Raw genomic sequence first — 144179 nt, forward strand, 5'->3', positions numbered from 1 at the left:
TTCACTTGCCAACACCCATGTCCTGCAATTACAAAAGCCAGAACACACACCTACTGCACCCCATAAATAATTTTGGTCCATACTCCCAGAAGGGAAGAAATACTAGGGGAAGATGATTTTGAACTCCCAATTCCATCATCACCCAGAGAGAGAAAAGGAAAAGAGGAAGGACATTCAGAAGTAAGGCAAGGGAAAAATACAGAGAGAAGACAGATAAGTAGATGCATTGATAGATAGATAGATAGATAGATAGATAGATAGATAGATAGATAGATAGGTATATAGATACATAAATACATAGATGGTAGACAGATAATGGAGAAATAATAGTCAAACCATATCTATGACCTTGGGAGGACCACTACGACAACAAGGGTCTTGAGTTTCCCAAAGTGCCTTGAGTTTAGGTCTTCTAACTTCTAGCATTTATGTCTAAAACATGTCATATAGCTCCTTTGATATCTTAGATGTAATACAGAACAGAAAAGATACATGAAACAAATAGCAAAATCTAAGTAAACTCTGAACTTTAGTTAGACTTTATTTGAAATTATCAGGGCAGGGAGGAATGGTCTGCACATGTTTCTCTAACTGGGTGAGTAATCAAAACATCAGAAAGTTTAGCAAAATAAAAAAAAAAAAGCATGGTGGAATTACAATGACAAAGCAAGTTCCTCTGCCTGTTGAGAAGAAGAAGAATTTACATTCAAAGCTGTGGCCTGAGGTTATTTGAAGAGAGGCAGGAGTCAGACAGCCTGGCAGAAAAGGACTTGAAATGTAGCAAGTTATTTTTCTGGGCCTAAAAAAAAAAAAAAAAAAAAGGACAGTGAATCTTGGATCTTGAAGTAGTGCTCATCCTGATAAGCAATGAGGGGGATCATTTAGCACATCTTGAACCCTCAGTTTTGTCAGTTAAAAATACTTGTGTTGAGGGACTAGGTAGAGCCCAGAAAATGGGTGTGGTAAAGATGTGGCTTGGGATGGTGGAGGTGAGGCTTGAGTTTTAAAAAGCTATATCTTTGAGCTCTATGGCTGTGTCCAGATATCGTGTGAGTATCAACTCTGTTTCTCTCTCTCCTCCCCCCCCCCATTTTCTAACATGTGAATGTTCTTAATTTTCCCAAATAAAATTTAAAATTCTTGAAAAACATGCTTTCTCCTCAATACTTTGTTGAAATAAATGTGTGATGAACCTTTTAATATTGGGAGAACAAACACAGGCCTATCTTTCCCCCATAACATTTGTCGAGCCAGAACCAAGAGCTGAGATTCAGGTATTTAAATCTATTTCTCTTAAACTGTGGCAGGGTGTGAGCAATTTACCTAGGTAATACCATCTTGTCCTAAAAGTAAAACTTCCTAATTTCTTAGAAACCCCTACCTGAAAGTACAGAACCACCCTGTCCTGGAAACAGAGAGTTACAAAAAGTTCCTAACATTCCATCAGATGGCTTGTGATTTTCCTTGCTCTACTTTAAATTACTAACAGCTAATCTTGCTTCTGTAAAGGAAGCCTGCTTTTCAACCACTGATGAAAATAAGATGTGGCTTTTCCTCTAAATACAGCTGTATGCTCAAGGTTGAGACTGTTCTCTGAACAGCCCCTTGCTAAAAGACAGTTCCCTGTCGGGAAATACTGATTTGGACCTTGGTCTCCAGTGGTCTTCCTTGTCTCTTACCCCATAACAAAATCAAGCCACACCAGTAACCACTCTGATTTTTGGGGCGGCACCTTGTCCCTCAACAGTAGGTCTTCCTTCCTTTAATTCTCTGGTCAGGTCCACTAATTGCTAACTGACTGTCTAGTTGTTTTCAGCATTATCTTGTGGCATAAATTTCTGTTCATGTTATTGCAATCAAATTGTACTGCTTTTGCAAGAGTAGATTTTGGTAGCAATGCTTACTATTTATTTTGACTATAGGAGAGCAATCCTCAATTGATTTCTAGCTGTTCTCTCCAGTGAAGTAAGTGGCTTAGTCTAACGACTATACCGAATCTTCTACCAATGATCCTTCATTTTCAATTCCACTGTTTTGAAGAGTGTCCTTATGCTTAAACTTCCTCATGTCTTGTTGCAAATCACGTCTGGTCTTTGGGAACAGACTAGCATCTACCTGTCTTATAACCTGAAGAATGGTTTGAGTCAGAACATAGGAGCAGGATGTAGGTACAATGACTAGCTTCTCCTTGAGAGGCATCTCTGTAGATTGGCCAGACTATTTGTTTGCTCACCTCTGCTGACATGAAAACAATTTCTTAGGAACCCAGACAGAGATAATGAAACCTGGGGTCTTCATAGCATGCTATGCCCTTGGTGCCATATAATTTAAGCCTCCAAAGTCCCACCCCCCCCCCTTCTCAACTATATTCATTCAGGACTTACCTTCAGCAATATGACATCTTTCATCCTTATCCTCTCAGGAATAGAGTCTACTGATTAAAATATGGGAAAGAAGACATATATTCTTGGTTAAAGTGGACCCCATTGAGGTAGGAGGAAGAGAAAGAGAACAGTCTTGTTCAGATCACATAAGCTTTCTCTTCTCACCATTTTTTTTTTTAAATCAGTGTGTGGGAGTCCAGCTCTGCAAAGGTTTGACTAGGGGAAGGAAATGAAATGCTCACAGGCAAGGAACCTTGGAACTGTTCAGAGAATGGAGTGTAATGGAACATTTATTGGGCCATATCTATACAGCAGTCTTTGGCAAACTTCTTTATGAATGTGGATCCTGCACCCAATTATGTAATTATTTGTCTTATTTGTTTGAGATAGTCTCTTTAATCTAGTCTGGGAGAAGGTCAGGAGCAACTAGTGGTGGCCTTTATGGCATGTAGTACCTTGAGATTTTTCTCAGAAAGCTGTTTCAGCAAAAGGATGAATACAGTATGGTCTCACTCATGGACAGAAGGGGGAAACACTCAAGCAGAACTTGACTGGAGTTGATGTATTGCACCAAAGTAAAAGACTCTGGGGTAGTGGGGAAGGTTCACATCCTGGAACATGATGGCAGAGGACCTAGTGGGTATTGAACTGTTATGTGGAAATATTATACATGTACAAACTATCATATTTTACTGTTGGCTATAAACCATTAATCCTTCAATTAAGACATTTTTTATTTTTCATTATTTATTTTCCCTTTTGCGCTGGTCCTTGAGCTTTGCTCCATGTGCACTTAACCTGCTGCACTACCTCCTGAACCCCAAATAAGACATATTTAAAAAAAAAAGAAAGAAAGCTGTTTCAGCAGCATATGTCACCATGGGAGTTACGTGGCAAACATGGAGGTCTGGCCTCTGACAGCTACACAGCATATACCACTGAGGCTGCCTCAGAGTCCTGTTTTTTTAAGAGGTTCTCCATCATGTCTCCTATATCAGTGTATTGGATATATAAGTATTCACTGTCTGTTTATGTTTAAGATCTTTTGCATTCCCTTTAATGTCAAATTTAAGCCAATTTTTTATTCTGCTTTTTTTTCCTATTTGATATAGACAGAGATTTTTGTATTAAGAGAGACAGAGAGAAATATGGACACCTACAACATTACTTCACTACTCATTAAAACTCCCTCTGTGTATGGGAACTTATGGGGCTGAACCTGGGTAGTTGTTGATGGTGATTTGCCCATCTTACCAGGTCTGCCACCACCCTGGCTTCCACTGAATCAGTTTGGAATAATTTTAAATAACTAGTTTCATTATGGAAAAGCTCTGTGAAATAATCCTCTCTGCACTTCCATACAAACTTTAGTTCTCATATAGTTTTATCTTTATGAATCTTAATTCCTATATACGCATTCTGAGGTATACATAGAATAAATAACATGACAGTTGGTATTTGATTCAGATTTTTCTATAGAAATATTTGAGGATGTTGATGGTCCAGACTAAAACTGAATCACAAATGGAATGAACTTGTTAGGTTACTATTCTCTTTCTCTCCAAGTGTATTGTGTGCATAGATATATACATGCATATGTGCACATGTAGTAATTTAGATTTTTAGGCTCTAAATCTTTTCCCCTAAGAATATTTTAGATGATTTTTAAATCTAGGTAATTTTACAATATGGGGTGTAAGGATATGGAGTCATACATTTATTGTTTTGTAAAACACCTATTAGTTGAAGATCAATATGCATTTTATTGGTAGACTCAGGACTTCTAGATCTGCTAATGCTATCCTGTACTCCAGAGTTTATGTCATGATAATCCGTCATCCTGACTTTAGGACAAATCATTTCTCTTCCTCAGGAAAACAGGAAAGGAGACACTAACATTCATTTGAGAGAATGTGGTTGCGAAATTTCACTTTGGTGAATCCAAATTAGTAAGTACCTGCTTCATGCAAAATTGTAGCTAAAATCTGACTTTGATTTAAATTGCCTTTAGAGAAAGTAATGTGAATGTGAACATGAAAACCAAATCACCTTATCAGGATGAGCCCACTTCCTGACATCCACTGATGATGATCTATATATGCCTATGTAATATACTTACTTAACCTTCAGGGTAAAATGAATTTTTTTTGTGGTTTTCCAATAATAGGGATAATAATGATACATTTGTTCATAAGAAACATAAGTGAATGGGCCATGTGCTATAAAACCATAAATTGAACAAAAATGGGACATTTTAAAATGTTAATAAATCTTTGATAGTCCATAAAATCTTCATTTCACAATGCTTTTTGGTCATGATAACAACATTATATTGTTTAAGAAGATGATACCTTGCTTATTGCTATAATTTTTATTAATTATTATTCTTAGTTATTACAAAGTACATAGTCATTACCTGTTGTGATGGCACTGCTCCAAGGTCATTGTGGTTTTTTTTGCTTTTTTAAAATTTTTTCATTATCAATTTTGTTGCCCTGGTATTTTTTTTTATTGTTGTTGCAGTTATAATTGTTCTTACTGATGTTTCATTGTTAGATAGGACAGAGAGAAATGAAGAGAGGAGGGGAAGACAGAGAGGGGAAGAGAAAGTCACCTGAAGACCTGATTCACTGCCTGAGAAGCAACTCCCCTGCAGGAGGGGAGCCAGGGGGTCTGAACTAGAATCCTTACTCCAGTCCTTGTGCTTCGTGCCACATGTACTTAACCAGCTGTGCTACCACCCTGCCGGGCTAGCATGGGGGTGTTCCTTCCTGGATGCATACTCTCTGGGCTGGAGAGAACTCAACCAGAGCTAGCCTGGGCTGCTACTCACTCAGCTATACGAGGGAGATGACTCATGAACCAAACATGTGGCAGGAGGCAATGCAATATGATTATTGATCAGAGAGCCACGGCTTTTAAAGGACAAACCTGGAAGTGGCAAGTCAGAAACAGAAATGGCTAGGAAAGGGGCAGAGAAAGGCTGGAAAAGTAGGAACTTCCTTAGCAACTGCTGCAAAGGTTTTAACTTGTGGAATTAATAATACTATCCTGGAGACAGGGAGGGTCTTGTGGGTAGAAAGAAGATAGATCAAAGGAATGGAATGAGTGGGGATCTTTCAGGCTAAATAATGATTATGTAGATAGGCCATAGTATCAGGAATGCAGGGTGCTTTGTGAGGCCTGCCCAGCTCAACCACATCCTCATAATTTCCTGACACCACCTGACTCCATGCTTTTGTTTTGTTTGTTTTTTTAGTTTCAGAAAGGAATAGAGAGGCCATATGTCAGCCAGAGTTCATAGTTCAGTATGCCGGGCTAGCTTCACGGCAGCAGACAGATGATCAGGGACACATGGCTGAGTGGGGAAGCAGTATTTCTTTATTCACAAGCGAACGTTTCAAAAAACTAATCTAATCTAATCTAATCTAATCTAATCTAATCTAATCTAATCTAATCTAATCTAATCTAATCACAACCCAAATCTGTCCTGCATCCTTCTCCTCGGCGGCAGTGTCAGCAACCCAGGAAGTATGTAGGATAGGGGGCAGGGAGAAGCAAGAGGAGCGAAAAGGCAAAGACTAAACCAAAATTTCCCTGAGGCAGGGGGAGTGAGACCAAACCAATGTAACAGAATGACCATGTAAACAGACCACAACGTCAAGCAATGTAACAGAAGGGATCCCAGAAGCAGAACTAGAAGCATACCAACAGCCATAGCAAATTCTGATTCTCCCAGGTCCTACGCGGATTAACCTTGAACCTTCCCATGGCAAGGCAAAAGCTCTTCCCATTATCAGACCTCTGTTTTTAAAGATGATCCTCATTCCATATATACCAATTCTTTTCTCTAGAAGACATCAGCCTAAACTTGCATATCATATAGGTGTGGAATAGAGTAAAGCTAATGTAAACAGAATATCCCAGTCATATATTTTCCAATTAACTCCTCTCCTTCAGGTTATTTAATATTTTTTAAAAAATTTTTTATTATTTATTTTTCTAATTTTTACTATCTTTATTTATGGGATAGAGACAGCCAGAAACTGAGAAGGTATGGGGGAGAAAGAGAGAGGGAGGGAGACAAAAAGACACCTGAAGACCTGCTTCACTATTTGCAAAGTTTTCTCCTGCAGGTGGGGACTAAGGGCTTGAATCTGAGTCCTTGTACATTGTAATATGTGCACTCAACCAGGTGTGCCACCACCAGGCCCCAAGGTTATTCAATACTTCTGACAACCGAGACATTTTATATGTTTTATACATGAGGATATTGAAACTCTGTTGACTGACTGTCCCATGATCACATGCCCAGTATGTGACCAAAGAGAACCAGTTCTCAGAGTAGTTTGTTTTCCTTATACTATGTGAATATTCTTCATTGACTGTGTGTCAATGTGACTTTCACTGATTTGCAGGATCATTCTTCGTTGACCTCTCAAACGCTATTCCTTCACATTCTGGGATTTCAATGACACTGCCTCACACAAATTAGGAGGATCAGATTAGCACTTATTTCCATGGGAATGTCAGAAAATGTATCTTTAAAAGCAAAATTTATTATCCCAGTTTGAGCCCCCAGCTCCCCACCTGCAGGGGAGTTGCTTCACAAGTGGTGAAGCAGATCTGCAGGTGTCTTTCTCTCCCCCTCTCTGTCTTCCCCTCTACTCTCCATTTCTCTCTTTCCTATCCTACAATGATGACATCAATAACAACAACAACAAATAATGGCAAAAAAGGGGAAAATAAACATTAAAAAATGTTTAAAAAGCAAAATTTATTAAATTCTCTTTAATTATATCAATGCATTGTGTTTGCATTTTTGTATTACCTATAAGGATGCAATCAATATTTAAATGTTAATATTTATATCTCACTCATCCATCTGAACACCAATTGCCAAGTGCATGTTTCTGATCCAAACCTTGACACAGACATTCATTTGTGTAGCCTTTGGAGTCTAATTCCCTTATCTTATCCCACTAACACCACTGGCAATGTTCTAAAAGATAGCCTGTTAGCCATTCATTTAAGTAATAGACACAGTTAAAATTCAGATGATCCAATGTATTGGCTCCTTTACAAACAATAGCTAAGACAATATTATTTCATTTCTCTTTTATGTTAATCTTCAGTTGATGATCCCTTAAGAACTGGACGTAGTACACAGTGATGAATAAGGACTGTCTTTTTTTTTTTTCCTATTTAAATTCAACCTTCAGTCCAAATTTTTAGCATTTCATATAGTTTCATCACTAAAAAAAATGTTGCTTAGAAATAGTGTAACTTGTCATTGTATTCTGATCATGTCTCTTTAAGGACATAGTCAATAACAGATGTGAAAATTAAGTAGAGAAAAACATTTCCAGATATTTACCTACATTGGCATGCTTTGGCCTTACTCAGTTTATCTCAACACAATTGACAACTCTTTTTCCTTTATGTTATTTAATACTTATGACAAGTTTTATATATTTTCTATATGACTTTATATATTTTATATATTTTTATATATTTATAATTTTTCTATGTGACTTTCCCCTGATCACATGCCTAGTATGTGCCCAAAGACAACCATACCCAATTATTTGTTCTGCTTTTTTATTTTGTATTTTATGAAAATAAAATTTTTATTAGAAATATTATTTCATGAAGAATAATAGATTCCAAATAAAGTACCATCACATTTGGAGTTTTGGTCATGTGACTGAGCTATCCCATTGAAAACTGTAAACTCTGTAGTGAAAAGTGTCACTAGAGCATGTCAGGCTAGTATCATGGGAGAGAGAGATGACCCAGGAACCAAGATTGAGGTGGCACTGCAATACAAATCTTTATTCATGAGAGTGCACTAGCTGGTTAAGTGACATGGAGCAAACTGCAAAGGCCAGCATTTGCCTCCAGGTCTGCATGCCCACCGTCCTCCAGGTTGGGACACTGAAGAGAGCAAACAGAGATGAAAGTGGCTTGACAATACCATAAGTGAGAGGGGCTGGAAATGGTACCCCCCCCTCCCTGCAACAGTTGCTAGGGGTTCAACTAGCAAGATTAGCAATACCCTGTGGGGGGGGGGGGCTTAGGAAGGAGACCTTTAGTCATTTGTAAGTCAAGGCGGGAGATTGATATGTAAATAATTAAAGGACTGGCCATTATTAGCATGGAATGTAGAGTGCTTTGGGGGACAGAGAGAGGATGGATGTTCCCTCAAGTCAAGCCCTGGCAAGCTCAACCACATGCTCACAATTTCCCAACAGGAGCAGAGCCTAGAGCCTAAGGAATTCACATAGAAATTAAAAGTTTACTCACAACATTACCCTTTTGTGCCCTTCTTGTTTTCTTTATTGATGGGTAACTTTATTGGTTAATTTTAAAGTGTCTTTGCTTTTGTTTGCAATGTGAAACAATTTAAAAGAGATATAAAAAATGTAGTCAAGGAGCCAGGCAATTGCACACCTTGTTAAGTTCACACAATACAGTGCTCAAAGACACTAGTTCAAGCCCCTGGTCCCCACCTGTAGGGGGAAAGCTTCACAACTGGTGAAACAGGTCTGCTGGTGCCTCTCTCTTTTCCTCTCTATCTCTCCCTACCCCCTCAACTTCTTTCTGTCTCTATCCAATAATAAATACATATTTTTAAAAAATGTAGTCAACTCAACCAAGCACATTTTGATTATTATAATCTCCCTGAATACTTAACCAAATTTATTCTCCAACTCATAACAATTTAATGAGTCATTAAAAATGGATGACTTCATTATTTCACAATGCAAAAAAAACAACAACAAAACCTAATCAGGAAGATCATGAATTTCATGAATTGTAGTTAAGGTAACACAAAGCTTTTCAGTGTGAACTTAGATCCAAAGTTCCTGAGCCCTATTAATTCATGTAGCTAAAACTCATCCTTATTAGAAGATAATGTGAATATTTAAACACTGAATGGCTAAATAACTGCATATTTGTGCATGATTTTTTATTGTCTTATACAGAACACAAATAATTTAAATCTATAAAAATATTTGAGCTATTACTAATTCAGGAATGCATTTGTCAAAAAATAATTTTGACAGTTTAGTAATTTATATTAGTTATTTAATAATGATCAAGAAGATTGTGGGGTAAGAAGGATACAATTCCATATAGATCTCACCAACAGAGTTCTGTATCATGTCCCCTTCATTGGAAGTTTCCCTATTCTTTATCTCTCTCGGAGTGTGGAGCAAAATTCTTTATGGGGCACAGAAGGTGGGAGTTCTGGCTTCTGTAACTCCTTTTTCTCCATTGAACATGGGAATTGACAGGTGGATCCATACCCCCAGCCTGTTTCTATCTTTCCCTAATGGATCAGGGCTCTGAGGAGGTAGAGTTCCATGACACACTGTTGGGGGTGTCTGCCCAGGAAAGTCAGGTTGGCATCTGCAACCTGTTGGCTAAAAAGTTTAAGATACAAAGAAGAACAATTTGTTTAATAATCAGAAACCCAAATGGAAGACTACAGAAGGTGAGATTTGTATATGATTCTTCTACTGTCTAGTACAGAATTCAAATAGGTTAAATATATAAAAAATATTTGAGCAATTACTAATTCAGGAATGCATTTGTGAAAAATAAATTTGATCATTTTTATTTTCCCAGAACTTAAAGGCATTCCCTATTTAAAAAATATTATAACAAAATTTTTAAAAATTTATTATCACAATTTTAATGTGTGTTTGTGTGTGTGTGTGTGTGTGTGTGTGTGTGTGTGTGTGTACTATCACAGTCCTTTTGTGGTGGGAATGGTGTTGATGTACACTCCTATTAGCTTGTACCCTCATGAATCACTATTTAATTAATATTTGAAGGGAAAAACTGATTGAATGTCTCAAATATTTTAATGCACAGACCATAGGCTGAGTATATGCTCATTCAATCTAAGCACTTAAAACTTCAAATTATGTCCATAAGACTGAATTTGAACAGTGGGCACAAGTTGTTAATACATTTCTAATAATGACTTGTTCTTTGAAATGTTGACTCTCCTAAAAGCTTGTACCAGGGAGAACAGAAGCAACCAGTGGAGTTACGTTATAAGATATAGCTATATATAAACAATGTCAAATGGTGATGTTGTATATGATACAGCAAATCCTAACAATGGGATTCTCAAAATTAATATATAATTTGATTATAGCAATAACTATCTATTCCCTTCTTAAACCCTAAGACAACAAGAACCTCCTGCTTCCAGTCCTGGAACCTCTAGCGGGAAGCTCACTTTCCTGCATGCTTCTCTCAGTTCATACCAACTGATACAGCATCTGCTGATCCCAACCTAATCAATGAAATGAGTACCACCTTGGCATGCTTCACTTTGGAATGTGTTCAGAGACGTCAGGTATGGAATGTCAGTCCTTCAGCCTCATTACTCAGGTCAGACCTTTCCTTTCTCATAGAATTCCTTAATTCCATTTTGGGTGGTTCACTTCCTAGCAAAGCCTCAAAACCTAGAAATAGAAAAGGTCTCATGAGATAAGGCACGTGTAACCATGTATCCATAAATTATGGCAAAATATATGCCTGAGAGCAGAAGTGCACAATATTCTGCAGTGATTCAATAAATGAAGCAAGAAAGTATAAAGACCTAAAAAGACACCATAAAATTCCTAATGAAATAGTTTCTACTTAGACTTAGATACACTCCTCACCTAGTTCCTATTACACTTCTCTCAGTCACTCCATAGTTAACCTTATCAAAGTAAGGACTGCAAAAGCTGAATAACGGCAAGAGTCTGGCATACTTTAATGAAGACTCTTTTTTTGTTTGTTTATAAAAAAATTTTTAACTTTATTTATTTGTTATTGGATAGAGACAGAGAGAACTCTAGAGAGAAGGGGGAGATAGAGAGGAAGACAGACAGAGAGACACCTGCAGACCTGCTTCACTGCCTGTGAAGTGACTCCCCTGCAAGTGGGGAGCAGGGGGCTTGAACCGGGATCTTTACGCCAGTCCTTGTGCTTTGCTCCACATATGCTTAACCTGCTGCACTACTGCCCGACTCCCATGAAGACTCTTAATTCACTATCAGGCCACCCCATCAGCTGAGGTCCTAATCAGAGAGTCCCAAGATTCCCAAACAGACATGACGGGCCTAGACCACAAATAGACCCCTCTCTCCATTGTCACTGGTCATCTACATAAGGGAAAACATAATGGACCCTTTTGTGGGCCCCCAAAAGGAACTTGACCTCAATGTGGATCAACAATGGTAGAGAAATATCAGTCCTGAAAAGGGAGGTTGGATAACATACTCTATCTACCACCTGAAGAATAAGATGGGTCCTGAAATTGAGATAGCTTGGAAGGTTGCTACTCATGGGCCCCAGAATGTAAGCTCAGATTTACAGGGATACAGAGGTCACATGTCGGGAAATTGTGAGGATGTGGTAGAGCTTGGCAGGGTTTGACCTGAGGAGTGTGTCAATCTTGTCAGTCTCTCTCTCTCTCTACCTAAAGGTTGAGCAAGAAAGGACAGGAGTAACCCCAAAGGTTATCCTGTCTTATCAGACTCCCCGCCTCACAAAGCACCCTGCATTCCTGATACTATGGCCTGCTCCCTTATTATCTACATAATCATTGTTTTGCCTGAAAGATCCCACCCATTCTATTCCTTTGATCTATCTTCCTTCTACCCTCAAGGCCCTTCCTGCCTGCAGGGTATTATTGTTTATCCTACCAGTTAAAACCCTCGCAACAGTTGCTAAAGAGGTTACCAGCTGCATTTACCTTTCTCCACCCCTTTCCAAACCATGTCAAGCCATTTCCATTTCTGGCTTGGCACTTCTGGGTCGGACATTTAAAAGCCTGGGTTCCTTGATCAATAAAGAATTGACTTGCCTTGTCACCAGGAGCTCTGTTCATGAGTCATCTCCCTCATGTTGCTGAGTGAGTAGCAACATAGTCTGGCTTTGGTCGCATTGTCTCCAACCCAGAGAGTACACGCCCAGGAGAGGCACCCCCATGCTATCCCGGCATCATAGGCTCCGAAGCTGAATATGGGCCCCAGAGCAAATCAATGGGGTTTACAGTCAACAATATTTCTACACCTTTTCTATATTTGGGAGCTACTTTCTTCCCAGATTCAGCTTTCTGGCCCTTTTTACAACTATGATACCATCTCACCAGACAACAACTTGGGTCCATCTGCATATAAGAGGTCAGGCTCAGGAAAAAACTAGTGTGATTAAGGGCCCTTTGGGATATAACTAAAATAGGCCTACTAGCTATTTTGAAAATGGAAACCCCAAATCTTCATTTATTTATTAAGTAAATAAATAAAAAATATTTTTAAATTCATGTTCTGCTTTTAGTTGGCTAAGGTGAATTCTACACAAATTCCACTTTGCCTGAAAACTTTGGGGGAGGAGGATTTTTTTATTTCTTCCTTTTTCTTTCTAAGATTCTCCCAAATATTTGTCCAGGGATTGGGACAGCATTCTTGCAGAGTTAAATTCTCTTCCTAGATTTCAAATGTATTTGCCTCAGAGCAGACTGCCTAGATTCAAAAGCTAGATCTCCTTTGGAGTAGATAGCATAATGGTTATGCAAAGAGATGCTCATGCCTGAGGATCTGAAATCCCAACTTCAATCCCCTAATCATCAGCAAGAGCTGAGCAGAGCTGTCCCCAGAGAATAACTTGGATCTACCTGCATAGCAGATGTCAGGCTCAGGAAAAAAAAAGAAAAAAACTAGTATAATCATGGGCCCTTTGGAATATAACTAAATAGGCCTACTAGCTATATACAAAAAGGAGATCCCCCCAAATCTTCATCTGCACTATTCCAGCCTCAAGCTTCATGTTTAGTCGACAATTTATTTGGCTTTATATGTTAACTCTATTCAGCCACCAGATTCCAGATGCTACTATGATGCCAACTGGACTTCCCTGGGCAGATAACCCAACCAATGGAGCCCCACTTCCCCAGAGCCCTTCCCTACTAGAGAAAGAGAGAGACTGGCTGGGAATATGGATTGACATGCCAATGCCCATGTTCATTGGGAAAGCAGTTACAGAAGCCAGACCTTCCACCTTCTGCACCCCATAATGATGCTGGTCAATACTCACAGAGGGTTAAAGAATAAGAAAGCTGTCAGGAGGGGGTCGGCCAGTGGTGAAGTGGGTTAAGCGCATGTGGCGCAAAACACAAGGACGGGCATAAGGATCCGGGTTTGAGCCCCCGGCTCCCCACCTGCAGGAGAGTCACTTCACAGGCTGTGAAGCAGGTCTGCAGGTGTCTATCTTTCTCTCCCCCTCTCTGTCTTCCCCTCCTCTCTCCATTTCTCTCTGTCCTATCCAACAATGAACAACATCAGCAATGGCAATAATAATAACCACAATGAAGCTACAACAAGGGCAACAGAAGGGTGGGGGGAAATGGCCTCCAGGAGTGGTGGATTCATGGTGCAGACACCGAGCCCAGCAATAACCCTGGAGGAAAAAAAAAAAAAAAGAAATCTATCAGGGGAGGGGATGGAATATGGAGTTCTGGTGGTGGAGACTGTGTGAAGTTGTACCCCTCTTACCCTATAGTTTTTGTCATTGTTTCTTTGTTATAAATAAAAATTTTAAAAAAGGAAGAAAACAAACAGGCTGGGGGTATGGCTCAAACTACAAATGCCCATGTCCATCAGAGAAGCAATTACAGAAGCCAGACCTTCCACCTTCTGTACCCCAGAAAGAATTTTGGTTCATACTGCCAGAGTGGTAAATGTTAGGGGAAGATGTTAAAGGGACCTGACCTCTAATTCCATGAGGGTACACAGAGAGAAAAGAAGAAAAAAAAGGGAGGCGTGGGTGGTAGCAGGAGGTAAGCAGGAAACTCAGAAGTAATAGGTGTGATTTTAAAAGAAAGAGACAGCAGGATAATAGAAAAAATGGGCCAATATATATTAATATAGATAGATAATTATAGAAATAACAATCAACTTATATCTGTGATCTTGAGAGAACTAAAGCTGTTTTGAATGGAGTGTTCACAGGACACAGAACCTTGGTGGTAGAAAATATGTGGTAATATACCCCTGTTATAATCTTGTAAATCAACATTAAATCACCAATAAAAAGTAATAAAAAAGAAAAAAAATTTATTTATTAGAGACAGCCATAAATTGAAAGGGAAGCCTATACTTCTTGTCAGTTCAGGAGAGAGCAAGACAGAGAGAGAGAGAGAGAGAGAGAGAGAGAGAGAGAGAGAGAGAGAGAGAAAGATCATAAACCTAAAGCTTCCTTCAGTGAGGTGAGGTGGAGGTCAGACTTGAACCTGAATCTTGACCTTGGCTAAGCAACACAGTATACAACTGAGCTATTTCACTGATTCTGAGTTCCATCAAACTGTCTTCTCTCAAGAGGCCAATCACAAGTTCCATACACACACACACACACACACACACACACACACACACACACACACACATGGAATGGGCCCACTATCTGGGAAGTTCAGACCATTGTTTCCAAGAGAGTCTGAGCTAGTTGACCCCAAGTTCACCTCCCTCTCCTGGGAGAGACAGATTGGTCCTTGCCTGACATCATGAACTTATGATGAATGAGCTTCCCTGGATGGGACATCTTCCTGCACATGCTACCCCATTAAATTACTGTTATGGCCAACTTATAACCCACCACAAATATCTTGGTTTTACTCAACTGCTCTCTTCCCCACTGCCCAGAGGTGCTTGTAATTTACCCTGAGGAAATACCTGCCTATGCATTGTGAGCTCATGACCAGACCTTATATGGTAACTTTCCAGTTGTGATCAAATACTTTGTAGGTCAAGATATAACTATGCATTGTATTTGGGTTAATGATTACCTCAACCTTCACTCAGGATTATGTGTATATCTATTTGCATGCATCCCTCAATAAATGAGTCATCCTAAGAGGCTTCTCCTGGAGCTAACTGGCCGTGTGTTCCTTTCCTTTCTCTCTGCATATGTTATCTTTGACACCACAGCCCCCCTAGGACACCCCAGGGGTCTCTCTGACCATGCCACCAGTGTCCAGGGAGGCAGGGGACCCAGAATGAAACACACACACACACACACACACACACACACACACACACACACACACACACACACAACTTGCCTCCAGGGTTATGGCTGGAGCTCAGTGCCAGCACTATGAGTCCACAACTCTTGTGACAATTTTTTTTTTAATTTTTATTTTTTGGATAGGACAAAGAGAAATTGAGAGTTGAGGAGAAGATAGAGAGGGAGAGAGAAAGATAGACATGTGCAGACCTGCTTCACCATTTGTGAAGAGACACCCCTACAGGTGGGGAGCCAGAGGCTGGAACCAGGATCCTTTGGCCAGTCAGTATGCTTCTCACTATGTGCAACTAACCTGGTATGCTACTGCATGGCCCTCCTATTAACTTATATTTCTGACCATGTGAAAAGTCAGGATTTCCTCTAAAAATTCTTCTCTGATTCAATCACTGTCAGATGCTCACAACTTCAGAAAAAATCCTGTGTCTGCTTTACTTATTGGCTTACTCCTGTTGACAAATAAGCAAAAAAAGGAATCCCATTTTTACTAAGTTCAAAGACCCTTCTTATTCATGCGTCTTCTTGAAAGGAGTCATTTCTATATATACTATATATCCTTGAAATGTCTAGTTCAGAAAAGAAAAACAGTATTTATTATAAAAATTATGTTTATTAGATTTTTGCCTACTACTCAAAAATGAAAGAAAATAAAGAAGTTTAAAGTTCTATACAAAATCAAATAAGTATATTCACAAGAATTGAATTACTGATTTCTCAAGTATCTACAAAATAAACCTTCTCAAATCAAATTCCCTCTTCATGCACACAATGCCTGCTTGTTTTAGCCATGTATTCATTGTGAAGTAGCTGTGAAATGGAAGGTTACATGCATTTTCTCAAATCAATGGTTTTGCCTTGAATAGTAACATTTCCGTACCCCCTACCCCCCCCCCCACATACACACTTCTATGCAAGGAAAGCAAATGTTCAATCCATGATTTTTGAGAAAAGGCTACATTAAGAATGAGCCAGGCATAGGTTTGATAGCTGAGTAGTTTTTTCCTCTTCACCTACTTTTCAATTCTTTCATCTAGAAAATCAGAGTGATGTGGTGACCTCTTTCTGACTTTTCCCATTCTAAAGTCTACAGTCATCCTTCTAAGTAATTGAAGATAGGACCAGGTAGGGTTGTACCTGGTTGATTGCATATATTGCATTGTACAAGGACCCAGCTTCAAGCTCCTGGTCCCCACCTGTAGGGGGAAAGCTTCAGGAGTGGTGGGGCAGGGCTACAGGTGTCTCTCTGTCTCTCTCCATTTCTATTTCCCCCTCCCCTCTCAATTTCTCTGTCTCTATCCAATGATAACTAATAAACATTGTCAAAAAGTAATTAAAGGACAGTCAGAATTAAAGTTAAGGGGTGGTAGGCATTTGAGTTTGACTGAGGAACAGTGTGCAGAAGCCAAGTGAGAAGATATATCCTTGCTCATCAGCAATGGAGTTCATAAAGTTGGCAGCTTGGTTAGTGAATTCATGACCTGGAAACTGGTCAAGAATACACTAACTCAGAAATCATGCATCATATTAAAAGCACTTGCTTGTGAACAAGATATGTATCAGAAAATTTCACATTTAACTGGCCAAGCTCGGATTTTTTTTCAGCTGAGTGAAGCAAACCATAAAGAGAAAGACCAATATGCATTGATCTTACTTATAAATGGATCTTAAAAACAAGAACAGTATGGGAAACTATAGTAAGGGAGGGGTGGGTTTGGCTTGTTGAAGGTAAGCAAAGAGTTCTGGGAAATGAGGAAAAGGGACAGGATGTAGAGACACTAGGATTCTCTTGTGTTACATAGACACCAATCAAGGGGAGAGAGTCGTGTTCTGTGCTAAGGACTATACTGTTAACTATTGGAACCTCAATAAAATTTTTAAAAATAAAAGAAAATGCTAGCAAATTTGTGATGTCAATATTTGTGATGATTTTTAATGTTTAAGAAATGATTTATTGGAGTAGGAGTAGTGTAACGATATCTTTTCAGGGTTATGTGGTAGTAGACCTGGTTGAGTGCACGTTACAATGTACAAGGACCGCGTTCAAGCCCCCATCCCCAGCTGCAGGGGGAAAGCTTTGTGAGTGGTGAAGAAGTGTTTCAAGTGTCTCTCTGGCTCCCTCCCTCTCTATCATCCTCTTCCCTGTCAATTTCTGGCTGCCTCTACCCAATAAATAAATATAATAAATAAATAAATACATAAAGAAAGCATATCTTTGCTTTTGTTTTGTATACTCTTAACATGGAGATTCTTCAGTTTTTGGAGAAATTTTTGCTTATTGTGAGTCTGGAATTTGAAATCTTGAAAGTTTCTCCCTAAGGATTATTTGAAAAATGTAATTAGCATGTACATTTTAATTTTATGTAAATTCCCAGAAATGGGTGTGGGACTATGTGAAAGCTTGGTAGAGCTTAAGGGAGCTCTCCCATCCTTGGATGGAGGTCTGGAAAGACACCTCACTTGTTAGCCTCTCTCCTTATAGAGATGAGCTAAGAGGGAAAAGTCTCCCAGACTCAGTTTCTCCTTGTTAATCTCTCAAGCTCACAGAAAGTCTACAAGTGTCTAACACTTAGTTCGCCCTGCTAACAGGCCAAATGGCTACCTGCTTGAGGGTTCACTCAAACTTACACATCCACTATAACTTCACCTTTTGATCATATAGGAGAACACACTCTATCATACACCCCTGCCAGTACCAGGCAGTAAGACCCTATATTCTATTTCCTTGTGCCATTTGATATCTGTGATTTATATCAAGTTTTGTTTATTCTTCTTCTGTACCTCACCTTGCTGGTTTAACCCCTATGCTTTTCTCAAATACCTTTGGATAATTAACTTGCATGCATCATAGAAACTAATTGTCTTGACCTTTATCTATCTTATCAATTCTTGTCATACAAACCCCCTACCATGAGGGCAAACTGACCTTTAGGAAACCTGTAATTTCTGATATATGTGAAAAATGTTCTTTTTAACTCAGTATAAAATCCTATACCCATCTCCAAATAAACAGATGTTCATACCAGAATATCTCCTAATGCCTCTTTCTAATTCACACAGCCACTAGAGCTGGTGAGGGAGGGTCGAAGCCTTTCCCCCTCCCCCCTGCCCCACCCCCAGGTTGGAGTCACTCCATGTGAGCACCAGGAAATGGACAGAAATATAACACACTTGGAAGGACTGGACAAACTAAATCTCACAAACAAAATTATGCTCCAAAACCAATGTATTCTGCTGTCTTTCTTTTCTTTCTCTCTCTCTTTCTTCCTTCTTTCCTTTCTTTCTTTCTCTCTCTTTTTTGTAAGAGGAGAATAATCCTGGACATTAGGGATATGGATCATCTTCTGGCAGAAATCATTACTTTTTAGAGTAAATAATCATTAAGTGTTTCCAATTAAAGTTAAGTAAGGGAAAGATAAAAGCTTGGCTTTGAAAACCCTACTGTTTCTGTTTGTTTCATGTTAACAGGTAAGGTAATTATATCAGCACTTAGTCTTCTGCAGTGTATCAATTAACATCCATGTGTTATTAAACTCTAATGATGAGATGAATTTGGAGCAAGAAAGAAGGATGAATCACTGTGTATCAGAGACACTGTGCATGATAAATAGTTGAGTAATTCAGAAGAGTATCTAAAAACCAATGGGCATGCATCAATCAACCTTTTTCTATGCCCCTTTACTGAGAGACTGCCTGCCACCTCCCACCTGACATTCCTCCTCATGTCTCTCCACATGATGGTATGACAAGCATCTTCTCTTTCTGTCCATCAATCTCAACTGCATCTCCCTGATCTTATTTCTGTATCACTTCATCTGGTTCTTTGAAGTGTCATAAATTAACTGTAAGAAATGCAGTCTTTTGCAATTTCTATCATTTAAGAGGTTATCATGCTTGAGTACAGTCCACACTTGTCATCCATCCTGCTGATGGTTTCAAATATCAAATTTTGTCTAGGAGCTGATGGATTGGGCTGGAAGGAAGTGCATGAAATGCATACTGAAGCCCACCTCTAATTGCAAGCCAGCTTAGTGTGTCATTCAAGGAAGAATAACATGAGGTGTCTGAAAAGGAAAGCTGATTTAATGCCCTGTAATTTTTTCTCCTTTCTGAAGATGTTAAATTCTTTAGATTTATTTAAATCCAAAAGGAGGCATTAGGAGGACAATAAAGCCTGCTAAATGGAGACCTCCACAGATGAGCTGTTCAATCTTGCTTTTTCAGTTACTTAATTTTAATCAAAAGAGACTGTGATTTAATAGAAACCTTCTGCTTTACATCACCAGGCAAAGAAAATCACCTTAATTTATAAATCCTTTCTCTTTCTCTTTATTTATAATTTTTATACTGAAAATTGCTTGGTAGAGGAAGTGGCTTCCATGGACTCACTGACAAACTTATGCCCTTAAGTGGCATCTGTACACATTTTTGCATAAGAAAAGTGTCACTACAGTGGATAACAATAATTTAAAAAATGATAATAAAAATAAATCATTCTTCATGGGTAAATTATCTGAATTACAAACCAGAGACAACTTTTTAATGACTGCAACCTCCTCATCAGAACTGCTTACTTAGGGTCTGGGTGATGGTGCACCTGGTAGAGGGCACATATTACAGTGTCCAAGTTCAGGCCCCTGGACCCCACCTGCAAGGAGGAAGCTTCAGAAGTGAAGAAACAGTGTTGCAGGTCTCTCTCTCCCCCATCTGTCTCTCTTTCCTTCTCAATCCACCTTTCCTCTTAATGTGCCTCTGTCAAAAATATATTAATTAGAAACACTATGAAACTTAGATTGTTTAAAAAAGAGGTAAACATTTCAACAAAAATCAAACCAATTATTCTTGGTCATAAGCAGGCTAATAACATAGCCCGTGGAGATGGCTCATCAGGCAAAGCTCAAATTTTTCACATGAAATCCCAGGTTAGATTTCAGGCACCACATATGAGAGACACAGAGATGTTTAGTCTCTCTGTCTCATTAAAACAAACAAACAGACAAACAAACTAGCAGGAATTGTCAGTTCATCCAACTGAGGAAAGGGGGATTTATAAAGGAAAAGACAGGTTGCTGTGGAAACCATATACTTCCTCTGTGTGATTGTTATATTTTCTGTAGGCTGAGGCCAAAGAACAGCAGTTCTAATTTCATTAACGTTATTTATTTATTTATTATTAATAAAGGTCAGACCATAGCCTACCTCGTATTTCACATGAAAAAAACAAGCCCTGACACAAAGTGGGAGTAGCCCCAGTGTTGTGGCCTCTCATTCCCCCCTCACTCTTTTCTTTCTCTCTCTCTCCTCTCTCTTTCCTTTCCTCTCTATCCTCTCTCTCTTCTCTTTCTCTCTCTCCTCTCTCTCCCCCTTCCCATCTCTGTGTGTAAATGTCTATAATTAAAGTTATGTTTTCTTATCACAGTGTTTATCTACTAAAATTTATTGAAATGATCATTGAGATGACACAGGTATTTAATTATTCAGCTGTTGACTGATTTTTGACATACTGAGTAAATTTATTTAAGGAAAATCCTTTCTTCTATTTTAAGCTTATTATGTAAATTAGGAAGAAATAAATACATTGAAGCTTTGGTGTCACTTCTGTCAGACCTCCAGGATTCTGGTCATTAGTCTAAGTCAAATTCACTGTGTATACACATATAATTTGACTTATGTAATTAACTATAAATTAAAAAATGAACACACAGCAGTTCTGCAAGCATGGACAAACAGAAGCTATGAGTTCTGTAGCTTTTCAACATACATACAAATCTTAAGTACAAATATTATTGGAAAAAAATCAATGAATATAAAACTTAAGTAGAATAAAAACAGATAGTAAGTCACCTTGCAGAATGAGACACCAAGGAGAAAGGACAAGCTATTGAAAGCAAGTATACTCCACTCAAAGTCCTACTTTGAATTGAATTTAAGAAAATAGTCTAGGGTATAGATTTTAGACTATTTATCAATTACTTCAGCTAGTACTGGAAACTGACTTAAATAATGATTTCTCCACTCACTTAAAGTCAATTAGGTTATTAGGACATCTTGGGACACTGAGGTATTTTTCATTGCTTTTCTATGCATGATTTTTTCCAACATTTCTAACAATCCAATACATTCCTATGCCATAAAGTCTATCTTTATATTTATTTATTCATATAAATATTTTTTGCCTACAGGGTTATTTTGGGGGTCAGTGCCTGCACCACAAATCCACTAATCCTAGGGAAAAATATATAACTGAAAAAAAATACACAATAGTCTGTAGTGAGTCAGTAACAAGTTCATAATGAAATAGTGTCCACTTAGACTTAGATACCCTCCTCACCTACTTCCCATTACAGTTCTCTCACTCACTCCAAAGCTAACCTATCAATGCAAGGACTGCAAAAGTTGAATAAGGGCAAGATCCTGGCATACTTTAACAATGACTCTTTAGTCACCATCAGGCCATTCCACCAGCTGGGCCCCTAATTGGGGAATCCTGAGATTCCCAAACAGATTTGATGGGCCTAGAACTCAAATAAATCCCTCTCTCCATTGTTACCAGTCATTTCTATCAGGAACAACAAAATAAACCCATTTGTGGGCCCCCAAAGTACCTTGCCTGTTGGGATATTGTACAGATGTGGTTGAGTTATGGAGGACCCACAAACCATCATATTTCCATTTGAATATTATTATTTACATATCAATCTTCCTTGTTTTAAAAATGACTCGTCCACCACCACATTACCCCCTCAGGGTATCACCCATTCCCATGAGCTAAAAAACTATAGCAACCATTGCTATGGAAGCTTTCTACCTTCCCAGAGTGCCTTGTTTCCTCCACCCCCTTTCCTATCCAATCCCGTTCCCAACTTGCCACTTCTGTTTTTACCCTATAAATCCCACTGCTCTTCCCCCCCTTCCATGTCTCGACCTGGAGAAGGGCTGGCGTGCATAGAGGGAGGCAACCATTTTGCTAGGTCCATGTGTTCTAAACCCGCTGTGCTCATACCCTACTCTGGGGATCCACATCAATAAAGAGTTATATTACCATTCTGCCACGAGTTCCTTGTCTCTCTCTCTCTCCTGCGAAGCTAGCCTGGCATTCCATGGACTTTGTATATTGCTGCCTTGGGACTCTACAGGCCATGCCCCCTTGCCAGCAGGCCCTGCCCCCAGATGCAGGAAACCACCTCTCGTTACTAGACCCTGCCCCAGAGGCATTTTTGGGCATCAACGTGGGACCTAACCTGCCCAGCCCCCAGATAAGTATACGCCGCTTGGCTTTCTGCAGCCTCATGTTTAATGAAGGCACTGCAGTTTCTTTTCTCCCTCTTCTTATTTTTCTGAGACCCCTCTGCCATGGGCGACCTTCTGAGTTTTTCCAAAGCTCTACTCTTGACAGGTTTTCTGTCTCTGGGACATTTTGCTCTGGGCCACACCTTGGATTCTCTTGACCATGGTCACAGCTTTTTGGAGATATGCAGGTTCACCACCCAAAAGGCTAAGGGACCTTGAGGCTGCAATCCAAGATTTAAGGGAACAGGTCATTCAGCTTACCCAGCACCATACATGTTTTTCTAGAGAAAGCCTGCCCCAATCCTGACCTACCCTAAGCCCTCTGTATTTCACGCAGAGGCTTCCATTTCAGCAGACACGTCTCTGGCTGATGCCACTGCTTCTGCAGCTTCTACTACCTCATCTCCACCCCAGGTGCTACACCACTATCAGACACAGAATACCTTTGACAGCTTTGCGATGGAGCTTTTCCTCCAGAGCAAGTCCACACATTCCCGGTAAACATTATGCTCAATAGACAGAGACCTCAGACATGGTACCCGTATTCCTCCACAGATCTTCAAAAACTTCATCAGGCAATTAAGGAGGATGGAATTCATGCTAATGTGGACCAGATCTATCTTACAAGGACTTCTCCAGAACCTTTATACCCCCCAAGACTGGAGGGACATAACTTACACTAAATTCCCAGGCCCACTCTTCCTTCAATGGCAAGCATTTTTTAGAAATGAATGTTTACAGCAATCCCAGAGAAATAGCCTGGGTAGGATTTTTAGACTCTGTTTGGAACTGGTTGTTTGGGAACTGGAATTCAACAGACAGAGGCCAAGTTTCAACCCAGTTATTTTGACCAGGTATGCCTCTGTTCATTACAGGTGTTGGAGAGATTAACACCACCCATGGGAGTGGCCTCAGCCCCTATTCTCTACTTTGCCAAGAACCTGATGAATCCCTAGCTGAATTAATTACAAGGATCCAATCAGGTTTGGAGAGAAAGATTTATGATCCTGATGCCCATTTCCCCCTCCTGTGTTCTATTGTCTGGGATGGCATACTTCCTGACTTCCGTCAGGCATGCCTCAATCTTAAAAATGAAAACATAGACACCTGGATTTTAGTGACACAGGAGATTGAATCAAGCTCTTATCAGGCAACCATTATGACACAGGCCTTTGCAGCTACCCTAGATAGCAAAAGGGAGCTTGATTTCAGTGCAATCATCAAGGGCATTGGCGTAACCAATGTCCAGAAGATAAACTGATCCTGCTTCCAGTCAGGGAACCAGACACCCTGAATGCCTTTTCCTAGATGCTAGAAATGTTTTCATTCAAGGAATGATAGTTGGTCTAAGTTCCATAAAAATGGCATGCCCCTGCCAAATTTAGATTTAAACAGGGATTTAAACTAGGCATGGGGCAGCCCTCAGCCCTGCCCTCAAGAGGGAGTCAAGCGGGCTGCCCACCTGATGCCATGCCTTTCTTCCATAAACAAGAGCCCAGCCCGGGACCCATCCCATCACTCTGCCCACCACACCATGTAACAATAGCAGAGGGTGAGCGGGAGGAGAAGTGTGTGGTGTGTGGCAACTCCCAGTGTAAAAATAGCTGGCTGGGGCAAGCAAACAGCACAGATTCAGAGCCTGAGATTTTGTGGACCACCCTTGTTTTAGAAAGGGGTCACCCTACTATCACAGTAAAGACTGATAAAATTCCTTTTAAGTGTTTGATTGATACTGGAGCAGACAAGACAATTTTAAGGCAAACAGAGGTTCCCCAGAGTTGGGAACTCCTCCCAGGACCATGTCTACATGGCATTGGAGGAGTGACACAACCTTTCCTCACACAAGATTCGCTTGTGTGGGAAGACCCAAAAGGAACACCGGAGTGTAGCTCTGATTTCATAATCCCCCTAGTTCTCTCTGAATATCTTAAGCTTGCTATCTACCCCCTCTGATTCCAATTGTGTTTAGTTAGTGAGTAAGTTGAATGACTAAAAAAAAAAAATTTGAGTGAGTTGAATGACCAAAAAATTTTGGTATGACCCATTTTTCTCAGAGTACTCTGAAACTTAATTGACTTTATATAAAAATGCTGGACACAGCCATAGTTTCTGGAGATGTCCAGAAACAGTCCAAAAAACTTGTTTTTTCCTCTTTTTATTTATTTTTTAAGTCTTGTTATAACTGTGAAATGTTTAGTTTTATACTGTGTGAGTAAAGATGGTTCAACTAAGACAGTAAAGATCCAAATTCATGTTTGAAATGATATGTCTTAGTAACCAAAGTTTTTCTCCTCCTGTGTGTTATAGACTACATGTTTATGTGTGCTTTTCAAGTTTATTAAACATTAAATTTATGGCTAAAAGTGTAACTTTGAAGCTACATTCTTAGCAGGCAAAATTAAATGAAGGAGTTTTCAACACAATTCTTATAAAAGTAAAATTAATTTGCTAAGTAACTGAGTATTTAAGGTAAAAGTCTAAATATCCAATGTGACAATCCATCATCTCCAAAATTAAAACACAAATTCTCTATACAGGACATTTTTAGATGGCCCCCAAAATTGCCCTGTAAACTAATCTTGTGGAAATTAATCCACAAAAAAATCTGGCGTCAATCTGACATTGTAATGTTCTAAAAAAAAATTGTCACTAACATGTTAACTCTCTAAGTAACCTGAGTTTGTTTAAAGTCCTAAGTAAAAAATAGTTAATAATCAGTATGTTTTAACTAAATTTGGTCTGAAGATCCTGCTGTACAGAGACTGCTACATGAGGTCACATAAGATGACTTTAAACAAAATTATGAAGATACTTAAACCAATTATAATCATAAAGTTATCAATTATAGTAAACTTCTAACTTCTTAAAAGTTTTTTTTTGTTCACAAGTAATTGATTACAACTATGTGAAAGCCTTCACATGAAGAAGCATCTGCTCATATGGTAAGATATTAGACTATATAAGAAGTCCATCCATATACAACTTACGTAAATTAAAAACAACAACATTCACATATTTTTCTACACTCAACTGGTGTATCTCGTTTTGCCTCTATAGGCCTACCTTTGTCAGCCAACAATTTATTGTTTTTTTTCCCTTTATAACATCACCCATACCACAGACATCCCTTACAATCCCCAAAGACAAAAGGTTGTTGAGAAGATCCACCAAACACCTAGGCCTAATTAAGTAAAGAAAAAAGAGGAGATATACCCCCCATATTCAGTTGGCTAAGGCACCAACTACATTAAACCTTTTTTAATATCTATAAAAATTCAAACCAGACGCTCTTCTAACCATGGGAAGCAGATTTGTTTGTGTTTCCTTCACAGGAATCCCTGCAAAATGATCTGGACCCCTGCACAACCTGACATCACCCACTAGATTTCATGACTACAGTGCACCCCCTGAGACCCATGATGTGACCTGTCATGATCTGAAGAACCTGATTCACAGACTCCAAGGACAGAACTTTCTTACTGCCTTTCTCTCATCCATCGTTGTCTGCCCTTCCTGCTTCTGCTTCACCTGTCACCTTTTGGCAGTTCCAGCTCACTCTCTAAGGAGAAGAAAAGTTCCAGTGGCTGTCCTCCATCAAGATAGACATGCGGCATTTCTTCCCCTGGCTGTTGGCATTGGACTGATGTTTCTATTGAACTTGGTGGTGGACCTTTGGATACTACCTTTACACTGCTAGGTTTCTCAAAGACTGACTACAGCAGTTCATGGACATTGTAGCCAGCTGTTTTGGGACTATACAATGCCAAATAGCCCCTTCTTGCTTGGTAGGCAACGCCCCCTCTTGCCTGATAGGCCCTGCCCTTTGAGACAGGAATTTCCCCCTCGCTACTAGGCCTTGCCCTTTGAGGCAAGAAAAGCCCCCAGAGGCAGGAAACACCCCCCAGAGGCAGGAAACCCCATTTGAGGCAACAAACGACCCTTTTAACCCACAAGGCCTCCCCTTGACTTCACACTGGCTCTTGCTGCTCTCTTACTAGTCCCTCCCTGTCTTGTTCCAGTTCTTTTGAAAATGCCTACACAATATCATTCAGGTTTTTGCCCAACAGGTTTATGTTCACCCCTACCCTGCTATGTCCTTGACATAAATGAAGTCTTTTACAGACATTGACCCATTTAAATGTGACAATTAGATAAGAAGACAAGGGAAAGATGCAGGAACATTGTAAGGAGATAGTGAAGCCTGGCAGAGGCTTCTGATGAGTCCCTCCAGATATGAGCTATGAGATGAGTCCCTCCAGATAAGTCTCTCTCTCTACAGAGGGGTTGAGCAAAAGGGGGGACACATAAATCTCACAAAGTTGGCAGCTATGTAAGTCTTCCCTCCCCCCAAAAAATCCTTCATCTTTGCACTGGAGCCCGGCATTCTTTAAAAAACATTTAAACCTGCCCCACTCTAAATTTCCTGATACTATGGCCACTAGATAAAAATAAAGGGGGCGGTGTTTGGATATTGTACAGATGTGGTTGAGTTAGGCAGGACCCACAAACCACCATATTTCCATGAGAGTATTATTATTTATGTATCAATCTGCCTTGTTTTAAAAATGACTCCTCTGCCACCACATTACCCCCTCAAGGTATCACCCATTCCTGTGAGTTAAAAAAAATTAACAATTGTTGCTATGAAAGCTTTCTACCTTCCCAGAGTGCTTTGTTTTCTCCACCTCCTTTGCTAGCCAATCCCATTCCTGACTTGCCACTTCTTTTTTTACCCTATAAAGCCCTCTGCTCTTCCCTCTCTCCTTCTCTCTCTTTCTCTTCCACGTCTCAACCTGAAGAAAACCTGGAGAAGAGCTGGTGTGCATAGTAGGATGTGGCCATTTTGCTAGCACCACGTTGCCTAAACCCACTGTGCTCATACCTGACTCTGGGCATTCACATCTATAAAGAATTGTATTACCATGCTGCCACAAATTCCTCGTCTTTCTCTCTGGTGAAGCTAGCCCTACAGTTGCCCTCAACTTGGATCAACAATGGTAGAAAATGTACTATCATTATGTACCAAACTTAGTAACTACTCTTTTGGATCAGTTGTTTTTAAATCTATGTGCAAACTGGACTGATTTATATTGCTATCAAATAATAGATACCCAGCAATAGTCATTCATATATTGAAGTTATACAGAAATAGGATCTAAATGAATATAAAAAATATTTTCAAAGGGTGTGGTCTAGAGATCAAATGGTTTTCCCTTTTTTGCAGTACTTGAAAATATATTTTTTTCTAGGCTCTGCGGTTAGTTCACCTGATGCAGCATACATATTAACAGGCTCTGGCACGTGGGTTTGAGAGCCTCAACCACCAAATGGGTGTATTTGCTTGGAGAAAGCTTCATGAGTTGTGGAACAGTGCTATCGTGTCTCTTCTCTTTCTGCCTGTCTTGCCTTCTTCTCTCTTATCTTTTCTTTAGAGGAAAGAAAAAAAAGGCCATCAGAACAGTGAATTAATGTAAGCACTGAGATCCAGAGATATCCAGGATAGTGGGGAAAAGAATCCAGGGGCTGGGAATTTGTAGGCCCAACAGTAACCTGGAGAGAAGAGATAGATAGATAGATAGATAGATAGATAGATAGATAGATAGATAGATAGATGGAGAGGGAAAGATAGAGGGAGAGAGAATGGAGAGGGAGAGAGAGAAAACATCAGTGCTGCAATACTGTTTCACTCACCATGAAACTCCTCCCCAGCCCCATACACAAAGGTATGGACCAGGGGCTTGAACCCACATGCTTGAACATGGTAATATAGGAGGTGTTAGTGGGTGCACCACCACCTGAGTCTGAAAACATCACTGAAGAATGTTTGTTAGTCAAAAGAAACAGCTTAAGAGAATTGTCTGTTGCTTAAAATAAATATAGGGTCACCAGGCTTGCTTGTTTTCACACAAGGCAAAAGCAAATATCACCAGAAAAAAAGTTAAAACTGAGGAGATATCAGGTATGTTATCTGAACTGTTAACAGAAGCCTGGTGGAAATATTTTAGAAGACACCATAGCAGATGAATGACAGGAAGAAAGAAAAAAAAAAAGAATACACACTTTCTCTAGTGCCCATGCCTCACTTTCTAAGACCTGCTTACTGACAAGAGCTTGGTAATATGAAAAGGGAATGTTTATGTATTATGGTCAAGTTCTAAGGAGGAGAGAAGAGCATGCAAATATACATGAAGATTTAGATAAATCAATTTTACTGGCTGAAACAATTGTAGACTGAAACTTTTGTCTCAGATTAAATTCTATGTTGTTTAATATGAAGTCAAAATGTAGTGGATGGGATTGCTAAGCAGAATGGTTGAAAGCTACAAAGCTACCTTATAATCAACTTTATGAAATAGTATTTTTCTATGCAAACACATAATACTTTGTTTCTATATGAACATATGAGTGTGTCATACCCTTGAACTTATAATACATTGTTTCATATTAGGTATGATGAAATGTGGAAATTATTTTACCAATAAGAAAATTCAGAGGCATGCACATATCTTAGGAAGTAGGCATATGGTATGTAGCCAGTTTTATTTCATACATATTAAAGTGAGGCGATTTTATAAATTGATACTTTCAGTTCTTTATTTTTTTACACTGAAGATATAAAATATATAGAGAGAGAACTAGAGACTTACCATTATAGAAATTATATTTTTGAACTCAGAAATAATTGATAATCAGTCTCATTGGAATTTTCAAGCTTTCTTCCATTGGAACCTAAAAATGAAATAAAAGAGTTTTATTAGTAATTACAGGAATATTAAAAATCATTTGCTATAAATCATGGCATATTAATGACTAATGTTCAGTAATATCTTCCCTCATGTCATATTTGGAGCAGAACTGATTTAAGTGAGGTAAAATTATGAAGTATGAGCAATAATTACTGAACTTATTACAAAAATAATTCAATAGTTAAAGAATTATTTAGAGTATTATTTTGAATTCTTGCCAGTCTCTTTTCCAGTGGGTAGAAGCATTGAATCATTAGTACATTGCTCCATAAAACTGATTAATTTTGATGGACAGGGCTAATTTTATGGTTTCCAATTTTGTGATGCCTCCGATAAAGCTATTTCCATTAGAAATCCTGGCTGCTTGAGAAGTCAGCTTCATTGTATTTTCTTTTCCCCAATAATAAAGTTCAGAATCCTAAAATTACTCCATCATTTATCACAAATCATTTTTCCATTTTCAGTGTTTCTGTCTTATAGTTCCTGATTCATGGGTAGAATCAATTATTTTTTTCTGTTCAATTCCTCCTTCTCCTCCTCCTCTGTCACCTAGAAATATTTTCTGAGCTCAAAAAAGCTTTTAATTTTGTAATACATTTTTGGTTATATGTATATGCATACAGTAATATACATGGACATTCACCTACAGCTGATCGCAAACAGATCCAGTCACTAGAAAAGGACACAGGTATCATGGGAAGAAGAATTAAGATCAATACCTATCTGAACTCTTGTAGTATCATTTCATGTGAGTTATTAGCTATGTAGTAGGTTTTCTTGATTCATATTTAAAGAACTTGCACATTATCCTGATAAAAGAGAGATAACTGGGTACTTATTGAGGTTTAGAAGAATACTAGGCTGTAAAAAATAAATCTAATTTACATATATATATAGGTTTGCCATCAGGAATATTATTGAGCTCAGTGCCTGTATGACTCCACTGTTCTTAGCAGCCATTTTTTAATAGAAGGCGAGAGATAGACAGTGGGAGATAGTGAGCAATAGAGATAGAAAGAAGGAGAGACATTTGCAGCACTGGTCAACCACTTGTGAATATTCCCCTTTATTTTTATTTTATTTTTTTTTTCACATCAGAATTGAATATTCCCCTTTAATGTGGAGAATGGGACTAGAGCCTGGGTCCTCCAGCATGGAAATGTGTCTGCTCTATTGAGTGAGCCACCATCTAGTCCCCTTCTCTTTGTTTGTTTACTTGCTTGTTTTTTAATTATTTTTTATTAGAGCACTGCTCACCTCTGGCTTGTGGTGGTGCCAAGCATGGGAACAAGAGATGCCTTCTCTGGGACCCTGGTCATGATCATCTGTTGTGCTGTTTACACTAGTGCTGTCTTCTGAGACAACCTTCTTGTTGGTATGTTTCATATTGGTTTGCTCCCCTTCCCCCCAACCTCTGAGAGAATTGGTTTGGCCCTTGCTAGTTTCATACCCCGCTTTCTCCCCGCCCCCTATGCTAAGGACGTCCAGAGTCCCAGAGTCCCAGCAGCAGCCGCGGAGGGAGAATGATGGGTAAGCACATGGTGTGGTGATTTGCCCATTTGTGAATAAAGATTAAACTTCAGCTTTTCAGCCCAGCCGTGTGTCCTCGAGTCTCTGTCTCTGTCTACTGCTGTGATGCTAGCCCAGCCTGCTGGAGCCTCTGAACCTTAACAACACCTTCTCTATATATTTACTCTGAGAAAATTTAGAGATTAGTTGGGTTGTGAGAAAATTAACTGTTTAAATGGTGTAATTGGGAATAACACATGTAATTTGTGTACATATTTAATTTATTTGTTGTAGTAACCAATAATTTTTTATTTGAGAACCAATGATCATTTTATAATTACTTAGTATACAATCGTTTCTTTTGCCATATGCTGTAATATGTAAATACCCATAAAAATATAAAATGACCCAACTTAACACTAGACATAATTACTTTGGCAACAATATACATGTATTAAGAACAAAGTGTGGGGGGTCTCGGGTGGTAGTGCAGCAGGTTAAGTGTACGTGGCAACAAGTGCAAGGACCAGCAGAAGGATCCTGGTTTGAGTCCCTGGGTCCCCATCTGCAGGGGAGTTGCTTCACAGGCAGTGAAACAGGTCTGCTGGTGTCTATCTTTCTCTTGCCTCTCTGTCTTCCCCTCCTCTCCATTTCTCTCTGTCCTATCCAACAACAAACAACATCAACAACACCAATAATAACCACAACAAGGCTACAACAAGGGCAAGGAAAAAAGATAGCCTCCAGGAGCAGTCATGGTGCAGGTACTGAGCCCCAGCAATAACCCTGGAAGCAAAAAAAAAAAAAAAAAAGAACAAAGTGTGAGGGACTGGTTAGTAGTGCCACAGGTTAAGCAAAGCACAGGGACTGGCTCAAGAATCCCAGTTGGAGCCACTGGCTCCCCACCACCAGGAGGGTACTTCACAAGTGGTGAAGCAGGTCTGCAGGTCTTACTCTCCCCCTCTCTGTCTTGTCTTCCTCTCTTGATTTCTTTCTGTCCTATCCAAAATCATGACATCAATAACAAAAATAATAATAATAACCACAACAATGATTAAAAGACAGAGGCAATAAAAGGGGGGTGGCTTCCAGGAGAAGTGGATATGTGGTGCAGGCACTGATCCCCAGAAATAACCCTGGATGCAAAACTAAACAAAACTAAATAAATAAATAAAATTTAAAAAGAACAAAGTGTGAGGTACATAGTCAAGTTTATAGAGGAAATATATGAGACACCAGGAAAAAAATAGAAAAATCCTCTGGGCATGTTGTATTGCTTGGAAGAAAAGGACTTGGGGCTGGGGAGGGATTTCTGTTTCTGGTGCTTGAAGGTAGAAGAGGACCTAGCCTGGGGGTGAGAACTTTTTGCAGAAAACAGAATGTTTATATATGTATCAACAGCTGTACTTACTGTAAACCATTAATATTCCTGATAAAAATAATTAACAACAGATAGTAAATTAAAAAATATCAGAGAAAATAAAATCCCATCAACCTATTATTTTAATTAAATGTCATGACATAGGTGATAAAGAGATTGGATGTTATAGAAATGTAGAAAAAAACATAACACTGTTTAACTAAGGTTAAAATATAAAGGTGAAAATACTTTGTTAAAATAGAAATAGTGAAGATTAGAAAACCACCACTGGACACATTTAATTACTGGTTTCAATCACATATTCAAACTGTAAGTCATTATTCAAGAAAAATAACTTTTAAAAACAAAGTTGATACCAACTTACTTCCAGTTTAGGAAAAGTAAAACACAACAAGCAGACAGAAACTACTATCATATGCTTGAGGAAGTTACTAGAGCACAGGAAATGGTAAGGAGTGATCTGAGATCTAAAACGTATGAAAGCTGTAACAAGATAACCAAATGAATAAATATAAATTATCATGGACATGGAGCCAAGATGGTGACTTGGAAACAACACCTGGCATGACTCCACAAAAAAGTACCTTACAACCTGAGATTTTCTGGAGAGGGTAGGATAACTGGAGCATCCATGAAAGGGTAAATAGGGGGTGGTCAGGGTGACACCAAAAAAGAGTCATTTAACCCTATCTTGGGCTGGCAAACATAAGCCAAATGGACAAAGAAAGGAATATCTTTGGCTTTACTATTTCTGAACTCACCATTCCTAACCACCCCAGAAGGGCTGGCCAACTGCTCCAGGCAGGCTTCCTGTGGAGCTGCTTTCTTTACCAAGATTCTTGGCACAGCAGGGATGTCATTCCTAACCTTTTTCTTTTTCTTTTTCTTTCGCTTTTCCTTTTCTCTCTCTCTCTCTCGCTCTCGCTCTCGCTCTCGCTCTTGTCTTTGGAGCTCTACTTGTGTGACAAAATACTTGGCCAGTCAGAGCCTCAGCCATGCCTGGGAAAGACTACCTGGAGGTTTTTTCTTTCCTTCTTTCTTTCTTTCTTTCTTTCTTTCTTTCTTTCTTTCTTTCTTTCTTTCTTTCTTTCTTTCTTTCCTTCTTTCTTTCTTTCTTTCTTTTTTTTTTTGATACTTCTTATAATTGGTTGTCTTTGCTCAGGCTGCATGCAGCCAGTCTGGAGTGGTCCAGGTTGCAGACTGACTGTTACGGTTTATTACTCTATCTTTTTTTATTAGTACTATTATTATATATGCTTCTCCCTTTTCCCTCCTCTTCAGGTTGACCAAACAGCTGTTGCTTTTTTACATTAATAGGTGACTGGGTGTCCTTGTGACTGGGTGTAACTTGTTTCTCTCTGCCGCTTCCCTCCACCCTCCTTTTTCTCATGTCCTAACAATTAAAAAAAAAAAACTCTTTCACTTTTTTTTCTTGCTTTCTTCTTCTTTTCTTCCTTCTTTTGCCTTCTGAATTCACTGACACTTGTTTGTGAATTACTTTGTTGAAGAAATCTGACTCAGAGTGAACTCTGTGTGTGTTTGTCTTTTCAACTTTCCTTTCTCCTCTTGCTATCCCTAGAATTTATAGTGGACATAAGTGTCTACTTTACCTTTCCCTTTTTTCCTTTCTCTTTCATTTTCTTTTGGTTTTTTTTGCTATTTTTTCTTGGAATGGAGTTGTTTGGCTAACTGGTATTGGATGAACTGCAACAATACTTGCTTCAGTTGCTATTGCTGTAATACCTGAGGTTTATGACTTCATTCGTATAGAATGGCTAGTATTCAAAACAAAAAAAAATGAAGAATGACAGAACACAGAAGAATACAAACCACATCAATAAAATATGGTTAAATCAAGAGTAAATATAATTGCAACCACAATGAATCAAGACAGCAGCCCATAAGAAACTCCAAATCAGTCAGAAGTAACCATGATAAGAAAAGTGTGCAGGCAATAATAGACCTAATAATCACAAAAATGAAGTCAACTATGGAGGAAAGGGATATCAGAATTAGGGAAACATCAGATGAGATCCTCAAGGAAAATACTAGCTACCTCAAGGTAATTAGAGAACTGAAAGCTGAAACAGCTGAGCTAAAAGGCCAATTAGCAGAACAAGCTAATACTATAACTGAACTGAAGAAAGCAGCTGAGGGAAGGCAAAGAAGACTAACAGAAGCAGAAAACAGAATTTTCCAGACAGAGGATGAGCTAGAGAAAACTAAGAAGGAGGTAAATGAGCTCAAAAAGAGATTGAGAGACACTGAAAACAACAACAGAACATATGGTATGATCTCAAAAGAAGTATCATTCATATAATTGACCTGGAGAGGAAGAAAGAGAGGAAGGGGAAGTAAACATCTTAGAGGAAATAATAGAAGAAAACTTTCTAGACATAAACAACAGAAAGGACATTAAGATTCAAGAGGCCCGGAGAGTCCCAAACAGAATAAACCCAGACTTATAGATACCAATACACACTATAGTTACAATGAAAAAAGTAAGGATAAAGAAAGGATCCGAAAGGCTGCAAGAGAGAAACAAAAATCACATACAGGGGAAAATCCATATGACTATCAGCAGACTTCTCCACTCAAACTCTAAAAGCCAGAAGAGAATAACAAGATATCTATCTAGTCCTGAATGAAAAAAGGTTTCAACCAAGGATAATATATTCTGCTAGACTTTCATTCAAACTAGATGGAGGAATCAAAAGATTCTCAGACAGACAACAGTTAAAGGAGGCAACCATCACCAAGAATGCCCTGAAAGAGGTACTAAAAGACCTCTTATAAACAAAAACATCACCATAATACTTGTCATATATCAGAGCAAATAAAAATTGTTGAATAATGGCACTGCAATACCTTAAATCCATAATATCAATACATGTCAGTGGCTTAAGCTGATGCATTAAAAGTCACAGAGTAGGGGGTTGGATCAGAAAATGCAACCCAACCATATGCTGCTTGCGATAATCCCACCTGACCCAATAAGACAAACATAGGCTTAAAGTGAAAGGATGAGAAACAATGATACAGACTAATGGGCCACAAAATAGTCAGGAATAGCCATTCTCATCTCTGACACAATAGACTATAGGCAAGGCCATTACATAATGATCCTTTGATGAACATAGATGCCAAAATATTGAACAAGATCCTGGCCAACTGGATACAGCAATATCTCAAAAATATTGTTCATCATGACCAAGTTGGAGTAATCACAGGAATGCAAAGCTGGATCAATCAACCAAGAAAATTTAACAATTATTAACTACCATGTTCACAATGAGGTCCCATTCAAATACATCAAATACCTAATGAAAGAACTACAAAAAATACATCAATAGTAATACAACAATAGTTGAAAACTTCAACACCACATTCTCACACTTAGATCAACAAAACAGAGAATCAACAAAGAAGCAAGAGAATTAAATGAAAAGAGGGACAGAGTAGACCTCCTGGACATTTTCAGAGTACTTCACCCCAAAAAACTCTAAAACACATTCTTTTCAGATCCACACAGCACATCCTCAAGGATAGGCTGACCACATCTTAGGCCTAAAAAAGAGTATCAACAAATTTAAGAGCATTGAAATCATCCCAAGTATCTTCTCAGAGAACAGTGGAGTAAAGCTAACATTCAACAACAAAAAGAAAATTACTAAAAGTCACAACAAATGGAAACTCAACAACATGCTGCTTAATAATTGCTGGGTTAAAGAAGCACTCATGCAAGAAATTCAAAAGTTTCTGGAAAGAAATGAAAATGAAGACACAAGCTATTTAAATATATGGGACAAATTAAAGCAGTACTGAGAAGGAAACTCATAGCCATACAGGCACACATTAGAGAACAAGAAAAAGCTCAAATAACTGATCATACTGCCTACCTTAAGGACTTAGAGGAAGAGGAACAAAGAACCCTAAAGCAACCAGAAGGACAGAAATCACTAAAATTAGAGCAGAAATAAACAACATCAAAAATAAGAAAATCATAGAAGAGATTAATGAAGCCAAATGTTGGTTCTTTGAAAAATTAAACAAGATTGACAAACCCCTACCCAGACATACTAAAAAACAAAACAACGAAGACTTAAATAAATAGAATTGTAAATGAAAGAAGAGATAGCACAACTGATACCACATAAAACCAGAAAAATCATGCTAATTTCTATGAAGAATTATATGCCACCAAGACAGAGAATCTGGAATAAATGGAAGAATTCCTAGAAACAAACCAGTTTCTCTGATGAACATAGATGCCAAAATATTGAACAAGATCCTGGCCAACCACATATAGCAGTATATCAAAGATATTGTTCATCACAAGCACGTGGGATTTACTGTTATCTCTGGGTTTGTCATGATGACACTTCTGTAAACTAGTATACATTTTAAATCATCATACCCAATTTTTTTAGAGATTTTTATTACATAAATTAATGTATTTTATTTATTGTGGTGCTTTTTATTTTTAACAGAGACTTATTCACGCACTTAATTAGTGAGAGGAGTTTGAGCTCTGCTCAGCTCTGGCCTTTGGGGTCGCAGTGACCTGAGGGTAACCAGGCCTCAAGCTCCTAAGATGGGTGCTAAATTCACTGCTGAGTTTGGCCTTCACTGTAGGATTGTTACTTTTATCTTTTATTGTGTTAATTGCGAGTATCACATTCACTGATTGTGTGTGATGAACCATTCTTACATCCCAGGAGTAATAATGGTGTGTGTTCCATTTAGTGGGTTAGCTTCTTATTCCATTTTTTGTAAGGAAATTAAAATTGAAGAAAAAAATTCCCAAAAATAAAAATTCAGCACAAACCAGCTTCACGAGACACTTCCACTAATCTTTAAAGAATAAATAAATATTTCACAGAAACATTTATTTAAAAGGAAAGGGAAGATTTTATTGTAAAAGCCATTATTTACAATAAGCATAAAAGTTATGTTATACTTAGAGATCAAACTGTTAAAATATTTTAAAGCCTATATACCCAAAATAATTCATATTGCTGAAATTAAAGATAAATAAATATACAAATGGGTGGTGTGATATACTGTTACTGTGGATTAGGAAGTTCCATATTTCAGCATGCCAAACCACTTTAAATATATTTATAGAATCAACATAAATCAGATCCCAAATCAGATTCTGTTTTGAGAATTGAGAATTGTCATTAAAGTTTGGGGGCTCCAGCAGGCTGGGCTAGCTTTGTGGCAGTAGACAGAGACAACCAGAGACACACGGCTGGGCAGAGAAACTTTATTCACGAGCGGGCAAACATGTGCTCTCCTTTCTGCTCTCTCTGGTGGCAGAGAGACCCTTAAACTAATCACCACACAGATCTGTCCTGCATCCTTCTCCTCACCTGGCTGCGCCAAGAACTCTGGAACTCTGTAGGGGTTTCTGGGGTGGGGAGAAAGGCACCTGCGAAACTAGCAAGGGCCAAACCACAATCTCCTAGAGGAGGGGGGAAGGGGACCAATACCAACATATTCCCCCCTTTTCTTTTTAACTAAATGACCACAGTATCAGAGGTGTGGGGTGAACAGAAACCTATATTGTACAGGCATTTTCAAAAAAGAAACTGGCACAAACATGGAGGAACATGTAAGACAAGAACCAGTGTGCTGCCAAGGTAAGGCCTAAGGGGGCCATTTTTTGCCTCTGTGGGCAAAGCTTTATCAGCTAAAGAACCTTTGCTGCCTCTGTGGGCTTTTGCCTCGATGGGCATTTTTTTTTTTCTTTGTGGGCATTACCTAGCATGTGGGATGGGGATATGGCCTAGAGTCCCAAGGCAGCTGGCTCTAGTCAGTCTTTGAGAAATCCAGCAGCATAAAGGGAAGTTGCAAAGTGTCCAAGAGGTGTACCAGTTGTGTCCGATAGAAGTGCCAGTCCAAAGCAGATGTCCACAGAAGAATGCCAGGGGGTGGAATGTTGTATGAGGAAGGTCAGCTGCTGGAATTCTGCTTTTCTGTAGAGAGCTTGACAGCTGCAATTTACTTACTATGAAACAAAACTTGTAGCAGGTTAGAAGTTTACCACAATTGATAACTATTACAATTGGAAGTCCTTTTTTAGTATGATTTTAAGGTTGTTTAAAGTTTAAGCAATAGAATGTGGAAAGTTAAACATAAGAACCATGGAAAGAAAAAAGCCTCAGGCATGAGAATCATTAGCATAACCATAGCGCAATCTAATGTTTCTGATTGAGAAGGAATTTGAGAGTTTTACATATCAGTAAGTCTATTTAACCTTTTGTTACACCCATTCAAGATGGAGACACACCCTAGGTGTGTGCAGGTTTTTTTTTTAGACCAACTTAGTTAAAATATATTAATTTTTAACTAATTTTTACCTCAGACTTTAAATGTAAGTTAATTTTATCTTTATGAGAATTACGTTGAAAACCTTTTTTATTTAACTTTTTCTGGTAAGAATATAGCCTTAAAGTTACACTTTTAAACTTAAAGTTAATGTTACCAAACTTTAAACACACACATAAACATGATCTTTAATACACAAGGAGAGAAACCTTTGTTATGAAGACATGTCATTTTAAACACGAATTTAGCCATTTCGGGAGTGTGTTGTCCAGCAGTGGCTTTTTGGGCAACTTCACTTTCAGGAATTGCAGGTTGTGATCTCTGCAGGGATCTCTGTGTATTCTAGCTTTTCTGACTTCAGAGCTGAGTTGGGGATCTCTGCCAGGGGGCCCAGTTTCAGCAGGGAGCCCGTGGTCTCTGGGTGGTCCGGGATCTGCCCAGACTTCATAGCAGGAGGCCGGGCAGGCTGGCCATGCAGAAGGCGCATGCCTAGGTGCCCCGGGGTGGCAGCTATGATGGGCCTCCATGTCTGCTGCCCTGCTCCCGGAGGCCGAGCAGTGTGGAGGGAGCCCGCGCCCAATGTCCCGCGCCACACAGTGGAAAGCCAGCTCATGTGGGCTGGCGTTGAGCTCCTACGGGCTGGCATTGGGCGGAAACCACAGAGTGGTCCAGAGATAAATGTTCCAGAAACAGCAAAACAGTCTTGTGAAGAAAGGGCAGAGGCCTTTGGAGATCTCTTCACAAGCAGAAGAGAAGGCCATAGTGCATAAGTAGCCAAATTGTCTTCACTTATCTGAGAGATGTGCAGGTCAGGTCCACGTGGGCGCCATTTGTCGTTAATGTTCGGAGCTCTAGTAGGCCGGGCTAGCTTCGAGGCGGTAGACAGAGACTCGAGGACACACTGCTGGGCAGAGAACACAGTTTAATCTTTATTCACGAGTGGGCAAATCACCACACCATTTGCTTCTCCATCTTTCTCCCCCCCAGCAGTTGCAGACAAACCAGCTTCACCAGATACTTCCACTAATCTTTAAAGAATAAATAAATATCTCACAGAAACATTTATTTAAAAAGAAAGGGAAGATTTTATTGTAAAAGCCATTATATACAATAAGCATAAAAGTTATGTTATACCTAGAGATCAAACTGTTAAAATATTTTAAAGCCTGTATACCCAAAATAAATTCATATTGCTGAAATTAAAGATAAATAAATATACAAATGGGTGGTGTGATATACTGTTACTGTGGATTAGGAAGTTCCATATTTCAGCATGCCAAACCTCTTTAAATATATTTATTGAATCAACATAAATCAGATCCAAAATCAGATTCTGTTTTGAGAATTGAGAATCTGGGTGTCAGGTGGTGGTTTGCTTGGTAAAGCATACATTATGATGCTTGAGGTCCAAGGTTCAACCCCTCAGTCCTTATCTATGAGAAGAAGCTTCATGCACAGTGCTGCAGGTGTTTCTTCTCTCTTTTTCTCTTACCCCTTTAAATCTTCCTCTGTCTCTCACTTCCTATAAAAAAGAAGTGGCCACTGGGGATGGTGGAGTTATTGAGGCACTGAGCCCAAGTAGTAACCTTGGTGACAAAAATGAAATAAAAAAAAAGGAAAGGAGGGAGTCAGGCTGTAGCGCAGCGGGTTAAGCGCAGGTGGTGCAAAGCACAAGGACTGGCATAAGGATCCCAGTTCGAACCCCGGCTCCCCACCTGCAGGGGAGTTGCTTCACAGGCGGTGAAGCAGGTCTGCAGGTGTCTATCTTTCTCTCCTCCTCTCTGTCTTCCCCTCCTCTCTCCATTTCTCTCTGTCCTATCCAACAACGACAACAACAATAAAAACTACAACAATGAAACAACAAGGGCAACAAAAGGGAATAAATAAATAAAATTTTTAAAAAAAGGAAAGGAAAGGAAAGGAAAAGAAAGAAAAGGAAAGGAATATTTACCCTAACATTTCTACAGCCATGTAAAGAATCTAACACATATATATGGAATTAATTAAGAACAAGGCTATATGAGTTGGACTGGTATTTATGCTTATTTAAAAAGTAATTATGATAAAGAAGCTCTATACTAGAATACAATAGACAAACCACTGAAATAGAATGACAAATACAGTGACTGAAATTACACAAAAACTTGATTATTGATAAAAAGAAAAAAGACACTTATTTTCAACATTTGTAGTAATTGACTGTTCCATGAAAGCAAAGTTGACTGTGAATCTTGATCCCAAAACAAAATTATTTAGAATGAACTGTAGCACAAAATAAAAACAAAAATCACACTAATTCTAGACAAAAATATAGAATTACATCTTTGTCAATCTTAGAAAAACATCTTTTCAGGTAGAACACACATACACAAACAAACAAACAACACCATAATGAAAAACAAATTCATTTCATTATTGGGTCTTTGGGAAAGCCATGCTATATTTTTTCTATGTAAAATGTCATGACTTTTCCAACTCAGTATATCAAAATTCAGAGATTTTGTTTATAAACTGTTAATAGAAAGAAAAAAATAAGCAACATGCTGAGTGAAAGCATTTGTAGATCATATATTCAATAAAATGAGTTATATCCATAATACGTGATAGACAAAAGTTTTTTTTTTCATTAAAATAGACACAGAGATGGGGGAAGGGAGAGGAAAAGGGAGGAGAAGAAGGGGTGGGGGAGAGGGGGAGAGACCACAGAAAGTAACTTCCTGAACATATTTTTCAACCAAGAAATTCTCATGTCAAATAAGCAATGTTTAGGGGCCTGTGAAATAGGTCGCTAGTAGTGTGTTGAACAACCACTTCATTGATGGACGTTTTCTCTTTCATTATCTCTTTCTGCCTGTATCTAGCTAAAAAATAAACAAGAAAGAATGGAAGGAAGGAAGGAAGGAAGGAAGGAAGGAAGAAGGAGGGAGGGAGGGAGGAAGGAAGGAAGAAGGAAGGAAGGAAGAAGGAAGGAAGGAAGGAAGGAAGGAAGAAGGAAGGAAGGAAGGAAGGAAGGAAGGAAGGAAGGAAGGAAGGAAGGAAGAAGGAAGGAAGGAAGGAAGGAAGGAAGGAAGGAAGGAAGGAAGAAGGAAGGAAGGAAGGAGGAAGGAAGGAAGGAAGGAAGGAAGGAGGAAGGAAGGAAGGAGGGAGGGAGGGAGGGAGGAAGGAAGGAAGGAAGGAAGGAATGAAGGAAGGAAGAAGGAAGGAAGGAAGGAAGAAGGAAAGAAGGAAGGAAGGAAGGAAGGAAGGAAGAAGGAAAGAAGGAAGGAAGGAAGGAAGGAAGGAAGGAAGGAAGGAGGAAGGAGGGAGGGAGGAAGGAAGGAAGGAAGGAAGGAAGGAGGAAGGAGGGAGGGAGGAAGGAAGGAAGGAAGGAAGGAGGGAGGGAGGGAGGGAGGAAGGAAGGAAGGAAGGAAGGAAGGAAGGAAGGAAGGAAGGAAGGAAGAAGTAGGTGACTCCATAGTAGTGTGCAGACTGTGCTTGTATGAGCAGCCAGGTGTCACTCCCTGAAGTGGATATACCTAAATCTCATTCTAGAATTTCAGAAACACTCTCCCCCACATCTGTCTGTTAGTTACTTGCTCTCATAAAATAGTTTAAATGTTTCTAAAAATTAAGACGATAGCATACATCCACATAATGAATTATATGACATTTTCATAACACCTTTTAAAAAATAATCTGCCCAAATTGAAGATTGTTCAGCACACATTGAGAGAAAGTGAACAAATAAGTTTTGGCTTATAAACACTATCAAACACTACTCAGCAGTAAAAGGAAATGAATTAGTGACACACACAGAAATATGGATGAGTTTCAGTCTACTTATACTGAATACATGCAACCCTCCAAAAGAAGTTTATATTAGCTTATCCCATTTTCACACAATTTCATAAGATAAAATGTTGCTGTTAGTGATAAGAAGCAGATCAGTGATGGCATATAGACTGTGCAGGTGGAAGACACCAGTCTATTAGTCCCACTTTGAAGCCAATTTATTTTCTTGACTGTTGCAGTGATTTCAAAAGTTAAAAGCTATGAAAAATAATGTAGTTAGAAGTAGATAGTACTTTATATGTATGCTATTCCTCCACAAAGCTGAACTCATCCACCAAAATGTCTTAGGACCTCACACAATCTTATTAGGATTTTGTTTTTGATGTAGGCAACGGGTTGAGGATGTTAATAATTTTCATCTCTCCTACAGTCCTGCTACATTGAAAAGAAGAATCTAGACTTGAACTTTTTAGTTTTATTATGTCCTGAAATTGTAGAAGATAGGAACTACTTAGAGGCACCCTTCCAGTAGCTCTGACTTTCAGAATACATCTTTCAAAAATAGTATTATCTTTATTTATTGGATAGAGACAGTCAGAAATCAAGGGGAAAGGGAGAAAGATAGAGAGAAAGAGAGACACCTTCAGCGCTGCTTCACCACTTGCAAAGCTTTCCACCTGCAGGTGGGGCCCAGGAGCTTGAAACCAGGTACATATGCATTGCAACATGTACCCCTAGCCACATATGCCACCACAGTTTTGGCAACCTCTTAATAATAATTCCTTCAAAATTGTCATTTATTTTGAGTCAACACTGTGATTAATTTTAAATTATTGTTATAGGTTAATTTGGAGTTCATGTAAGTATTTAAATTTAAAGATTATAATAATAATAGACATGAAGTTAATAATAAAAAATCTTTTCTCAATGTGTGCATTCTGGCTTACATGATGTCAGTCATATTTAAATTATATAATTATTTATTCTCTCTTTTTTTCTTTATTGGGGGATTAACATTTTACATTTAACAGTGAATACAATAGTTTATACATGTATAACATTTTTCAGAACAATACAGTCCCCACTTAGGTCCTTTGTCATCCTTTTCCAGGACCTGAACATGCCCCACCACCCACCCAGAGTCTTTTACTTTGGTGCAATACATCAACTCCAGTTTAAGTTCTACGTGTGCTTTCTCTTCTGATCTAGTTTTTCAACTGCTGCCTGAGAGTGAGATCATCCCATATATATCCTTCTATTTATTTATTTTTAATTTTTATTTATAAAAAGGAAACACTGGGAAAAACCGTAAGATAAGAGGGGGGCAACTCCACACAATTCCCACCACCAGAACTCCTCATCCCATCTCCTCCCTTGATATCTTTCCTATTCTTTAACTCTCTGGGAGTATGGGCCCAGGGACATTATGGGGTACAGAAGTTGGAAGGTCTGGCTTCTGTGATTGCTTCCCTGCTGAAGATGGCCATTGGCACGTCCATCCATATTCCCAGCCTACCTCTCTCTTTCCCTAGTGGGGCAATGTACTGGGAAAGCAGGGTTCCAGAACACTGATGGGGTTGTCTGCCCAGGGAAGTCCAGTTGACATTATGTTATCATCTGGCACATGGTGGCTTCTGAAAAAAGAGTGAACATATACAGTCAAAAAATTGTTGATTAATAATGAAACTAAAGGTTGGAAAAGTTCACATAAAGAGTTGGGGGGGTGTCTCCATTTTGTAGGTAGTTAGTAGTCCTATTTTAGTTATATTCCAAAGAGCACATGACTATACTAGGTTTGTTTGTTTGTTTGTTTTTTCCTGAGCCTGACATTTGATACACAGATGGATTCAAGTTATTTTCTGTGGAGATGATGTCTTGGATGGAAAAAAAGGATCAGAAAGCTGAATCAGGGAGAAGAGTAGCTCCCAAATATGGGAAAGGTTTATAAATATTGTTGACTGTAAACCCCATTAATTAGATCTGATTTGAAGACCATATTTAGTTTAAGAGCCTATCTGACCTCTGCATCCCTGTAGATCTGAGCTCACATTCTGTGGTCATGAGTAGGAACATTCCAAGCTGCCCCAATTTCAAGACCCATCATTCTCAAGTGTAGCATAGAGTATGTTGTCCAGCCTCCCTTCCTCTCTACCATTGTTAATCCACATTGAGGGCAAGGTCCTTTGGGGGCCCAGAAAGGTGTCTATTGTGTTGTTCCTGATATAGATGACCAGCAACAGTGGAGAGAGGGATCTATTCATGGGCTATGCCCATCATGCCTGTTTGGGAATCTCAGGACTCACCGACTAGGGTCTCAGCTGGTGGGGTGGCCTGATAATGACTAAAGATTCATGCTTAAATTATGCCAGACTTTTGCCCTTATTCAGTTTTTGTTGTCCTTACTTTGATAAGTTTAGTATTGGACTGAGTTAGTGAAATACAATACGAAGTAGGTGAGGAGGGTATCTAAATCTGAGTAGACACTACTATTTCATTAGGAATTTTATGGCGTCTTTTTAGGTCTTTTTACTTGCTTGCAGCATATACTGACTCACTGCAGACTATTGTGTACTTTTGCTTTCAGGTATATATTTTAACCCTAATTTATGGATACATGTGAACGTATGCCCTATCTCATGGTACCTGGTCTATATATAGGTTTTATGGCTTTGTTGGGAAATGGACCGCCTAAAATGGAATTAGAGAATCCTATGAAAGGAAAGGTCTCACCTGAGTAATGAAGCTGAAAGGTTGACATTCCAAGCCTCACGTCTCTGGACACAGTCTGAAGTGAAGCATGCTGAGGTGGTACTTGTTGCATTGATTAGGTTAGGATTGACAGAGGCAATATCATTTGGTATGAATTGAGAGAAGCATGCAGGAAAATGAGCCCCACCCTCGAGGTTACATGACTGGGGGAAATATAGAGAAAATGTCAAATGACATAAATTATGGTGGTGTTGTATATGATTCAGCAAATCATAACAAAGGGATTTTTAAAGTTAACCCAATTGCCAAATAATTTGATCACAGCAATAACTATTGCCTTCTTAAACCCTAAGGTAGCAGGGACCTCCTGCTTTCTCAAAATTCCATTTCTGAATTATTTCACTTAACATGATTTCTTCAAGCTTAATCCAAGATGGGCTGAAAATGGAGAAATCATCATTTTTAATAACTGAGTAGTATTCCATTGTGTATATATACCACAACTTGCTCAGCCACTCATCTGTTGTTGGACACCTGGGTTGCATCCAGGTTTTGGCTATTACAAATTGTCCTGCTAAGAACATATGTGTACATAGATCTTTTTGAATGGGTGTGTTGGTTTCTTTAGGATATATCCCCAGGAGAATTATGGGATCATAGGGTAGGTCCATTTCTAGCCTTCTGAGAGTTTTCTAGATTGTTCTCCATAGGCGTTGGGCCAATTTACATTCCCACCAGCAGTGCAGAAGAGTTCCTTTGATCCACAACCTCTCCAGCATTTGATGCTGTTACCTTTTCTGATGTATGCCATTCTCACAGGAGTGAAGTGATATCTTATTGTTGTCCTTATTTGCATTTGTCTTACAATCAAAGACTTGGAGCATTTTTTAAATGTGTTTCTTGGCCTTTTGGATCTCTTCTGTTGTGAGTATTCTGTCCATGTCCTCTCCCCATTTTTGGATGGTGTCATTTGTTTTCTTGTTGTTGAGTTTAAAAAGCTCTTTATCTATTTAGGTTATTAAACTTTTTTTTCTGATGTATGGCATGTAAAGATCTTCTGCCATTCCATAAAAGGGTTCTTTGTTTGGGCAGTGGTTTCTTTTGCTGTGCAAAAGCTTTCAAATTTAATGTAGTACCATATGTTTATTCTTGCTTTAGTCTAGTTTGTAATTGTATTTGTTCCATTGACAATATCTTTAACATTTATGTGGGAAAGAGTTCTGCCAATATTTCCTCTAAGTTTTTGATAGTTTCTGGTCTAACATTCAAGTCCTTGATCAACTTGGAAGTTACTGTTGTTTTTGGTTAAATATAATGGTTCAATATATATAGTGGTTTTATTCTTCTGCATGTTTCAACCCAATTTGTCCAACACTATTTGTTGAAGACATTCACTTTTCCCCATTTAATAGTCTGGAACCTTTGTCAAAGACTAGATGTCTATAGGTGTGTGGGTTACTTCTGGACTCTCAATTCTATTCCACTCTCCAGTGTGTCTATTCATGTTCCAGTACCAAGCAGCCTTGATTACAGTGGCTCTATAATACAATTTGAGATCTGGGAGTGTGATGCCTCCAGTTCTACTGTTTCTTCTCAAGATTATTTGGCAATTCCAGGTCTTTTTTGGTTTCAGATAATTCTTTGTAGCATTTTTTTCTATTCTCCTAAGAAATGTCGTTGGAATCTTGGTAGGAAAGCACTAAATTTGTATTTGGCTCCTGGTAGTATATTCATTTAAATCATGTTAATTCTTCCAGCCAATGAACATGGAATATTGTTCCACTTTTGTGTGTGTCATTTCCTATTTTCTTGAGGAATGACTCATACTTTTCAGTATACAAGCCTTTCACTTCTTTTGTTAGGTTTATTCCTGGATATGTTATTTATATTTTTTGTTGTTATAGTAATGAAAATAATTTCTGGATTTAATGTTCTTCTAATTTAGTGTTTGCATAGAGGAATGTCACTGAAGTTTGTATGTTGATGATTTTGTAGCCTGACATTGAACTTTTGAAACATTTTGATTTCTTCCTTTATTTCCTCTTTGACCCAGTAGTTGTTAAGTGGTGTACTGTTGAGATTCCAAATTTTGGGACTATTACTAAACCTTTGTTGATTGTTAAGTATTAGTTTAACTCCACTGTGGTCTGAGAAGATGCTTGGGATTATGTTCTTGAATTTGATGATGCTATCTTTGTGGCCTAACATATGGCCTGTCCTTGAGAATGACCCATATGGACTTGAGTAGAATGTATATTCCAGTTTCTTGTTGTGAATGAGTCTGAAAATGTCCAATAGTTCTAGTTTATCTATCTCCTCATTTATCTACCTCTTGTTTTTATTTATTTTCTGCCTGTATGATCTGTCAAGTTGATAGAGTGGGGTGTTGAAATCCCCTACTATGACTGTGTTGCTGTAAATATATTGCTGTAGCTCTTTCAGTAGATGTTTTATGTATTTAGAAAGCTTCTCACATGGTACATAAATATTAATAATTGTTAAGTCCTCTTGATTGACTGATTCCCTGAGCATTAAATAATGTCCATCCCTATCTTTTAAAATTTTATTATCTTATATTCTATCATGTCAGATATGAGAAAAGCTGTTCCTGTCATTCTTGTGGTCCATTGGCTTGTATGATAGTTTCTCAGCCTTTAACTCTGAATCTGTGTTTGTCTTGTTTAGTTAGGTGGGTTTCCTGCAGACAGCATATTGTTGGGTTGTATTTTCTGATCCATATTTATACTCTGTGCCTTTTAATAGATCTATTCAGGGCATTGACATTTATAGATATCTTGCCATTCTCGTCTGACCTATAGTGTTTGTGTGGAGAATTCTGCTGCTAACATTATGGGTTTTCCTCTGTAGATGACTCTTAGTTTTTCTCTTGCAGCCTTCAAGATCCTCTCTTTATCCTTATTCCTTTCCATTCTAAATATGATGTGTCTTGAAGTTAATTCTGTTTGGGACCCAAGTATGATGTGTCTTCGTGTCTGGGTTAATTCTGTTTGGGACCCTCTGGGCTTCTTGAACCTTTATGTCTTTTATGTTGTCGATACTAGAGCAGTTCTCATCTATTATGTCCTGAAGAATGCTTTCTTCCCCTCTTTCTCTCACTTCCTCTGGGCCAATAATGCATATATTATTTCTTTTGAAGTCATCTTATATGTCACTGTTGTTGTTTTTAATATATCTTAATCTATTTTTGAGGTCTCTTACTTCTTTTTTATTTGTCTCTAATTTGTCCTTGATCTTGCTAAATCTGCTTTCAGCTTCATTTATTCTATTCTCTCTCCCTGCTACTGTTTTCTGGAGTTTTCTATTTTGTTACCCTGCTCTGATACTGTTTTAGCTTGTTCAGCTAGTTGTGTTCCTAGGTCAACTATTTCAGCTTTCAGGTCTCTAATAACCTTGAGATAATTAGTGTTTTCTTCCAGTGTCTCATTTGTTGTTTCTGCATTTCTGATGACAATTATTTCCGACTCTTTACTCACTCCTGTGACTATTTCCTTAAGTAGCATTTGGATATTATTTTTTGCTTCAAACTTTGTGTGGGCTTTTAGCTTGACTTTTATACAGGTTCATTTATCAAATATTTCTTCTTGTTGGTTTAACCATTCTATATAGTATGTTATGAGGTTCCTCTCTCAGTACTTTTCAAATTATGGATCACTCTTGCCTGGACTGCCTTGTGTTTGAGTAAGGTGCTTAAAGAGTTTACAGTTGTGGAAATTAACAGTTGTTTCAATATTATTTCAATTCCTGAGCTGGAGAACAGTGGCTTTAAATATCCTTTTGTTCTTTTTCTTCCTTGTTGGCTATGGGAGCCTGAGGGCTTTTTAACTTTAAGTAGGCTTCTAAGCTTAATTACTCACTCCTGTCCAAGAGATAAATCAGGGTGGGAGGCAAATAATGAAGTGGTTATACAAAGATACTTCCATACCCTAAGGATCCAAAGTTCCAGGTTCAATTCAACTTCTTTGCCAAGCTGGGCATAGCACTGCTGGGTCTTGTGAGTTTCTAAACAAGACTCGTTTATAGTGTAGTTCTGAGACAATTATTCACCATGTTCTCATTAGGAAAACAATGTGTGAAGGCTCCCATTTTACAGCCCTGCAGCCATTTCACTAGTGTGTAGATCTTCTCCTGAGTTTCCTGGTCAGTTTTGCCACACACCCCCCCCCCCCAATGTGAGCACAGGACCTCATCTCTGCTGCTCCAGCCCTGAGCACAGTAACAATGGAGACTCACAGTTGCATTTGGTGAGTCTTAGGGGAGTCCTCTCCTCCCTTCAGCAGTCTTTATGTTGCTAAAACAGACTAGAGGTGTTGCCTCAACTGGTAAACTGCCTGACTGCTACCAGCTGCTTGGATGTAGAAATGGGCTTTAGCTCCAGGAATCTTTTCTTAAGCTCCTTGCTGTCCATGAGCCACAGATATTTGTACTTACAGGTGATTGGTGGGTTCCCAAAGGTGGTCTAGTCCTGTCTTGTGGTCTCAGGTCATTTCCTTTGATCTTCCTAGTTGACCCAGGAGAGGAGAGGAAACAGCTGCTTCTGCTCCCTAGACCCACCTCCAGAAGTCTCCTCTTTGTTGTCATTTTGATTAGTGTTATGGATCTTAATTCATTAAATTTTGTACACCTTAACTTACAAGTTTATTTAATTGTTATTTTACATAATATATAATTTTATAGATATCATTTTGTCTCAAAAATGAACAAAATATTCTTCCTTCTAAACTAATCTGGTTAGCAGAAACTCTCAATTATTTTGACAAATTAATATTTTAATGGATTTAGTAATTATAATAGATTAAACTGTCTGTCTTTGTCTCTATTCATAGCTATCTCAAAGTTGTTAATAATGAATCCATTATATAAATTGAGCGGCTTTGACTGTAATTATTAATGTATAAGATATTTTGTTTTTCAATGATAAATAATTACTTTGAGTCATAACCTTTCTTCTCATATAAATCACATAAGGTGTCAAAGTTATGTACATAGCATTGTGCTCTGTTTCAAATTGAACATTGAGGCATCAACAATAAATAATAATTACATGTTTGCAATCCCACCAATCTTATTCTAATTAATGGATGCTTTGCCTACACATCACATAGGCATTGATCACATTGATCACATGTTTTTCCTAGTACTGGAGAGGACAGGTGCAGACACTGGTATAGTCTGCTTTACTTTGAACATACCTCGTATGCATGACTCCTGGAGGATACAAGGTTAGAAGACAGGAAAATTGCATCTACGCTTTAACCTTTCATAGTTTCTAGTTTCCTTTTCCCCTGCCTAAACTGAATGATCACTCCTTATCTTTCCTCAAGACAATGACTTTTCTCTCCATAAGACTTACTGTATTTTATACTTCATCTTTCTCTTTCTTAAATTTCTTTATTGGAGGGTCAGTGGCTTACAGTCAATAGTAAAACATAATAGTTTGTACATGTGTAACATGTATCAGTTTTCCATATAATCATTTAACCCCCAGTATATCCTCCTCCACCACTGTATTCCAGGACCTGAGCCCTCCCTCCCAACCCCAGAGTCTTTTACTTTGGTGAAATACTGCACTTTTCTTCCTTGTCTTTTTTTTCTTGTCTTTCTTTCTTTCTTTCTTTCTTTCTTTCTTTCTTTCTTTCTTTCTTTCTTTTTCTTTCTTTCTTTCTCTCTCCCCCCTTTATTTTATCTTTTTGCCTCCAGGGTTATAGTTGGGGTTCTGTGCCTGCACAATGAATCCACTGCTCCTATGGCCATTCTTCCTTTTAATAGGATACGCCAGAGATAAACTGAGAGAGGAAAGGGAGAGAGAGAGAGAAAGAGAGAGAGAGACATACACTTGAAGACCTGCATCACCACTTGTAACAGATAGCTAATGTGTAGGTGGGCTAAAAAGTGTTGCCTCATTCTCTGAAGGGAGGTTGGGTTAACACACTCTGCCACTCAAGGAAGACAGGTCCTAAAATGAGTGCAGCATAGAATGTTCCCAGCTGTGACCATGAACTGTGAGTTGAGACCTACAGGATGTGCTAAATATGAATAGACATAGGCCCAGGGTTAGATCGATGGGTTTTCCAGTTAATGGTATTTATAAACTTTTTCCTATATTTGGGAGCTACTTTCTGTCCTGATTCAGCTTTCTGGTTCTATTCCCAGCTCTGACACAGTACTCCCAGACATCTTTCACTTTACTTTTTGCTACAGGATGGGGGCATGAAAGAAAGACAGAGAGAAGGATATCTGAAACATATGTCCAATGCTCATGAAATTCCCCCCTTGCAAGTCATCAGCAAGGACTTGATCCTGGGTGCTTGTGCATGGTAATGTTTGTGCTTTACTGGGTGTATCACCATCTGGTCCTGCTTGAACTTTTCATTTTTCATTTATTTATTTGTTAATTAATATTTTATTTTCAATAAAGACAGAGAGAAATTGAAAGGGAAGAGAAAGAGCAAGAGAGAGACACCTGCAGCAATTCATCACCACATGTAAAGTGGTGACCAGGTCTTGAACTTGGGTTCTTGCACATTTTAAAATGTGTGCTCAACCAGGTGTTCCACTGCCCAAACCCCCTCTGACCTTTTTGACCTTTTAAAAATGTGTTTTCCGCTTTTATAAGAGTTGAATATTCAAGTCTTTCCTATTAGAAGCAGAGCTATTTGACAGTGAGTGTAAGGAGAGCAGAAGAAATCATAATAAAAATTAAGCAATAAACCTGTATACATTATTGTACTGAACTCTGTTATTTTATTTTATTTTATTTGAACTATGTTTTTAATGAACAAGGTCACACCAACTGTCTATAGACTTAGTCTCCCCAGAATGAAAGGAATGATACATTTGGCAAAACTTTAGATAGGAATAAATGTACCTAAGCTGAAATGGACTCAGTCTACTTGAACTCCTATAGCCTACAACAGTTTTTCAGGGCATATTTTACAAAGGGCTGGCAGCTGGCCCAATATACCATCTTATCAACATTGTTTTTCTTTCTGCCTGAGATTTCAAAGGCCGGGAGACAGACTGTCACAACACTCAAGTTCCTTTTCAGTTCTGGGTATCCCTGTGGCAGTCAGGGAAGGGAAGCCAGAATCAAAGGCTATCTCAACTACATTCCAAGATTTTAAATTGGTATTACATGATGCTTAATTGGAATTATTTCCAGGGGCCTGAGGGATAGTCATTCCTAATCAAGATAAAAAGTAATTAGTGGGTAACAACTCTGATCCAGTGGATACAGTGTTTATATGTGATAATGGTTTCATGTCTTTGCACAGCAAATTCATTTCTTTAATTAAAAAATGGAAGACTTCACTTTAAGTTAACAACACACAGAGTGGCCTAGTTTCAAGCCTGAATGCATGGATTTAAGTCAAGAGACACATACCCACCTTCACAGGACAAGCTTTTTGCAATCTGAGGCTGTCCTGACTACAGACTTCAACATCTGTATCAGGTTTTGAGTTTCAAGTTATGATCTTCCTTGAATGGAAGACTTCTGTTCTTCTGTTCTCAGTAGTAATTTGGAAATAATCAGGTATTTGCTTTGATGCCTTACAACTGTCAGAAACATTAGCATGGGATAGAAATATTTTACTTATATTCTGTTTTATTTCATCTCCAATTTAGCAATAGAATAATTGATTAAAAACAATAAATTATCTAATATATTAGAGATATGTGTTATATAAAATGAGTCAACAACGATTATTTGGGAATTATAGAAGTGGTTTGATGGTAATTTTAGGCAGATTTGTCAAAATATATCTTCCTCAACCACTGGAATAAAAAGTTTAGAAATAAAAAAAAATGAGAATCAATATTATCTTTCAGATGATCCTTCCAAGTGATAAAAGGGCATAGAAATATCAATGACTCCTGAGATATAGCAAGAAATAAAACATGGATGTAGTAGAATTAAAGAGAAAAGTGATATTGGAAAGATCCTAGGTAAGGTGTGTGTGTGTGTGTGTGTGTGTGTGTGTGTGTGACAAAGAGTCAAAGGAAATAGGATTGATAAGGCATTGTAGGCAGAATAAGTCTTTTGGCATCTGATGACTAGGGAATTAAGAAGGCAAGTAGAAATTTTAAATAAAAATAGCACAGTTTTAACCTGTATTTAAAAAAGATGTACTGAGAACATACTATAAATAAATAGAAGAATATGCCGGCTGTAGGTGAATATAAATGATAGATTCTGAAGTCTCAGATTCAGGATTATAGTAATATAAATGGCTTGTAGAGTTCTACTTTGAATATTTAAGAAATAATCAGTCAGAAACCTTGTGTGGGTCAAAGATGGTTCAAAGAATTTTTCCTGTGTAATGAAAAGAATGGTTGACCATTTTCTGGGAGAGCTCACTTCCAAGTCAGAAATTGAGAATTTAGTTGTGTACACACAGAGTTTAAAATATCTATCATGCATTTATATGAAGGATCAACAAAAACTAATAAATATGAATCTATGTGCCAGGAGAGAATTCTGAGACTGAAGTATCAATTTGAGAAAAATAAATGACATCTTCACACCTTAAAATCTGGTAAGATCTGGCATTACATCAGAGAAGATAACAGAAACAGATTTCTCTAAATACAAAAAAAGAAAAGAACTATTTATGGACTAAACTCTGGGGAACTTGGATATCATGGTTGAGAGATAGAGAAAGAATCAGCAAAATGAGGTCAATTCGAGAATGAACTAATTTGAAATGAGTCCTTGGGGAAGGTCAGTACACTAAGCAAGAGATGTGTGCAGCATATATGCAGCTACAAGGCATTGTGCTGGGAGCTCTGGGGGGCCATGAGAGATTTATAATCAAATTGAAAATACAGATGGGCTGATGCATGGAGAAAGAGGTAGTTATACATAAAAGTAGTATCAGAAATGTAAAATTCTGGGGCTGGGTGTTGGGTCACTCAGTTGAGCTCATATTACAATGTACAAGGGGAAGCTTCAGGAGAGGTGACACAGTGCTGTAGCTCTCTCTCTCTCTCTCATCCTCTCTCTTTCCTTCTCTCTCTCTCTATCTCTTTCTCTCCCTATGCTTCCCTTCCCCTTCAATTTCTCTATCTAAAATATAAGTAAATACAGTAAAATTAAAAATTGTTAGCAAAATGTGTATAAGCTTCTGAAATATCAGAATACATCATTTCTCAAATAAGATAGAATGTTATTTGTATCTTGAAGGAGTTTAATTGGCAATGGAAGAGCAGGACACAGCCTGGGTAGCTTTGGGACTAAGAAATCTGGATCCATAGGAAGGAGAACCCTTAGGTGAGAACTTGGAACAGATGGTCCCTATGGCAAGGCTTGCTTGTGAGGGTGAAGGGCATGTGAAGACTTATTGAGCTTAACTGTTACAAATGAAAACATGATGTGTGAAGATACAAGAGATTGCTCTCCAGGGATTCAGTGTATTTCTGCATTTCCTCAATATTCTCTCCCCCTCCACCATTTAGCTTACTCACTTGAGTAGTTTCTCTCTCTCTCTTTTTTTTTTTTATGTCTCTTGCTCTTTGCATTTCTTGAATGCTGCTCAGTGCAACTGAGAATTGCCTTGACTTGGCTTATAAGAAGGTGAATTCACAGATTGTGTTGATTTTTTTTTTGAAACTTGTAACAATAGTCTTCCTACCTTAACTTTGCATAGCAAAACTGTAATAAAGTTTCCCACACTGATGCAGTTCAGGTCAAAGGCTACTTATCAAAATTCTATTATAAGTCTAGAGCTTTACTCATTCATGTGACATAAAAATGAATAATTCATGACATTAATTTAATTTATTTTATTCTTGATATTCTGGAAAACAATGCACTTAGTGCACTATTGTATAAAATAACTCAGAGTATCCATTATAAAAAGTAGGTATCCAGAGAAATAAATGGTAGGTGAGAGAAAATTCTGGTAGAAAAGATACCCACCTCAGCTATTGTGAAGGTTACCAAGATGAATAGATATCTATCAGTACTGACTATTTTAGAGAGATGGGGTTACAGAGAAGTGTGAAGTGTTCTTTCTGCTATATTAAAAGTGCACTTTCCCTTGATTTTATGTTTTAAATAAGGAACTGGCCTGCTGTTTTAAAGAGGAAGGAAGTTTTTGGAATTATCACCCTATTTATTACATGACAGAGCCAGTGTTATTTGCAATTTTACATTATGCTCACACTGTATTCTAGAAAGAAATATTCCCACAAAATTTAGCAAGTAGGGAGTAGGGCAGTAGTGCAGCTGGTAAAGCGTACCTGGTGCAAAGTGCAAGGACCAGCATTAAGAATCCCAGTTCTAGCCCCCCCTGGATCCCCACCTGCAGGGGAGTTGCTTCATAGGTGGTGAAGCAGGTCTGCAAGTGTCTATCTTCCTCTCCCCCCTATGTCTCCCCCTCCTCTCTCCATTTCTCTATGTCCTATCCAACAATGACAACAACAATAATAATTACAACAATAAAGCAACAAGGGCAACAAAAGGGAATAAATAAATAAATAGATTTTTTAAAATGTATGGAGTAGGGCTTCTTAGGCCATGAGAACAGTACAAGGAGGGACTTAGGATCCTAAATCAGTTGCGTGATATACCTCACATACCTGAGTAGTATTCAAAGGTGACATTAGTGGATGACCAGTGTGGACAATGGTATGGTAGCTGACTCTTGGGAGGTCCCTTTGCACAAAAAAAATAGCAGAGTCTTCAGTTGATTTTCTTCACCACCTTAGATATTAGGTATGATTATTTTTTTTTACCAGTGTTTTTGCTGGGGCTTGGGCCTGAACTACAAATCCACTGCTCGTGTATGCCTCTTTCTTTCTTTCTTTCTTTCTTTCTTTCTTTCTTTCTTTCTTTCTTCCTTTCATTATTCCTTTATTTCTTTCTTCCTTCCTTTCTTTGTTTTCTTTCTTTCTTTTTTTATTTGACAGAATAGAGAGAAAAATTGAGAGGAGTAGAGGATGATGAAAGGGAGGAAAGGGGGAGAGAAAAAGAGACACTTGCAGATCTACTTCACCACTCATGAAGTGGACCCCTTGCCTGTGGGGAGCTGAGGCTAAAACCCAGGTCCTTGTCCATAGTGATATGTGTGCTTATCCATATGGACCACCATAGAGCCTCCAGAAATGATTTTTTAATTTCTCTTTTTTTTTTCTGCTTTTCCCAGGGGAGAGTATATGTTTAATAAACACAGGTTCTTTTCTGTTAAGGTAAAGTTGATTAGCAAATCTCAAAAGAAAAAAGTATTCATCTTTCCTCAGAAAAATAAAAACTCTTGAGCTCTTGAGGTAGAAAAAGTAGAGTCAAAGTACTACTGAGAAGTAATCCATTAACTCTTATAAATTAAAAGTATTCATTCCAGTACTCTGATTCCCAAGTACAAGGATGATAGAAGGCAGGGCACAGGCATACCTGATAATTCCGAGTACCCTCCTCTCAGATTACCAAGCATCAAGCCACATTCAGGAAAACCATGCAAATCACACATTATACAAGTTCTACTCTCTCTTCTAAATTATATCATAAACATGACTTGTGGAACATACATTAGTGGAAACAAAGAGATGGGAATAATCAGACTTACTCTTGAGAACCAAGTTCATCTGCCAGGAAAAATTTCTCTGCTTGATAGATGATAAGCTTTGAAACAATGGAAGCCCTCGAGACAAGTTTCATTTCCCCCCTGGGCAGGCCATTTCCCCTCAGGTAGACCATTTATCAGAAATAGTGACACAACACATAGTTGTGGTAGCAAACATGGTTTCGGCCATTGTATGTTGCAAGGAACATTCTACTTTGAAGATTTCTCCCCCTCCTCCTCCTCCAGCACTTCCCCCCCTTTCCCAAAGCCTTATAATGCCTGTGAACACAATAAAATTTTGCAGCTTGATCAGAAACTTGACTTGCTGTTGTTCTTTCGTGTCTCTTGTCCCTGTCATTCCAGGTATTTTAGGTTCCTAGCCCCTGTTCACCGCCCCACTGGTCGGGGCATTCTGGCACCTGGACATGGGGCGAAGAAGCCTTCTGGACCTAGGAACTCCGCTGATAGAGAGGGTAGGCCTATCCGAATTAACTGAGTCACCGCGGCTTAGGGAGTAACACAAAGACTCGCATAGATCGCCACGGAACTACCCGACTGTGAGTCGCATCTGGAGGGGTGTCACAGCGGCTGAGGTAAGCAAAACCATGGGACATGAATATAGCAAACAAGATTTATTCATTAAAGGACTCAAGGAGTCACTCAAGACATGAGGAACTAGGGTTAAAAAGAAAGAATTAAAGAAGTTTTTAGACTATACTGGAAATATCTGCCCCTGGTTCCCCCAGGAAGGCACTATAGATGAGAAACATTGGAGGAGAATTGGTGACTGTCTTAATGATCACTATCAGTCTTTTGGTCCTGAACGTGTACCTGTTTCTGCCTTTTGTTACTGGAATTTAATTAATATATCTTAAAAATTTATAATAACCACCCTGATATTAAAAACCTTATTACAGAGGGTGAAAAGGTCCTCCGGCAACTTTCACATCCGCCATCCAAGACAAAGACCCCATCCCCATGCCCTTCTGTAATTATTGATCTTGATCCCCCAGTACCCAGTCAAAATAAAAGCCTCCCAGTACCCGATGAAAGTAAAATCCCTGTCCCCCTCCCTACAGGTTCCACCTCACTTACTAAAGTTCCCTCCATTGACCCTCCTATTGCTAATTCACATGAGAATGAAATCCAGCATTCTTTCCCTTGCCTCTATCCAGTTTTACAAACTCCCCCCCTCTCCTGAAGCACTTCCTGCGGAGGACGAGGCTTTGCTAGAAAAAGAGACGGCCAAATACCACAATCCTGATTGGTGTCCTCCTCCTTTTAATCCCCTTCTCAACACTTAAGACCCTGCTCTCCAGCCTGACCCTCTCCTTGACAATCCTTCTGTCAGGCGGGCATGCTCAGGAGCCCTTACAGGAATTTCCACCCTCCGCAAGGTCCTTGCTAATCCGGAAAGAGCAGCTTCAATTAATGAAAGAAATAGCTGCAGTTACAGAAGAACTTACATTTTTAGCCTCACCAAAAAACCTAAGCCCAATCCCTAAAACTAAAACTAAACCATCCAAATAAAAACCAGTTTTAGCTTTCCCTGTTACTCGGAGCCAGACTCAAACTGACCCTGCACATGAAGCTTCTATAGAAATAGAAAACCCTGAAGAACCCCTGCAACTAGCACAAAAAACAGCTTCCCTTATAAAATTAATTTAAAAAAAATGAGAGCATTTACAATTAGTTAAAGAACTGTGGGCTTTTGATTTGGCATTATCTTAAAATTATCCAGCCAAAAAGATCCAGGTTTTTCCCTCTGGCTTCCCCCAGAGCTCTCAGAAAGCGTTAAACCAATTCTGAGTGAGATCTTATCTGGCTAACAAGCTATTGAAATCAATCAAACAAGACGTTCTCTTTAACTTAAAAGCTATTAATCAGAGAACCAGTACCCATTTTTGATAGAAATTTAATGATTTGTTTCTTTAAAACTGTGAAATGTACCTTAGCCCAGAAAAAGAACTTCCAAAGATTTTTCTCTGTGCTGCGGTAAACTAAGCCCGCCTGTTCCGCCTGCACAGCCAATCACGGCACATAGCTACTGCTCCACACATTGGCAAAGACTTCAGTCAATCATTCTTAGCCACAAACGCCCCTCCTGGGAGGCTGTGAGTTAAAAATCCAAAAGCCGCTTTTCAAAGGGAAATTTTTCTTTTCACCAAGAATGTCTGTTTTAAGTCTGTGCTAACCTTATTTTCATTAAGGTGTGTTAACCCCTAAGTAACTAAAGGTTGTTTTAAGTTTTAAATAAGATTTAGTTAAGCTAAATGTGGTTTTAAAGATCCCGACTCATAGAGTTGGCACACTTTTACCAAAGTAAAATATAGGACACTTTCGTCCTTCTGATAGCTAATATCAGCATCAATTCATTAGTTAAAAGATTTTCTGAGATCTCTAGGAGTGGTAAAATGCCTCTGCAGTCTCTCTCACTCTTTTTTTTTTTTTTTTTTTTTAATTTTTTATTTAAGAAAGGATTAGTGAACAAAGGCATAAGGTAGGAGGGGTACAACTCCACACAATTCCCACCACCCAATCCCCATAACCCACCCTCTCCCATGATAGCCTTCCCATTCTCTAGCCCTCTGGGAGCATGGACCCAGGGTCGTTGTCTCTCACTCTTTTAAAAATTCTAAATATTACCAGCACCCCAATACCAACTGCCACTGTTTGTTAATTTGTTAATTCCATGCTTGAACTGGCTTTCTAATAACCCAGTCAGTGTAGAGCAGTGGCCTTGCCAGGAAAAAAGGGGTTAAATGTGCTATTCCTGGCCTGATAAAAAATTTTCATTTGGCAGATGTGATTCAACAAAATTATTTAGTGTAAAATGATTAAAAAAATGCTAATAATAAAAATTTATTTTAAACATTTTAGCTATGAGGTTTATTTTAGCTTTTTAAGTTACCTATCCAAATCAAAGTGAAAGATCAATTAAGTTGTGTACCCACCCTTGTTCATAGCTGACCTAAGGGTGTGATAGCTTTGTGATAAACAAAGATCCTAACAAACAAAGTTTAACAGTTTACTTAAAAATTTTTAAGACTGGCTTGGGTTAGTAAAAGATAACACAATGGTTATGTTAATTATTTACATGCCAGAGGCTTTTGCTCTGGTTTTCCTCTTTATATCTTTCTGCTTTTAAAAATTATCTGGTTTGTTTTAAGACACTGGCAGAGGTTTATTCTTGATAAATTAGGGTAATACATTGTGCTTCTGGTCTGATAGATTTGTTTTGGCAAATCCTGATTTAACAAAATTAGTATTTTGAACATTTAAGCTATGAGGTTTTATTTTAGCCTTTTAAGTTGCCATATTAGAGTTCTAAGGAACAAAATCTATTAAGAGTTTTATATCTATGCTTACTCTTGATAGCCTTGTGATGAGTAAAGATCTTAGTAAACTAAAGTTATAGTATTGTACTTAAACTGTCTAATCAGTTTAAAATAATGCTAAAAAAGGTAAACATTTTATCATGTCAACACATTAAGTATTAACTTTCTATAACATATTGGTATATTCTAATAAAGAGCCTTCTAAAATCATATGAAAGAACTCAAGCCAATTCTAACCATTATATCATCAATTAAGTTGGTACAAGTTCTCTCCCTAAGTAAATAATTATAGGTACATCTGCACATGAAGAACTGACTGCTCATATGGTAATATTTAAAACTAAAATTTTTTCATTTTTTATTTATGGGTGTGTGATGACTCCTAAAGTCACTCATATCCTAAAATTTTTTTTCTCTCATTTTTTTACAAGCCTCTTAAAATTTTAACGCTTGACCTACCATAGTGAGAGCACTTTACTGGCTCCTGCATTGTTTAATTAAGATCCTGCTATTCAGACTTTTAAGATTAATCTCCATTGATAAAAGCCAATGCTCTCTGGAAGATTGATGTAATTCACCTGCCCATGTTTAGTAAACAAAAACATCTTTTTTCTCAGTTGGTATTTTTTCTAAATTTATGTGGGCTACAGCTCAAACAAAAAAAACTAAAACCCTTAAGGTCAATTAATAAAAAAAAAAGAGATTGCACCCCCCAGTATTCAGTTGGCTAAAGTGTCAATGAAGTAACATACTGAACCTTTTTAATATTTACAAAAATTCTAATTGTCCATTTATTATATCTCATTGACAAAGCCACCCACTTTTCCAGTTAGAGACATATTTGCTTTTTCTCTTTTTTCAAAACTGGATGTCCATGTTTGTTTTCATTTTATTGTGGTGGATGACATTATTGCTTTTACAAAATCCACAGAGTCCCTGTTGGCAAGTCCTTACCACAAAGGATGCCATGGCAGTATATACTCCAGCTAACCTCACAAGCCTATCCAAGTCTTCTCTTTCTGCTGACCTACCACTGCTGACTTCATCTTTGCATGTTTATTGACTGCTCACTTTTCTCAAAATATTCCTCATGTTCAAGGAACCTCACCTAATGTGTATGTACCTCCTCTGTGTTTTGGTACAACACCATCCTATATTTTCATGTCAATTCTTCTCTACCTGGTCCTTGCCTCCTAGTTTTGCTTGTTCCACAACTGACCCTCTATGAAGAAGAAAAAATTCACCACCAGAGGACCAGGCATGCTGTGTTTCTTCCCCTACAGACAAATATCTCTGATGAACATCAATGCTAAAATACTGAACAAAATTCTAGCCAACTATATACAGCAATACATAGAATGTTAAAAAAAAAAAACTGTTCATCATGACCAAGTGGGGTTTATCACAGGCATGCAAGGTTAGTTTAATATACATAAATCAATCAATGTGAGCCACCACATCAACAAAAGCAAAACCAAAAACCACATGGTCATATCAATAGATTCAGAGAAAGCCCTTAAAAAATATATTCTCCCTTTATGATGAATACACTACAAAAATGGGAATAATGGAAAATTCCTGTAGATAGTGGAGTCTATATATAGCAAACCTATAGCCAACATCAGACTCAATGGTGAAAAACTGAAAGTTTATCTCCTCAGATCAGGTACTAGAGAGGACTGCCCACTATCACCATTGCTATTCAACATATTGTTGGAAGTCCTTGCCATAGTAATCATTCAGGAGCAAGGAATTAAAGACATACATATTGGAAGAGAAAAAGTCAAACTCTCCCTATTTGCAGATGACATGATAGTATACATACGAAAACCTAAGGAATCCAGCAAGAAGCTTTTGGAAGTCATCAGGCAATATAGAAAGGTGTCAGGCTACAAAACTAACATTCAAAAGTCAGGGGCATTCCTTTATGCAAACACTATGTTAGAAGAAGTTGAAATACAGAAATACATTCCTTTTACTATAGCAACAAAAACAATAAAATAAACCCAACTAAAGAAGTGAAAGACTTGTATAATCAATATTATGAGTCACTACTCAAGGAAATTGAAAAAGACACAAAAAAGTGGAAAGATATTCCATGCTCAAGATCCCAATGACATTTTTTAGGAGAATAGAACAGATGCTACAAATGTTTATCTGGAACCAGAAAAGACCTAGAATTACCAAAACAATCTTGAGAAGAAAGAACAGAACTGGAGGCATCACACTCCCAAATCTCATATTGTATTATAGGGCTGTTGTCATCAAAACTGCTTGGTACTGTAATATGAATAGACACACTGACCAGTAGAATAGAATTGAAAGCCCAGAAGTAAGCCCCAACACCTATGGACATCTAAACTTTGACAAAGGTGCCCACACTATTGAATGGGGAAAGCAGAATCTCTTCAACAAATGGTGTTGGAAAAAAAGGGTTGAAACATGAAGAAGAATGAAACTCAACCACTATATTTCACCAAATACAAAAGTAAATTCCAAGGGATCAAGGACTTGGATGTTAGACCAGAAACTATCAGAGACTTAGAGGAAAATATTGGCAGAACTCTTTTCCATCCAAATTTTAAAGACATCTTCAATGAAACGAATCCAATTACAAAGAAGACTAAGGCAAGCATAAACCTATGGGACTACATTAAATTAAAAAGCTTCTGAACAGCTAAAGAAACCATTACCCAAACCAAGAGACCCTTCACAGAATGGGAGAAGATCTTTACATGCCATACATCAGACAAGAAGCTAATAACCAGAATAAATAGAGCTTGCCAAACTCGACCACAAGAAAACAAATAACCTCATCCAAAAATGGCCAGAGGACATGGACAGAATATTCACCACAGAAGAGATCCAAAAGACTGAGAAACACATGTAAAAATGCTCCAAGTCTTTCTTGTCAGAGAAATGCAAATAAAGACAGCAATGAAATACCACTTCCATCCTGATAGAAGGTAGCAGCAGCATATGCTGGAGAGGTTGTGGGGTCAAAGGAACACTCCTGCACTGCTGGTGGGAATGTCAGTTGGTACAACCACTGTGGAAAACAGTCTAGAGAACTGTCACAATTCTAGAAATGGACCTACCCTATGATCCTGCAATTCCTCTCCTAAGGATATATCCTAAGGAACTCAACACACCCATCCAAAAAGATCTGTGTACACATATGTTCTTAGCAGCACAATTTGTAATAGCCAAAACCTGGAAGCAACCCAGGTGTCCAACAACAGATGAGTGGCTGTGCAAGTTGTGGTATATATACACAATGGAATACTTACTCAGCTATTAAAAGGGTGACTTCACCATTTTCAGCCGATTCTGGATGGATCTTGAAAAACTCATGTTATGTGAAATAAGTCAGAAACAGAATTGTGAATATAGGATGGTCTCACTCTCATGCAGAAGTTGAAAAACAAGATCAGAAGAGAACACACAAGTAGAACCTGAACTAAAATTGGCATATTGCACCAAAGTAAAAGACTCTGGGCTGGGGAGTGGGGGAGAATACAGATCCAAAAAGGATGACAGAGGTCTTAGTGGGGGTTGTATTGTTATATGGAAAACTTAGAAATTTTATGCATGTAGAAACTTTTGTATTTACTGTTGAATGTAAAATATTAATTCCCCAACAAAGAAATTAAAATTTAAAAAGTAATAAATAAATATTTTAAAATGGTGGCATAAATAGAACAAGTTTCCAAAAGAAATGGGACATGCACATTTCACATGTTAAAAAAGTAATATAAAATAATAATAATAATAATAAAATATCAAGGGGAAAGAAGGAAAACCAGTCTGGAAATTTAAGTTTTGAACTTGCCAAAGGATTTGATGCATGTGCTCTTGACCATGCCATATCACTTATATATATCTGTTTCTTTTCTATATTTTTTATTTTGGATAAAGACAGAGATAATTTTGAGTAAAAGGGGAGGCAGAGAGGCAAAAAAGGAGACTTGTACAACAAAACTTCACTGATTATTGGGCTTTCCCACTTGCAAGTGGGGACCTGGGGCTTGAACTCCAGTTCTTTCACATTTTAGCATCTGTGCTCTACTAAGTGTACCACTGCCTGGCTCTTGGAATGTCTGTTTCCTTCAGTTGCAAAACTCTGCTTATCTGGAGCCTTGATTAACTCCAAACATTATAGAGGTCAGACGATAATATTGTGAATTAAGTTCTATTAATTATAGACTATTCAGATATCACTTATGGGAAATATTACTGTATCTATGAGACTTGATGTCAAGAGGGTAAAGTTCACAGGTTTAGAAAGTCCAGTGTTCCAAATGGGAACTTTAGGTCATCAAGTGTTACCTTAAGAATCTTTTTTTTTTTTTTTTTTTGAAATTAGTTACTAATATGGAATAGCACATTGCACTCATTCTAAGAACATTCCAGAGCACAGACATTTCTTATTTTAGAGTCAGTTATATGAACAAGGGCATCTTATAAAATGCAAAAAAAAGTATTTAAATGTAATTTCAATATCTATAATTCTCCTGAGCCAGAAAACGATGCATGGTGCTTTGTAAATTAGCAAGCTACAATTGAACATAATATATATTTTACTTCAGGCCAAGAAAAACTCTCAATGACATGAAGTCTTTATATGTGAATAATGTCCCTTCTTCACAATGGATGAGAGAAGACTGAGGCCATCATAAAGCTTCTGTAGTCAGTGACCACACATCTGCTAGGCTGCCAACTTTCCTTTCAACTGTTCATAAAAGTGACATCAGATTACTTAAAATAAACTTGTCCTGAACACACTCTCTGCTCCCTTTTATGTTCTAAATGGACATTGCTTTGCACAGACATAGAAGCCCAAGTGGCCGTGGCAGACAATGCGTTGGATGGATAAATACTCAGGGAGTAGATCAAGCTTGAATCCTACTGAGTGGTGTTACCACACCATAAACACAATAAACAAATGAAGATGAAAAGCAAGCTTATGAATAATAGATGAGAAATTCATTGAATGCTATTAAAATATGCAAAGTCTGGGAGGTTGATGGATTCCAGATGGAAGTGAATATCTCCAAAGGACAGGTGAGTGAAAGATAAAGCTGGCCTAACCAGACTATCTAGCTGGTATGAGGAAAGTTTTCCAAAGTGGGATTCTGGACAGTATTATTGAAGTGCATCTATCAAAATTAACCTACCAGATAAAGAGCAGGCAACAGGCATAAGACACTCATAAGCAAATCTACTGGCAATAGTAGTGACAAAAGAAGACAACGACCCTGGGTCCATGCTCCCAGAGGGCTAGAGAATGGGAAGGCTATCATGGGAGAGGGTGGGTTATGGGGATTGGGTGGTGGGAATTGTGTGGAGTTGTACCCCTCCTACCTTATGCTTTTGTTCACTAATCCTTTCTTAAATTAAAAATTTAAATAAAAAAAAAAAATTGGAAAAAAAAAAAAAAAGAAGATAAAAACGATGAAAGATAAAGGTGAGAGAATTCAAAATTAAACAAGCAGGAACTGCAAATTAAAAAGCACTCATACCTAGGTGAACTGAAAGAACTACATTGTTTTTTTTTTTGAACAGAGATCAAATGGGCAGGAAGAAGTTGGAAAAATCGGGTGGTGGGGATTGTGTGGTGTTGTACCCTCCTATCCTACGGTTTTGTTGATGTCTCCTTTCTTAAATAAATAAATAAAAAAGAAAACATAATTGACTTCAATAATTTGTAAATTTGAATGTAGCAAGAGATATATTAAAAAGTAAAAAGCCCAACATTCTTGCTCTAAGACTGCAATGCAGAGATATTTGATGCTCAAGCAATGAGAACAGCTTTTCCTTAAAGTTTTTATTAACTTAAAGAAGTTTGCTTATTAAGGCACTAAAGTTTCTTTATTTTGCATTTTGAAGAGACAAGTATTTTCATAAATATATTTTATGTGGTTTGATACTTTTTTCTATAATTAACTGTTTGTTGGTTTGTTTTGAAGAGCTGGAGCCTCATAGGCATCTTCCATGTCACTGCTCTAGATTGCTATCATGAAGGGCAGGAGGCAGGCACTACAGAATCAGAGCTTATTCTCGACCTCTAACACCTCCCTATGCTGAGCAATGTCAGAGTACACTTGGGTCAAGCACCCTACCCAGTGAGATATCTCTACATTCCTAAATATCATTATTTAAAGAAATCACAAGCTCTCATTATAAAGAAGATATATATCCAGTGCATCTTCACTTTGGAGAATGACTGATGTTCTTCCTTTAGAGATCAGTCTCACAAAAGTCTTCACTATTTTAATTAAAACAAGTGTGTTAATATACCTGTATATAGTATTGCATTGTACAGATCATACATTAATTTAGTCACTGTCATGGTTATGTTGAAAATCAAATTTAGGGTCAGGGAGAAAGCAGTGATGGTGCACCAGGCTTGTATGATTAAAGCCTGAGATGTTGTGGTGTTAACTTTGCACCTGAAGAAGTAAACTGAGGTAGGACAAAAATAAACACTGCAGAACAATAGAAATTTCTTAACATTTGGGAAGATACATAGCATTGGATAACTAAACATAGTTGCCTAAAGCCCCAGAAGTTTCAAGTTTAATACAATGCACCCACATATTCTAGAACTGGTGGGTCTCATTAAAAATAAATGACTCTCTAAAAGAGTAAAATATAGCAATCCAATTTAAAGGCTGAAATTGTCAATATTGAATTTCTGTTCCTATTTACCTGAAGATTTCCAAGGTTCTCTCTCTGTGTCTTCCTTCTCTCCCTTCTTCCATTCTACCCAGGAGTTTAGAGTTTTCTGAAAGCTGCAGAGTAATACTTTGCTATGTTAAATGTTCTATAGCATGTCTTCAAAAAGAAAAAAAGTCAATTTCTGGAAAGATAGAAAATATTTATGCAAAAGACTTTCGTGCTTGAGATTTTGTGATTACAAGTTCAGTCCTTGGCATTATCATAAACCAAAACTGGCAGATATTCTGGTTAAAAAGAAAAAAAAATCTTAATAAGCAGATCCCTCTTTCCACTATCACTCCATCAGGAACAACATCATAGTTGTCCTATTACCAACTCTGACACCATCTCGCCAGAAAATATGTTTAGCTCACTTGCATGTTAGCTATCAGGATCAATCAAAATCTGTAAAGTGATGGAACCCTTGGAATATACCTAAAATAGACTAAACTGAAAGTAGGGCACCAAAATAAAAACCCTATGGTGAGGGGGAGGGTGGACATGCAGCTTCCTGAGCGGCAGGGTGTGTGGGTGGGATGGGACACAATCTTTTGGTGATGGGAATGGTGTTTATGTACACACATATTAAATTGTAGTCATATAAATAATTATTTAATTAATATGAGAGGGGGAAAATTGGTTGAACATCTAACAAAGGGACTTTTCAAAGTTAACCCAATTATCAAATAATGTGATGATAACAATAACTATCCATTGTCTTCTTGAACCCTAGGACAGCAGGAACCTCACATTTCCACTATAGAGCCTAAACGTTCCCCAGTCCTGGGACCCTAGGGTAGGGCCCACTTTCCTGTATGCTTCTCCCAATTCTTATAAAAATAATATTGCATCCACTGATCGCAACCTAGTCAACGCAAGGAGTGCCACCCCAGCATGCTTCACTTCAGACTGTGTCCAGAGACCTCAAGTGTGGAACGACAACCCTTCAGTTTCATCACTCTGGTGAGACCTTTCCTTTCATAGTATTCTCTAATTCCATCCCAGGGGGTTCACTGCCTAACAAAGTCCCAAAACCTAGATATAGACCAGGTTCCAGGAGATAGAGCATATGTTCACAGGTATCCATAAACTAGGGCAAATATATACCTGAAAGCAGTAGTACACTAGACTTTGCAGTGAGTACCCCCAGTGAGTACCCCTTCATCTCCACTATTCCAACCTTTGGGTCCATGATTCTTCAACAGTTTTTTTGGCTTTGTATGTTAACTCTCTTTTCAGCCACCAGCTTCCAGATGCCATCAGGATGCCGGCCAGGCTTCCCTGGACTGAAAACCCCACCAATGTGTCCTGGAGCTCAGCTTTCCCAGAGACTCACCCTACTAGGGAAAGAGAGAGGCAGATTGGAAGTATGGATCGACCAGTCAATGCCCATGTTCAGTGGGGAAGCAATTACAGAAGCCAGACCTTCCACCTTCTGCAACCCACAACTACCCTGGGTCCATGCTCCCAGAAGTTTAGAGAATGGGAAAGCTATTGGGGAGGGGATAGGATATGGAGATTGGGTGGTGGGAATTGTGTGGAGTTGTACCCGCCATCCTATAATTTTTTTAATGTCTCATCTCTTAAATAAAAAAAAATAGACTTCCTAGCTTTTTATGACATGAAGACCCGAAATCTCATCTGCTTTATTCTTATCTTTAGTTTCCTGATTATTAAACTATTTGCTCTGATTTATATCTTTTACTTAAAGATCTTTTTAAATATTTAATTATTCCCTTTTGTTGTCCTTGTTGTTTTATTGTTGTAGTTATAATTGTTATTGATGTTGTCATTGTTGGATAAGACCGAGAAATGGAGAAAGGAGGGGAAGACAGAGTGGGGGAGAGAAAGATAGACACCTGCAGACGTGCTTCACCACTTGTGAGGTGACCCTTCTGCAGGTGGGTAGCCAAGGGATCCTTACACCGCTGGGGTACTGCCCGACTCCCTTGCTTTATATCTTAATGCTGCAAATTGCAGATGCTACCATGATGCTAACCTGACATCCCTGGGCAGATGACCTCAGCAGTCTAGCTTGGAACTCCACCTCCCCAGAGTTCTACCCCACTAAGGAAAGATAGAAACAGGCTGGGTGTAGATCAACCTGCCAATGTCCATGTCCAGCAGAGAAGCAATTACAGAAGTCAAACCTCCCAGCTTCTGAAACCCATAAAGAATTTGGACCCATACCCACAGAGGGATAAAGAATAGGGAAGCTTCCAATGAAGGGAATAGGATATGGTACTATGGTAGTTGGAATTGTATGAAATTTTACACCTCTTATCCTATAATTTTGTCGATCATTATTAAATCAATAAAAAATCTTAATAAAAAAGCCATATGAATATATATCTCATTATGTCTCACATATTTTATAGTTAAATTATAGCTCAATTGCTATTACAGTCTATGGATTTTTTGTCTAATTATTAAAAGCCTTCCAGATGGGGGGAGACAGCATCATGATTCTACAAAAGACTGTCATGCCTGGGGTACCAGAGGTACCAGGTCTTATCCCCAGCACCGCCATAAGCCAGAGCTGAGTAGAACTCTGGTACTAGTCAGAAAGAAAAAAAAAGCCAGAAATTAAATAATCTGTGTACCTTTCCTTCAAAACCGATCTCCTTGTTGAAATCATAATTGTATAAATGGTATATATGGATATTTGATTTTTCTGCTTATTTAAACAGACAAGTATTGCTTTGAGATATTATTCTAAGCTTTCTGTTCCTTTATTTTTTTTCTTGCTTAATTATATTGGTTAGAATTGTGCTACTTTTTAGATAATTATTTTAAGTCACATATTGAAACTTCTTACTAACTTATTAATAGTGCATTCTTAGAATAACATTAGATATTGAATGTCTTTATGCTTTTCCAGTATCTTTTCAAACAATCCTACATCTGCTCCTTCTTTTTTAGCCTCAAGATACTATGAATCCTATTAATAGTTGCCCTAACAATGGATCATTCTTTCCACAGTGAATCTTAATTGGTTTAAGAATAGTTTCATACACTAATGAATTCTATTTTCCAATAGATCTATACTTATGAACTGTTGAAAGTCTATTAACAGATAATGGCAGCATTTTTTTTCCTACATTGCACATCTTTGCAAGGATTTGGTAGAAACTTTCATATTTTCTGGACAAGTCTGATGATGTTACCTTTCGTAAAAGCTAAATGAATTACATATTTTGTGTAATAGTTTTAAGAAATTTGTTAATTTTTTTTGGAGGTCATGCTTTGATTTTCTTGAAATTTGTTTTTCTGTTTCTTTCAGTAATTATACTTCTAAATGTGGGATAAATAGTTCATTTTTTCTTTCATACAGCAATATGTTTCAGATCCCAAATTTAAGAAAATTAGTTTACATTATAAATTCTTTTTGAATTTTTATGATTAAAATTTCTGATATTTAGTTGTTAGTTTCTAGCCTTGTTAATTCATTTATCTATCTATTTTAATCCTTGTAGATATTATATTATTTAAACTGCTGGACCTACATGACTTAGTGATTTTTCTCTCCCTCAGAAACCTGTATATGTTGGTGTTCTTTTCTTAGGAATAGTGTTGTAATTAGCATTTCATGAATTTTAAAGTGAAAGTGCCTGAGTACCTTTTAAGGGCATAGAGATATGGAGTAAATGATCTTTACAGACAGACATACATTACAATTAAATATATTTAAAATATCCATCACTTTATTAAATCACCTTGCCTAAGTGCATGTTTTTAAGTCTTCCTTAGGCTTGAACTATAAAGAACATGTTTTTAAGGAGAAAATAACTTACAACATTCCTGTAAGCTATGGAGTGTGATATGTGTCAATGACTTTACTGTAAAGCATTAAGCACCTCAAAAATTTAAAAGAAGAAAAGGGAAGTCAGGTATAATAACAATAATAATAATAAATAACATTGTAAGATAACAAGTTTTGGTTTCTATATTGATTAGCTGTTATGTGCAAATAAACATTTTCAAAGTCTACCTGTATCCTGCTGTTTGAGTCCCTCTTATGAAATTTATCTTCAGTTTTTCATTCAGATGAAGAAAACATAAAGTAGAAACACTAGAGCTTAACTTTGTGCCACAGAGGTTCTCAAGTGGGTCCAGGGCTTAAACCTCAATCTTGTGCAGGACAAAACACTTGCTCTGTACAATACGCTGCAGCCAAAATCTGGAAGCAACCTAGTTGCCCAACAACAAATACAGGCTGAGTTAAGTTGTGGTATTTATACACAGTGGAATACTAGTCAGCTATTAAAAATGAATGAATTCACCTTCTTTGCCTCATCTTGGATGGAGCTTGAAAGAATCATGTTAAGTGATACAAATCAGAATGAAAAGGATGGGTATGGGATGATCTCACTCATGGAAAGACATTGAGAAATAAGAACAGAAAGGGGAAACTCACAGTAGAACTTGGACTGGGTTTGGTGTATTACACCCAAGTAAAGGGGGTTGGGGGAGTGTTCAGGTCCAACAAGATGGTGGAGGGGGACATGGGGAGGGGTAGAGTGCTATGTGTAAAAGTAAGAAATGTTACACTTGTATCAGCTACTGTATTTACTTTCATTAATTCCCCCCAATAGACCTGCTCTATTAGATGAGCAGTCTCTCCAGCACTCAGAATTGTTTTCATTCTTCATGTCTTCACCTAAAAGTTATTCTCTTCCCTCGACACTCCTTGATGCCTTATCTCCTTTGCCACTGCTTGTTGCCATTTTCCCTGTGTGCAGTATATTGCTTTGAGCATAGTAAGCACAAAATGAGTATTTTGAACAAATGAATAAATTAATAACTCCAAGTTAGCTTCTTACAACTAGTCACAAAGAGAATTTTTTTTAAAATTTTTTATTTAAGAAAGGATTAGTGAACAAAAACATAAGGTAGGAGGGGTACAACTCCACACAGTTCCCACCACCCAATCCCCATAACCCACCCCCTCCCATGGTAGCTTTCCCATTCTCTAGCCCTCTGGGAGCATGGACCCAGGGTCATTGAGGGTTGCAGAAGGTAGAAGGTCTGGCTTCTGTAATTGCTTCCCCACTGAACATGGGCGTTGACTGGTCGGTCCATACTCCCAGTCTGCCTCTCACAAAGAGAATTTTTTTTCAATCTCATTTGAAAGAAAAGACTATTTAAAATGAGAACTTTGGCTTTCAAAGTCAAAATCTAAAGTGTGCATAAATTAACAAAAATCAATAAATAGCAATCGGTTTGCCAAAAAGACAGAAGCTGGGATTAAATTAATTAAGAATGTTGTCTCTATGTAAATTAGAAATATCAACTAAATTAAACTTCTGAAAATGGGAGATTAAAAGAATATTAATGAGCTGATAGAAACTTGATAAGATTTCCAACATTTTTTTTTTTTAACTTCAGTGAGAAACACACAGAGGAAAGCTTTCTGAAACTGTCTCAATCCTTGTCTGAATGCCTCACAGTTCACTAAAGGGCATTGCCTGAGACCTTCCTCATCTGAGTTAAGATAGAAGAAAAGACATCACACTTTTTTTTTTTTTGTAATCTTTCCACATCAGAAATTAAGTGAGATCCTTTCAAAGATTAGTTCATGTTCCTGTATGAATTTATCATATTTGTATTCAAAGTCCTTATTTTACTCTGATAGGCACAAAAAAATATAATGCTCTTGATACCACCACTGACAAATTTGATCACCCCTTTACTCTGCCAGAACCTCCTCCTACCTCTAAGAACATTCCCTCTACCCCAAATACCCCCCCACACACACACACACAAACACACACAGTAATATAGTGTTAGGATCAATCCTCTGATACTATTCTTCTAATGTTTTCAGAACTTGGATCCATCAGCCAATCCCTTGTTTTATAACAAGTAGTAGTAGCAGCAGCAACGGCAGTAGCAGCAGCAGCAGCAGCAGCAGTAGTTCCTGAACCATTTTTCTCTAAAAAAAGTCTAACTGACTCTAAGAACATTACTTTCACTTAAAGAGGAAACTTAATTTTAATTAAGAGTACATTTTTCCAGTGCCTCCAAATAATCCCCAATCCACTCACCTACTAGTCCCTCCCCCTTCTACCTTTATTCTTTATTACAGCTTGGGGGCATGGAATTTGTCCACTTCTGTGTATGACATATTTAGTGATTTCATAAAGATTTGCTTAAAGGATGGTTTATGTAATTGTCTCATCTGTGATGTACAGTAGATTCTTAACAGACAGGATTAACAACTGTTCAGTGTTCAGGCATTTCATGGAGCTCCAAGACTGGGTATATGCCTCATTAAACCTGGGTAACTGTGACTCTATAACATAATTAATTTATAAATAAGTGAGTTATACTTTCTGGTAGTGGACAAATATGTTCCCATCCTGCCCCTTGAATGATATAGAAGATAATAGGAGACACAACACAAAAGTCTTTTTTATCTTTACTGGGGGAATGATTTATGGTCAACAGTAAAATACAAAAGGTTTTACACATGTAAGATTTCTCAGTTTTCCACATAACCCCTCTAGGTCCTTCTCTGCCATCATTTTCTAGGACTTGAACCCCCAACACAGAGTCTTTTACTGTGGTGCAATACACCAAACCCAGTCCAAGTTCTGCTTTATATTTTCTTATTTTTTTACATTCTTTATTATTATTATTAGTGAATTCATAATGATTGACATGATTGTGGGATAAAAGGGGTGCAATGCCATACAATCCCTACCACCAGAATTCCAGTTCCCATCCCCTCCATTGGAAGATTCCCTATTCTTTATCCCTCTGGGAGTATGAACCAAAGATCTTTATGAGGCACAGAAGGTCAGAGGTCAGGATTCTGTAATTGCTTCTCCATGGACATGGGCATAACACAAAAGTTAATCACCATTTTGTCTTATTTACCTAAAAATGACACAAAATTTACCATTTTAAAAGTTTAGAATATTTTTACACAGAAATTTATGTATGATTGTGGATTGATTTCATGAATCCATCCACCCACTTATTCATGCATTCATTCATGCTAAACACATGTAAAATAGATGAATGAAATGGCAGAAAAACCTCTCACCAGTGTGAAACATAGTAGTTAATTAAAAAGTATTTGAGATTATTATTTGTGAAAATAACATAAACATATAACTACATGATTTTAGCACATTTAAATCAATATAAAAATGTGCAATATAGAATAAGAGATATGAAACTTATGTTTTAGCTTATTGAAATACAGGTTTTTCACAGAGTAAAGAACCTATCATGGGTATACCACATATATATTTTTAAATATTAGGCTTTTCTTCTTCTATGATGATGTTTTAGGTTTGAAAATCAGACCAAGACATGCTACCACAAATGAATTAATGGTTAAACAGATGGGAAAATGAATGGACATTTCGAAAAACACAGTAAATAATTGAAAAGATACTGTTCTGAGGACAATTTTCTAGGAGTGTTGTTTTCACCGGGCTATGTTGTTTTTGCCGGGCTGGCTTCACGGGCGGGTAACAGACGACCAGGGACTCGTGGTTGAGCTGTAGGCAGTATCTCTTTATTCATGCAGGACGCAGCACAATCTATACCAAGCTAGGCTAAACTCTACTAAAACGAACAATGTTGTCTTTATATATACTTCCCAAGTAGGGCATGAACAGGATGTGACATAGAGAGAGGGTGGAGAGAAAAGTGACTGGTGAAAATCAGAGTGTGGCAAGGAGAGGGGGCAGAGCAAAAACATATCATGAAACAGTGGGGATTGAACCAATGCCCTGGAGGGAGGGTGGTGCTTGTTAACAGCGGTTATGTAAATAGAATGAAGTGGTTATGTAAATAGAATAGTGTTAAGCAGGGGGGATTTAAACCAAATGAAACAGAAGGGTTTTTTAAAAGCATACCAACATAGGACAATTGTCATTGAACTAGAATCTGCAGTTCTCAGTAAGTTCTGTTGGAGCCCAGAAAATGAGGGGACACATGCTAGAGGAGAAGGCAAGAACTTATAGCAGACACGGTTAATCATCAGCTGTCTGACATAAAGTGTTAAGTGCTGCCCTTCCTGAGAGCTGCTCTTACAAAACTCCTTAGTAAGGCCTTTTCTTTCAATTGTTAATCTAGACATCAAGTGATTTTTATTTTCAAAATCAATGAGCTGCATAATCTCATCACTACTATTTTGTACATGGGCACAAAAATGTTCTGATCTGTGAGTCTCAAAGAGAAGATAAAGAAAACTTAGTAAAAATGAGAATGGAATGTGTTCCAATGTTAAAAGGAAGACATGACATGAATATTGAACAAGCTTAGTTAGAGTCAAGTGTTTACGGAAGTATCTGCCTAAAGTCTTGAATAGAATATATATATATATATATTTGAAAAAATCATTATGTGCTCCTTAACACAAGAATGATAATTATAGTGTTAAATGCAGTGTTGGTGGTAAATGAAGAAAGACAATCTGGGACAAACTGATATTAGGAAATAGAATAGAGATGATGAAGAAGAGAAATGAGCCAAGAGCAGCATTCCTGAGTAGATATGATATTAGGACTCTTACTTTTTTTTTCTTTCTTTTAAAATTTTTATTTATTCATTTATTTTCTATCAGTCTTCTCTCATATAAATTAAATAGTGATTTATATGACTACAAATTAATAGGAGTGTACATAAATACTGTTCCCACCAGAGCACCACTCAGCTCTGGCTTATGATAGAACCAGGGACTTTGGAGCTTCAGGCATGAGTCTCTTTGCATAATCATTATACTCTACCCCACTCATCATTTTTCTTTATTTTTTGATGACTATTTTTACCGAGAAGGAACAGCAAATTGATATCTGATCAAGGAACACACACACACACACACACACACACACACACACACACACACACACACACAATCTTTAAACTCTAAAATCCTTGATTAAAATATATGAAATAAGATAGATGAGTGCATTACTTTTTTTCCCAAGTACAGAAAAGAACACTGGGTTTTAACAGTGAACAGTTGCACATGAAAAGGCAGGTTAAGTCAGAAATCTAGTACACAGAATCCATCATGGATTCTAGTCTTCACAGAGCATGTGGTCTGTGTAACAAACATCTCTGCCCCTTGTACTGTAATGTGTACTCCACACACCGACCTCTCCTTAGTCACTCTGCTGCCCTCCACTCTGTACCTTTCCTCCTATAATTACATCAGTGAGCTTTTTACATATGGTCTCACTGTCCTCTTAGGCTCATAACGTTCCCCAGCAGTATAGATGACATTCATGCCCCCCCCCCCTTACCCCGGGCTCGACCTCTATTGGGCTCAGTGCTTGCACTGTAAATCCACTGCTTCTGGAGGCCATGTTTCCCATTTTATTGCCCTTGCTGTAGTTGTTATTGTTATAGCTGTCATTGTTGTTGGATAAGACATAGATAAATCAAGGGAAGACAGAGAAGAGAAAAGAAAAATAGACACCTGCAGATCTGCTTCACCCCTTGAGAAGTGACCCCATGTCTCGTAATCTGCCTCCATATCACCTATCACATATATTCTCTGCCCATTTTGGGATGGAGATTATCCCATTTTGGATGGGGAGCTGCCCGGTTTTGGATGGGGATTTTTTGTTGCTAAATTTGGTGAGATCTTATTTATTTTTAATATTGATTTATTTATTATTGGATAGGGATAGAGAGAAATTGATAGGAGTGGGGGAGATAGAGAGTGAGAGGAAGACAGTGAGACACCTGAAGCTCTACTTCACCACCTGTGAAGCTATCTCCCTCCAGGCAAAGACCAAGGGCTTGAACCTGGGACCTTGTGCACTGTAATGTGTGCGCTGAGCCAGGTGTGCCACTGCCTGGCCCCGTTTAGTGAGATTTTTATATTTTTTTGGTTATTAGTCTCTTGTCTAATGTATGGCATGTGAAGATATTCTCCAATTCTGTGAGGGGTCTCTTTGTTTAAGTGATGGTTTCTTTGGCTGTGAAGTAGCTTTCCATTTTGATGTAGTCCCATTGATTTATTTTGTTTTAGCCTTCCTTGAAATTAGGTTTATATTATCAAAGACATCCTTGAGGTTTAGTGGGAAAGTGTTCCACCAATATTTTCCTCAAAATATTTGATAGTTTCTGTTCTAAAATCCAGGTACTTGATCCATCTGGAGTTAATTTTTGTTTTTGGTGAGATAAAGTGGCTCAGTTTCATACTGCATGTTTTAACCCAGTTTTCCCGGCATGATTTATTGAAGAGAGTCTCCTTCCTCCATTTAATATTTCAGGCCCCTGTATCAAAAATTAGATTCCATAAATGTGGGGGTTTATTTCTGAGCTTTTAAAGAAATTATGTTAAGTGACATAAGTTAGAAAAACAAAGAGGAGTATGAGAGGACCCCTCCTCCCCACCACCACAAACACACACACAGGAGTTGAGGAAGAACAGAAAGGGTAACTCAAAGAAGAATCTGACTAAGTTTGGACTATTGCACCAAAGTAAAAATCTCTAGGTGGAGGGCGAGGGTAGAATTTTAACTTTACTATGGCTGGGAGCGGGGTGGGAGGTGAATACAGAACTTTGGTGGCTGGAATGGTGTTAATATACACTCTTATTAATTTATAGTCTTAAAAATTAGTACTTAATCAATATGAGAGTGGGGAAATGGTTTGAATATCTCAAATTTTTTGATGCATATACCACAGTTCTCAGTATATCTTCCTTTAATCTAAAGTCTCAGCATGTTTCACTTTGGATTGTGTCCAGAGACATCAAGCTTGGAATGTCAACCTTACAGCTTCATTACTCTGGTGAGACCTTTTGTAGCTCATAGGAATCCTTAATTCCATTTAGGGTGGTGCACTTCCTACAAAAGCTTCAGAACTTAGATATAGACCAGGGACCATAAGATAGGGCATAGGTACACATGTATCCATACACTAGGGGGAAATATATACTTAAAGCAAAGTGCACAATACTTCGCAGTGAGTCAGCAAATGCAGCTAGTAGAAAAACATAAAAAGATACCATAAAGTACCTAATCCAATAGTTTCTACTTAGACCTAGAAATTCTCCTCACTTACTTCCTATTTTACTTTCCTCAATCACTCCAAGGCCTTCCTTGTTAGACAAAGTAAGGGCTACAAAAGCTAGATAAGGCCAAGAGACCAGCATACTTTAATGATGGCTCTTTTAATTACTACCAGGCCACCTCATCACCTGGGGCCTTAGGGAATTCTAGGATTCTCTCACAGATATGATGGAACCTCTAACAGATCCCTCTCTCCACTGTCACTGGTCATCTCCATCAGGAACAACATAGTGTACTCATTTGTGAGCCCCTATAGGACCTTACCCCCATAAGGATAAAAAATGGTAGGCACAGCCCCATTCTATGAAGGGAGGTTGGGCTAAGATACTCTACCACTTAGGAAGATGGGTTCTGAAATTAGTGAAACCTAGAATGTTCCTAGCTATGACCACAGAATGTGAGCTAAGACCTATAAGGATACAGACGTTACACAGGCTCCTGCAAAAAAAAAACAACAACAAAAAAACATATATACCCTAGATCAAAGTGATGGGGTTTACAGTTGACAATATTTGTATACTTTTACCATATTTTGGAACTACTTTCTTTCCTGTTTCAGGTTCCTAGTCCTATCCTCAACTCTGACACCATCTCCCCAGATAATACCTTTGGTCTACCTGCAAGTTAACTGTTAGGGTCAGGCAAAAATTAGTAAAGTTATGAACCCCTTGGAAAAGACCTAAAATAGACCTACTAGCTTTTTCCACAATGGAGACCCTAAATCTCATCTACTATTTTCTTGGCTTAGTTTTCTGATTGTTTAGCAATTTGTTCTGCTTTATATCTTTTTCAATTTTTTTTCTTTATTAGGGGATTAATGTTTTACAGTTGACAGTAAATACAATAGTTTGGACATTTATGCCATTTCCCAGTTTACCACATAACAATACAACCCCTACTAGGTCATCTGCCATCATTTTTCTGGACCTGAACTCCCACCCCAGCGTCTTTCACTTTAATGCAGTATACTAACTTTGTCTCAAATTCAGCTAAGGAATGAAATCATCCCATATTCATCCTTCTGTTTATGACTTATTTCACTTAAAATTATTTCATAAGCTCCATCCAAGATGTGCTTAAAATGGTGAAATCACCATTTTTAATATGTGAATACTATTCCATTGTGTATATATATACCGCAACTTACTAAGCCACTCATCTGTTGTAGGACACCTGGGTTGCTTCCAGGTTTTGACTATTATAAACTGTGCTGCTATGAACATAGGTATACAAAAACCTTTTTGGATTAGTGTGTTTGGTTCCTTAGGATATATCCCCAGGACAGGAAATGCAGGGTCATATGGAACGTCCATGTCTAGCCTTGTGAGGGTCTGGAGACTGCTCTCCACAGAGGTTGGAGCAACTTACATTCCCGCCAGCAGTGCAGGAGGGTTCCTTTGTCCCCACAACCTCTCCAGCATTTGTTGCTGCTATATTTTCTGATGTATGACATTCTCTCAGGAGTGAAGTGGTATCTCATTGTTGTCTTTATTAGTATTTTTCAGATAGTCAGTGGCACAGAGCATTTTTCATATATTTGTCGGCCTTTTGGATCTCTTCTGTGGTAAATATTCTGTCTACACCCTTCTTCCATTTTTGGATGGTGTCCTTTATTTTCTTGTTGTTGAGTTTGGCAAGTTCTTTATATATTTTGATTATTAGCCTCTTTTCTGATGTATGGCATATAAAGATCTTCTCCCACTCTGTGAGAGTTATCTTTCTTTGGGTATTGTTACCTTTTGTTCTATAGAAGCTTTTAATTTGATGTTGCCCTACTGGTTTATTCTCACCTTAGTCTTCTTTGTAATTGGATTTGTTTTATTGAAGATGTCTTTAAAATTTAGACAAAAAAGAGTTCTGCCAATTTTTTCCTCTAAGTAGTTGTTAGATTCTGGTCTAACATCCATGTCCTTGATCCACTTGAAATTTACTTTTGTGTTTGGTGAAATATAGTGGTTCAGTTTCATTCTTCTGTATGTTTCAACCCTTTTTTTCCAGCACCATTTGTTGAAGAGACTCTGCTTTCCCCATTTAATAGTCTGGGCACTTTTGTCAAATATTACATGCCCATAGGTGTGGAGGCTTACTTCTGGGCTCTCAATTCTATTTCACTAGTCAGTGTGTCTATTTATGTTCCAGAACCAAGCAGTTTTGATTACAATAGCCCTATAATACAATTTGAGATCTGAGAGTGTAATGCCCCCATTTCTGTTATTTTGTCTCAGTATTATTTTGCTGTTTCTAGGAATTTTCTGGTTCCAGTTATACCTTTGTAGTTTTTATTCTATTCTCTTAAAATTTGTGTATCGTCTGGGTAGTATATTCATTTTAGTGATGTTAATTCTTCCAACCCATGAACATGGAATATCTTTCCACTTCTTTGTGTCTTTTTCTATTTCCTTGAATAGTGACACACAATTTTTAGTATACAATCTTTCACTTACTGGGTTTGGGTTATTCCTAGATTTTATTATTTTTGTTGAAACAGTAAAATGAATCAATTTCTGTTTTTCTTCTTCCAATGTAGTATTTGCATAGACAAATGCTACTTACTTTTGTATGTTAATTTTGTAGCAGGACACCTTAATATATTGCCAGATAATTTCCAAAAGCTTCCTGCTCAGTTCTATACCTTTTTATATGTATACTGTCATGTCATCTGCAAATAGGGATAGTTTGACTTCTTCTCTTCTAGTCTGTGTCCTTTTAATTCCTTGCTTCTGCCTGACTGCTATGGCAATAACTTCCAAAATAATTTCAGTAGTATGGGTTATAGTGGGCAGCCCTGTCTAGTACCTGATCTGAGGGAGAAATGCTTCCACTTTTTCAACATCAAGTATGATGTTGGATGTGGGTTTACTATATATAGACTCCACTATCTTCAGGAATTTTCCATCTATTCCCATTGTAGTGTTTTGATCATAAGGGGTTGCTGGATTTTGTCAAAGATATTCTCTGCGTGTATTAATATAATCATGTGGTTTTTGGTCTTACACTTATTGATGTGGTGGATCATGCTGACTGATTTCCATATATTAAGTCAACCTTGCATTCCTAGGATAAACCCCACTTGGTCATGATGGATAATCAATTTAATATACTTCTGTATCCAATTGGTTAGAATTGTGTTCAATATTTTAGCATCTGTGTTAATCAGAGATATCGGTCTGTAGTTTTCTTTTTGGCTGTATCAGTGTCTGCTTTTGGTATCAGAGTGATGTTGGTTTCATAGAAGCTGAAGGGAGTATTTCTGTGTCTTTAATCTTTTGAAAGAGTTTTAAAAACAGAGGGATTAACTCTTCCTTGAAAGTTTTGTAGAATTCATTTGTGATAGTATCTGGTCTAGAACTTTTATTCCTGGGGAGGTTTTTGATAACTGTTTGAATTTCATTGGCTATGATGGGCCTGTTCCTATTTTCTAGGTTTTTTTTTTTTTTAAATTTAAATTTGGAAGTTTTAAATTTAAATTAGGTATCTAGGAAATGGTCCACTTCTTCCAGGTTCTCTAGCTTCACATGATATGTTGAATTGTTGTGGTGTTTGTTGTGCTATTTCCTTTCATTTACAATCTGATTTATTTGGATCTTTTCCTCTTTTTCTTTTGTGAGTCTGGCTAAAGTTTTGTCGATTTTGTTTACTCTTTCGAAGAGCCAACATTTACTTTCATTGATCTTTTGTTTGGTTTTCTTATTCTCAATGTTATTGATTTCTGCCTTAATTTTAGTTATTTCTGTCCTTCTGGTTTCTTTAAGGTTCCTTTGTTCTTCTTCTTCTAGGTCGTTAAGGTGTGCGATCAGGTTGTTTATTTGAGCTTTTTCTTTTTTCCTAATGTGTACCTGTAACTCAAGAGCATAAAGCTAAGGCACACATTTTAAGTGTGGTGGCTACATTTAAATAATTTACCCAATTTGATTACTTTGAAACACAAATCAACAGAAAACTAATGGCAGCCAGGACTTAAACATTCTTAATTTTTTTCATGTTCAGAATGTATTTTATTAGATCATCTTGCTCAAAAGATGCATCCAAGGACATTCCTATTCTGAAACAAGTCTTTGTTTATCATTTCTTATTTTTCTCCTCTTTGTTCGTAAACACATTAGCAGTTCACATGCTTCTTACTTGATGGACCAAATACTTTAAAATTATTTCTCAGAGGTAACAGAGACAAAGCAAACTTTCTTTTAGCTATATTATAAATCTTCTTTATATCTTCATAAAATGCAGGTGCCAAGATGCTCTTTCATGCCAACACCTGCATTTTATGATTCTTATGATATAATATATTTTATTTGTGGCTCTTTAGATTGAAATACAAACAAAAGAAATGGGATTTATTTAAAATGAAAGGCATGATTGACAATATGTTTATCAGAACTAATATTTAAATACCTATCAACCTCCAAAAGATTAATATAAGCTCTAAAAGACAAATCCAGGAGCAATCTGATCTGCTATTTATTTGCCTCTTATATAGGTTCTTATTGTTTAGTATCTGAAAGATTTTATAAAATTGTGTTGATTGTTCAAATAGCAGGTATTTTCAGACCTGTGTAGTTTTTGCTTTAAATAGTAAACTATGAAATCCCAACATTGTGTGTAAATCAGGGTCACTGTAATCAATTACACATTCAAAATTATTAAAAATAATGGTTAGTTGAAATTGTACTGTATTTAGTAAATTTTGAATAACATAATCATATGTGAAGCTTCATAAAATTTACTTCTCTAGTATTTAAGATGTACTCAGAAATAAATGTTTCAGAGTAGATATAGATTTTACAGTTTAGCCATAGAGCATAGAGGAATGTCAAGGGGATATATAATGAAAATAGAAGCGTACCTTATCAAACCTGCACTTTTCTAAAAAGAACAATTCTAATTTACAAGATCTAATGGAAAATTATTGCTTTGACCCATCCATTTTCTAAAGAAAGTCACAAGCGGATATTGGCAGAGTGATGTTAGTTGATCAAAACTCAACTTTAAACATGATGACTTTACTTTTTAAAAAATATATTTTATTTGTTTTTAATTGAGAGAGATACAGAGACCAGGGTATTGTTGAGCTGTGCCTTAAATATGCTGGGAAATGAACCTGGGACCACAGGAGCCTTTGGCATGAGCTATTTGCATAACCATTATACTGTTTGGCCCACTTTACAATTTTTTAAATAGAAAACATATATAGGGTCCTAGTGATAGCTCACCAGTTTGAGCATACATGTCACAATGTACAAGGATCCAGGTTCAAGCCCCCGGTCCCCACCTGCAGAGGGATAGCTTTGCAGTTGGTGAAGGTTTTGCAGGCATTTCTCTTGTCTTTCTTTCTCTTTATGCCCCCCCTTTCCTCTCGATTTCTGACTGTCTCTATCAAATAAGTCAAGATAATAAAAAATAAAAAAAGATAAACAATGAATGAACAAATCAGTCACCAAATATTATCTGTCACTGGATTTTAGGAAAGCTATAGTCTTCTTACAAGATTATGAGTTCAGAGTTGTTTGCTGATTTCAAAGCAGCATATAAGGTACATCTATGCGCGCACACACACACACACACACACACACACACACACACACACACACACACACTTTGCCTCTAACTTTCAGTCTTATATTATGACAGAGATTGATGACCCCAGAGCTGCTCATGGCCCCTCAAATCAAGTGCTATTTTATTTCTTCCTTTTTCTTGATAAAGACACAGAGAAACTGAGAGAGGATAAAAAGATAAATATATATATATATCACTGTTTCAACACACAGGAAGCTTCTCCCTGGCAGGTGGGGACCCAGGGATTGAACCTGACTCTTGGGCATAGCTATAGTATGCACTGCTAATTTTTAAGTGGATAACTTTGGTCCACAAATAAAATTATAAATACTTAAATAACCCATGGAAGAAAAAAAATCCCTCTCCTGCCTTATAGGCTGTGACCATGAAGGGACACCATCATAGCCCCAAAGCTCACTGAACCACTATGGGAAGTGGACATAAATAAATTGACCTTACAAGATCACCAGTTGAATGAGCATCCAGACCTTTCCTATATAGTTACTGCTTCTATGATAGGAAATGACTAAAAAGGTATGACTCCTTTCAGCAGAAGAAGGCCAAATTTAAAAACTGTAGCAGGTGAAATTTTCAGGAAACGATGGGAAATGATTTCATTGCTTCTGGTCAGTGGCCTTTCAATTTGCATCAGGTTTTCCCAATATGGATACTAAAAAATTAGCAAATGCCCTTTCATTGGTCAGGTTCAATCCCTGACCAATCAATCCCCACCTGCCAGGGAGAAGATTCTTGAGTGGTGAAGCAGTGCTGCAGGTGCATATATCTATCTTTTCCTCCCCTCTCAATTTCTCTATGTCACTATCAAGAAAAAGGAAGAAATAAAATAGCACTTTAATGTCTCTATGAAATAAAGTTCCTAGATGTATTGATTTTATTTATTTATTAGTATTATTTTGATGTATTGATTTCAAGTTCTTCATTCTTTTACTTGTCTCTCCACACAGAGATTGACATATTCGTTTCTTTGGGGGAGTTAAACTGGCTAGCACAATCTTCATGATGGCTCAGGCTCACATATGAGAACTTTTGTATGTGCTCTTGTTAATATAAATCACCCCTTTTTTGGATACTATGTCATAAAGAAGTGGGGATAAAGATTTTGAAAAAGATAAAAAATAAAACAACTTAGTTTGCTGATGGGGTTAGGGCAGAACAAATAGGGATATTGATTTACTGCCTAATCTTAAATTTATGCTTTGTCCCTTACAGAGTATGATGTTTGATAGGACATTTGATTCACCTGGACGAGATTTCTTATCAATAGATAGGATCATACTGACTTGATAAAGCCAGAAGGGTACTGAGAATAGTATGTAAGTTTACGCAGTCCTTAGACTAGAATCTATATATGTTTTTAATATTTTTATTTTATTATTTATTATTGGGTGGAGACAGAGAGAAATGGATAGATGAGAAGGAGATAGAAAGGGAGAGAGACTAAGAGGCACCTGCAGCCCTGCTTCACCACTCCTGAAGCTCTTCCCCTGCAGGTGGGGACCAGGAGCTTGAACTGGAGTACTTGCACATTGAAAGATGAGCACTTAACCAGGTGCACCACCCTACCACCTGGCCCCCAGTGTCTATGTATGTTATTGAATATACTAAACATGTGGAAGACAAGTAACAATTGGGATATTATTATGCAAACCAGTTGCCTCTGATAATTTGTCTTGAGTTTATGAATCAGGAATTGTGTTTCTCTAATTGTCCATTTTAGAGTTCATTTAATTGCTGCCAGTCTTATTACAGTGAACACACAAACGACTGATGCAACTCCAATTCCATCACTTTAATAGCAGAGAGAAGGAGAGAGAGAGAGAGAGAGAGAAAGAGAGAGAACAGCAGGAATAAATAAGACATCTTCATAGACTTGAGTCATTGAGAGTGACCCCTGGGAGTGACCCTTTGGAATGAAGATTAAATGGAAATGCTTATAAAGTTCACAATGACTGCAGTGGGTGGAAATTGAACTCCTTAGTCATGAGACAGGACCAAGGTCTCATACAGGTGGCTAAGAGTGACTCACCTCAAGGGACTTCTCAGAGCAAGAGTGACTAATACAGAACTGGAAGGAAATGATGCAGAATTTCAATGTCCACATGAAAAGAATTTGGCTTTCAGGATAGGTAGGTTTAAGAGGATAGACACTTTATTTTTGTAAAATAATTCATGGTTCTGTTACTTCAGAAATTTCTGGATCCATCATTCTAAGCAAAAACTAAATTTGTATGTATATTTTTATGTTGATGATTATTTCATTTCATTAATTTCTGTTTTTTAAATATTTATTATTAATTTAATTTTAAACAAACTGGTTTAATTAAAATATATGTTTCATTTGAAGGATTTTAGCAGTTTCAGTTCTAATTTTGAAAGAGAACAGTGTAGAGTAAATTAAAATATAAAATTGTAAGGCAGATTTGCAGAGAACTTCAACATGGACCTTAGATCTTAAAATTCCCTTTGTATCTTGGCATGAATCCTGTGTGGCATTTTTCTCTCTTTTTAAAATTTGTTTATTAGTGACTTAATAATGATTAACAAGATTGTAAAATAACAAGAGTACAACTCCTACCATTCCCACCACCAGAGTTTTAACTCCAACACTGCTCAGCTCTAGCTCATGGTGTACAGGGACTGAACTTGGGATTTTGGAGGCTCAGACAAAAGAGTTTCTTTGCATAACCATTATGCTATAATTTCCTCCACCAAACTTTAGTCTGCTCCAGTTAGGGTGTCAGCACTAAGTTGGTGTGTGGATTATGTTAAGTATCTCACACAAAGCCTCTGGTGATTATACCTCACATGTAGGAAGTACTTAAAAACATTTATTCCCTTCTCTTTATTGACATAAGAGGTAGACTGAAGTTGTGAGTGAGTTCTAGTTAGTAAGAAGGGCTTAACTAAAACTGACTATTAATGGTCTGGGTGCTTGCATCTGTAATATTTCTGTATGAGGACAGATGGACAATTGTGTCATCACTTCCTCTTCCCCCTCTTTACAGACATTTCTTTCTTAGAAGCCATTTAAAATTGAAGTTTATATTGACTGAGCTATCAGGTTTTCAACTTTCCTTGCTGGTAGACATCAAATATATTATATATCTTTCTTTTATCTCTATGCTTTCATTATGCCATAAGCCAAAAAAAAAAAAAAAAAAAAAAGGAGAAAGAGCATTAAGCTATGGCATTTAGAGGGAATCAGGCAACCTTTAGAAATATTCCACTTTTATATTTGAAGATTTAATTAAGGCTGAGTGAGTAGAAAAATATGGTCCAAAGCTGTCAGCCTGCTGAAAAACGAGACAATGCTCAAAGGAGATATTTGTATTCTGTGATCAAATTCATGGAAACCCTGCTGAAGTTGAGCTGCATTGTGACTCTAAGTTGAGCTGCATTGTGACTCTCAGGGTGGGGGCTGCACTACTTAATGGATTGATTCTCAAGCATTTATTCTGGAAGAAAGTTGCCTGGAGTTTAAGTAGTTCCTTTCTTTCAGAAGAGGCTTAAAAGCACAGATGTACCAGTTCACAGATGATTTGAGGATTTTCTTAGTGTCAGTTATTCCCTATCTTCTCTTACCTAATCCAACCCAACCCACAAAGGAGCTGCTGATGGGTTCTGAAAACATGTAGTTAGAAATTGTGATATTCTTGTCTCAATTTGAGAAAAGTGGGTTAATCTCTAGCACCCAAGGATTAAGTAAACTCAGGTTTATCCTGGGGGCGGGGGCAGAGGGGGAGAGAGCAGTGATAAAGGAGAGCTGGAAACACTAGTCAGGCAACAGTCTCAGCACATGAGACATCGGAGGCCTGCCTACATAAACGCCTTGAAGGGACCCGGTGGTGGCTTACCTTGCTGAGAGCACATGTTACACTGCACAAGGACCCAGATTAGAGCTCCCAATCCCCACCTGCAGAGTGAAAGCTTTGCAAGTGGTGAAGCAGGGCTGCAGGTATCTCTCTGTCTCTCGCCCGATCTCCCCCTTCCTTCTCAATTTCTGGCTGTCTCTACCCAACACATAAATACAGATAATAATAAAAAAATAAATATTCAAAAAAGAAAAAAAGGCCTTCAATACTATTTTAGTTGTAAGCTATTTGGTGAGAGTAATGATATACTTTCACTGAGATGCAAAGGCTTCCCCAAGGTCTATGAGGAGCTGCCTAATGTTTTATCCGTGAGGTTCCAGATTCGTCTGGGTGTTCCTCTTCCTGCTCTGCAACACCTAAGTACTGTTTTTAGGACCTGGAGTTTTTGTTCTATTATGTGAGATAACCTGTTCTTCACTAATGTTTGCACTGAAGGTTCATGCAAGACTTACTGGGTGGCCACGCCATTATTTTGCAAGCAGTAAAACAATGCTTCTATTTAAGGTAGTGTATAGTTTATACTAATCATTTACAAACCCATACTATTACATATCTTCATGAGTATGTTATATTTGAGAACTGTACTATATAAGCATATCTAAGAAATAGTATTTTTAAAAATATTTTATTTATTTATTATTACTAGACACTGATTGAGAGAAATGGAGATGGAAGGGGGAGATTAGAAGGGAGAGACCTCTACCTGCTGCCCTACTTCACCACTTGTGAAGCTTTCATCCTGCAGGTGGGGACTGCGGCCTTGAACACTGGTCCTTGTGCACTGCAACATGTACGCTCAACTAGGAGTATCACTGCCCAGCTTCCTGAAATAGTCATTTTTTTAACTCTTTTGTAAAAGTATTTATTTCCTTTTGTTATCCTTGTTCTCTTAGTGTTGTAGTTATTATTGTTGTCTGTCTTCATTGTTGGATAGGACAGAGAGAAATGGAGAGATGAGGGGAAGACAGAGAGAGGGAGAGAAAGATAGACACCTGCAGACAACCTGTTAAGAGACTCACCTGTAAGTGGGGAGTCAGGGGCTTGAACCAGGGTCCTTAGACTGGTCCTTGCACTTGTCACCACTTGCACTTAACCCACTGCACTACTGCCCAACTCCTGAAATAGTCATTTTTAATTCACTCTGTATTTTAATAAGTATTCCTTATTAAATTACTTTCTCATGGCAAGCCTTGTGACAAATGCCTAGAGAAAATGTTGATTTAGTATTCAGAAAATTTATGGAACTATCAAGAAGTTGGTACTATTGATATCCTGACAGGATTATATGAAAGAAGTTGTTGTGTTTAATGGCAATATATTTTAAGCAAAGAAAGCGTATCAAAGATAATAAAATAACTCTAGAGGACTTCTGGAGGCCTGGCTGCTGAGTAGCAGCAGCTTTGTTTCTCTTCTCTCCTCTCCCAGGAATACCAAAGTAGACCACCTGGGACCACAACAAGGCAGGACTAGAAGGACTTCAGGAACCCACCAAATCACCGGTGAATGCAAACACATGTGGTTCCTGGACAGAGAGGAGCCTAGGGAGAAATAAAGTGGCTGGTAACAGTCCAGCAGTTTAGCAGTTGAGACACCACCTCCAGTCTGTTTCACCAACAAAAAGACAGCTGAAGGGAGGAGAGGACTCCCCTAAGACTCATCAAATGAAACTGTGAGTCTCCATTGCTACTGCCCTCAGAATCTGGAGCAGCAGGGGGGGAGGCCCTGTGCTGACACTAGGGGACAGAAAACTAACCAGGAAACTCAGGAGGAGATTCTATACCTTATTGACCTAGCAGTGGGGCTATGAGAGTTTGTTTCTTTGCATAACAACTGGGTTATCTCTGTCCCACCTGCTTTATCATTGGTCAGGAGTCAGTGATTAAGCTAAGAAGCTTATATATAGCTTAAAAGCCCTCAGGGTCCCATAGCCTACAGGGAAGAAAAAGGACAAAAGAGACTTTTAAATCACTGTTGAAACAACTGTCAATTTCCACAACTGTGAACCTTAAACACAACTCAATCCAGTCAAGAGTAATCAGTAATTTGAAAAGTACTGAGAGAGAGACATCATAACATACTATATAAAATGGTTAAACCAACAAGAAGAAATATTGAAGAAATGAACCAGGACAAGAGTCCAGCTAAAAGGCCCCCAAAGGCTGAAGCACAAAATAATGAGGTCAACATCCAAACACTAGTTAAGGAAATAATCACAGGAGTGAGTAAAGAGTTTGAAAGAATTGTCATCAGAAATGCAGAAACAACAAATGAGACACATGAGAAAATTTTCCAAGTCTTTTATTGTCAGAGAAATGCAAATAAAGACAACAATGAGATATCACTTCACTCCTGAGAGAATGCAACAGGAGCAAATGCTGGAGAGGTTGTGGGGTCAAAGGAACCCTCCTGCACTTCTGCTGGGAATGTTAATAGGTACAACCTCTGTGGAGAACAGTCTGGAGAACTCTCAGAAAGCTAGAAATGGATCTACCTTATGATCTTGCAATTCCTCTGGAGATATATCCTAAGGAACTCAACACACCCATCCAAAATGATCTGTGTACACATATGTTCTTAGCAACAACAGATGATTGGTTGACCAAGTTGTGGTATATCTACACAATGGAATACTACTTAGCTGTAAAAAGTGGTGGTTTCACCATTTTCAGCCGATCTTGGATGGACCTTGAAAAATTCATGTTAAATGAAATAAGTCAGAAACAGAAGGATGAATAGGAGATGATCTCATTCTCAGGAAGAAGTTGAAAAACAAGATCAGAAGAGAAAGCACAAGTAGAACCTGAACTGGAATTGGTATATTGCACCAAAGTAAAAGACTCTGGGGTGGGGGGGGTACAGGTCCGAAAAGGATGATAGAGGACCTAGTGGGGGTTGTATTGTTATATGGAAAACTGGGAAATGTTATGCATGTACAAACTATTGTATTTACTGTTAAATGTAAAATATTAATTTCTCAATAAAAAAATAAAAAATAAAATAAAAAAGAAGCCAGAAAGAAAAAAATAATAAATAAACAAATAAGTAAATAAATAAATAAAATAGCTCTAGTGTTGAATTTGTCAAAAAAAGCAGAAAGTGTATCAACAAAGGTCATACATTCTGAATATGGAGAGAGTCTTTGAAATAGGAGGTGGGTACCACAGCTGTTTTTTTTTTTTTTCATTTGATCATGCTATATCAGAAGATGGCAGAGGGTCTTCAAGTAGTTATTTCTGAAAGGATATGGAATTGGAGGGAAAGAAGTTTAAAGATCAGGAGAACAGCTATTCTGCCTGAATCTGAAGGGGAACTATAAAACCATGACTGAAAGGGGACACATAAATCAATATGGATGTTTGCTGGTGGCCCATGACCATGACACTTATTTTTAATTTTTTAACATTATATTTATTTATTGGGTAGAGACAGTCATAAATTGAGAGAGAAGGTACTGATAGAAAGAGAGAGAGACAGAGAGACACCTGCAGCCCTATTTTACCACTCGCAAAGTTTTTCCTCTGCAGGTGGGGACCGGGGGCTAGAACCCAGGTCCTTGAACATTGTAACATGTGCACTCAGCCAGGTGCATGATCATGATTTTCAATGAGATTAGATTGTGGTTGATAGAGAGGAAAACTTAATGAACTTTATAGCTGGTGGATCAAATACAGCCCACTACTTATTTATGTATTTCTCTCAAAAGAATGTTTTTAACCAAATGTCTAAACAACAACAAACTTAAAACACCTTAAATTTTGTGATAGGCAATTTATGCCAGAGTTATTTGTGTCAAATGCAGTGAAATTGTGTTCATCTGTCTATGTATTATCTATTTCTGGTCTGGCAATAAATGGGAGTGCTTAGTAGTTACTATGGGCTATACAACTACCAAGTCAAATGTAATTACTTCCTGATCATTATAGAAAATATTTCTCAGGTCAGTTAGCTGGATCAGTCCTGGAGTATCAGGACTAACTTAATCCAGATCCAGCTGAGAGGAAGAGCGGGAACACAGTCTTCTGAGTCTCCATGTTGTGTAGCTGCTTTGAGGGGAAACTCTCCCTCTCAAAACTCTGGTTGTTACTCTTGATTGTTCCTGTGTTTCTCATTTTTGATTCTGTTGTTCATTATACTAAAGTTCATCCTGTCTTCTTTTTCTGGATCTGACTTTCCCACATATAAAGAAATTGAAAATTCTTAGCTATCTGTTAAAGATGTTTCCTTGGAGTGGAAAGGTCTGGAATCAAGACTTGAAGAATTGAAGAAAATAGGGAGTCGGGCTGTAGTGCAGCGGATTAAGCGCAGGTGGCACTAAGCACAAGGACCCGCATAAGGATCCTGGTTCAAGCCCTGGCTCCCCACCTGCAGGGGTGCTGCTTCACAAGCGGTGAAACAGGTCTGCAGGTGTCTATCTTTCTCTCCCTCTCTCTGTCTTCCCCCTCCCCTCTCCATTTCTCTCTGTCCTATCCAACAACAATGACAACAATAATAACTACAACAATAAAACAACAAGGGCAACAAAAGGGAATAAATAAATAAAAATAAATATATTTTAAAAATTAAAAAAAGAATTAAAGAAAATAGGTGTTTGCTTTAGAATTCTCACTTTGTTGCTAGTGTGCTTACATTTTTTTAATCATATGTATTTACTTTATGGAGATATAAATCTAGAGGGGAAAGGTAGATAGAGAGGAAGAAAGATAAAAAAACACTTGCAGCACTGTTTCACTACACATGAAGGTTTTCCCTGCAAGTCAGGACTGAGGGCTCGAACCCAGGTCCTTGTGCATTGTAACATGTGTGTTAAGCAGGGTTGCCATCAGTCCTAAGCTTAGTATGCTTATATAAGCTAGATGACGTGGCACCCGATGAGAATAAACAAATAAAACCCTCCATTCCTTTCCAGAAACAGGATGACCATTCAAACAGCATGCCATATTTGTGGATTCAGTTGGTCATTTTGAACACTTTCTTCTGAATAATTTCTTCCTCAAGTCAGAAGTTCTTCAAAAAAATCTTATTTATTTATTATTGGATAGAAACAGAGGGAAATTGTGAGGGAAGGGGGGGCAGAGACAGAGAGAAACCTGCAGCCCTGCTTCAACACTCATAAAGTTTTCCCCCTGCTAGTGGAGACCAGAGGCTTGAACCTGGGTCCTTGTGCATTGTAATGTGTGTGCTTAACCAGGTGCACCACCACCTGGGCCCTAAGTCAGAATTTATTTAAAGGCTCTTTATTGTCAATAGATAACAGTATTCTCTCCTCCATCTAACTCATATACCAATAGCTATTTCAACATACACTTAGGGCTGCATTTCCAGATTTGTCACCTTCTATGTTACACACAATATATATGGAACGTGAAATACCTTCAATTTAGTCCATAAAAGTGGTATGTCTACTTTTTCAAATAAAAAAGCAAGGATTTAAAAAATATTTTCTTTCTTTCTTTTTTAAATTTTATTTTATTTTAATGATTTTATTATGTTTAATTATCATTGGATAGCAACAGCCAGAAATTGAGATGGGAGGGACAGATAGAAAGGGAGATTTTACTATTGACTGTAAACTATTAATCCTCCACAACATAAAGGAAAAAAGAAATAAAAAGGTGGGGGAAGAGAGACACCTGTAGTAGTCCTGCTTCACCACTCACAAAGCTTTGCCCCTGCAAGTGGGGACCGGGCTCTTGAACCTGGGTTCTTGTGCAGTGTAACATATGTGCTTATCCAGGTTCATCACTACCTGCCCCCTGAAAGGTGTTTTTGAAAGAGAAAAAAACCCATTCCAGTAATTTTCTTTTAATTTTTTTTTCATGGAAAGTAAAGGTGAACATAGTAATTTGTAAGTAAAGCTTTCCTTCAATACAGCACAAAGTGACCATTACTATGGTCTAGCTGCCATTTCAATAGATGCTTATATTTGAAAATACAATTGACAGTAATAATCCTTTCCTTAGAGATACCATCGGGCTCCTCAGATTTTAGCCACACACTGGTGAAACCAACATAATTTAGTACCAATAGCAAATTGCATAAATCCTAGTGACCTTCATCACTTTTATTCTGTGTGAAATGTTATCCTGTGAGATGACATGTGGGTGGATGGTTCAAGATAATGAATAGTGTAGATGTTTGTCCACTAAGAGTAAGTGAAGTAAAATCTCGCCCTTGAGGATGTGCATCAGAAATTATACCCTCCCACTGCTTAGTATGTGGCAAAGGCATTTTGATGTCATTATCATGACAGATAATTTGCTCTTATTTGGATTCTGTAATTCCAGAATTTAGTCTGGTACTGTAGCCATTCCACTCTCTCTTTCTCTCTCCCTCCTTCCTCTTACTCCACATTATATTCAAAATCAATGTGAAATATTTTTTGCTACTTGAAACACTGGTCTCCTAAGTATTTATCATTGTGAAAGGAGATGTTCTTTTTTTAAAATTTATTTATTTATTGGGGGATTAATGTTTTACATTCAACAGTAAATACAATAGTTTGTACATGCATAACGGTCCCCAGTTTCCCATTTAACAATACACCCCCCACTATGTCATTTATCATCCTTCATGGACCAGTATTTTCCCCACCCACCCACCCCAGAGTCTTTTACTTGGGTGCAATATGCCAATTCCATTTCAGGTTCGACTTGTGTTTTCCTTTCTGATCTTGTTTTTCAACTTCTGCCTGAGAGTGAGGTCATCCCATATTCATCCTTCTGTTTCTGACTTATTTCACTCAACATGATTTTTTCAAGGTCCATCCAAGATCGGCTGAAAATGGTGAAGTCACCATTTTTTACAGCTGAGTAGTATTCCATTGTGTATATATACCACTACTTGCTCAGCCACTCATCTGTTGTTGGACACCTGGGTTGCTTCCAGGTTTTGGCTATTACAAATTGTGCTGCTAAGAACATATGTGTACACAGATCTTTTTGGATGGATGTGTTGAGTTCCTTAGGATATATCCCCAGGAGAGGAATTGCAGGGTTGTAGGATAGGTCCATTTCTAGCCTTCTGAGAGTTCTCCAGATTGTTCTTCACAGAGGTTGGACCAATTGACATTCCCACCAGCAGTGCAGGAGGGTTCCTTTGACCCCACACCCTCTCCAGCATTTGCTCCTGTTACCTTTTCTGATGTATGACATTCTCACAGGAGTGAAGTGATATCTCATTGTTGTCTTTATTTGAATTTCTCTGACAGTCAGAGACTTGGAGCATTTATTCATGTGTTTTTGGCCTTTTGGATCTCTTCTGTGGTGAATATTCTGTCCAAGTCCTCCCCCCATTTTTGGATGGGGTTATTTGTTGTCTTGTTGTTGAGTCTGGCAAGCTCTTTATATATGTTGGTTATTAAACTCTTATCTGATGTATGACATGTAAAGATCTTCTCCCATTCTGTGAGGGGTCTCTTGGTTTGGGTAGTGGTTTCTTTTGCTGTGAAGAAGATTTTTAATTTGATGTAGTCCCATAGGTTTATACTTGCCTTAGTCTTCTTTGTAATTGGATTTGTTTCATTGAAAATGTTTTCAAAAATTATGCAGAAAAGGTTTATGCCAATATTTTCCTCTAAGTATTTGATAGTTTGTGGTCTAACATCCAAGTCCTTGATCCACTTGGAATTTACTTTTGTATTCGGTGAAATACAGTGATTCAGTTTCATTCTTCTGCATGTTTCAACCCATTGTTTCCAACACCATTTGTTGAAGAGACTCTGCTTTCCCCATGTAATAGTCTGGGCCCCTTTGTCAAAGATTAGATATCCATAGGTGTGGGGCCTCACTTCTGGGCTCTCAATTCTATTCCACTGGTCAGTGTGTCTATTCATGTTCCAGTACCAAGAAGTTTTGATGACAATGGCCCTATAATACAGTTTGAGATCTGGGGGTATGATGCCTCCAGTTCTGTTCTTTTTTCTCAAGATTGTTTGGGCAATTCTAGGTCTTTTCTGGTTCCAGATAAACATTTGTAGCATTTTTTTTCTATTCTCCTAAAAAATGTGCTTAGGATCTTGATGGGGATAGCATTAAATCTGTAGATGGCTCTGGGTAACATATTCATTTTGATGATGTTAATTCTTCCAACCCATGAACATGGAATATCTTTCCACTTCTTTGTGTCTTTTTCAATTTCTTTGAGTAGTGACTCATAATTTTCAGTATACAAGTCTTTCACTTCTTTGGTTAGGTTTACTCCTAGATATTTTATTGATTTTGTTGCTATAGTAAAAGGAATTAATTTCTGGATTTCAATTTCTTCTAACTTAATGTTTGCATAGAGGAATGCCACTGACTTTTGAATGTTAATTTTGTAGCCTGACACCTTACTATATTGCCTGATGATTTCCAAAAGCTTCTTGCTGGATTCCTTAGGTTTTTCCATGTATACTATCATGTCATCTGCAAATAAGGAGAGTTTGACTTCTTCTCTTCCAATCTGTATCCCTTTAATTCCTTGCTCCTGCCTGATTACTATGGCAAGAACTTGCAACACTATGTGAATAGTAATGGTGATAGTGGGCAGCCCTGTCTAGTACCTGATCTGAGTGGAAATGCTTCTAGTTTTTCACCATTGAGTATGATGTTGGCTGTAGGTTTGCTATATATAGACTCCACTATCTTCAGGAATCTTCCATCTATTCCCATTTTTTGTAGTGTTTTGATCATAAAGGGATGTTGTATTTTTTCAAAGGCTTTCTCTGCATCTATTGATATGACCATGTGGTTTTTGGTCTTGCTTTTGTTGATGTGGTGGACAACATTGATTGATTTACATATATTAAACCAACCTTGCATGCCTGGGATAAACCCCACTTGGTCATGATGAACAATCTTTTTGATATACTGCTGTATCCGGTTGGCTAGAATTTTGTTCAATATTTTTGCATCTATATTCATCAGAGATATTGGTCTGTAGTTTTCTTTTTTGGTTGTGTCCCTGTCTGCTTTTGGTATCAGAGTGATGTTGGCTTCATAGAAGCTGGCAGGGAGCATTCCAGTGTCTTCAATCTTCTGGAAGACTTTTAAAAGTAGAGGTATTAGCTCTTCTTTGAAGGTCTTGTAGAATTCATTTGTAAAACCATCTGGTCCAGGACTTTTATTTTTGGGGAGATTTTTGATAACTGTTTCAATTTCATTAGCTGTGATGGGCCTGTTCATGTTATCCACTTCCTCTTTACTTAGTTTTGGAAATTGGTATGTATCTAGGAAATCGTCCATTTCTTCCAGGTTCTCTAGCTTGGTGGCATATAGTTGTTCATAGAAGCCTTGCATGATATGTTGAATTTCTGCGGTGTCTGTTGTGATATCTCCTCTTTCATTTACTATCCGATTTATTCGGGTCTTCTCCCTTTTTTGTTTTGTGAGTCTGGCTAAAGGTTTGTCGATTTTGTTTATTCTTTTGAAGAACCAACATTTACTTTCGTTGATCTTTTGTATGGTTTTCCTATTCTCAATGTTATTTATTTCTGCCCTAACTTTAGTGATTTCTGTCCTTCTGGTTGCTTTAGGGTTCCTTTGTTGTTCTTCTTCTAGGTATTTAAGATGTGCAATCAGGCTGTTTATTTGTGCTTTTTCTTGTTTCCTAATGTGTGCTTGTATAGCTATGAACTTCCCTCTTAGGACTGCTTTAGCTGTGTTCCAAATATTTTGATAGCTTGTGTCTTCATTTTCATTGAACTGTCGAAACATTTTGATTTCTTCCTTGATTTCCTCTTTGACCCAGAAGTTGTTAAGAAGTGTACTGTTGAGCTTCCACATTTTGGCACTGTTACTAATCTTTTGTTGATTGTTAAATGTTAGTTTAATTCCACTGTGGTCTGATAAGATGCTTGGGATGATTTCAATGCTCTTGAATTTGCTGATGCTGTCTTTTTGGCCTAATATATGGTCTGTTCTTGAGAATGACCCTTGTGGATTTGAGTAAAATGTGTATTCCAGTTTCTTGGGATGAATGACTCTGAAAATGTCCAATAGTTCTAGTTTATCTATCTCTTCATTTAGCTCCCTTATGTCTTTATTGATTTTCTGCCTGGATGATCTGTCAAGTTGAGAGAGTGGGATGTTGAAGTCCCCTACTATGATTGTGTTACTGTTAATATATTGCTGTAGCTCTTTCAGTAGAAGTTTGATGTATTTCGATGGCTTCTCATTGGGTGCATAGATGTTAATAATTGTTAAGTCCTCTTGATTGATCCTATGAGCATTAAGTAGTGTCCATTCCTATCTTTTTTAATCTTATCTATTTTTAAAGTCTATCATGTCAGATATGAGAATAGCTGCTCCTGCCCTTTTCTGTGGGCCATTGGCTTGTGTGATAGTTTTCCATCCTTTCACTTTAAGTCTGTGTTTGTCTTATTGAGTTAGGTGGGTTTCCTGTAGACAGCATATTGTTGGGTTGTGTTTTCTGATCCATCTTCATACTCTGTGTCTTTTAATAGGTGAATTCAGACCATTGACATTTATTGATATCAAAGATTGAAGATATTTTAACGCCATTCTTGTAGAGTTTTACAGTGTTTTGATATATGTCCTATTTGTGGTGGTCTGGTTGTTTATAGGAGACCTTTCAGAACTTCTTTCAGGGCAGGCTTGGTGATGGTTGATTCCTTCAACTGTTGCTTGTCTGAGAAGGTTTTGATGCCTCCATCTAGTCTGAACGACAGTCTAGCAGGATATAGTATTCTTGGCTGAAAGTCTTTCTCATTGAGCACTCGATAGATATCTTGCCATTCTCTTCTGGCCTGTAGTGTTTGTATGGAGAAGTTTGCTGCTAATCTTATGGGTTTTCCTTTGTAGGTGACTCTTTGTTTTTCTCTTGCAGCCTTCAGGATCCTTTCTTTATCCTTATTCCTTTCCATTCTAAGTATGATATGTCTTGGTGTCTTTAGGTCTGGGCTAATTCTGTTTGGGACCCTCTGGGCTTCTTGAATTTTTATGTCTTTGATGTTGTCTAGAGTAGAGACATTTTCAGCTACTATGGCCTGGAAAATGCTTTCTTCCTCTCCTTCTCTTTCTTCCTCTGGTATGCCAATAATGCGTATATTGTTTCTTTTGAAGTCATCCCATAGGACTCTGTTGTTGTTTTCAGCATCTCTTAATCTCTTTTTAAGATCTCTTACTTCTTTTTTAGTTGTCTCTAATTCATCCTCAATCTTGCTAATTCTGTCTTCAGCCTCATTGATTCTATTCTCTCTGCCCTCTACTGTTTTCTGGAGTTCATCTATTTTGTTGCCCTGCTCTGATACTGTTTTAGCTTGTTCAGCTAGTTGCATTCTTAGCTCAGCGATTTTAGCTTTCAGCTCTCTAATAACCATGAGATAATTAGTATTTTCTTCCATATTCTCATTTGTTGTTCCTGCATTTCTGATTACAATTTTTTCAAATTCTTTACTCACTCCTGTTATTATTTCCTTAGCTAATGTTTGGATGTTGAACTCGTTATTTTGTGCTTCACCCTCTGGAGGACTTTTAGCTGAACTCTTGTCCTGGTTCGATTCTCCAATATTTTTTCTTGTTGTTTTAACCATTTTATATATTATGTTATGAGTTACGTTTATCAGTACTTTTCAAATTATTGATCACTATTGCCTGGATTGACTTGTGTCTAAGTAATTGTATTAAAGGGTTCACAGTGGTGGAAGTGAACAGTTATTTCAATCCTTGAGTTGAAGCTCAGTGGTTTAAAAGCCTCTTCCCTGTAGGCTATGGGAGCCTGAGGGCTTTTAAACTATCAATAGGCTTCTTAGCTTAATCACTGACTCCTGACCAAGAGATAAAGCAGGGTGTGGCAGAGATAATCCAGTGGTTATGCAAAGAGACTTTCACAGCCCCTCAGCTATGCCACCAAGGTATAGGTCTTCTGAGTTTCCTGCTTAGATCTCTGTCCCATGGTGTCCCTTCCTATTGCTGCTCCAGATTCTGAGGGTAGTAGCAATGGAGACTCAGAGTTGCACTTGGTGAGTCTCTGGGGAGTCCTCTCCTCCCTTAAGTTGTCCCCTTGTTGGTGGAGCAGACTGGAGGTGGTGTCTCAACTGATAAACTGCTGAACTTTTAGCAGTCACTTAATCTCTCCTTAGGCCCCTCTCTCCTCTCTGCCACCAACCACATGTGTTTATACTCACCGGTGATTTACTGGGTTCCTGTGGTCATTATATTCCTGTCTTGTTTCAGTCCCAGGTGGTCTCCTTTGGTATTCCTAGATGATCCGGGAAAGGAGAGGAGAGGAGAGAAAGCGATCTGCTGCTCGTAGCTCCGCCTCCGGAAGTCCAGTCGACATCTGTTCTAATGGAGCTGCATTCTGCAGAGGCCACCATGCTCAGCGCCGCCAGAGCGCCAACCAGAGGAGATGTTCTTACATTTTGTGGGACCATATCATGTCTCTACTACATTGCCGTACCTGAAGGAAAAGAAGTTTAAAAATATTTGCTCCCATTGTCCAGTTCATTTGTAGAAGTAAAGAAAGGTCGGACTGCATCTCACCTCAATAGAGAAAGTTTGTGATGGCTTTTTGTAAAATTGTATAGAAATGGGGGTCACAGAAAGGTCATCCTCTGTGCCAGCAGGTGTGCTGAACATCTGGGTGGTTTATGGGCCTTTTGTTTTCCATAAATGTTTAATTTACTTAGTGAGCTCTGCTGATAGCTACTTTGTTTAATTTTATTTTTACTTTGTGCTCACTGTGATCTTGCACAGGAGCTGTTCCACTGCTTCTGGAAGAAAAAGAGAGCGGGAGGGAAATAGAGCAGAGGGACTGAGTGATGGTGGACCTGCCCAAGTGCACATATTACAGTGTGTGAGGACCTGAGTTTCAGCCTTCAGTCTCTAACTGCAAGGAGAAAGCTTTGCCAGTGGTAAAGTAGAATTGCGGGAGTATCTCTATCAACCCCATTCTTCACAATTTCTGGCTCTGCATCACATAAACAAATAAAGATTTAAAATATATGTACAAAAGATAATTTAAGGGGGTTGAGCGGTATCACAGCAGGTTAAGCACACGTGACACAAAGTGCAAGGACAGCATAAGGATCCTGGTTCCAGCCCCAGCTCCCCACCTGCAGGACGGTGGCTTCACAAGCAGTGAAATAGATCTGCAGGTGTCTTTCTTTCTCTCCCTGCCTCTCTCGATTTCTCTCTGACCTATCCAATATCAATGGCAACAATAACAACAGCATCAACAAAATGGGGGGAAAATGGCTTCCAGGGGCAGTGGATTCATAGTGTAGGCACTGAGCCCCAGCAATAACCCTTGAGGCAAATAATAATAATAATAATAATAATAATTTAAAATTTTAAAAAGAGATAAAGATTGGAGATATCAGAACACTGTTTCATCATTCATAGAGTTTCCCTTGGTACTCTGCTTAGTATTCACCTGTAGTGTGAAGGGCTTGAACCAGGTCTTTCTTCATAGCAAAATGTGTGCTTGATTAGATGATACAATTAACCCAGATTAATTATCTTATTTGTTTCTGAAATCTAGAGAGGTTGGCACTTTTTCCTTGGGTCATTTGGCATTTAGAAACAAGAAGAAGGAGTCTGGCAGTAGCGCAGCCAGTTAAGTACAGATGCCACAAAGCGCAAGGATGGTGTAAGGAGCCTGGTTCAAGCCCCTGGCTCCCCAACTACAGGAGAGTCTCTTCACAAGTTGTGAAGCAGGTCTGCAGGTGTCTGTCTTTCTTCCCCCTCTCTGTCTTCCCTCCTCTCTCCATTTATCTCTATTCTATCCAACAACGACAACGATAATAATAATTACAACCATAAAACAACAAAGGCAAAAAAAAAAAAAAAGAAACAAGAAACAAGAATCAATATGATTTGTCAGACATAGCTACTTGGTCATTTCTGGTTGTTTAAAGTTGTGCAGCATATGGCTAAACATTAGGCCTTAACTTTCAGTGGCTGAGTAGAAATGATAAAGGTATGTGGCCCTCTTAGAGAGCAAGACAAATATATCTCATTGTGGCTGATGTCTGACTTTTAATGCTTTTGCATTGTAGTAGAGCAAAAGCTCTTATCTGACACAGACAAATAATTTTCCTCCTTTTTAAAATTATTGGGTAAGAGAGAAATTGTGGTACGGGAGGTGGCGCAGTGGTTAAGGCACTAGACTCTCAAGCATTAGGTCCTGAGTTTGATCCCTGGCAGCACATGTACCAGAGTGATGGCTGGTTCTTTCTCCCCTCCTATCTTTCTCATGAATAAATAAATAAATTCTAAAAAAATAAAAAAAGAAAGAAAGCAATTGAGAGAGAAGGGGAAGATAGAGAGGGAGAGCAAAAAAATAGATACCTGCAGACATGCTTCACCACTTGTGACATGAGCCCCCTGCAGGTGGGGACCCTAGGGGCTTGAACCAGGAAACTTTCATGAGTCCTTGTATTTTGTACTATGTATGATTAACCCAGTACACCACCACCCAGCCCCAAACTTCCTACTGCTTAGTATATTCTAATATTTTATTTAAATTTAGCTTCACACATCTTTTTATAGAGATATGGCAAAAGTGTGTGTGTGTGTGTGTATATGTTTAATTTAGTTGATAATAACAGTGCTTAGAAAGCTACAGGATTTGCTCAATAGTCTAGGCTCTTAAATCCATTCCTCCTCAATCACATTTACACTCTTACCCTTCATAAAAGTTCTCTCATTGATTAAATAATCAGTGATGATGATGATAGAATTAGTCATGAATTTATAGAAGAAATATATTTTTAGAAATTCTTGGTTCCTCAGCCACCCTTGTCCACTTCTACAATACTAGAAGTATTCACTGGGCATGTGATGTATTTTCCCTGTAACAAGATCATAGGAGATGGTGAGGATGAAACACATACATTTCTACTCCAGGAATATTTCATGAAAACACAAAAATCACTGTAGAAGACATTTGTGAAATTTAAGTAAGGCAATGCATAGTACATTGTTGACTCAAATTATGGAATGTTGACAGGATTATCAATAGTTTTTTGGCTCTGGTTACTCTTAGAAATATTTGAAGAGAGGTTCCCAGAAGATGGCGGACTAGGAGCTGCTAGTGGCTTGAGCTCTGACCACATCTTCTGGAAACGGTAGGATTTTCTGCCTTTAGTACGCCAGTCAATAAGGGGTCCTAACGGTGACACCAAGGAGGTGACTATAACTTAATTTGGGTTAAGAAATAGAGTAGAAAAAAAGAGAAAAATTTATTTCCTTTTAATTATAAAGCACACCTTCTCCCCCTTCCCCCCCCATAACCAGTCCCTGGGGCCCAGCTCTGAGCAGGCTCGCCTGCTAAGCTTCTGTCTTTCCCAGATTCCTGTCCCACCAGGGAGTATCAATCATTCTAAGTCTATACCATTCTGAAACCTCTGGCCTTTTTTCTTTCTAAGTAGCCAACCCCCCCAACTCACCCCGCATAGCTAATTAAATAATTAAAAATAAATAAATAAATAACTCTTTACTTTCACCACTCTTTTATGACTTTTTTTTCTTATCTTTTTCATTTTTCTCTCTCTTTCTTTTTTTTTCTTTTTCTCATTCTTGTCATCCTTGCTTCCTTAATCCTACAGCTTCCAAAGCCACAGGCCCCGGCCCCCACACCACCAAACAGTGTGCTTTTTTGAATTCATTGATACACATTTGGGAAATATTTTGGGGAAGAATTCTGACTCAGTGTGGACTCTCACTGTGAGTGTCTCTGCTCAACTTCCCTTCCTCCGTTAGCCACTGCTAGACTATACAGTGGATAGTACATTTGCAAAATTGTCTATTTCAGCTATCCTTTTCTAGTCCTGAGGTTTTTTGGTTTTTTCCTCATTCTTAACAAGCAGCTGCCTCTGATCACGAGGTTTGAGGTAATCTAGGACAGGGTTTTTTTTTTCTTTTTTTACCTGGCCCTATTTTACTATTAATATTATATAAAGGCATATATCTTCCCCCTTTTAGGTTAATCAGAATTAACTCTTAGGGTATCTTTCATTGCTAGGGTAGTGGGCATCTTATCGATTGTAGGAGGAACTTGTCTCCTTACTTCTACCTCCTCTACAGACTCTCCCCTCCCTTCTCCTCCTAGCTAATAAAAAAATCAAATTAAACTAAATTAAAAATAAATAAATAAATAAAACTTTCCTTTCACTGCTCTTTAATTACAGCTCTTTTTCTTTTTTTTTTTTTAAGTTTTTTTTGAAATATTTTTATTTTATTTATTTATTCCCTTTTGTTGCCCTTGTTTTTTTTTTTTATTGTTGTAGTTATTATTGTTGTTGTTGGATAGGACAGAGAGAAATGGAGAGAGGGAGGGGAAGACAGAGAGGAGGAGAGAAAGATAGACTCCTGCAGACCTGCTTCACCGCCTGTGAAGCGACTCCCCTGCAGGTGGGGAGCCGGGGCTCGAACCGGAATCCTTATGCTGGTCTTTGTGCTTTGCGCCACCTGCGCTTAGCCCGCTGTACTACAGCCCGACTCCCTCAGCTCTTTTTCTTATATTTTCCCTTTTCTCTCACTTATCTTTTTTTTCTTTTTCTTTTCTTTTTTTTTATCTTGACATACAATTCTTCCTTCTTCTTTGCCTTTCTGAATTTGTAAATTATTTGGGGGAAGAAATCTGACTCAGAGTGGACTCTCTATGTGTGTATCGCTGCTCTAGTTCCCTTTCCCCTCTTGTTACCCCTAAAATATACAGTGGATAGTAGGTTAGCATAACTGTCTATTCTTGCTATCCCTTCTTTCTTTTCTCTTTCTTCTTCACTGGGATTTGGTTACTATTCTTTCAAGGAATAGAGAAATTGTTTGGCTAACTGGTAACGATTAAACTACTTCAATACTTCCTTCAGTTGCTACTGTAATTCCTAAGGTTGGTGAGTGGAAATGTCATAAAGGTATTTACTACAGTGTTATTTGTGCTCAAGACACAACAACTGAGGAACAACAGAGCATAAAAAAAGAAACACATAAACAAAAAAATGGGTAGATCAAAAACGACTAAAACTACTGCTGCTCCAATGAATGAAGACAAGAGCCCAGAAGAAACTACAAATCAGTCAGAAGTAAACATAGATAAGAAAAGTATGCAAGCAATAATAAATTTATTAATCACAGAAATGAAAACAACATTGGAGGAAAGGAATGGCAGTATTAGGGAAACAACAGTTGAGACCCCCAAGGAAAATATTGATTATCTTGAGGCAGTTAGAGAACTGAAAGCTGAAATAGCTGTAATGAATAAAGAAGCTGAGGCAAGGGAAAGCACAAACAGAAGCAGAAAACAGAATTAGTCAGACAGAGGATGAGTTAGAGAAAACAGAGAAAGAGGTGAAAGAGCTTAAAAAGAGATTGAGAGACACTGAAAACAACAACAGAGACATATGGGATGATCTCAAAAGAAGTAACATTCGTATAATTGGCCTGCCAGAGGAAGAAAGAGAGGAAGGGGAAGTAAACATTCTAAAGGAAATTATAGAAGAAAACTTCCCAGACATGAATAACAGAAAGGACATCAAGATTCAAGAGACCCAGAGAGTACCAAACAGAATCAGCCCAGACCTGAAGACACCAAGACACATCATAGTCACAATGAGAAGAAGTAAGGATAAAGAAAGGATCCTAAGGGCTGCAAGAGAGAAAGAAAAAGTGACATACAAGGGAAAACCCATAAGATTATCTGCAGACTTCTCCACTCAAACTCTAAAACCCAGAAGAGTATGGTAAGACATCTATCAAGCCTGAATGAAAAAGGGTTTCAACCAAGGATAATATATCCTGCTAGACTTTCATTCAAACTAGATGGAGGGATCAAAACCTTCTTAGACAAACAACAGTTAAAGGACACAACCATCACCAAACCGGCCCTGAAAGAGGTTCTAAAAGACATCTTATAAACAAGAACATCACTATAATACTGGCAATATATCAGAGCAAACAACAACAAAAAAATTTTTTTTGGATAATGGCACTATAGTACATTATATCCATAATATCAATAAATGTCAATGGCTTAAACTCACCCATCAAAAGGAACAGAGTGGGGGATGGATCAGAAAACATAATCCAACCATATGCTGCTTGCAAGAATCCCATCTGTCACAACAAGATAAACACAGACTTAAAGTGAAAGGATGGAAAACTATCATACAGGCTAACGGACCACAAAAAAGAGCAGGAACTGCCATTCTCATCTCAGACATGATAGATTTTAAATTAAATCAAGTAATAAAAGATAGGCAAGGCCATGCCATAATGATTAGAGGATCAATCAGCCAAGAAGACTTAACAATCATTAACATCTATGCATCCAATGATGGACCATCTAAATACATCAAGCACCTACTGAAAGGGAGAGAATTTCAAAAAAAAAAAAATCAATAGCAATACAATAATAGTGGGAGACTTTAATACCGCACTTTCACACTTAGATCAACAAAGCAGAGAATCAACAAAGATACAAAAGAATTAAATGAACAGATTGACAGACTAGACCTCTTGGACATTTTCAGAGTCCTTCACCCCAAAAACTGGAATACAACTTCTTTTCAAATCCACATAACACATACTCAAGGATAGACCACCTGTTAGGCCACAAAGACAGCATCCATTAATTCAAGAGCATCGAAATCATCCCAAGTATCTTCTCAGACCACAGTGGAGTAAAACTAACATTTAACAACAAACGGAAAATTATTAAAAGACACAGAATTTGGAAACCAAACAACATACTCCTTAAGAACCACTGGTCAGAGATTCACTCAAACAGGAAATTCAAATGTCCCTGGAAACTAATGAAAATGAAGACACCACCTATCAAAATATTTGGGACACAGCTAAAGCAGTACTGAGAGGGAAAATTATAGCCATACAATCACATATTAAACACCAAGAAGGAGCTCAAATGAAAGACCTTACTGCACACCTAAAGGACTTAGAGGAAAAGGAACAAAATCTGTCCAGAAGGACAGAAATCACTAAAGTTATAGCAGAAATAAACAACATCGAAAATAAAAGAACCATACGAAAGATCAATGAAGCCAAATGTTGGTTCTTTGAAAGATTAAACAAAATTGACAAACCCCTAGCCAGACTCACCAAACAAAAAAGAGCAAAGACTCAAATTAATAGAATTGTAAACGATGGAGGAGATATCACAACTGACACCACAGAAATCCAGAGGATCCTGCGAAGCTTCTATAAAGAACTATACACCACCAAGATAGAGAATCTGGAAGAAATGGAACAATTCCTAGAAGCATATGCCCTTCCAAAACTGAACCAAGAAGAACTACAAAATCTAAATGCACCAATCACAGACAAAGAAATTGAAACCGTTATTAAGAACCTCCCCAACAACAAAAGTCCTGGACCAGATGGCTTCACAAATGAATTCTACAAAACTTTCAGGAAACAGTTAGTAGCCATACTTCTTAAGCTTTTCCATAAGATTGAAGAAACAGGAATACTCCCTTCCACCTTCTATGAAGCCAACATCACCCTGATACCAAAAGCTGTTAGGGACAGAACAAAAAAGGAAAACTACAGACCAATATCTCTGATGAACATAGATGCCAAAATATTAAACAAGATCTTGGCCAACCGGATACAGCAACATATCAAAAAGATTGTTCATCACGACCAAGTGGGATTCATCCCAGGAATGCAAGGCTGGTTCAACATCCGTAAGTCAATCAGTGTCATTCACCACATCAATAAAAGCAAAGCCAAAAACCACATGATTATCTCAATAGATGCAGAGAAAGCCTTTGACAAAATCCAACACCCATTCATGCTCAACACTCTAATAAAATGGGAATATATGGGAAATTCCTCAAGAGAGTGGAGTCTATATATAGCAAACCTACAGTCAACATCATACTCAATGGACAGGAGCTGAAAGCATACCCCTCAGATCGGGGACTAGACAGGGCTGTCGACTGTCACCGTTACTCTTCAACATAGTATTGGAAGTTCTTGCCATAGCAATCAGGCAAGAGAAAGGAATCAAAGGAATACAGATTGGAAGGGAAGAAGTCAAGCTCTCACTATCTGCAGATGATATGATAGTATACATAGAAAAACCTAAAGAATCCAGCAGAAAACTACTGGAAGTTATTAGGCAATATAGCAAGGTGTCAGGCTACAAAATCAATGTACAAAAATCAGTGGCATTTCTTTATGCAAACACTAAATCTGAAGAAGAAGACATCCAGAAATCACTCCCATTTACTGTTTCAGCAAAATCAATCAAATACCTAGGAATAAAGCTGACCAAAGAAATGAAAGACTAATATACTGAAAAATCAAGGAAATAGAAACTGATACCAAGAAATGGAAAGATATCCCAGGCTCATGGCTTGGAAGAATAAATATCATCAGAATGAATATTCTCCCCAGAGCCATATACAAATTTAATGCAATACCCATCAAAGTTTCACCAAGCTTCTTTAAGAGAATAAAACAAACACTGCAATCATTTATCTGCAACCTGAAAACACCTAGAATTGCCAAAACCATCTTAAGGAAAAGAAACAGAAATGGAGGCATCACACTCCAGACCTTAAACTATATTATAAAGCCATCATCATCAAAACAGCATGGTACTGGAACAAAAATAGGCGCACAGACCAGTGGAACAGAATTGAAAGCCCAGAAATAAATCCCCACACCTATGGACATCTAATCTTTGATAAGGGGGCCCAAAGGATTAAATGGGAAAAGGAGGCTCTCTTCAATAAATGGTGCTGAGAAAACTGGGTTGTAACATGCAGAAGAATGAAATTGAACCACTTTATCTCACCAGAAACAAAAATCAACTCCAAATGGATCAAAGACCTAGATGTCAGACCAGAAACAATCAAATACTTAGAGGAAAACGTTGGTAAAACACTTTCCCACCTACACCACAAGGACATCTTTGACGAATCAAACCCAATTGCAAGGAAGACTAAAGCAGAAACAAACCAATGGACTACATCTAATTGAAAAGCTTCTGCACATCCAAAGAAACTATTAAACAAACAAAGAGACCCCTCACAGAATGGGAGAAGATCTTCACATGCCATACATCAGACAAGAAACTAATCACCAAAATATATAAAGAGCTCAGCAAACTTAGCACCAAAAAAGCAAATGACCCCATCCAAAAATGGGCAGAGGATATGAACAAACATTCACCACAGAGGAGATCCAAAAATTCTAACAAACATATGAAAAACTGCTCTAGGTCACTGATTGTCAGAGAAATGCAAATTAAGACAACACTAAGATACCACCTCACTCCTGTAAGAATGGCATACATCAAAAAGGACAGCAGCAACAAATGCTGGAGAGGTTGTGGGGACAGAGGAACCCTTTTACATTGCTGGTGGGAATGTAAATTGGTACAGCCTCTGTGGAGAGCAGTCTGGAATACTCTCACAAGGCTAGACATGGACCTTTCATATGGTCCAGTAATTCCTCTCCTGGGGCTATACCCCAAGGACTCCATAACACCCAACCAAAGATAGGTGTGTACTCCTATGTTCATAGCAGCACAATTCATAATAGCTAAAACCTGGAAGCAACCCAGGTGCCCAACAACAGATGAGTGGCTGAGAAAGCTGTGGTATATATACACAATGGAATACTATGCAGCTATCAAGAACAATGAACCCACCTCTCTGACCCATCTTGGAGAGAGCTAGAAGGAATTATGTTAAGTTAGCTAAGTCAGAAAGATAAAGATGAGTATGGGATGATCCCACTCATCAACAGAAGTTGAGTAAGAAGACCTGAAAGGGAAACTAAAAGCAGGACCTGACCACACTGTAAGTAGGGCATCAAAGTAAAAACCCTGTGGTGAGGGGTAGACATGCAACTTCCTGGGCCAGTGGGGTGTGGGAGTGGGTGGGAGGGATTGGTCACAGTCTTTTGGTGGTGGGAATGGTGTTTATGTACACTCCTAGTAAAACGTAGTCATATAAATCACTAGTTAATTAATACGAGAGGGGGAAAATTAATTGTATGTCTCGAAGTTTTTCAAAACACAAACTGAATCTTTTCAATATATAGGCTGTGTAATTGATATGCAGTCTCTCTCAAAAGCCTAGACCAAGTCAATCAGAAGCAATCAATAGCACAGCTATATACAAGATACTGGGTACTGTACAGCAAACCCTAACAAAAGGACTTTTCAAATTTAACCCAATTACCAAAGAATGTGATGATAACATTAACTATCAATTGTCTTTTTGAACCCTAAGACAGAAGAAACCTCACATCTCCACTATAGAGCCTCTACTTCCCCCAGTCCTGGAACCCTTGGATAGGGCCCACTTTCCCATATGCGTCTCCCAATCCATATCAAATAATATTGTGCCTGCCGATCACAACCTAACCAATACAACGATTGCCACCTCAACATGCTTCACTTCAGACTGTGTCCAGAGACTTCACATGTGGAATGACAACCCTTCAGATTCATTACCCGGGTGAGACCTTTCCTTTCATAGTATACTCTAATTCCATCTCAGGTGGTTCACTTTCTAACAAAGTCCCAAAACCTAGATATACACCAGTTTCTGTGAGAGAGAGCATATGTTCACACGTATCCATAAACTACTGCAAAATATATACCTGAAAGCAGAAATACACTAGAGTTTGCAGTGAGTACCCCCCTAACACTTCCTCTCCACTATTCTAAGCTTTGTGTCCATGATTGTTCAACAATTTGTTTGGCTTCGTATGTTAACTCTCTTTTCAGTCACCAGTTTCCAGATGTCATCAGGATGCCGGCCAGGCTTCCCTGGACCGAAGACCCCACCAATGTGTCCTGGAGCTCCTCTTCCCCAGAGACGCCCCTAGTAGGGAAAGAAAGAGGCAGATTCGGAGTATGGACCGACCTGTCAACGCCCATGTTCAGCAGGGAAGCAATTACAGAAGCCAGACCTTCTACCTTCTGCAACCCACAGTGACCCTGGGTCCATGCTCCCAGAGGGATAGAGAATGGGATAGCTATCAGAGGAGGGGATGGGAAATGGAGATTGGGTGGTGGGAATTGTGTGGAATTTTACCCCTCCTACACAATGGTTTTGTTAATTAATCCTTTCTTAAATAAAAAAGAAAAATAAATTTAAAAAAGAAATATTTGAAGAATGATGCTGTCAAATTTGCGAAGAAGATGGAACTGTTATTTCACTGGTGTCAGCCTTAGTTAAGATGCGACAGAATAAAGTCAGAAGGAACCATGAGCTCATTTAGAAATCATTTATCTGGAAGCAGAATAAACCTAGAATTGCCAAAAATATCTTGAGGAAAAGAAACAAAAATGGAGGCATCACACTCCCAGATCTCAAACTATATTATAAGGCCAGATCTCAAACTATATTATAAGGCCATCATCACCGAAACAGCCTGGTACTGGAAGAAAAATAGGCACACAGACCAGTGGAACAGAATTGAAAGCCCAGATCTAAAGCCTCACACCTATGGACATCTAATCTTTGATAAGGGGGTCCACAATATTAAATGGATAAAGGAGGCTCTCTTCATTAATGTTGCAGGGACAACTGGGTTGAAACATGCAGAAGAATGAAACTGAACCACCAGAACCAAAAGTCAACTCCCAATAAGTCAAGGACCAGAAACTATCAAATACTTAGACCAGAACATAACACGTACCTAGAGATTTTAACTTTTCAAGTCAACTCAGTACAGAAATCTAAAATCCCAATCAATCTATTCCCATTGCCCATTATATATAGACTTAGGAAGTTACATTGAGCTCATGCACATTTTTTTTAATGGTCTGCAAAATAAATGTGTCTGTGTGTTTCTCTTTTATAAGTTCCAAATATAACATGGACTGCCAGTCTCATTGTAGGGTAGACTGTTTTGTCAATTTGCTATTCAAATGAGTTCTTACTATTATTTTTTCTTTCTTTTATAAATATTTATCTTAATTTTTATGTTTTTATTAGTTGGGTAGAGGCAGTCAGAAATTTATGGGGGAGGGGGCATAGAGATGTAGATAGAAAGAGAAACACCTCCAGCATTGCTTCACCACTTGCAAAGCTTCCCTTCTATAGGAGGGGACCAGGGGTTTGAACCCAGATCCTGGTGCACTGTAGCATGTATGCTTAACCAGGTGTACCATGCCTCTGCTCCTCAAAATATTTTCTTCACTTCAAACATAATATTCTCAATGTCCCTCATCTGGAATACCAGTTCTCTTATAAAATCCACTTGCATATCCTGAATTAGTTTCAGTTTCTAAGTTTCCACATATTCATATGTTCTTTTCATTAGTATCATTGTACTTTCTTCTTATAATACTTCAGTTAATTATGAAGTGTAGGAGTCTTGAGATTTTAAGTCACATAATATCACATTTCTCAATTTATTCAATAACCTTTTCCTGTCCTAAAGATTACATAAACATTCATGTCTTCACCTATCCAAGAACTGTGCTGACTGTGTTGTCATTTATTTTCTAGCCTCTTTTCATGACAGAACTGAACTAGAGGTTTGGGTCTCATTTAAATCTTTACTTCCATGATGTAGCAGATTTCTTCACAGTATATGACTGGTCAGTAAATAAAAATGACTAAATAAGATGGAGATTAATTTAGAAAACTAGTTAAAATCAATAAGGCTTATTGAGTAAGGAATTTGCAGAAAAGAAAATTGCTAGGTGCCTAGTGCTAGAGATTACTTATTATATATATATATATATATTATGTTATTGTGCAAAATTAGACTGTTTATTCCTCCCAAAGTCTTACAAGTAGAATAAAAAAGTAAAACGTTCCATCAGTAAAGTAAGGTTTAGTTTAGTGATAAGCAAATATTGTCTAGATCTTAAGATTTACATTGCATTTTTAGATAGAGGCAGAGAGACAGGTTGACAGAGAGAGAAAGAGAGAGAGATGAGAGAGAGAGAGAGAATACTATTATACTGAAACTTCCCAAAACCTAGATATACACCAGTTTCAGTGAGAGAGAGCATATGTTCACACGTATCCATAAACTACTGCAAAATATATACCTGAAAGCAGAAGTACACCAGAGTTTGCAGTGAGTACCCCCCTAACACTTCCTCTCCACTATTCCAAGCTTTGGGTCTATGATTGCTCAACAATTTGTTTGGCTTCGTATGTTAACTTTCTTTTCAGTCACCAGGTTCCAGATGTCATCAGGATGCCGGCCAGGCTTCCCTGGACTGAAGACCCCACCAATGTGTCCTGGAGCTCCGCTTCCCCAGAGAACCACCTTAGTAGGGAAAGAAAGAGGCAGACTGGGAGTATGGACCGACCAGTCAACGCCCATGTTCAGCGGGGAAGCAATTACAGAAGCCAGACCTTCTACCTTCTGCAACCCACAATGACCCTGGGTCCATGCTCCCAGAGGGATAGAGAGTGGGAAAGCTATCAGGGGAGGGGGTGGGATATGGAGATTGGGTGGTGGGAATTGTGTGGAATTGTACCCCTCCTACCCTCTGGTTTTGTTAATTAATCCTTTCTTAAATAAAAAAAGAAAAAAAAAAAACTTCCTTCAATGAAGCATACATGACAAAGCAGAGCACTATCCAAGCTGGCTAGTTTACCAGTCTCATCACTTTTAATAAAAAATATAGTTGACTGCTGTAACTTTTTATTGGATTTTTCACTGCATATTTTCTTTGCTTCTGAATAGTTTCTTAAAATTGCGGTCCAGGTGGTGGTGCATCTGGTCAAGCACACACATTGAGATTGTACTAATAAGTGTATTGTCTACTTTGGTATTACTAATAAAATATGACATTTACATTTTGTTCAGTGATGAGATTATTAAATTATCTTAATATTAGTATTGATGATTTCAGTAACTCATTGAATGATTTAATTATGTAAATTATATTTTCTAGGAGCCTGGCAGTGGTATACCTGGTTAAGCACACAAAGAACTATACCAAGAACGTACACAAGGTCCCAAGTTCGAGCCCCTGCTCCCCACCTGCAGGGCAGGATGCTTCACAAGTGGTAAAGCAGTTCTGCTGGTCTCTTTCTTTCTCTCTTCCTTCCTATCTCCCCCTAGTTTCTCAATTTATATCTGTTCTATCTAATAAAATTAATATATATGTCTTCCAGGAATAGTGGATTCGTAGTGCTGGCACTGATCCTCAGTGACTACCCTGGAGGCAAATAAATAAATAATGCATAAATAAAGTATGTTTTCAATAAGCACATGATACGGAACTGCAGGAGTTTGGTTAAACTTAAAATATTTTTCAGTTTGAAATAATGCTTCAGAATTGTGGAGAACAACTAATTATTGAATCCTATTGCAGATGAAGTGACATTAACAATGACAGTGGTGATGGATGTGTCTAGGTGTAGTGACACAATACATGGAAGTGGTTGCAGAATGATTCATCATTACCAGGAAATGTGGGAGGAGTTGATGGGTCTATGTCTCTGTTTGCTTGAATACAAACAAAATCCTCCTTAGCCTTTCATTGCCACCTCATTCTAAATCATTGGAAATTATTATTGGCAATGTTTTGTCAAGGGACAGAGAGTCCATTTGCTTCCTAATTACTTCATACCCATCCTTGTTTCTAAGATTCTCCATATTGTTTGTTTAGACTACCTAATACTTCTGACTTCTTTCATGGAAGAAGTAGGAGTGACTAGACTGAAATCCCAGGGAGAGGACTAGGACATAGAGTACTAAAAGTGACGCCACATAGTCATGCCACATTGGATCATATTCTGTCCTCCCTTATTCTTCATTTTGAGTTGGGAGATTATTGGTAGATAAGCATTTGAGAAACCTTTCCTATTCTTTAAGATATCCGGCTCATAAGATATAATAAAAATATGTGAATGCTTTCCCTCTGTAAGATTAAAATATTTTCTTCACTTCCATTTATAGAAAATGTATCTCAGACTCAGTGGAATAAAAAGGAGTTCTGTAGATCCTCTCATAGCTCAGAAAAGCTATATAGAAAACACGGACCCATTTATAACACAATATAGTTTATAGAATGGGATATGAATCACATTTCTTTACCAAGTAGAAAGAGATTTGACAGGGAAAGATGGATTCCTCAAAGCTGGTGCTAAGGAAATTTCTGTAAAAAAAGAAATATGTTTCCTTAATCACTTTCCTTATAGTACTGGTGCAAAGCCTGCACAGTAAAAATGTTACAGATGACAAAATGGAACTTTAACCAGTGGTGGAGTAGGAGCTGACACTTGGCATGAGCAGGGAGGTGGGTTACGGCAATGCAGGTTTTATTGCTTTTTACTTCCTCTGTGAACCTCTCTTCTTTATTATCATCTTTGCCTCATGGGATTTGTAAATAAAAGTGTTTCCTTCTCCCATCTCTTCCTTGTAAGACTCTAGGTGATATATGCATCTCTCTGAACTTTACTTAACTTGTAAAGGAGTCACTGAAACCAAACCAACTTCTTAATTAAAAGACACTTTCTTTAAACAAAAATATTTGAGACCCAAAGAAAAAATAGGCCAACAGTGGACTCATTCCATTGAAAGGAAGCTTCAAAGAAATTAGCCAATGGGTACTATATTTTGCCTATTTCTCTCTTTTTAAATTTTTTTCACTAGATAGTACAGAAAGAAATTGAGAGAAGAGGGGAAGATAGGGAGTGGAAGAGAAAGTCAGACACCTGCAGACCTGCTACACTAGTGAAGTGAACTCACCTGCAGATGGTTCTTGTGCTTTGTATAATGTGCACTTAACCCTCTGCACCAACACCCCATCTTGTCTATTGCTCTACATGAAAATGAAAAGATGATTTTATTTTTTATTACTATTATTTATTTATTTATTTATTTATTTATTTATTTTGCTTCCAGGGTTATCACTAGGGCTTAGTGCCTGCACTATGAATCCACTGCTCCTGGCGGCTACTTTTTTCCTTTTTTTTTTTTTTGCCCTTGTTGTTTATCATTGTGTTATTATTGCTTTGCTGCTATCATTATTGTTTGGTAGGACAGAGAGAAAGGGAGAGAGGAGGGTAAGACAGAGAGAAGGAGAGAAAGATAGACACCTGCAGACCTACTTCACTGCCTGTGAAGTGACCGCCCCCCCTGCAGGTGGGGAGCCAGGGGCTGGAACCAGGATCCTTACACTGGTCTTTGCACTTCCACCATGTGCTCTTAACCTGATGTGCTACTCCCCAGCCCCCTGAAAAGATAATTTTCAACAAGAAGTAGTGAATATAAAAGAAGATATTTTTTATTTCAATAGCCTTCCAAACCTGATAGTTTTTCAGAGACTATCTAGTTGTGTATAGCAGATCAGGGTTTTAATTTACTATAACTAAAAAACAAAATTAAAACAAACAACAACAACAAAAATACAGTGAAGTTTTCACAAACTTGGGGATGGATGTAAAGTGACCATGATAGTTCTTTAGTCAGAACTGGGAGAGGAAAGGGGCAAATCATGTAACTGGATTTAACTCTGAATCACTCTATATTTCCTATTTGCTTATTTCTTATTTACTGAAAATCTTAGCAGTTTCTGGAAACCTGAAACGAAAGGCTTGTGATAGAAACATAACATTCTTCCAAGGTATAAAATTATAGATAAAAATTAGTGTTCAAAGCAAAAAAAAAAAAAGATAATCTCATAGTTTTGCTTACCTGTGCTTGAAAGAAGTACGGGTGTTGAGATGTGGAGGGAGAGACAGAGAGACACATGCATCTCTGAGAGCCAATCAGGTTTGTTAAAAAAAAACTTAGAGTGACTGACAGACAAGGACCTCAGGACAGGACCACTGGACAAGGGTCCATGCTGAAAAGTCAGGAAAAAGACACTGTAGTTCCCTGCTGATGCAGTATACCAGCAACCATGAAGTCCCGACACAGTGCTGATGTCAGCCTTGGCCACAGAGCACGCTGTGATCTGTGCAGGCACATGGTGGATTGTGGACAGTCTGTGCTGGTGTGTGTGGTGGACTGAATAGACTTAAAAGCACAGCCTATTGGAAGTCCGGTCTCTCTTTGGCTGCTGCTTCTTCTCCTGGTTAGACGCACCTCAGTGGAGGCTATTCCAGGTGTCCACCATGGCTACTTCTCCTGGGAACTGAGCACATGTGACTCAGCTAGCCGGTAAACTCTCTTTTTTAAAAATATTTATTTATTTTCCCTTTTGTTGCCCTTGTTGTTTTATTGTTATTGTTGTTATTGATGTTGTCATTGTTGTATAGGAAAGAGAGAAATGGAGAGAGGAGGGTAAGACTGAAAGGGGGAGAGAAAGACAGACACCTGCAGACCTACTTCACAGCCCATGAAGCAACTCCCCTGCAGGTGGGGAGCCAGGGGCTCAAACCGGGATACTTACACTGGTCTTTGCGCTTTGCACCACCTGTGCTTAACCCGCTGTGCTACCGCCCAACTCCCACCAGTAAACTCTTAAGACTTCCCTACAGCCATAAGCAATCCATACCTCTGCTAACAATTGTTTAACTCATGGGACTGAACTTTTGATAACTATTCATAGACTTTATGGACCTAGTGTATTCTTAACTCCTGATGATAACTGCTTATTATGCATATCTAAACTATATTCCCCACCCTTTTGTACTGCCCTAATAAACCTTGATTTGTTCAAACCTGTCCACAGTGCCCCACAGTCAATCTTTTGTGTGATGCAGCATAAAGGTCCTTTTAAGTTAAAGTTTCAACACCCTGCAGGAGCATAACTCTTAGAGTCTGCTGTTGGTTTTGAGGCATGAAGCAACATGGACTCTGGGCTATTGTCTTCAGGACTCTGAAGCCAGCCAACTTGTGATGTGTCTCAGGAGTGAGTGGTGCTGTTGCTCTGTAGAGTAGCAACCTACTATGGGAGTTGAGAGGTAGGGTGGGAGTAGCTGCTGCAAAGACAGGTGAGTCTCTTCTGTTCGAATTTTAGAGAGAAACAGACAAACAGAACAACTACATAAACGAATAAGGACAACTGTAAATGGAGCACAGAGGGAGAAAGAATAAACAGACTAACAGAACATGCACATACCCTCAAAGGGAGACAATGAAACAAACTGAAAACACACAAAGCAACAAAGAAGATAAGAGCAGTTATGAGTGTGCACAGGTGTGTGTGCAAAATGGCAGAAGTGGTGCTAGTGTGGAGAGAACTGGGGGGGTGGCAAGGAACAGACCAGTTCCCTCACTACCGACTGGAACACTCTTGGTTTGATGAAGCTTCTCCGAGTTTCTGAAGTAACTATCTGTGCAAGTCTCTGTTGCTGTGGTGAGTAGGGGTGAAGTGTGTGGCAAGCTGGTCATTTCATGGGGAACTGCTAGCCTGCTTTGCATTTCAGGATCACACCAGGGAAGGCCACACACATGTGTACTGTGCTCTGACTCAGCAGTGAGACTGGCTTGAAAGCAGACTGTCCCTTCAGAGGACTTCTGCTCAAGGTTGTAACCTCCTCCTTTCCCACTGTCATTGAAGGTGTTTTGTGCCACCTGTATGTCCTGTTGACCTTGTTATCTCTGAAGACTGAGTCTAGGCCCAACCCCACATTTAGGGTAGACTTGACAGAAGCTTATATTCTCTTGAAGATTTGATTCCCTGAACTTAGGTGGGCAGAAGAAATTCACTGGAATTCATTCCTTAATCCTTCTCTCAGTTTATCACCCAACCCCATCCCCAGATATTCTCCAGGGATTGAAAGCTGATGGCTGAGCAGGCCTCATTCTACACAGCCTGTTTGAGCAAGTTTACGAAATCAGTGTTGAGAACCCATTATATTTATGTCACAAGGATAGAAATGGATCTACTCTATGATCTGAGAATTCCATCCTGGATCCTGTGGATATATCCTAAGGAACCCAACACACCCATCCAGAGTGATTTGTGTGTACCTATGTTCATAGCAGTATGATTTGTAATAGCCAAAACTTGGAAGCAACCTAGATGCCCAACAACAGATGAGTGTCTGAGAAAGTTGTGGTCTATATACACAATGAAATATTACAAAGTTATTAAAAATAGTGAATTCTCTGTCTTTACCTCATTTTAGATGGGGGTCAGAGGAATCATGTTAAGTGAGATGATCCAGAAAGTGAAGGATGGATATAAGATGGGTTCATTCATGGACAAAATTTAAGAAATAAGAACAGAAAGGGAAAACATAAAACAAACCTTGGATTGGGTTGGTGTATTGCACTAACAAAAGGACTCTGGGAAGGGAGGCCAGGGAGAGGGTAAGAAGAGGGAGCTTTCATATCATGGGATAATGCACCTAATTTGAGGACAAGAATGTTTTGTAGACATTTATCTTATTAAGATGATAAATTGTACCCATATCTGGACTGCAATCAACATCCTAATAAAAACAGAAAGGAAAAATAATCACAAACTAAAAGTTAAGTCTGACATATTTTATCAAAGATCAATAGGTTTTATATCCTTGGAAGGGAAGCCAGATTTCACAATTCTAGGAGGAAGATAGGACTAGGTTATAGTAGTGGCTTAGTTGTATCTTGTTTTGTCTGGGGCTTCAGAGTATGTGATGGTCAGTTCCTCACCTCAAGTTCTATAACTGAAGCTTCAGGAAAAGCTGTAAGGATCACTTCGTCATTGTGTGATCTCTCAACCTGATCAAGACATTGCTAATAAAACTACTGATATGCACACAAAGTCAATATTTAATATGTCTGTGTTGTGGGCCAGGGCGATAATTTAGTATGTTAGGGATTAAGCTTGTATTTCTGAGATTCCAGAGGCCACAGGGCCAGTGTCCTGCTCCATGTTATGATAAAGCTGAATATAGTGCTCTCATTCTGTCTCTCTCTCCTTCTTCATTCATTCTCTTTTGCTCTCACAAAGTAGATAAATAGATCTTCAATAAAAGAAGAATACATCCCATAGAAAAGGAGAAAATCAGGAGTGTTGAGAAGTACAAGACAGTCTGGATGAGGAATTTATCAGAGATGTAGCCGAAGCTGAACATAAATCTTGAAATCACTTTTACTTCCACATCAGAGTCTCCCATCAACAACAGTTCCTAGGAGCCGAAAATGAGCAGAATGGAGATCACTGTGAGATTGGTCTTTGATATCTCCTTTGACTTGCACATGTGTTTGACTCTCCTAGGTTTATCAATGATTTAGCTACAAATTGCTTTTCTTTTAATGGTTTGGATACCTATGAATAAAACAACAACAACAAAAAAACCATGAAATTTCATAAATGCCTCTGTTGCTTAAAAAGCATCTATATTCAAACTTTAGCTTTTCTTTTCTTATTTATTTAAGAAAGGATTAATTATCAAAATCAAAGGGTAGGAGGGGTACAATTCCACACAATTCCCACCACCCAATCACTGTATCCCACCCCCTCCCCTGATAGTTTTCCCATTCTCTATCCCTCTGGGAGCATGGACCCAGGGTCATTGAGGGTTGCAGAAGGTAGAAGGTTTGGCTTCTGTAGTTGCTTCCCTGCTGAACATGGGCATTGACTGGTCCATCCATACTCCCAGTCTGCCTCTCTCTTTCCCTAGTAGGGTGGGTTTCTGGGGAAGTGGAGCTCCAGGACACATTGGTGGGGTATTCAGTCCAGGGAAGCCTGGCCGGCATCCTGATGACATCTGGAAACTGGTGACTGAAAAGAGAGTTAACATACGAAGCCAAACAAATTGTTGAACAATCATGGACACAAAGCTTAGAATAGTGGAGAGGAAGTGTTAGGGGGGTACTCACTGCAAACTCTAGTGTATTTCTGCTTTCAGGTATATATTTTGCAGTAGTTTATGGATACGTGTGAACATATGCTCTCTCTCACAGAAACTGGTGTATATCTAGGTTTTGGGACTTTGTTAGAAAGTGAACCACCTGAGATGGAATTAGAGTATACTATGAAAGGAAAGGTCTCACCCGGGTAATGAATCTGAAGGGTTGTCATTCCACATGTGAAGTCTCTGGACACAGTCTGAAGTGAAGCATGTTGAGGTGGCAATCGTTGTATTGGTTAGGTTGTGATCGGCAGGCACAATATTATTTGATATGGATTGGGAGACGCATATGGGAAAGTGGGCCCTATCCAAGGGTTCCAGGACTGGGGGAAGTAGAGGCTCTATAGTGGAGATGTGAGGTTTCTTCTGTCTTAGGGTTCAAAAAGACAATTGATAGTTAATGTTATCATCACATTCTTTGGTAATTGGGTTAAATTTGAAAAGTCCTTTTGTTAGGGTTTGCTGTACAGTACCCAGTATCTTGTATATAGCTGTGCTATTGATTGCTTCTGATTGACTTGGTCTAGGCTTTTGAGAGAGACTGCATATCAATTACACAGCCTATATATTGAAAAGATTCAGTTTGTGTTTTGAAAAACTTCGAGACATACAATTAATTTTCCCCCTCTCGTATTAATTAACTAGTGATTTATATGACTACGTTTTACTAGGAGTGTACATAAACACCATTCCCACCACCAAAAGACTGTGACCAATCCCTCCCACCCACTCCCACACCCCACTGGCCCAGGAAGTTGCATGTCTACCCCTCACCACAGGGTTTTTACTTTGATGCCCTACTTACAGTGTGGTCAGGTCCTGCTTTTAGTTTCCCTTTCAGGTCTTCTTACTCAACTTCTGTTGATGAGTGGGATCATCCCATACTCATCTTTATCTTTCTGACTTAGCTAACTTAACATAATTCCTTCTAGCTCTCTCCAAGATGGGTCAGAGAGGTGGGTTCATTGTTCTTGATAGCTGCATAGTATTCCATTGTGTATATATACCACAGCTTTCTCAGCCACTCATCTGTTGTTGGGCACCTGGGTTGCTTCCAGGTTTTAGCTATTATGAATTGTGCTGCTATGAACATAGGAGTACACACCTATCTTTGGTTGGGTGTTATGGAGTCCTTGGGGTATAGCCCCAGGAGAGGAATTACTGGACCATATGAAAGGTCCATGTCTAGCCTTGTGAGAGTATTCCAGACTGCTCTCCACAGAGGCTGTACCAATTTACATTCCCACCAGCAATGTAAAAGGGTTCCTCTGTCCCCACAACCTCTCCAGCATTTGTTGCTGCTGTCCTTTTTGATGTATGCCATTCTTACAGGAGTGAGGTGGTATCTTAGTGTTGTCTTAATTTGCATTTCTCTGACAATCAGTGACCTAGAGCAGTTTTTCATATGTTTGTTAGAATTTTTGGATCTCCTCTGTGGTGAATGTTTGTTCATATCCTCTGCCCATTTTTGGATGGGGTCATTTGCTTTTTTGGTGCTAAGTTTGCTGAGCTCTTTATATATTTTGGTGATTAGTTTCTTGTCTGATGTATGGCATGTGAAGATCTTCTCCCATTCTGTGAGGGGTCTCTTTGTTTGTTTAATAGTTTCTTTGGATGTGCAGAAGCTTTTCAATTAGATGTAGTCCATTGGTTTGTTTCTGCTTTAGTCTTCCTTGCAATTGGGTTTGATTCGTCAAAGATGTCCTTGTGGTGTAGGTGGGAAAGTGTTTTACCAACGTTTTCCTCTAAGTATTTGATTGTTTCTGGTCTGACATCTAGGTCTTTGATCCATTTGGAGTTGATTTTTGTTTCTGGTGAGATAAAGTGGTTCAATTTCATTCTTCTGCATGTTACAACCCAGTTTTCTCAGCACCATTTATTGAAGAGAGCCTCCTTTTCCCATTTAATCCTTTGGGCCCCCTTATCAAAGATTAGATGTCCATAGGTGTGGGGATTTATTTCTGGGCTTTCAATTCTGTTCCACTGGTCTGTGCGCCTATTTTTGTTCCAGTACCATGCTGTTTTGATGATGATGGCTTTATAATATAGTTTAAGGTCTGGAGTGTGATGCCTCCATTTCTGTTTCTTTTCCTTAAGATGGTTTTGGCAATTCTAGGTGTTTTCAGGTTGCAGATAAATGATTGCAGTGTTTGTTTTATTCTCTTAAAGAAGCTTGGTGAAACTTTGATGGGTATTGCATTAAATTTGTATATGGCTCTGGGGAGAATATTCATTCTGATGATATTTATTCTTCCAAGCCATGAGCCTGGGATATCTTTCCATTTCTTGGTATCAGTTTCTATTTCCTTGATTTTTCAGTATATTAGTCTTTCATTTCTTTGGTCAGCTTTATTCCTAGGTATTTGATTGATTTTGCTGAAACAGTAAATGGGAGTGATTTCTGGATGTCTTCTTCTTCAGATTTAGTGTTTGCATAAAGAAATGCCACTGATTTTTGTACATTGATTTTGTAGCCTGACACCTTGCTATATTGCCTAATAACTTCCAGTAGTTTTCTGCTGGATTCTTTAGGTTTTTCTATGTATACTATCATATCATCTGCAGATAGTGAGAGCTTGACTTCTTCCCTTCCAATCTGTATTCCTTTGATTCCTTTCTCTTGCCTGATTGCTATGGCAAGAACTTCCAATACTATGTTGAAGAGTAACGGTGACAGTCGACAGCCCTGTCTAGTCCCCGATCTGAGGGGTATGCTTTCAGCTCCTGTCCATTGAGTATGATGTTGACTGTAGGTTTGCTATATATAGACTCCACTCTCTTGAGGAATTTCCCATATATTCCCATTTTATTAGAGTGTTGAGCATGAATGGGTGTTGGATTTTGTCAAAGGCTTTCTCTGCATCTATTGAGATAATCATGTGGTTTTTGGCTTTGCTTTTATTGATGTGGTGAATGACACTGATTGACTTACGGATGTTGAACCAGCCTTGCATTCCTGGGATGAATCCCACTTGGTCGTGATGAACAATCTTTTTGATATGTTGCTGTATCCGGTTGGCCAAGATCTTGTTTAATATTTTGGCATCTATGTTCATCAGAGATATTGGTCTGTAGTTTTCCTTTTTTGTTCTGTCCCTAACAGCTTTTGGTATCAGGGTGATGTTGGCTTCATAGAAGGTGGAAGGGAGTATTCCTGTTTCTTCAATCTTATGGAAAAGCTTAAGAAGTATGGCTACTAACTGTTTCCTGAAAGTTTTGTAGAATTCATTTGTGAAGCCATCTGGTCCAGGACTTTTGTTGTTGGGGAGGTTCTTAATAACGGTTTCAATTTCTTTGTCTGTGATTGGTGCATTTAGATTTTGTAGTTCTTCTTGGTTCAGTTTTGGAAGGGCATATGCTTCTAGGAATTGTTCCATTTCTTCCAGATTCTCTATCTTGGTGGTGTATAGTTCTTTATAGAAGCTTCGCAGGATCCTCTGGATTTCTGTGGTGTCAGTTGTGATATCTCCTCCATCGTTTACAATTCTATTAATTTGAGTCTTTGCTCTTTTTTGTTTGGTGAGTCTGGCTAGGGGTTTGTCAATTTTGTTTAATCTTTCAAAGAACCAACATTTGGCTTCATTGATCTTTCGTATGGTTCTTTTATTTTCGATGTTGTTTATTTCTGCTATAACTTTAGTGATTTCTGTCCTTCTGGACAGATTTTGTTCCTTTTCCTCTAAGTCCTTTAGGTGTGCAGTAAGGTCTTTCATTTGAGCTCCTTCTTGGTGTTTAATATGTGATTGTATGGCTATAATTTTCCCTCTCAGTACTGCTTTAGCTGTGTCCCAAATATTTTGATAGGTGGTGTCTTCATTTTCATTAGTTTCCAGGGACATTTGAATTTCCTGTTTGAGTGAATCTCTGACCAGTGGTTCTTAAGGAGTATGTTGTTTGGTTTCCAAATTCTGTGTCTTTTAATAATTTTCCGTTTGTTGTTAAATGTTAGTTTTACTCCACTGTGGTCTGAGAAGATACTTGGGATGATTTCGATGCTCTTGAATTAATGGATGCTGTCTTTGTGGCCTAACAGGTGGTCTATCCTTGAGTATGTGTTATGTGGATTTGAAAAGAAGTTGTATTCCAGTTTTTGGGGTGAAGGACTCTGAAAATGTCCAAGAGGTCTAGTCTGTCAATCTGTTCATTTAATTCTTTTGTATCTTTGTTGATTCTCTGCTTTGTTGATCTAAGTGTGAAAGTGCGGTATTAAAGTCTCCCACTATTATTGTATTGCTATTGATTTTTTTTTTTTTGAAATTCTCTCCCTTTCAGTAGGTGCTTGATGTATTTAGATGGTCCATCATTGGATGCATAGATGTTAATGATTGTTAAGTCTTCTTGGCTGATTGATCCTCTAATCATTATGGCATGGCCTTGCCTATCTTTTATTACTTGATTTAATTTAAAATCTATCATGTCTGAGATGAGAATGGCAGTTCCTGCTCTTTTTTGTGGTCCGTTAGCCTGTATGATAGTTTTCCATCCTTTCACTTTAAGTCTGTGTTTATCTTGTTGTGACAGATGGGATTCTTGCAAGCAGCATATGGTTGGATTATGTTTTCTGATCCATCCCCCACTCTGTTCCTTTTGATGGGTGAGTTTAAGCCATTGACATTTATTGATATTATGGATATAATGTACTATAGTGCCATTATCCAAAAAAAAATTTTTTGTTGTTGTTTGCTCTGATATATTGCCAGTATTATAGTGATGTTCTTGTTTATAAGATGTCTTTTAGAACCTCTTTCAGGGCCGGTTTGGTGATGGTTGTGTCCTTTAACTGTTGTTTGTCTAAGAAGGTTTTGATCCCTCCATCTAGTTTGAATGAAAGTCTAGCAGGATATATTATCCTTGGTTGAAACCCTTTTTCATTCAGGCTTGATAGATGTCTTACCATACTCTTCTGGGTTTTAGAGTTTGAGTGGAGAAGTCTGCAGATAATCTTATGGGTTTTCCCTTGTATGTCACTTTTTCTTTCTCTCTTGCAGCCCTTAGGATCCTTTCTTTATCCTTACTTCTTCTCATTGTGACTATGATGTGTCTTGGTGTCTTCAGGTCTGGGCTGATTCTGTTTGGTACTCTCTGGGTCTCTTGAATCTTGATGTCCTTTCTGTTATTCATGTCTGGGAAGGTTTCTTCTATAATTTCCTTTAGAATGTTTACTTCCCCTTCCTCTCTTTCTTCCTCTGGCAGGCCAATTATACGAATGTTACTTCTTTTGAGATCATCCCATATGTCTCTGTTATTGTTTTCAGTGTCTCTCAATCTCTTTTTAAGCTCTTTCACCTCTTTCTCTGTTTTCTCTAACTCATCCTCTGTCTGACTAATTCTGTTTTCTGCTTCTGTTTGTGCTTTCCCTTGCCTCAGCTTCTTTATTCATTACAGCTATTTCAGCTTTCAGTTCTCTAACTGCCTCAAGATAATCAATATTTTCCTTGGGGGTCTCAACTGTTGTTTCCCTAATACTGCCATTCCTTTCCTCCAATGTTGTTTTCATTTCTGTGATTAATAAATTTATTATTGCTTGCATACTTTTCTTATCTATGTTTACTTCTGACTGATTTGTAGTTTCTTCTGGGCTCTTGTCTTCATTCATTGGAGCAGCAGTAGTTTTAGTCGTTTTTGATCTACCCATTTTTTTGTTTATGTGTTTCTTTTTTTATGCTCTGTTGTTCCTCAGTTGTTGTGTCTTGAGCACAAATAACACTGTAGTAAATACCTTTATGACAATTCCACTCACCAACCTCAGGAATTACAGTAGCAACTGAAGGAAGTATTGAAGTAGTTTAATCGTTACCAGTTAGCCAAACAATTTCTCTATTCCTTGAAAGAATAGTAACCAAATCCCAGTGAAGAAGAAAGAGAAAAGAAAGAAGGGATAGCAAGAATAGACAGTTATGCTAACCTACTATCCACTGTATATTTTAGGGGTAACAAGAGGGGAAAGGGAACTAGAGCAGCGATACACACATAGAGAGTCCACTCTGAGTCAGATTTCTTCCCCCAAATAATTTACAAATTCAGAAAGGCAAAGAAGAAGGAAGAATTGTATGTCAAGATAAAAAAAAAGAAAAGAAAAAGAAAAAAGAGATAAGTGAGAGAAAAGGGAAAATATAAGAAAAAGAGCTGTAATTAAAGAGCAGTGAAAGGAAAGTTTTATTTATTTATTTATTTTTAATTTAATTTAATTTGATTTTTTTATTAGCTAGGAGGAGAAGGGAGGGGAGAGACTCTAGAGGAGGTAGGAGTAAGGAGACAAGTTCCTCCTACAATCGATAAGATGCCCACTACCCTAGCAACGAAAGATACCCTAAGAGTTAATTCTGACCAACCTAAAGGAGGGGAAGATATATCCTTTTATATAATATTAATAGTAAAATAGAGCAAGGTAAAAAAAAAAAAAAACCTGTCCCAGATTACCTCAAACCTCGTGATCAGAGGCTTCTGATTGTTAAGAATAAGGAAAAAAAAAAACCCTCAGGACTAGACAAGGATAGCTGAAATAGACAATTTTGTAAATCTACTATCCACTGTATATTCTAGCGGTGGCTAAAGGAGGAAAGGAAGTTGAGCAGAGACACTCACAGTGAGAGTCCACACTGAGTAGAATTCTTCCCCAAAATAATTCCCAAATGTGTATCAATGAATTCAAAGAAGCACACTGTTTGGTGGTGTGGGGGCTGGGGCCTGTGGCTTTGGAAGCTGTAGGATTAATGAAGAAAGGATGACAAGAATGAGAAAAAGAAAAGAAAAAAAAAGAAAGACTTTTTGTTTCTCTCTTGCAGCCCTTAGGATCCTTTCTTTATCCTTACTTCTTCTCATTGTGACTATGATGTGTCTTGGTGTCTTCAGGTCTGGGTTGATTCTGTTTGGTACTCTCTGGGCCTCTTGAATCTTGATGTCCTTTCTGTTATTCATGTCTGGGAAGTTTTCTTCTATAATTTCCTTTAGAATGTTTACTTCCCCTTCCTCTCTTTCTTCCTCTGGCAGGCCAATTATACGAATGTTACTTCTTTTGAGATCATCCCATATGTCTCTGTTGTTGTTTTCAGTGTCTCTCAATCTCTTTTTAAGCTCTTTCATCTCTTTCTCTGTTTTCTCTAACTCATCCTCTGTCTGACTAATTCTGTTTTCTGCTTCTGTTAGTTTGCTTTCCCTTGCCTCAGCTTCTTTATTCATTACAGCTATTTCAGCTTTCAGTTCTCTAACTGCCTCAAGAAAATCAGTATTTTCCTTGGGGGTCTCAACTGTTGTTTCCTAATACTACCATTCCTTTCCTCCAATGTTGTTTTCATTTCTGTGATTAATAAGTTTATTATTGCTTGCATACTTTTCTTATCTTTGTTTACCTCTGGCTAATTTGTAGTTTCTTCTGGGCTCTTGTCTTCATGCATTGGAGCAGCAGTAGGTTTATTTGTTTTTGATCTACCCATTTTTTATTTATATCTTTCTTTTTTATGCTCTGTTGTTCCTCAGTTGTTGTGTCTTGAGCACAAGCAACACTGTAGTAAATACCTGCATGACAATTGCAGTCACCAACCTCAGGAATTAAAGTAGCAACTGAAGCAAGTATTGAAGCAGTTTAATCACTACCAGTTAGCCAAACAATTTCTCCATTCCTTGAAAGAATAGTAACCAAATCCTAGTGAAGAAGAAAGAGAAAAGAAAGAAGGGATAGCAAGAATAGACAGTTATGCTAACCTACTATCCACTGTATATTCTAGGGGTAACAAGAGGGGAAAGGGAACTAGATCAGAGATACACACATAGAGAGTCCACTCTGAGTCAGATTTCTTCCCCCAAATAATTTACAAATTCAGAAAGGCAAAGAAGAAGGAAGGAAGAAGTGTATGACAAGATAAAAAAAGAAAAGAAAAAGAAAAAAGAGACAAGTGAGTGAAAAGGAAAAAGATAAGAAAAAGAGCTGTAATTAAAGAGCAGTGAAAGGAAAGGTTTATTTATTTATTTATTTTTAATTTAATTTAATTTGACTTTTTTAATTAACTAGGAGGACAAGTGTGGGGAGAGTCTGTAGAGGAGGTAGGAGTAAGGAGACAAGTTCCTCCCACAATTGATAAGATGCCCACTACCCTAGTAATGAAAGATACCCTAAGAGTTAATTCTGATCTACCTAAAAGGGGAAAGATATATGCCTTTATATAATATTAATAATAAAATAGAGCAGGGTAAAAAAAAAAACCCTGTCCCAGATTACCTCAAATCTCGTGATCAGAGGAAGCTGATTGTTAAGAATGAGAAGAGAAAAAAAAATCCTCAGGACTAGACAAGGATAGCTGAAATAGACAGTTTTGCAAACCTACTATCCACTGTATATTCCAGGGGTGGCTAAAGGAGGAAGGGAAGTTGAGCAGAGACACTCACAGTGAGAGTCCACACTGAGTTAGAATTCTTCCCCAAAATAATTCCCAAATGTGTATCAGTGAATTCAAAAAAGCACACTGTTTGGTCGTGTGGGGGCTGGGGCCTGTGGCTTTGGAAGCTGTAGGATTAAGGAAGAAAGGATGACAAGAATGAGAAAAAGAAAAAAAAGAAAGAAATAGAGAAAAAAGAAAAAGATAAGAAAAAGAACAGTCATAAAAGAGTGGTGAAAGGAAAGAGTTTATTTATTTATTCATTTATTTATTTTTCATTATTTAATTCGCTATGTGGGTTGAGGTGGGGGGGTTGGCTACTTAGAAAGAAAAAAGGCCAGAGGTTTCATAAGGGTATAGACTTAGAATGAATGATACTCCCTGGTGGGACAGGAATTTGGTAAAGACAGAAGCTCAGCAGGCGAGCCTGCTCAGAGCTGGGGCCTAGGGAATGGTTATGGGTTGGGGGAAGGGGGAGAAGGTGTGTTTAATAATTAAAAGGAAAGAATTTTTTCCCCTTTTTTTCTACTCTATTTCTTAACTCAAATTATGTTATAGTCACCTCCTTGGTGTCACCGTGAGGACCCCTTATTGACTGGCGTACTAAAGGCAGAAAATCCTACCGTTTCCAGAAGATGTGGTCAGAGCTCAAGCCACTAGCAGCTTCTCAGTCCGCCATCTTCTGGGAACCCCTATATATATATTTTTTTTTAACAAGCAATATTTTTCTTTTATTTTCTGCCTCAGCATGACTCATATTTTTTTTGATGATCACTTTTGTGAATTATTTTATGCAAATGAAATGAACCTTTTATCATCGTTCTGTGATGGTAACTCCTACCTATTTTCAGTTTTTTAAACTTAACTGCTTTATTTCACACAGATATCTGACAGTAAAGCACATTTCATGTCAGATAATCTATATTCGAACTACAGTTTTGCTGTGGTTTAGCTTTGTGATCTTGAGAGTTTCTTGAACATGTCTCTGTGTTAGTTACCCCATCTTTAAAATGGGTGTGGTCAGTAGCTATGGGATTTGCACAGTGGTGAAGCTCAGGACATGCTTAACAACCCAGTCCAGTCCTGTTCATCTTCATACTGTAGCTCTTAGCAAAGTCAGTATCTGAACTATAGAGAGCTCACAACAATAATTTAGCAGAGAACTGATTTAAAAATCCCAGTGTCCAGGGAAGAACTCTGTCAACAGCAGGAGGCACCACTTTGTATGGTTCCTGGGTAGGAAATACTCTGATTAATAGTGGAATTGAGGTTTTCAAAGTTGTGTTTTTGTTTGTGCATTTGTTTATAGAGGTAACAATTGATCTATGAGAAGGACAAAATTAAAGGTGCTAGTAGCAGAGCTGAACAGGCTTTCAAATTCTTGAATGGTTCAAAAAGGGCAACAGAAGAGCCAAAAATCCCCTTTTCCCATTTCCAGGCTTTTCTCTGACCAGCATCAGGTTGAAAATTCAAATAGAGGCCAATTCAGCCTGTGGGTGAATATCCTCTCCCTTAAAATGTGTGTGCTATATGAATATTCAGAATTATTAATCAGATGAACTCACTAAGGTGATATATATGGGTGCCGTTTGTCACTGAATCTTCAACACCCAATCCCATCAACTATACAAGTGGAGTATGTGTACCATCATGGCACAGCTAAAACGAATGTCCTGTGAAGCTCATATCCAGATCCTAGCTGTATCCTGCTGACATCTCACACTGTTTTTATATGCAGGGAAGTCATGTGCAGGCAAGTTTCAGTGGGAGAACAGATATGATGGAATGCCAACAGAATATCATCCTAGGAGCACTGCAAATAGCTGTTATCAACACACTAGTTATAGTGCCAATCTCCAATAGATGGAGCCACACATTCCTGGAGAAACACATAGTTCTGAAATCAGAGCAGGAGAGGTTGAGTATGAAACATTTTGCACTTCCAGGGTGGACTCTGAAAGAGGCTTCCAGTTGACTAAGGCTGAAAGAAATTGAGCAAGAAAGTAAGTGGAGTCTTGTCAAATTATAACTCAAATTATAGAACAAGTATCTATGAGCCTACACTGACTTTTAAAAAGTTTACTGCATAAATCAATTAGAGAGAAGACATGTTTCTCATGGAAAATTGCTCTTGAAGTGGTAAAGCACACCTATTTATTCACACCTTAAGTGTGGACTTCACTTTCCTTAAAATTATGTGATAAGAAAAGGGGTGTCGATTGCAAAGTGACAACAGTTGACATTCATGGAGATGAGTCATGCTAGCCACTGGCCTTCTGGGTGTAGTCATTAGAGTGACATACTTACCTGTTTAATCCTCAGCTCAAAACAGTCTCACTATTGTCTAACTCTGAGTAAAAAATTGTAGGAATTATAAATGTTCCTTTTTTTTAAAAAAAATGACAAAATCTGGTTTCTAAGATTGGAATATTTATGAGAGTGAAACCATCACTGCTCCATATGCAGTGCTAAGGATCAAACCAGGGGCCTTAGACATACATATTAATGCAACATCAATTGTAATTGAGGAAAATCTTATAAAACAATTTTATTTTTATAAATACAGAGATAAATTGAAGGGTGTGGGGGGTTAGAGAGAGAAACAGACTCCTGTAGTGTTGTTCCACCACTTTTAAGTCTTCCTCCTTGCAAGTAGAATCAAAGGACTTGAACCTGGAGCTTCATGCATAGTAATATATGCTCAACTGGGTACACTTCCCCTTCTCTAAAACAGTTTATTAATGATGTTCAAGAGCCTCATAATAAAAAATGAGCACAGTTAAAGAAACTGACACAAGTATGGGGAGTTCCTGGAATCCCCGGATGACTAAATGTGAAATGGTGTATCGAAGTGGGTGAGGGAACTTTGAGTGAAACCTGAGAAAATTAATAATAATAGACTTCAGTTAGCAAGAGCACATCACTACTGGCTCAGAACTTATAGCAGACATGTCAAACACATAGAATATCAATATTCCAGGCACTTCAGTAATGGTGTTTGGGATTTGCAGTGTTATCTTCATGAACATCTTATAATTTTTATATTCAGAAATAAAGAAAAAATTTGTTCACATATTGAGGCATATTGAAAATAAACCCTCACTAAGTTTTATGAAAGTTTCATAAGGTCTAAGATATAATAGCTGCTGATTTAAAGAGTTGTATTATGAAAATAATGATGAGTAAACAAAAGAGAGAGAAGTGAGAAATATTCCAGCTTCGTGAAGTTCTGCCATATTGATCCCAAGAGGTGCAATCCAATGATTGTCCCACAGAGTACAAAGGCTGCACATACACCCTTACTGGTCAGCACAAGAGTGTTTACACACCATTTGTTCTCAAATTCCATATTTAGCTGCTAAGATTTGCATGATTTTATCCAGTTTATATCTTTTCTCTTTAAAGGGGATTAATGCAGAATTCAGTTCACGTGTGGTTACTGTAGTAAAAACAACAACTTTCTGATTTCCAGGAAGAGTGGACATTTTTTACAAAAGTATAAACATATATATTAATATATTAATATATACTAATATATATTAATAATATATTAATATTAATATTAACAGTATATTAATATTAATGATATATATTAATCAATATATTAATATATTATTAATATATATTAATATATTAATATATTATTAATATATTATTAATGAGAGGGATAGGAGAGAATGAGAGAGAGAACCAGATATGACTCTGGTACATGTGCTGCTGGGGATCAAACTTAGGACCTCAGCTTGAGAGTCCAACACTTTATCCACTGCACCACCTCCTGGACCACAAAAACTATAAATATATTTATCTGCACTTTGTTTTAGAAAATCTATGAAACTATATTAGAGAGAGAGAGAGAGAGATATGATAGAAGATAAGATATGTCTCATGGTGTAGGGCAGGGCATGTGGTTTACTAAATGTAAGGTTTGTGTTTGAATCCCAGCACCATATGTTAGTGCCATGACATTAAAGTAAACTTTACTGTTCTTTATCTCTCTTCCTTTCTCTCTGTTTCTCTTTCTCAATCTGAAATAAAAGGGATGAGAAAGTTGACCTTGAAGTAGTAAAACCATGCATACTCAAGGCATAGACATCATCGAAAAAGAAAGATGTAAGTTCAATAACCGAAGAACTCTCTACAAGAGTTCCTTTAGTCTGGGTAGCAAGCCACTAGTATCTGCAGTTACCAAAGGCTCTTTCTTACCTTGCCCATAGAGAAACTTAGATTATTTGATAATAAAATTCATTTTGCCACAATCTTGTAATATAAATTAAATTAATATAAATCAATTGAAGTACTACTAAGAAATCATGATTATTGCTAATATAGATTACAATTTTTATTTGTATCATATCTTAAATTAAGTAAATATGTTATATATGTTTTTCCTTTTTATTAATGATTTAATATTGATTTATAAAATTACAAGATAATGGGCATTAAATCCTATACCATTCTCATCACAAGAGTACTATAGTTCCTCCCTTGAAGCTCCAGTAGTTCTCCCAAGGTTGCAGATATGGGTTAAATTTTAATTTATACCTATCTATAGATATAGATATTTCCCCTCATTTTTCCTAAAGTCCTGCCTCACTTCTTTTCTCAGTCATACTACAATTATTATTAATTCTGAGTGTCCTTCCTTTTGTTCCTCCTCTCTCTCAGGTAAGAGAAACTGTCTGGCAACCTGGGTATTTACCAGATTCACTTTCTTTTCAGTGTTGGTATAAAAATAAGATTCCTGGTGACAGACATTTTGGGTCCAGGTAGAACTGGTGTTCAGAGGCCTCTGGTTTTCTTCCCATATCATTTATCCCTCTAGGAGTATGGACCAAAATTCTTTTTTGAGTGCATCAGGTGGGAGTTTGAGTTTCTATCATTGCTTCTCCACTGGATATGGGTGTTATTAGGTGTATCCATACCCCTAGCCTGTTTCTCTCTACCCTAGTGGGGGAGGGCTCTGGGGAGGTGAGGTTTCCAGGGTACATTTGGTGAGGTATTCATTTGTTTAACCAAATCCAATGCCCAGAAATAAAACTGTCTCTCTCTAACCAACTTTCTCTTAACCTTCTTAACTTAGTGAATAATGCAATAGCCCCAACAGTTAGAAGTCAAATGCTTCTTAGTCCATTAATTTTATTTTCTGTCTTCTGATTCTCTTACTAATTCTAGTTTGTATCATCACCAATGGACTGGTAAATAGCCTTGCATCTAATGTTCCTACTCTCTCAAATTCATCTCTTCTGTCAACAGTAGATAAAGTGACCTCTCAAAAATACTTGCATATATATATGTTTCCATCTCAATGGGCAGACTCCTAGTCACTTGTCTAGTCATATTTCTTATAATTAATTTATGTCTATTATATTTAAGTTGATATAATTTCTTTATTTATAAAAAGAGAACATTGACAAAACCATAGGAGAAGGGGTATAACTCCACACAATTCCCACAGTCAGAATTCTGTATCCTCTCCCCTCCCCTGTAGCTTTCCTTTTACTTATCCCTCAGGGAGTGTGGACCCAGGGTCATTATGAGATGCAGAAGGTTGAAGGTATGGCTTCTGTAACTCTTCCCTGCTGAACATGGGCATTGACAGTTCAAAAACATACTCCCAGAATCTCTCTCTCTTTCCCTAGATGGGTGGGGTTCTGGAGAAGCTGGTCTGCAGGACACATTGGTGGGGTTGTCTGTCCAGAGAAGTCTGACTGACATCATGGTACCATCTGGAAACTGGAGGCTGAAAAAGAGTTAACATATAAATCCAAACAAATTGTTGAATAATTATGAACCTAAAGGCTGGAATGGTGCATATGAATAGTTTTGGGGTGTCTCCTTTTATTTAGATAGCTAGTAGGCCTATTTTAGTTATATTCCAAAGGACCTGTGAGTATACTAGTTTTTTTTTTTTTTTCCCTGAACCTGAAATCTGATATGCAGGTGGATCTAAGTTATTTTCTGAGGAGATGATGTCACAGCTGGAAAAAGGACCAGAAATCTTGATCAGGGAAAAAAGTAGCTCTCAAATATGGGAAAGGTGTATAAATATTATTGACTGTAAAAGTCACTGATTTGATCTGATCTGGGGCCCATATTCAGCTTAAGACCACATGTGACTTCTGCATCCCTGTAGATCTGAGCTCATATTCTATGGTCATGATAGGAATATTACAAGCTGCCCCAGTATCAGGACCCATCTTCCTCAGGTGTAGCATAGAATTTGTTATTGATCCTCCCTTCTGAGGATGCACCATTCTCTACCTTTGTTGATCCAAGTTGAGGGCAAGGTCCTATGGGGGCCCACAAAGGGGTCTATTGTGTTGTTACTGATAGATATGACAGGTAATATTGGGAAGAGGGATTTCTGAAAGGTCTAGGCCCATCATGTCTGTTTGGGAATTGCAGGACTCCCCAACTAGGGCCCCAGCTGATGGGGTGGCCTGATAGTGACTAAAGAGTCACTGTTAAATTATGCCAGTCTCTTGCCCTTATTTAGATTTTACAGTTTTTGATTTGATGAGGTTATCTTTAGAGTGAGTGAGGGAAGTGTAATAGGAAGTAGGTGAGGAGGTTATCTAAGTCTAAGTAGACACTATTTCATTATGAACTTTATACTGACTCACTACAGACTATTGTGTATTTTTGCTTTCAGTTACATATTTTGCCTTAGTTTATGGATACATGTGAATAATTGCTTATCTTATAGGACCTGGTCTATATCTAGGTTTTGGGATTTTGTTACGAAGTGAACCTCCTGGAATGGAATTAGAGAATACTATGAAAGGAAAGGTCTCACCTGAGTAATGAAGCTGAAGGGTTGTCATTCCACACCCGAAGTCTCTGGACACAGTCTGAAGTGAAGCATGCTGAGGTGGTACTCACTGCATTGATTAGGTTGGGCTTGGAGGATACAATATTATTTGGTATGAATTGAGAGAAGCATACAGGAAAGTGAACCCCACGCTAGAGGTTCCAGGACTGGGGGAAATATAAGCTCTAAAGAGGAAGCAGGAGTTTCCTGCTATCTCTGGGTTAAAGAAGGTAAGAGATAGTTATTTGTCAATTGGGTTAACTTTAAAAAATCCCATTGTTAGGATTTGCTATATCATACACAACATCACTATAATTTATGTCCTTTGACATTATTTATATATAGCTGTGCCACTGGTTACTTCTGTTCTCCCTGGTCTAAACTTTTAAGAGAGTCAACATATCACAGACTCAGCCTATGTATTAAAAAGACCTAGTCTGTGATTTTAAAAAAGTTGAGACATTCAATCAATTTTTTCCCTCTCATATTAAATAGTGATGTATATGACTACAAATTGATAGGAGTGTGCATAAACACCATTCCAACCACCAAAAAACCATGTCCCATCCCATCCTTTCCCCCACCCAACCCAATTAAGCTGACATCTACCTTCATCTTCAACCCAGGGTTTTTACTTTGGTTTCATACTCCAACTCAGTCAGATCCTACTTTGAGTTTCCCTTCTGTTCTTCTTTCTCAACTTCTGTTTTTGAGTGGGATCATCCCATTCTTAACTTTATCTTTCTGGTTTAGCATACTTAACATAATTCCTTCTAGCTCCACCCAAGATGAGGACTTTACATTTATTGATATTATAGATTTAAGGTATTGCAGTGCCACTATTCAACATTTATTTGCTCTGATATATGGCAAGTATTATGGTGATGTTATTGTTTATAAGATGTCTTTTAGAACTTCTTTCAGGGCAGGCTTGGTGATGGTTTCCTCTTTTAACTGTTGTCTGTCTGAGAAGGTTTTGATCTGTCCATCTAGTTTGAATGAAAGTCTATCAGGATATATTATCCTTGTTTGAAACCCTTTTTCATTGAGGGTTCGATAGGTATCTTGTTTCTGGCTTGTAGAGTCTGAGTGGAGAAATCTGTTGATAGTCTTAAGGGTTTTCTCCTGTATGTGACCTTTTGTTTTTCTCTTGCAGCCTTTAGGATGCTTTCTTTATCTTTACTTATTTTCATTGAAATGATAATGTATCTTGGTGTGCTCATGTCTGTAGTGATTCTGTTTGGTACTCTCTGGGCCTCCTGAATCTTAATGTCCTTTTTGTGTTTATGTCTGAAAAGTTTTCTTCTATTATTTCCTCTAAGATGTATACTTCCCCTTCTTCTCTTCCTCTGGCATGCCAATTATACAAATTTCCTTCTTTTGAGAACATCTAATATGTCTCTGTTGTTATTTTTGATGTTTCTCCTCCTTCTAAGCTCTTTTACCTCTTTCTTATTTTTCTCTAGCTCATCCTCTGCTTGGCTAATTCTGGTTTATGCTTCTGTTTATATGCTTTCACTTACATCAACTACTTTCATCAGTTCAGTTCTAGTATTAGCTTGTTCTGCCAATTAGCCTTTTAGCTCAGCTTTCAGTTCTCTAATTATCTTGAGGTAGCTAGTATTTTCCTTGAGGGTCTCATCTGTTGTTTCCCTAATTCTGATAGCCCTTTCCTCCATATATGTCTTCATTTCTGTGATTATTAGATTTACTCTTGCTTGCATACTTCTCTTACCTATGGTTACTTCTGACTGATTTAGTGTTTCTTCTCAGCTCCTGTCCTGATTCATTTTAGTAGCAGTTTTGTTTGCTCTTAATTTAATTTTTTTATTTGGTTTTTATTCTTCTGTCATTCCTCAGCTGTTGTGATTTTAGTACAAGCCATGCTATACTAAAGACTTCATAAATGCAGTCACAAACCTCAGAGATTATAGCAATAGCAACTGAAGCAAAGATTGATGCAGTTCAGCCAATTCCAGTTAGCAAAACAACACCTACAGTCCAAGGAAAAATAGCAAACAGAACCAAAAGAAAAAAAGAGAAAGGATAAAAGGGATAGCAAGAATAGACAATTATGCAAATCTACTGTCCACTATAAGTTCTAGGAATAGGGAGAGGAGAAAGGAAAGTAAAAAAGAGACACACACACAGGGTGTTTACTCAGAGTCAGATTTCTTCCACCAAATAATTCACCAACAAGTGCCAGTGAATTTAGGAGGGAAAAGAAGGAAGAAAATAAGAAGAAAGAAGAAAAAAAAAAGAGCAGTGAAAGGAGTTTTTGAATTAGCTACTAGGAGAGATAAAGGAGGGTGGAGGGAAGAGGGAGAGAGAAACAAGTTCCTCTCACAATGGTTAGGACACTCAGTCACCTATCAATGTATAACACAACAGCAGTTAGTTTAGGTCAATCTGAAGAAGAGGGGAAAGGGACACATGTATATAATAATAGTAATAATAAAATAAATTAGTGCAAAAAATCCTAATAGTCTGCAGCTTGGACCACTCCAGCTTGGCTGCACACAGCCTGAGAAAAGACAACCAATTATAAAAAGTATTAAAACAAAAACAAAAACAAAAAAAACTCCAGGTAGTCTTTCCCAGGCAGGGCTGAGGCTCTGATTAGTCAGGTATTTTGTTACTCAAATAGAGCTCCAACTGCCACAAAAAGAGAGAAAGAGAGAGAGAGAGAAAGAGAGTAAGAGAGAAAGAGAGAGAAGGAAAAAAAAAGAAAAATATTTGGAATGACATCTATGCTGTGCCTGGAATCTTGGTAAAGAAAATAACTTTGCAGGAAGCCTGCTAGGAGCAGCTGGCCAACCCTCCTGGGGTGGGGGAGGGGATGGTAAGTTCAAAAATAGTGAAGCCAAAGATTTTCCTTTCTTTGTCTGTTTGTCCTCTGTCCCCCCCCCCAAGACTGAGTTATAGAACTCTTTTTGGTGTCACTCAGACCACCCCCCTATTCACCCTTTCACCAGTTATCCTACCCTCTCCAGAGAATCCCAGGTTGTAAGACACTTTTTTTTGAGCTCATGCCAAGTGTTGTTTCAAAGTCTTCATCTGGTCTCCACTCCTGATATAATTTCTTTAATATTTTAGTCAATCTCTAAAGTTTACATATATATATATATATATATCCAGTCATTTCTACTTCATGAATAGAGTAAGAACTTATCTGCAGTTTCATTTAATATTAGCAGTTTCCCTCACTTCCATTCTAGGATTATTTGATTCTCTTTGGCTTTCCAGCACTTTTTTGTTGTGTTTGAATAAGAAGCATCATGTTTATCATATTATAAATCAGGTGTCTTCAAGGGAGCATCAGCATCTTTTCTATATTTCATTAAAATGTGTCAAAATATTTTTATATTTAAAAGGTATTCATATAAATCTTGGTATTTAAATAACTCCTAGGATTTTTGGAAGGCACTTCTGGACTAGGAGTTGAGAACTTCAATTGTAAGGCACTCCCAGAAAAATATAACTACACAGGTTGAAACCACATTTTTTAGACACATGCTGTTTAAATTATGTGATTTCTAGGCTCATCCTGAATGAAGTACACTGATTACCTAATTTGACCTGGTCCAGGAAAGGAAGAGACTTCATAATTGCAAAGTTGGTTAAATACAATGAGTTCAAGCATCAGATAATAATAATTCTACCACATATTGCCAGTGGGAGTCATTTTACTTCAGAAGAAAAGAAACAGTGTTAATTATTTCGGTTCAATATTATAACTAATATATATATACTGGTCAACTAATTTAAAACTTAGTCCAAATTCAATAGGCAATGTAATCCAAAAGTTTTCTTTTATACCTATAGCTTTATTTTATACTTATAGGTATATTTTAACATCTCTACAGGTTGAGGTTGATACAAGAAGATTTATAGAATGGCACTTAATATTATTTTAAATTTTATTAGTGACTTAATATTGATTTATAATATTATAAGATAACATGGCTAACAGTTCTTTCTGGATGTCAAGTTAATTATTTGAAGAGAAGTCTTGCAATTGGTGAGCAGTTAGTGGTGAGGTAGCTGAACCTCGAGAAATAAGAATCAGATATTAGACTTACTACTGCTGTTCTATGCTCTCTGTGAACTGTAAACAGGATTAATCATATAGGGAAGCCCCAGAGACTTTCAGGTGACTGTGCAACAAAAATCAAGTGTCAACATCTCAGTCTCTGAAAAGACAGCAGGGCTATGGGAAAATATAAACCCAGCAACAGAGAATTCTATGGAATGCATAAGAAGGAATCTAAACTAAGGATAATATAAAACATCTCAATAGGAAAGATATGGCCTGAAACATAAAACAGGGCTTGTGAAATGAGTGGAGAAGTTTGTAGTGGCTTAAAATGTAATTTGTGTCTCACTAGGAGGAAAAACAATGAAGAAGAAATATATTTAAGAGAGAATTCCCCCCAAATTGACAAGATAGTTCAACACACAAAATAAAAAAAAATAAATAAATCTATGAAACTCAGTGAGAGTAGGAACTAAAATTAAAGAAAAAGAAAATTCCTGTGCCTATCGTAATCAAAGTTAAATCTGAAGACAAAACTTTAAGAACAGTAACATATAAAGGCCAACTTTAGGCTGAATATCAATGGAATGTTTTTGCAATGTAAAATGTGGTAAAAGAACCTGAGAAAGCAAGATTGGAAGGTGTAGGATCTGTTTGTGACAGAGTAATAGTTCTAAGATCAAATTATTACCACAAACAACTAAATGTTAAATCAAATATCAATTTAATTATTAATAATTACATATATGTATACACACATATAACACATATACATCCAGTCTAACACTCAGTGCCATGAAATTATAAATTCCAATATCCAGTACATTTAAAAAATTTTTCAGATCATTTTATTTGGCAAAAATAATGATTTAGAAGAGAGTTGTTTTCACATGAGTACAGATTCTTCTATCCCAATGATTTGTATCTGTACTCTATACCAACTGCTAACTGTTGTCTTCTTCTGCCCTTGTACAGTGTGTCTCCCACATCCTCTCAAGCCCAACCATCTCCCCTCTTTGGATATGTTGGCTCTTTTCCACAGACCATAGCTAGTCTAATTTTCACCCTGTCTTTTCCATTTTGGATTAGTCCACATAACATGATTTCACATAGCATAATTCCTTTAAGTTCCTCTAGGATATCAAAAATAATTTATGCTTGTTTGTTATTTGTTTGATTTTGCTGCCAGAGTTATCATTGTGTCTTGGTGCCTACATGTCTCCAATTCTGGAGACTATGTTTTTGTGTTTCTTTCTTTCTAATAGAGGGTGAGAGACAGAGAGGTGCAGAAGAGAGAGAAAGAGAGAGATAGAGAGAAAGAAAGAGAGAGAGAGAGAGAAAGAAAGAGAGAGAGAGAGAGAGAGAGAGAGAGAGAAAGTGATGGAATAAGAGATACCTGTAGCACTACTGAAGCATTAAAAAAATTTCCCTGCTGTTGGTAGGGATCAAGTGTTTGAACCAGGACTCTTGTAAATGTTAACTATTTACTCTCCTGGATGAAACATCACTCAGTTCTATACATACAAGTTTGTGCCCTTTGTTAATGCTTAACTTTCTCATGGGTGTGAGGTAGTATCAAATTATTATTTTGATTTGTATGGATAATACATATAATAATCATATGATAATACATATGATAATCAGTAGATTCTGAGTATTTTTCCCAGTGACTCTTGGCCATCTACAACATCATCTTTGGTTATGATTCTGTTCATGTCCTCTCACCATCCAATATAAATGTCCCTTATGAAAAGCTGCAGGCTTATCTATTTTGCTTTTCTAGAGAAAAATTGATTATAGACAGATACATAAATAACTAAACATAATGGAATTAGTAGACAAGGGTATTGACAGAATTATTATGACTATGTTCAATATGAAATTATTATAAATATGTAATGGAGATAATGTGAAGAAATAGAAAATTAAGTGTCTAATTTTTAACTTCTAGGAACAAAAACATCAGAAATTTAAAATTTCAGTAGAAGTAACTATAAAAAATAATATGCTATGGGACAGTAAAGCTTAACTATAGGATTATCAAATTAAATCAAGGTCCCAAATAATTTGGTTATAATAATAATTATCTATTGCCACCATAAACTCTAAGACAGCAAGAAATCTTCCCTAATCTCTTTAAAATTCATATTTTTCCCAGTCATGGATCCACTGTGACTTTGCTTGTTTTCTTAATTCTTCTCTTGATCTCTTTCCCTGTGATTCTCCATCAGCTGACCTCAACTAAGTCAAAGCAACCAGTGCCACCATGCCACACTTTACTTTGGACTATATCCAGAGGCCCCAAGACTGAGATGTCAGCCCTCCAACTCTAATAATCAGATGAAAACTTTCCCAACGCATGGGACTCCTTATTTCCACTTCAAATGGTTTACTCCCTAAAAAAGTTATAGACTTGAGATATAGACCAGGGCATAAGGAATGAACTACACACATATGCATAAATTAGAGGAAATTATATACCTCAAAGTAAAAGTGTTCTACATACTGCTGTGACTAGACTCAGATTTAATAAACTCAGCAAGCAAATAGAAAGGCCTAAAGAAGACAAGATAAAGTGTATAATAAAATATATACTATTTAGGCTTTGACACACTCTTTCCTACTTTGTACTTCACTTCCCTCAATTACATTACCTACTCAATTAACTATACAAAAGAAAGTATGCAGAAGATTCCCCTAGTCTTTTCCTTCTTTTTTTCTTCTAATCTGACATTTTTATTTCTTTATTGGGAAATTAATGTTTTACATTCAATAGTAAATACAATTATTTGTACTTGCATAAAATTATCAAGTTTTCCATATAACAGTATACCCCCACTAGATCCTTTGTCATCCTTTCTGGACCTATATCCCCCCACCCAATCCCAGAGTCTTTTACTTTAGTGCAATATGCTAATTCCAGTTGAGGTTCTACTTTTTTCCTCTTCTGATCTTGTTTTTCAACTTCTGCCTGAGAGTGAGATTATTCCATATTCATCCTTCTATTTCTGACTTACTTGACTTAACATGAATTTAAAGTCAATTAAAATTGACTTAAGTCAAGGTCCATCCAAGATAAGCTGAAAACGGTGAAGTCATTGTTTTTAATAGCTGAGTAGTATTCCATTGTGTATATATACACAACTTGTTCATCCACTCAACTGCTGTTGAACACCTGGGTTGCTTCCAGGTTTTGGCTATTACAAAGTGTGCTGCTAAGAACACATCTGTACACAAATCTTTTTGGATGGGAGTGTTGGGTTCCTTAGGATATATCCCCAGGAGAGGAATTACAGGATCATAGGGTAGGTCCATTTCTAGCCTTCTGAGAGTTCTCCAGACTGTTTTCTACATAGGTTGGACCAATTTACATTCCCACCAGCAGTGCAGGAGAGTTCCTCTGACCCTACAACCCCTCCAACATTTGCTGCTGTTACCTTTTCTGATGTATGACATTCTCACAGGAGTGAAGTGGTGTCTAAGTGTTGTCTTTCTTTGCATTTCGCTGACAGTCAAAGACCTGGAAATTTTTTCGTTTTCTTTTTTTTTTTTTTTTGATAATAAAGGATATTCTTTTATTTTTTTTCTTTTTTCTTTAAGAAAGGATTAATTAACAAAACCATAGCGTAGGAGGGGTACAACTCCACACAATTCACACCACACAATTCCATATCCCACCCTCTCCCCTGATAGCTTTCCCATTCTCTGTCCCTCTGGGAGCATGGACCAAGGGTCATTGTGGGTTGCAGAAGGTAGAAGGTCTGGCTTCTGTAATTGCTTCCCCGCTGAACACGGGTGTTGACTGGTCGGTCCATACTCCCAGTCTGCCTCTCTCTTTCCCTAGTAGGATGGGTCTCTGGGGAAGCGGAGCTCCAGGACACATTGGTGGGGTCTTCAGTCTAGGGAAGGCTGGCTGGCATCCTGATGACATCTAGAACATGGTGACTGAAAAGACAGTCAACATACAAAGCCAAACAAATTGTTGAGCAATCATGGACCCAAAGCTTGGAATAGTGGAGAGGAAGTGTTAGGGGGGTACTCACTGCAAACTCTGGTGAACTTCTGATTTCAGGTATATATTTTGCAATAGTTTACGGATACGTGTGAACATATGCTCTCTCTCACAGAAACTGGTGTATATCTAGGTTTTGGGACTTTGTTAGAAAGTGAACCACCTGGGATGAAATTAGAGTATACTATGAAAGGAAAGGTCTCACCCGAGTAATGAAGCTGAAGGGTTGTCATTCCACACCTGAAGTCTCTGGACACAGTCTGAAGTGAAGCATGTTGAGATGGCAATTGTTGCATTGGTTAGGTTGTGATTGGCAGATGTTATTTTATATGGATTGGGAGAGGCATACGGGAAAGTGGGCCCTATCCAAGGGTTCCAGGAATGGGGGAAATAGAGGCTCCATAGTGGAGATGTGAGGTTCCTGCTGTCTTAGGGTTCAAAAAGACAATGGAGGGGGGTTCCTGGAAGACGGCGGACTGAGAAGCTTCTAGTGGCTTGAGCTCTGACTACATCTTCTGGAACGGTAGGATTTTCGGCCTTTAGTAGGCCAGTCAATAAGGGGTCCTAGCGGTGACACCAAGGAGGTTACTATAACTTAATTTGGGTTAAGAAATAGAGTAGAAAAAAAGGGAACAATTTTTTTTCCCTTTTAATTATTAAGCACACTGCTTCCCCTTACCCCGCCCCCCATAACCAGCCCCTGGGGCTCCCCTGCTGAGCTTCTGTCTTTACCAAATTCCTGTCCCACCAGGGAGTATCATTAATTCTAAGTCTATACCCTTCTGAAACCTCTGGCCTTTTTTCTTTCTAAATAGCCAACCCCCCCACCTCACGCTGCATAGCGAATTAAATATTTTAAAATAAATAAATAAATAAATACATAACTCTTTCACCGCTCTTTTAT

Source organism: Erinaceus europaeus, chromosome 18 (genome assembly GCF_950295315.1).
Source record: "Erinaceus europaeus chromosome 18, mEriEur2.1, whole genome shotgun sequence".
NCBI lineage: Eukaryota > Metazoa > Chordata > Mammalia > Eulipotyphla > Erinaceidae > Erinaceus > Erinaceus europaeus.